Source organism: Hordeum vulgare, chromosome 1H (assembly GCF_904849725.1).
Source record: "Hordeum vulgare subsp. vulgare chromosome 1H, MorexV3_pseudomolecules_assembly, whole genome shotgun sequence".
Taxonomy (NCBI): Eukaryota; Viridiplantae; Streptophyta; class Magnoliopsida; order Poales; family Poaceae; genus Hordeum; species Hordeum vulgare.
This window is the reverse complement of record NC_058518.1, coordinates 296,534,270-296,678,448: the sequence shown is the minus strand read 5'-3', so window position 1 is coordinate 296,678,448 and position 144,179 is coordinate 296,534,270. Positions and strand designations below refer to the sequence as shown.

Genomic DNA, 144,179 nt, shown 5'->3' with positions numbered 1-144,179 from the left:
GCAACATTTATTAAGCAAACATGAGTACAAAAGTACTCATCGAGACTTTAGAACAGATCTATCTACTCATGCACAAGTATCAATAAAGGGGGTTGTGGTGTTTCATGCAGAAAGCTAGCTTTGATTCTTGGCTAGACTAAACTACTATTTTTAAATAGTTTTAACAACTTTGATAAGTCGTACACGAGTCCACTACCACCAGAACAATACATTATCATGAATTCCTTTCCGTCTCCCTATGGAAATGCCATACATCATACTCACACTTGTCTTGATACTGTTATGAGTAGCCATTAAAGTTGTCTATGAACAGCATATGTCTCCAAGTAGTCCATATCCGCGGACACAGCTATTCGAATAGATCATAACCCTGCAGGGGTGTACTTCTTCACACATGCTCTCGCCACTTATCGCCATGTGCACATCATGCATCTCGGCAACCTTCTAGCGGAAGCCCAGCGAGGGAGTCGGCCACGACCGTTAACCACGCTTATACCTAGTCCAGGTTTATCGCCTATTTGAGAGTGAACCCGCACGGAAGTCCGGCGGAGGTTTCCGCCATGGCCCCAAATGATGTGCATAGGGTTCCCAAGCCCACCATCCGGGTGCCACTTGGCACACCGTACCACTGCCTACAACATCATAGCCCGCCTCTAAGGTCAACACTATGAACGGCCTCCAGCATGACTATAAACACCAGAAACTACTTGCAACTCCTCGACCGAGTACTAGGCAATTAATAAGTCGAGCGGGGTCATATTTAAGGGCCCAGCATGTGGTAGTAACTAGTCTTGGATTACATACACAGAACTCAGTTCCTAAGGACGGTTCCAATGAAACAACCCACCATGTACTCCTACATAGCCTTTCATCGGTACCTTTAGCAAACCAGGTTCCACACTTATTCTTAGTCACTAGAACACATTCATCCATTCCTGTTCATCACCGAGATGAAACAGACCTAACACAACTCTAGGCATAGCAAGCATAGCAGGATAAGGCACATCATGGCTCAAGCAACTACCAGGTATGCTAGGTTGCAAGGTTTGGCTATTTACTGTGACAATGGTAGGTCATGCAAAGGAAAAAGTTCAGCTACCGAAGTAAAGCATTTGAAATATTTGTCCTAATGCAGTAAGTAGGAGGAGGACCAAGAACATGGGATTATATCGGGATGATCAAAATGGTGCTTGCCTTATTGCTCAGCGGAGAGATTAAATCCGTTAGTCGGATATGCGGACGTATCCGGAAGGGTAGAGCCTACCGAAACAATAACAACAATCAATAACATTCATATGCAACAATATGATGCATGATCATGGCATGAAATGAAATGTAGCATGAGCTAGTGTGGCTATCAAACCTTTGGTTTGATGCTGATTTGAATTCAAATTCAAATATTAGTTGAAATAGTATATTTATCATATTCATTAAATGATTTGGCGTGATGGTGTTTCACAACTTTGTTTGTCATGCATGAAAGTAGCACCATTGTGTTCATTGAATTTTTCTGATCAATTTGCATATATTAACTGTCAAATTTGGAGTTATAATCAATTTTCTATGAATTTCCAAAGTTTTGCACTTATTCTGGAATTAATATAAAACAGAATTAACATTACTGCATCAACATGACATCAGCATGTCAGCCTCGCCGTTGAAAGTCAAACCTAACTAGTGGGACCCACTACTCAGTTACTCTGGCCAGATTTTAATTAAACTTTAAGTTAATTAGTTAGTTAACATGGGCTAGCCCACATGTCAGTGTCTATTTAGTAATTAACATTTTCTTTAATTCTTTTTAAGTTAGTTTTATTTTAACCACGGGCTGGCCCCACCCGTCATAGACCGAGGGGAGTCAACCCACCGGCGTTGAGCCGCCGGTGGCTCCAGGGATGGTGGAGGGCATCAGAAATGCACCTCCGGCGACCAAATGAGCAACGGATGGCACCACAGGAACGGCCACTCATCCGCGCGTCCATTTTTGCAAGCCACACGGGGTGAAACGAGCGGAGATGACGTCGGCGAAGAGATCGGCGGCTGCCGGAGCTCGGACAACATTGAGGTCATCGATCCAGAGGGCAAAAGGGACAGGGCTTGGCTCCTACAACATCTACACGACGTGTTGAAGCTGATGGTGGTCTCAGATGGACGAACCCATCATCGGAACATCACCAGCGACGAGCTCCCGCGGCGGATCTCATCGGGCTTCGGTGGAATCGGGCGCTAGGGCATGGGATCAAAGGGAAAAAGAGGGGGGAAACCATCCTGAGCTCACACGGGTTGCCGAGATGACGAGAGCGGGCTCGGGGACGGCCTGGAGAGGGAGAACGACGTCGGCGAGCTTTGGTGATCCGAGGAGAAGACGACGCCGTCAGGGCGATGCAGGGCTCAAGGGCTTGCTTCCTTTGGCAGGGACGACGTGCTCAACGAGGCGGAGCGAACGACATGCTCAGGGAGGCTTGAGGTGGCCAGGAACGACGGCGAGCTCGAGCTCAGGCTCGGCTCTAATGGCGGCCGAGGGAAGAGTGGCATGAGAGCGAATGAGGAGAGGGAGAGAGCTGGAACGGGTCGCGGGAGGTTATCCCTTCGCGGCCAGCGAGACGGGGTGGCCAGGCAGGCACTCAGGTGCGTGGCCACGCCGGAGAGAGCGGCGGCCACCTCCTGCTGCCTACTGGTGCGAGGAAGACGACATCGAGGGAGATGGGCTGGGCCAAGGTAAGCGCTAGATAGGACTTTTCTCATTACCTTTCTTTTCTGATTTCTGTTTTAAACTTTCTGACATTTGTTGATTTTATTTTTGGCTCCAAACTATTTCTAAAATAGTGAAAATAATGTTGGGGTGTTATTTGGAATATTTCCAAACCCACATAAAGGATTCAACATTTTATGAAATTCTGAAATAATTGAAATAACATATATAATTGATTCCAGTGGCTTTTGTGTTTTAAATTAAATGCCAAAAGTATTTTTAAAAATAAATACTCCCCTGAATTTTTGTTTCCAATATTTATCAAAAATGATGGACTTTTATGAAGGCCATTTTGAGTTCATTGATTTATCACAATTTTGAATTGGATTGAATATGAAGTTGCTAGGGTTTTTGTCTTGGATTTCTATTTTCACTTCTAATGCAATAATAAACATGAGCACAATCTTGCTAGACTTCAAAGGGTAGCTAGTGATGTGACATGTCCCATACGTCTAACTAAGTTAATGCATCATCCACAAAGGCTTCGATGAAAAAGGGGGTTGCTCATGTCCCCCTAGGGGGTTTGTTAAACTTAATGTTGACGCTTCTTTTGACCATGACCTTCTTAAGGGCGTGATTGTGCGGTTCTAAGAGATGACAAAGGTAGGTTTATCGCTGGAGGAAACGAGAAAATTGACTATTGCATGGATGTTTTAATGGCGGAGGCTCTAGCTCTCAAATTTGGTCTCACATTAGCACAAAGGGCATGACGTAACCACCTCATTATTAACTCGGACAACCTCGAGGTGATTGAAACCATGCAGGATTGATGACACTCACCGGGAGCAGCGGCAGCGATCTTCGATGATTGTTTTCATTATGCGTGTGATTTCACGATTTCAAGATTCGAACATTGTAATGGAGAAGCAAATAAAGTAGCTCAAGGACTAGCTAGATTTTCTTTGACCTCACATTGGTTTGAGGAACCTTTATCTGAAATTGTAACGATCCTCATGGACAATGTATTGATTATCTCTAATGAATAAAGTTGTGGTTTGTTTTAAAAAACTAAATGATACATGACACATTGGCGAGGGGATGTTTTTGCAATGTATTTTAGTATAAAACATTAGTATTTGGTATGATAAAAAAAACTGGCCTCGGCCAGTGCCCCATCTGAATGCTCCTTAACACAAATAGTTGAGATATGCTCAAGGCGCGAACCCTTCTCACCGTGGAATACAATGTCACAATCGGATGCAACATCTCCAAGGTGTGCAAGCTAGACAAAACCAAGGATTGCAAACTGGGAACTAGAACAAGAAGTATAGGGTCGGGTGGGGCCATACCTAGAGATAAGTTTCGAGCCGCTGCACGGCTCGCCGCCTTCTTCGCGATGGTCAGAACCCTACCATCCGGCAGTGTCCTGGAGCCAGAGAGACGCGCGCTCTACCTAGCCGCAAGATGGGGAGGAGGGCGATCTTGACCTGAGGCTAGGCACGAGGGAAGCGGTGTCAGTCGAGGGCAACCCCATACCCTGCAGCGCAGGGGACCCCAAGTTGGCACACGTGGGGTCCTGGGCGAGCGGGTGTAGCACACCGCCCCGGGCAATCGGGTGAGAATGGAGGGTAGACGTCCATACCAGGGCTCATGTATCCCCCTGCATAATAGAATGCAGAAGGGAGGACACAGATCCCGCCGTAGCCGACGGTCCCACATCCCCCGACGGACTGGATTTGAGTTGTGTAGAACCCGAGGGTGAATCACTACCCTCGGGTTACAGGATTTGTCCGCACGCCGATCGCCCCCTCCTCCGGCCCCACCTCGTCGATGACGGTGGGGGAGGGGGACTAGCTATCATCCGTGCGTCTAGGTCGTCCAGGTTGAGCTCATAGGTGAGGTGGAACCCCTTGGTCCTCCTGAAGGATAAGACATGCGAAAGCACCTCAACCTTGGTCGAGGACTGGCACAAGATCTCGACACTAGCCGGCCCATCCCTTGCCAGGGAGTCGACATCAACCGTGAGGAGCTTGCACACCAGCTTTGAAACCGGATTGAGAATGTGGTCGTGATTGCCCCCTTCAGGGAGCCCGAAGATGTAGATCCAGACCTGCTCCAAGGGAGGCCCCAAGTCCGGAACCACCTCGGCTATCTTGATGAAGATCAGGAACTTATTGATGGGACACATGACGATGTCAAAAGTGCAAACATTGAGCATCTCCATGAAGGGGAAAGGCACGAAAAAGACGAGTTGGGCCATCTTCGAGACCACCCATGAGAAGGAGCTCCTAGTGTAGTCACCGATGTAGGCATAGAGCTCGGACTGAATGACCTCGGGGGTGACCAGAACGGACAGTGGAGGCTCCAACCCGGGGACGAGGGTGACCGCGGCGAGGTGGGGCCTCGGCGGCCGATCCTCCAATGTAGTGTCCATGTAGTAGAACCCACCCGCCCCTAGCATCCCGTACACGAGGAAGGTAATCGTGGAAGGGCGCTAGGGAGGGGCCTCACATTTCGATAAAAAGCGAACATCACACCCTTGGTTAATGCACATAGTCTCCTCGCGGTTCCATGCGCGAGCCTACCTCGCCGACATAGGGGGAGCCTCCTCATGCTCCAGACCCCCAGCAGCGGTCGGATTTCCTGTCATCGCCGAGGAGCCCATGATAAATCTATTGATCGAGTAGGCTAGGTATAATCGGTCGTTCATCTATGAGTTGCATCTATGTACAAATTGTGAGAGGGTGAGGGAGAACAGAGAGCGAGATGTGAGAAGGAGGTGTACCTTCTCCTTGGCTTGTAGAGCCAAACGAGGTAGCCATGGAGAAGTGCGACGGTGGCGAGGGCAGTGGCAGCGGCGGTTCTTCCCGTCAATGTTGCGCTAACCTAGATCGATAGGGTATGTTGGTGGGGGTTGTGACAATGCGACGAACCTTGTGTTGCGTGTCGCCGGCCCCCAACTCTTTGTATAGCACAGATGACATGGGCCCGCCAACCATAGTGGGTTGGGCGCCCTCGATCAGGGCGCAGATCCAAGGGCCCGGTGGGCCATTGGGCCCACTCGGGAGGAGATCATTCTAACATTCTCCCCTTGATCTCAACTTTACTTTTCGCCATATGCTTTGTACTTTACTTGTTTCATCATAGATCAATACATAGAACATGTTTCATCATCACAGCTCAATTGATGATAGAATCTGATAGCTACAACATACCTCTTTGTTTTGAAACAAATTCTGTTCCTTTTGGGCCTCTCATGATCCAGGAATCATAGGCTTTCCCTTAAATCCATGTTGGCTAAGTGTTCCTTGAAAACATTGGGTGGTAAGCCTTTCGTAAGAGGATCCGCAAGTATATCCTTTGTCCTTATATGCTCGAGATTTATAGTGTGATCCTGGATTTTATCTTTCGCATCCTAATACTGTATATCTATTGTTTTTGTAGCATTATTCGACCATTTGTTGTGAGCATAGAATACTGCGGGCTGGTTTTCACAGTACATCTTTAGTGGTTTGTCAATACAATCTACCACTTTCAAGTCGGGTATAAATTTCTTTAACCATATCACCTGCCCGGTGGCCTCAAAACATGTTATAAATTCTGCATGCATCGTGGACGATGCAACTAATGACTGTTTGGAGATTCTCCACGAAATAGCCCCTCCAGCGAGAGTGAACATGTATCCTGGCATGGATTTTATATCATCTCCATCTCCCGCAAAATCTGCATCTGAATACCTGTTATCTCTAGAGAACCAGATCTTTTGAATGTTAGCATGAGGTCCTTTGTGCCTTGTGCATAACACAATGCTTTCTTTACCATCTTCCAGTGCTCTATGCCTGGATTCTCTTGATATCTATCGAGTACCCTGGTGATAAAAGCTAAGTCAGGGTGAGTGCACACTTGGGCATAGTGTAAACTTCCAACAGCCGAAGTATATGGCACTACTTTCATTTGATCGAGTTCGTACTGTTTCTTGGAACATTGGAATTTCCAAAAATTGTCGCCCTTGATTATAGAAGTAGGTGTGGCTTTACTCGCATGCATATTATACTTTTTGAGAACCTTTTCTAAATATGCTTTCTGCGATAGTCCTAAAACTCCATTTTTCCTATCTTGGTGAATTTCAATGCCCAAAACATATGATTCTTCACAAAGATCTTTTATATCAAAATTTGAGGACAAAAACTTATTTGTTTCTTGTAGCAGACTAACATCACTGCTAGCAAGCAGGATACCATCCACATACAAGATTAGGAAAAATATATTTCCCATTTTTTAACTTTGCATAAACGTAGTTATCCTCAACATTCTCTTTAAATACAAATCTTTTAATTGTCTCATTAAACTTTAGATACCACTCCCTAGAGGCTTGCCTTAATCCATAAATGGATTTCTTTAGGCGGCATCCCACATGTTCATTGCCTTCCATGATAAAGCCCTTGGGTGTTCCATGTATACATTTTCTTCTAAATCCCCATTTAGAAATGTCGTATTTACATCTATTTGATGTAATTCTAAATCAAAATGTCCAACTAATGCCATTATGATTCTGAAGGAATCCTTACACGAGACTCGAGAAAATGTCTCATTGCAATCTATTTCTTCTCTTTGTGTAAATCCTTTTGCCACAAGTCGTGCTTTATACTTTTCTATATTCCCATTAGAGTCATACTTAGTTTTGTAGAACCATTTACAACCTACTATTTTGGCTCCTTTAGGAATATCTTCTAAGTCCCAAACATCGTCGGAACTCATCGATTTCATCTCGTCTTCCATGGCCTTGAGCCACTTCTTTGAGTGAGGGCTTCTCATGGCTTCTTCATATGAAGTGGGATCACCTTCCATATGAACTAATTATGTGTTATAAACTTTATAATCAGTAGAAATAGCTGATCTTCTAGTTCTGTTAGACCTTCTAAGGGTCTCATTCTCTGGCACATTATCTGCCTCAACTTCAGACACATCTTCTAAAAATGGCTATTGCACCTCCCTTTCATGCTCAATAACAGGTTCAGTTGGCTACTGACGGGCTGGTTCCGGGTCTTCTCCCATAGTTGTCATGAGTGGAGTTACAACAGGTAGTGAGCAAAATGGCTCATGAATCATCAGATTAGGTGCATGCACCCTCTTCTCCTCAAGATCAATTTTCTGAGCTTCCATGCTCCTCTCATCATTACATCTTCTAAGAAGACTTCATGTCTTGTTTATAGAAACTTTGTGTATCTGTCTGGACAGTAGAAACAAAAACCCTTTGATCTATTAGGATAGCCAATGAAGTGGCAACTTACTGTTTTGGGATCTAACTTTGCAATATTTGGACTAAACATTTTGGCCTCAGCTGGGCTCCCCCACACCCTGAAGTGTTGTAGAGAGGGCACCCTTCCTGTCCATAACTCGTACGGTGTTTTGGGCACCGACTTGCTTGATACTCTATTGAGAATGTGAATGGCGGTTTTAAGCGCCTCCATCCATAATCCCAATGGTAAAATGGACTAACTCATCATGTTGTGCACCATATACATAAGTGTACCGTTACGCCTTTCAGCTACTCCATTTTGTTGAGGCTAGCACGACATGGAATACTAGGCAACTATGCGAGTCTCCTGTAAGAACTTTGCAAAAGCTCCAGGGACCTGGCCATATGGAGTGTGTTGACCGTAGTACCCCCCCCCCCCCCCCACAGTCAGATCTCACTGTCTTTATTCTTTTGTCATGTTGATTTTCAACTTGAGCTTTAAATATCTTAAATTTATCCAACACTTCATTTCTTTCTTTGATTCAGTAAATATAACCATATCAGGAGTAATCATCTGTGAATGTTATGAATGAGTCATAGCGATCCACATGTTTCATAGAAAATGGTCCACAAATGTCAGTGTGAATGATTTCTAGTATTCCTGTGCTTCGGTTTGCACCATTTATGATTTGTTTTATATGCTTTCCTTTAATGCAATCAATGCATTGTTCTAAGTCTGAAAACTCTACTGGAGGAAGAATTTCACTTTTAACTAGTCTTCTGTTCTCCCCCTCAAAATATGGCCCAAGCGACAATGCCATAATTTCGATGAGTCATGAGTTCTCTTTCTTTTGTTTTGTTTTTTGTTCGACGCGGAAACATGCTCATTCACATTACACAGAGAGTACACTTTTTCACACAATGATAATAAATAAAGCTCATTGTGAAGTAAAGCATCACCCACATAAGCATTATTAAACCATATGACACACTTGCCATGTCCAAAATAACATTCATAATGGTCTTTGTCCAAACATGAAACACTAATCAAGTTTCTATGACATGAAGGAACATACAAAACATCTCTAAGCAAAAGCTTGAATCCATGAGCTAACTCCAGGGAGATGTCGCCAACAGCTTCAACTTGTGCTTGAACTCCATTTGCAACTTCAATGCTTCTTTCGCTTCTTTGCATAGTTCGCGTGGAATGGAATCCCTCTAATGAATTTGCAACATGAACAGTTGCACCTTAGTCAATCCACCAAGTAGATTTCTAAAATTGTGTATAGAAGGATTCATTTACAAAGGAAACAATGTTATTACCTCTCTTTGCCATTATTAACTTCAACCAATCAGGGCAATCTTTCTTATAATGCCCAGTCTTCTTATGGTGGAGACATGTGTCTTTGTCCACTAGAAAAGACTTCTAGTGATGCTCATATTGCATGGGAGCTTTGTCATGTGCCTTTGAAGGGAAAGCATTGCTATTTTGAATGTAGTTCGTTTTCTTGTTATCCTTCACGTAGTTTAGAGAACCGCCATGTGAGGATTTAAGTCTTTCCTTTTCTTGAACACACATGGCTATAGTCTTTTCTGTCACACCCTGTTTTCACTGCACTTCTTGTGTAATTCAAAAATCCGAGTTTATTAAAACTTTTCCAAAATCAATGATGTGAGTGCCATGGTTTTCACTGTATGCTTGTATACATGGTGGTACCAAGATGTATCAAGACCTTCGAGAAAAATTCTGGTGGCATGGCATGAAGAGGGAAATAGCGTCTTATGTTGCCAAGTGCGACGTGTGCCAACGAGACAAGGCTGAACATCAGCGACCTGCTGGATGCTACAACCTCTCCAAGTGCGTGAATGGAAGTGGGACAAAGTCGGCATGGACTTCATCACTGGATTGCCCAGATCAAGCAAAGGGCATAATTCCATATGGGTCATTGTCGACCACCTGACCAAGGAGGCCCATTTCATTCGAGTCAACGGTACTTATGATGGGAGCCACTTGGCTAGTCTGTATATCCTCATATAGTGAGTCTCCATGGGGTTCCCAAAGAGATTGTATCTGACCGAGGCACGCAGTTCACCTCAAGATTCTGGAAGAAGTTCCAAGAAGCCCTCGAAATCAAGCTCTCTTTCAGCACCGCTTTCTACCCGCAGACGAACGGACAGACAGAGAGAGTAAACCAGATACTCGAAGATATGCTCCGCGCTTGCGTCTTGGCACATGGTGCGAAATGGGAAGACTGTGTGTCGTTTTCTCAGTTCTCATACAACAACAATTACCAGTCCAGTCTCCAAATGGCCCCATTTGAAATGTTGTACGGATGAAAGTGCCACACCCCGCTCAACTGGTCCAAAACAGGCGAAGGGTTGATTTTCGGGACGGAAGTTCTACAAGAGGCAGTAGATAAGGAGCAGCTTGTCCGAGAAAACTTGAAGGAAGCCAAGTCGCGACAAAAGAGCTATGCGGATTCTCACCGCAGAGAAGTGGAGTTCGTCCCTGGAGACCAGGTGTATCTCCGTGTTACACCTCTCAAGGGAACCAAGCATTTCCACGTCAAGGGGAAACTTGCTCCAAGGTTCATTTGTCCTTTTAAGATTACAGCAAGGCGTGGAGAAGTTGCTTACCAGTTAGAGCTACCTCCGGAGCTTTTGGGTGTGCACAACGTTTTCCACGTGTCACAACTTCGGAAGTGTCTACAAGCGCCAAACCATCGAGATCTTTATAAGGACATTGACCATCAAGCCATTGACCTCCAACTAGATCTCACTTATCGTGAGAGGCCGATCCGCATCTTGGATGAAGCAGAGCGGTGCACCAAAAGCCGCACCATCAAGTATTTCAAGGTTCAGTGGAGCAACCACACCAAAGTAGAAGCGACATGGGAGCGTGAAGACTATCTCCGATTTGAGTTTCCGTACCTTTTTAGCACCTAGCTTAGGAATCTCGGGGACGAGATTCTTGTAAGGGGGATAGGTCTGCCACACCCTGTTTTCACTTCACTTCTTCTGTAATTCAAAAATCTGAGTTTATTAAAACTTTTCCAAAATCAATGATGTGAGTGCCATGGTTGTCATTGTATGCTTGTATGCTTGGTTGTGTGATATCGAAAATCATTTTTTTCATAACTTAATTATTCTCAATACCCTTTTTTTCTTATTCTGGTCATTTCAAAACCCTGCTCTGGGTTGCACTACAAGACCTTGATGGCAAGGAGTGCTCTTACCCAAAGTTGGTGATTTGGTTCTAAAACTATTTTAGTTCACCAAAACCATAAAATAATTATTTTATAAATTATTTTCCTATTTTATTTGCATGTCCATTTCTGAGGCCAGAAATGATGTTCCTATATGGAAAAATACTTTTCTACCTTAGAAAAATCTAAGAATATTTGGAGATACTTAGAGGACATATATTTTCCATACATATGATTTTCAACCCCTATTTATATTATAAATATTTTAGTAAAACCCTGAAAACCTATTTTGTCTATTTTGACCTTTTGAAATATTTCCAAAGGAAATATTCTCAATAAATTCCTAGAAAACTCCAGTGATCTCCATAAGCCATATTTGGTGCCCATATAAAGTTTCACCTTGATCCAAGGTGGTTAAGGTCACCAAATAATTCCAAAAAACCCTTTTGTGAAGTATGAAGTTAGAGCAACTCTACATAGCAAAGTTTATCCAATGGAGCTGAAACTTTGCAAGAGTGCCTAATACCTCAAATGAGGACACCGTGCCAAAAATGGAATTTGTGGGACTTTATTTGACCACACTCCCTTTGGAAAGAACATGTCTGGCCATTTAGGAGCGATTTCAAGTTTACATAGCTAAACTTGTCCAATAGAGCCCAAACTTGGTGTAGCCTCATGTTTTTGCACCAAACCTAGTCATGTTAAGTTGCATAGCCAGTGGTGGCGCGTAACCACCCCAAACCACCGTCGAGCACCTTCTAACAGTTGGGCAAGACCCCTCTTAACCCCAGGTACACCCTTTCCCTTTCTCTCAAACTCCTAGATTAGGTGGCTAGCATCAGTTCCTAACTCCAATCAAGTGGCTCTTCTCTCGTTCTAAGTAGATAATCCAAAAAAACCAATCTAAGATTCAGCCCAAGGCTAACAACAGCTAGTTTAAACCCCTCCTTTGACCAACCGATGCTCCCACGGGATTCAAACGGCTAGGCATCTCAAAGCAAGGGCCCAGGACACACCGGACACGTCCAAGCCACCCTAGAGCGCGCCAGCATGCCGTAGCATGCCAAAGCTGCGCTCTGGGCATGCTACAGAGAGCAACGGAGGTGAGGGCGACACCATCTTCCAGTTCCAGCCTCCTCACGGTGTCTCTCCTCTCCCACGATAGCCCCTCTGCATCAGGTAGCCCCCAGGGCCCCTTCTTTCCCACGTTGAGAGCCGGTGCGACGCGTGCCCTCGCGCACCAGTAGCGGCCAGAGGAACCGGCCACGCAGGCATGCCACTCCTCGCTCCCCCTCTCTCGCAGTGACCTCGGAGGTCCAAAACCACGTCTTGAGACCGTGGTTTCGACCCCAGCCTCTCTCTGTGCCCCCATGCACGCCACGGTGAAACGACAAGAGCTTCCCGCCCGGTGCAGCATAGCGGGCCTATATAAGGCCACCCCCTCGCTCAAACACCCCTCACTCCACTCCACCTAGACCCCAGTCATCTCCCTAGCCACCCCATTGAGCAAGCAGAGCCCAATAACTCGAGATCGACCGAGGCCCCTCCGCCTCGGAGCTCTAGTCGATCTCCGGCTACATGTTGGTTCTCGCATCCCTCTGCCCACATACGCACTCCCCGTGACGCCAGGATCATTTCCCCCTCTTCCCCGAGCAAATCTGTGCCCGTAGCCACCACCTCCACTGTTGACCGAAACCTCTCCACCGCAGCCACCTCGTCGTCGGTGAACCAGGAACCCCCCCCCCCCCCCCCCCCGTCGCCTACTCGACCACCAGAAGATAGGCGACGACGAGCCGGACCCATTCCCACTGTTGTTAGGGCCTGAGGACATCGGCAGACACACCGGTGTGATCCTCCTCCTCTGTGTCCAGAGGTAGGAGATGACCCCGACAGGTGTGCCCCACCTGTCGATGGCCCATTGATACGTCCATTCTGCATCATGCTTTCATGTTGATATTTATCGCTTTGTGGGCTGTTATTACACTTCACGGTACAATACTTATGCCTTTTCTCTCTTATTTTGCAAGGTTTACATGAAGAGGGAGAATGCCGGCAGCTGGAATTCTGGCCTGAAAAAAGGAGCAAGTTTGAGATACCTATTCTGCGCAAATCCAAAAGTCGTGAAAATCAACGAGGAATTATTTTGGAATTTATAAAAAATACTGGACGGAAGAAGTACCAGAGGGGAGCCACCAGGAGGCCACAAGCCTGCTAGGCGCGGCCTACCCCCTGGCCGCTCCTAGGGGGCTTGTGGGCTCCCTGTTGGCCCTCTGCCTCCCCTCTTTTGCAATAAGGAGGGTTTCGTTGAAGAAAAAAATCAAGAGGAGGCTTTCAGGAGGAATCGCCGCGGCCACGAGGCGGAACTTGAGCAGAACCAATCTAGAGCTCCGACACGGCCGTCCAACCGGGGAAACTTCCCTCCCGGAGGGGGAAATCGTCACCATCGTCATCACCAACACTCCTCTCATCGGAGGGGACTCATCACCATCAACATCTTCATCATCACCATCTCACCTCCAAACCCTAGTTCATCTCTTGTAACCAATCTCCATCTCGCGACTCCGATTGGTACTTGTAAGGTTGCTAGTAGTGTTAATTACTCTTTGTAGTTGATGCTAGTTGGATTACTCGGTGGAAGATTATATGTTCAGATCCTTGATGCTATTCAATACCTCTCTGGTCATGAATATAATTATGCTTTGTGAGTAGTTACTTTTGTTCCTGAGGATATGGGATAAGTCTTGCTATAAGTAGTCATGTGAATTTGGTATTCGTTCGATATTTTGATGCGTTGTATGTTGTTTTTCCTCTAGTGGTGTTATGTGAGCATCGACTACATAAAACTTCACCATTATTTGTGCCTAGAGGAAGGAATTGGGAAGTACTAAGTAGATGATGGGTTGCTAGAGTGACAGAAGCTTAAACCCCAGTTTATGCGTTGCTTCGTAAGGGGCTGATTTGGATCCACTAGTTTAATGCTATGGTTAGACTTAGTCTTAATTCTTCTTTCGTAGTTGTGGATGCTTGCGAGAGGGGTTAATCATAAGTGGGAGGTTTGGCCAAGTAAGGGCTGCACCCAAGCACCGGTCTACCCACATATCAAACTATCAAAGTAGTGAACGTGAATCATATGAACATGATGAAAACTAGCTTGACAGAAATTCCCATGTATCATCGGGAGCGCTTCACCTCCTATAAGAGTTTGTCCATGCTTGTCCCTTGCTACAAAAGGGATTGGGCCACTTTGCTGCACCTTTGTTACTATTGTTACTTGCTACTTGCTACGAATCATCTTACCACATGCTTGCAGAGAATACTTAGCTGAAAACCACTTGTCAGATCCTTCTGCTCCTCGTTGGGTTCGACACTCTTACTTATCGAATGGACTACGATAGATCCTCTACACTTGTGGGTCATCAAGAATCTTTTCTGGCGCCATTGCCGGGGAGTGAAGCACCTTTGGTAAGTGGAATTTGGTAAGGAAACATTTATATAGTGTGCTGAAATTTATTGTCACTTGTCACTATGGAAACTAATCCTTTAAGGAGCTTGTTCGGGGTATCTTCACCTCGAACGGAAGCACAAAGAGTTGCTCCTCAACTTGCTGCACCTACTGATTATATTTTCTATGAATTTCCTTCGGGTATGCTAGAGAAACTGTTGGCTAATCCTTTTACAGGAGATGGAACATCACATCCCGACTTGCATCTAATCTATGTAGATGAAGTTTGTCGTTTATTTAAGCTTGCAGGTTTGCCCGAGGATGACGTCAAGAAGAAGGTCTTTCCCTTATCTTTGAGGGATAAAGCATTGACATGGTATAGGCTATGTGATGATACTGGATCATGGAACTACAACCGATTGAAATTGGAATTTCATCAAAAGTTTTATCCTATGCATTTGGTGCATCGTGATGAACTATATTTATAATTTTGGGCCTCGTGACAGAGAAAGTATAGCTCAAGCTTGGGGGAGGCTTAAATCAATGTTATATTCATGCCCCAACCATGAGCTCTCGAGAGAAATTATCACTCAGAACTTTTATGCTCGGCTTTCTCATGATAATCGCACCATGCTTGACACTTCTTGTACCGGTTCTTTTATGAAGAGAGATATTGACTTCAAATGGAATTTACTGGAAAGAATTAAATGCAACTTTGAAGATTGGGAGTTTGAAGAAGGTAAGGAGTCAGGTATGAATCTCAAGTTTGATTGCGTTAAATCCTTTGTCAAAACAAATACTTTTTGTGATTTTAGCGCTAAGTATGGACTTGACTCTGAGATAGTAGCTTCATTGTGTGAATCATTTGCTGCTCATACTGATCTCCATAAAGAGAAGTGGTTTAAATATCATCCTGCATTAGAAGTCAATGTAGTTAAACCCAATCTGGTTGAAGAGAAAGTCATTGCCTATAATGATCCTATTGTTCCTAGTGCTTACATTGAGAGACCACCTTTCCCTGTTAGAATAAAGGATCATTCTAAAGCTTCAACTGTGATATGTAGAGGCTACATTAGAACATCTACACCCCCTGAGCAAATTAGAGTTGAACCTAGCATTGCTATTATCAAAGAACTCCTGTCTAACAATGTTGATGGCCATGATATTCACTTCTGTGAAGATGCTGCTAGAATTGCAAAACCACATCCTAGAGACAAACATAGGCATGTTGTTGGCACGCTTGTTGTTTCTGTTAAGATAGGAGATCATTGTTATCATGGTTTATGTGACGTGGGTGCTAGTTAGTGCAATACCTCAATCTTTATATGATGAAATTAAAGACGAGAGTGCACCTGTCGAGATGGAACCTATTGATGTCACTATTCAGCTTGCCAATAGAGATACTATCTGCCCTTTGGGAATTGTTAGAGATGTTGAAGTCTTGTGTGGTAAAACTAAGTATCCTGCTGATTTTCTCGTTCTTGCTACCTCACAAGATAACTTTTCTCCCATCATATTTGGCAGACCTTTTCTCAATACTGTCAATGCTCATATTGACTGTGAGAAGCAAACAGTCACTGTTGGCTTTGAAGGTGTGTCACATGAGTTCAATTTCTCCAAGTTTGGTAGACAACCTCATGAAAAAGAGTTGTCTAGTAAGGATGAAATTATTGCTCTAGCTTTTATTGCTGTGCCTCCTACTGATCCTTTAGAGCAATATTTGCTTGAGCATGAAAATGATATGCATATGGATGAAAGGAATGAGATGGATAGAGTTATCTTTGAACAACATCCTATCCTTAAGAATAATTTACTTGTTGAACTGCTTGGAGATCCACCCCCACCAAAGGGTGATCCTATGATTGAGCTTAAGCAGTTACCTGATACTCTTAAGTATGCTTATCTTGATGAAAAACAGATATATCTTGTTATTATTAGTGCTAGCCTCTCGGACATGAAGAAAAGAAGTTACTAAAAACTCGGAGGAAGCACCGTGCTGCTATTGGATATACTCTTGATGATCTCAAGGTCATTAGTCCCACTCTATGCGAGCACAAAATTAAAACCGATCCTGATTCCAAACCAGTTGCTGATCATCAACGGAGATTAAATCCTAAGATGAAAGAGCTAGTAAGAAGAGAAATACTAAAGGTCCTGGAAGCAGGTATTATCTATCCTGTTGGTCATAGTGATTGGGTAAGTCTGATACATTGCATACCTAAGAAGGGAGGTATTACCGTTGTCCCTAATGATAAGGATGAATTGATCCCACACAGAATTATTACTGGCTATAGGATGGTGATTGATTTTAGGAAATTGAATAAAGCCACTAGGAAAGATCATTACCCTTTGCCTTTTATCGACCAAATGCTAGAAAGACTGTCTAAACACACACACTTCTGTTGTCTAGATGGTTATTCTGGTTTCTCCCAAATACCAGTTGCACAATCTGATCAGGAGAAAACCACTTTCACCTGCCCTTTCGGTACCTTTGCTTACAGACGTATGCCTTTTGGCTTATGTAATGCACCTGCTACCTTTCGACGATGTATGATGGCTATATTCCCTGACTTTTGTGAAACGATTGTTGAGGTTTTCATGGATGACTTCTCCGTTTACGGGTCTTCTTTTGATGATTGCCTCAGCAACCTTGATCGAGTTTTGCAGAGATGTAAAGATACCAATCTTGTCTTGAATTGGGAGAAGTGCCACTTTATGGTTAATGAAGGCATCGTCTTAGGAGATAAAATTTCTGAAAGAGGTATTGAAGTCGATAAGGCTAAAGTTGATGCGATCGAGAAAATGCCATGCCCCACAGATATCAAAGGTATAAGAAGTTTCCTTGGTCATGCTGGTTTCTATAGAAGATTCATTAAAGACTTCTCTAAGATTTCTAGGCCTCTTACCAATCTATTGCAAAATTATATTCCTTTTGTTTTTGACGATGATTGTGAGGAAGCCTTCGAAATACTTAAGAAGGCTTTGATAACTGCGCCTATTGTTCAACCACCTCATTGGAACTTACCTTTTGAAATCATGTGTGATGCTAGTGATTATCCTGTTGGTGCTGTTCTATGACCAAGAGTTGATAATAAGTTGAATGTTATTCACTATGCTAGTAAAACTCTAGACAGTGCCCAAAGAAACTATGCTACTACCGAAAAGGAATTTTTAGCAGTCGTGTTTGCATGTGAAAAGTTCAGATCTTACATAGTTGATTCCAAAGTCACTATTCACACTCATCACGCTGCTATTAAGTACCTCATGGAAAAGAAAGATGCTAAACCTAGAATTATCAGATGGGTTCTCTTGCTACAAGAATTTGATTTGCATGTTGTTGATAGGAAGGGTGCTGAGAACCCCGTAGCAGATAACTTGTCTAGGTTGGAGAATGTTCTTGATGACCCACAACCTATTGATGATAGCTTTCCCGATGAGCAATTGAATGTCATCAATGCTTCACGTAGCACACCGTGGTATGCTGATTATGCAAATTATATCGTTGCCAAATATATACCACCTAGTTTCATATACCAGCAAAAGAAGAAATTCTTCTTTGATTTGAGACATTACTTTTGGGATGATCCTCACCTTTATAAAGAAGGAGTAGATGGTGTTATTAGACGTTGTGTACCTGAGCATGAACAGGGACAGATCCTCCAAAAGTGTCACCCCGAGGGTTATGGAGGACACCATGCGGGAGTTAGAACTGCACACAAGGTATTGCAATCAGGTTTCTATTGGCCCACTCTCTTCAAGGATGCCCGTAAGTTTGTCTTGTCTTGTGACGAATATCAAAGAATAGGTAATATCAGTAAACGTCAGGAAATGCCTATGAGTTATTCACTTGTCATTGAACCATTTGATGTTTGGGGTTTTGACTATATGGGACCTTTTCCAAAATCCAACGGGTATACTCATATCCTAATTGTTGTTGATTACGTTACTAAGTGGGTAGAAGCTATCCCAACTAGTAGTGTTGATCACAACACCTCTATTAGTATGCTTAAAGAAGTTATTTTCCCTAGATTTGGAGTCCCTAGATATTTGATGGCTGAGGGTGGTTCACATTTCATTCATGGTGCTTTCTGTAAAACGCTTGCTAGGTATGATGTCAACCATAGAGTTACATCCCCCTATCATCCTGCGTCGAGTGTTCAAGTAGAGCTAAGTAATAGAGAGATTAAACTAATTCTGCAAAAGACTGTTAATAGGTCTAGAAAGAATTGGTCTAAGAAGCTTGATGATGCACTGTGGGATTATAGAACTTCCTATAAGAATCCCATGGGCATGTATCCGTACAAAATGGTTTATGGTAAAGCATGTCATTTACCTCTTGAGCTAGAGCATAAGTCTTACTCGGCAATCAAAGAGCTCAACTTTGATTTCGAACTTGCTGGTGAGCAGAGGTTATTTGATATTAGCTCACTTGATGAATGGAGAGCTCAGGCATATGAAAATGCCAAGTTGTTCAAAGAAAAGGTTAAGAGGTGGCATGATAAAAGGATACAAAAACGCGAGTTCAATGTAGGTGATTATATCTTGTTATATAATTCTCGTTTAAGATTTTTTGCAAGCAAGCTTCTCTCTAAATGGGAAAGTCCCCACATTGTTGAGGAAGTATATCGTTCTAGTGCCATCAAGATCAACAACACGGAAGGTAATTTTTCGAGAGTGGTAAATGGGAAAAGAATCAAGCACTATATCTCAGGTACTCCCATAAATGTTGAAAGCAATATTATCAATACCATAACTCCGGAGGAGTACATAAGGGATATTTATCAGCCTGTTTCAGACTCCGAAAACGAAGAGGTGTGTGATTCAGTAAGTAAACCGACTCCAAAACTTTTCCAGTAGGAATTTTTCTCCGTTTTGGAATTTTTAGAAAAATAGAAAAATTTAAAGTAGTCCGGAAAGCGCACGAGGAGGCGACAAGCCTGTCAGGTGCGGGCCACTGCCCTGGCCGCGCCTGGGGGGCTTGTGACCACCTCGTGTGCCTCCCGGACTCTGTTTTCTTGCGGAGTACTCCTTCTGGTTGGGAAAAATTAATTATATATTCTCACGAAAGGTCTGACCCTCGTATCACGCAATTATCCTCTGTTTTCGTTTCGAGCCTGTTTCTGCTGCAGATTTGAAGCAAGATGTCATCTCAGGAATCTGTAGGGGAGAACGATCTCCCTCAAGTCTATGAAGAAGTAAATGCTGATCTAAAAAGAATGGAGGTCATGGAGGCCAAGGAAAGGCTACCTGAAGAAACTAAGGGCAAAAGTAAGGAGAAGAATCCGGCGTTGAACGAAGGGCAATCTGTACTCAACAAGGAAGAAGCTGAGGAAGAGGATTTTCTTCAACCCTACCTCCACCTTTTACCTCCATCCTTGATAGAGCTCTTGAGGTTATGTGAAATAACTCGTGTTCATAATACTTATCTCACTCGTGAAGTTGTTTTGATGGAGAAACACATCACAGAGCTCCAAGGTATATATCAAAGATTGATGGCCCTCTTGGAATCAAAAGACAAGACAGCTCCACCACCATCACCATCAAAGGAAGACAACTAAGCACGGGTATGGGCAATCCCCTTGGCTTGTGCCAAGCTTGGGGGGGTTGCCCCGGTATTGTATCACCATCACATCTTTTGCCTTTACCTTTTCTTAGTTCGATCCTTTTTGGTTTTATCTTTCTCTAGTAGAATAAAGTTCTTAGTGTTTTATGCTTGAGTTTTGCTTTGTGTCACCCCCAATGTATTCGAGCTCGTGAGTCATATAATAAAGAGTGTGTTAGTTAAGGGACTTGCCTCATGCCATGATCAAGAGAATGATAAAAGAACAAAAGCATGAAAGGTCATGTAATGATCTTATGGGAAGTGATGGCTTCACATATAAAAAGAATGTTGATTGAAACTTGTTGAGGGTGGACAAACGTAGACCTTGGTCATTGTTGCAATTAATAGGAAGTGATAAAGAAGGAGAGGTTCACATATAAATATGTCATCTTGGGCACCATCTATGATTGTGAACACTCACTAAACTATTACATGCTTAAAAGTAGATGTTGGACAAGCAAGACAACATAATGAATTATGTTTGCTTGGTTCCGAACAATGTTATATGATTAGAGATCCCTTAGCATGTGACACTTGCTTCCACCTCATATCAGCCAAAACTTCCGCACTAAGTAAATATACTACTTGCGCATCCATAAACCTTCAACCAGTTTTGCCATGAGAGTCCACCATACCTACCTATGAATTGAAGAAGATTCTTCGAGTAAGTTGTTATCGGTGCAAGCAATAAAAATTGCTCCCTAAACATTTCTGATCTATTAGTGTATGGAAAATAAGATTTGTACGAACCTGTGATGAGGAAGACATAAAAGCGACAGACTGCATAATAAAGTTGTTTATCACAGGAGGCAATATAAAGTGACGTTCCTTCACACCAAGAGGTCGCACATCCAAACCTCAAAAGCGCATGACAACCTCTGCTTCTCTCTGCGAAGGGCCTATCTTGTACCTTTACTTTTTGTCCTTAAAAGTGTCATGGTGATCGACAACAATTCCTTATCTCGCCTTTATCTTGGCTAACGTCATATGCTAGGGAAAGATCTATATTCATATGTCAACTTGGAAGTAAGTATTCATGAACTATTATTGTTGACATTACCATTGAGGTAAGTAGTTGGGAGGCGAAACTATAAGCCCCTATCTTTCTCCGTGTCCAACTGAAACTTTGATCTCATGAGTACCACGTGAGTTTTAGCAATTGTAGGAGAAGAAAGGATGATTGAGTATGTGGATTTGCTTTACAAGCTCTTATTTGACTCTTTCCGGTGTTATGATAAATTGCAATTGCTTCAATGACTAAAGGCTATTGGTTGTTAATTCTCAGTAAGGTTCTTGATCCATACATTAACTTGTGAAGGAATTATTAGCATAAGAGATTATATGATGGTATTCATGTTCTGATTATGATCATGATGCCTGCATGTCCGTATTTTGTTTTGTCGACACCTCTCTCTCTAAACATGTGGCCATATTTATTGATCTCGGCTTTCACTTGAGGACAAGCGAGGTCTAAGCTTGGCGGAGTTGATACCTCCATTCTGCATCATGCTTTCATGTTGATATTTATCGCTTTATGGGCTGTTATTACACTTCACGGTACAATACTTATGCCTTTTCTCTCTTATTTTGCAAGGTTTACATGAAGAGGGAGAATGCCGGCAGCTGGAATTCTGGCATGAAAAAGGAGCAAGTTTTAGATACCTATTCTGCCCCACTGCAAAAGCCGTGAAAATCAACGAGGAATTATTTTGGAATTTATAAAAATACTAGGCGAAAGAAGTACCAGAGGGGAGCCACGAGGAGGCCACAAGCCTACTAGGCGCGGCCTACCCCCTGGCCGCGCCTAGAGGGCTTGTGGGCTCCCTGTTGCCCTCTGGCTCCCCTCTTTTTCTATAAGGAGGGTTTCTTTCCAGAAAAAATCAAGAGGAGGCTTTCGGGAGGAATCGCCGCCGCCACGAGGCGGAACTTGAGCAGAACCAATCTAGAGCTCCGGTAGGGCCGTCCTGCTGGGGAAACTTCCCTCCCGGAGGGGGAAATCGTCGCCATCGTCATCACCAACACTCCTCTCATCGGAGGGGACTCATCACCATCAACATCTTCATTCGCACCATCTCATCTCCAAACCCTAGTTCATCTCTTGTAACGAATCTCCGTCTCGCGACTCCGATTGGTACTTGTAAGGTTGCTAGTAGTGTTAATTACTCTTTGTAGTTGATGCTAGTTGGATTACTCGGTGGAAGATTATATGTTCAGATCCTTGATGCTATTCAATACCTCTCTAGTCATGAATATAATTATGCTTTGTGAGTAGTTACTTTTGTTCCTGAGGATATGGGATAAGTCTTGCTATAAGTAGTCATGTGAATTTGGTATTCGTTCGATATTTTGATGCGTTGTATGTTGTTTTTCCTCTACTGGTGTTATGTGAGCATCGACTACATAACACTTCACCATTATTTGGGCCTAGAGGAAGGCATTGGGAAGTACTAAGTAGATGATGGGTTGCTAGAGTGACAGAAGCTTAAACCCCAGTTTATGCGTTGCTTCGTAAGGGGCTGATTTGGATCCACTAGTTTAATGCCATGGTTAGACTTAGTATTAATTCTTCTTTCGTAGTTGCGGATGCTTGCGAGAGGGGTTAATCATAAGTGGGAGGTTTGGCCAAGTAAGGGCAGCACCCAAGCACCAGTCTACCCACATATCAAACTATCAAAGTAGCGAACGTGAATCATATGAACATGATGAAAACTAGCTTGACAGAAATTCCCATGTATCCTCGGGAGCGCTTCACCTCCTATAAGAGTTTGTCCAGGCTTGTCCCTTGCTACAAAAGGGATTGGGCCACTTTGCTGCACCTTTGTTACTATTGTTACTTGCTACTTGCTACGAATCATCTTACCACACAACTATTTGTTACCGATAGTTTCAGTGCTTGCAGAGAATACCTTGCTGAAAACCACTTGTCAGATCCTTCTGCTCCTCGTTGGGTTCAACACTCCTACTTATCGAAAGGACTACGATAGATCCCCTACACTTGTGGGTCATCACCCATCTCCCTCTCCCTCGCTCCCCGCAGCCGCTGACGCAGGGGCCCGCGTGTCAGGTTCAAACCTGACGGCGCGTGCGCCTGGGCAGGCTGGTTGGCTGGCCACTGGGCCAGCCCAGCCCCAGGACGAGCCATGCCAGGGCTTTTGCCCTTTTTCTTTTTATTTTAAACTTCGTTTTACAAGATTTTTATAAAAAGATTTAACTAGTGAAAATTTATGATTCTTGCACTGTTATTTTTCCAAAAATGAGGAGTATTTAATGGAACTGTTAGGTAAATTTTTAGAACAACTTATGTGTTTATAATAATTAAAAAGGGCTCATTTGGAATAGTTTTGCTTCTGTTAAATTGATTTTAAAAATATTCTTTCACTAAAACCAGATACAAATATTTTTAAAATAACAATATGGATTTATCAGAATTAAACAACATTTTTAAAGTGACTTTATGATCTGTTTTGGAGTGAGCTACTTATTGCTTTTTATTTATTAGGACAATAGAAACCCCGTGTGACGAAGGAGTTGGACTTAAAGACCTCGGATATCTAGCTGACCAAGGCAAGCAGCCCTTTGACCATGTTTTGAACATATGCTATATTGCATGCTAGTAGATAAAATATTTCCTTTGCATTTGATCATAAGCATTGGTAAATCATTGAAGTGATGTTACCAATGGCTCCTCCGGAGCACTTGCATTTTGAGTATGATCCTACCACCTATGAGGGTCACGGTAATATCATGTTGACAAGTAGAGCTAAGCACAGTAGCATGAGCATGATGATGGTATAAAATCAAAGGTTTATGAAAACCCCGTCGGGTGCCACTAATGCCCGAGGGTGATGATGAGTTAGGTGGCCACTTTTGGAGAAGTGGTGCACCGGGTATTTTGTGTGTGTATGGTTTTAGAAATGGGATTAGATTTATGATGTGTCGACCGTCCCAACCTTACATGTACGACCACGTTACTCCTTTCTGGGACAGGGCTTTGTTGATTACTCTGGTCGATGCTAGCAAAGAGCCACATTACTAGTGGCGGGAGTGATGTGTGGTCACTCTCGTGATGGGGTCGTGCGAGGTAGGGCGACTATGCCGTTTTTGCGTGTTCCAGGCACACCGGTTATCCCCGCATGAATGATATTGTCCAGAGTCGGTGCTCGTAAGACGTACATCATGTGGACTGGGTACCAATCGAGTGAACCTATTTGTCTAGTATCGTCACGGGAAAGTCATTGATCGGGTACTTACCTCGGGTATGTTATATACCGCGAGTCGTGGATGACACGGAAGTTTCCTGGATCTCGTGGGTCCATCGTACTACCTCTGCAGAGTGTAAAACTATTCGAATAGTCGTGTCCACGGTCAAGGACAGCTGGGTGGTGCTGCTTAAACTACGTCCAGTCGTTTCCGCATAAACCAAGTGTGTGTGTGTGTGTGTGTGTGTGTGTGTGTGTGTGTGTATAATGGTGTTACCATGAAAGAGTTGATATGACCAAGTTTGGTGACTTGGCATATCGGGTGAACCCAGAGTGTTCAGCCCATGACAGATATATTGATATCTGTAACCTGTTCTTCTAAACAACATCTAGTTTATGATGCATATCCATGAGCATGTTTAATTACAGTTAAGTTGTTACCTACCAAAGATGCATATTACTTGTTATCCTATCAATTGCATTGTTCATATCATGGGTTGTTTGCGAGTACATTCGAAGTACTCGCTGGCTTGCCACTGGTTATATCTATCAATTGCATTGTTCATATCATGGGCTGTTTGCGAGTACATTCAAAGTACTCATTGGCTTGCCACTGGTTATATTATTGACCAGACATGGAAGGACCAGAGTTTGGAGAAGAGTACGTCTTCGGAGACGGCCCTGTGAACTAGGATGCTTCCCAGTCAGAATGCCTGTTGGTGTAGGATGATGGCATGGACACCCGCTTAGCCCTAAGATTTACACTACTAGTTGTATCAGTGTGATTGGCCTTATAGGCCCTACCTTGTGAACTTGGCCATTCGGTCATGTGATTTAATAATTCGGTACTTGTTTGTAAGACTCTTAATATTCAGCATTTGTGTGTTCGGTGAGCATTGATCCCTGGGATCACTGAGCACGTTCATTCGGCGATCTCGACTCGTAAGTCAGGGTCCCCACAGAGCTAGTATCAGAGCCATCCTGACTGTAGGAAGCCTCAGGTAGCATGAATGATATCTGAGACGAGTAGTGCACTTAGCCTTTCCACTTGAGATTTTCTGCACCCACCAAAACTTTCTAACCCTCTCTCCTACATCTTTGTAGATGGCCGTCGTACCTGAGATGCTTCTAGAGACAGGGGTTTCCCCTACATTTGGGAGATAGCCTCGAGAAGTGGCAAGTACGCCGCACGCCCATCTTCCTCTACCATGAGCACTAGGTCAACGCTGACACTAAGGAATATCATGTGGACGTGATAGTGAAGGCTAATGACTCCCCAACTAGTTGGTTCTTTGAAGGACCACAAATGGAGGATCTGATGTTGGCATTAGAGATAGCCGCACGAGAGGCGCTCGTGCGTCTCTGCGACATCCTTCCCGAGATAGCTAACGAGCCAGCTACTTATCACCTACCTTTTATGAAGGACAGGATTGACGGGAGTTGGACACTCAACCCATCTTTAGAGGACGGGACGCCACTAAGGTTTCAGACCTACTTCAGCCTCTCCTCCAACACCTTGACTCACCTTTTGATCAAGGAGTCGACGAAGACTCGCCAAGAACTGCACCAAGTCAAGGACCTACTTCGCCTAGAAACGATGAAGACCCGCAAGGTCAAGAAGGAAGGAGCACCCGGAGGGCGATCAGCCATTGCCTTCCGAGGAGGAGGCCACTCCTACTCAGAGTCGCCACCTGACCGCGAAAGAGTACACTGAGCTCCTCACTGCTTCGCAAACTAAGAGACACCATGATGGACCACTTCCATCTCCTACACCTCTGAAGGAGGAAAGCACCGATGAAGATGAAGACGAAGACCCTGCAGAACCCGTCTACGAGACCGAGCAGTCCGCCGCTTAGGATTACGGCTTAGGCAATTAGGAGTCTCCCCAAGCGTAGTGAGTCAATGTATCGGTTCATGTGAACCATGAGTGTTGTGTGAGCATTTATGATGCAAGCCGCATTTCTGCCATAGGCAGCTTGTAAGCGACTACATCACTTGTTTTAAAATTTAATGCATTAGCTTTTCCCAAAAATCTTTGGTTTAAAAATCTCACACTAGCACGACACCAAACCCCCTTAATAGAGCATCATCCCTTATGATTCCGGCCAATTCGGCATACTGAACTGTCTACTCCCCTGACAGGATGGTGATTTCAACTCGCACCAACACCTTCGGCAACCCCGGATCTGCCTCTCCAGGCCAGCAGCAGGGAACCGGAGGGGACGCTCAAGCTGGAGATCACCACGAGCAACAGCAAGGCGATATTCCACCGTCACCGCCTCCTCCAGAAAGCTTGACCATGGCTCAGTTCCTTCAATCTCTCCGAGAGGAGCGCCAAGCCAATAATGCCGCTATCCAACAACTGGCTCAAGTCTTGGTGAACAATCCGCCACAGAACAGAAATGGCAACGGTCGCACTACTCTATCTGAGTTTATGCGGACCACGCCTCCTATATTCACGGAGACAACTGAACCATTGGACGCCAATGACTGGATCTGCACTATCAAATACCTCCTCGCATTGGTCAAGGGCACCGGTGATCGCGAGAAAGTCCTTTATGCTTCTCACTGTCTCGAAGGCACAGCCAGAGCTTGGTGCGATGGGTTCCAGATCATGCGAGTAGGACAAGTTATCACTTGGGCAATGTTCAAGGAAGGATTCCGCGCCGCTCACATTCCTCTCGGAATGATGACCATTAGGAAGCGGGAATTTTGAGATTTAAGGCAAGGCAATGGAACCGTCAAGGAGTATTTGCATAAGTTTAACCTCCTGTCAAGATATGCACCAGAGGACGTCAATATTGAGGCCGCAAAAGTGGAACGCTTTATGGTAGGACTGTGCTCCGGCAACAAACAACAGTGCCAGAGATTGACACGTTGACGGAGGCTGGGCTTGCATTGGTTTTTCCCTTCGATAGGAAAGGGTGGTGTAGCACAGGAGCAGTAAGTATTTCCCTCAGTTTGAGAACCAAGGTATCAATCCAGTAGGAGAATCTCGTCAAGTCGAGAGTACCTGCGCAAACACAAACGAGCTTGCACCCAACACTATAAAGGGGTTGTCAATCTCTTCAAGATTGATTGCAAAGTGAGATATGAAGGCGGAAAGTGCAACGAAGTAAAAGAGTAAGGCTGAAAATATGTTGTGGAGTAAACCCGGGGGCCATAGTGTTCACTAGAGGCTTCTCTCAAAATAGCAAATATTACGGTGGGTGAACAAATTACTGTCGAGCAATTGATAGAACCGCACAAAGTCATGACGATATCTAAGGCAATGATCATACATATAGGGACAAGTAGACCGATACTTTCTGCATCTACTACTATTTCTCCACACGTCGACCACTATCCAGCATGCATCTAGTGTATTGAGTTCATGAAGAACAGAGTAATGCCTTAAGCAAGATGACATGATGTAGAGGGATAATCTCAAACCAATGATGAAAACACCATCTTTTTACCCTTGATGGCAACAACACAATGGGTGCCTCGCTACCCCTTCTGTCACTGGATGAGGTCACTGCACGGTATGAACCCAAAACCAAGCACTTCTCCCATTGCAAGAATCATAGATCTAGTTGGCCAAACAAAACCCACAACTCGAAGAGAATTACAAGGATATGAAATCATGCATAAGAGAGATCAGAAGAAACTCAAATAAGATTCATAGATAACCTGATCATAAATTCACAATTCATCGGATCTCGACAAACACACCGCAAAAGAAGATTACATCGGATAGATCTCCATGAATATCATGGAGAACTTTGTATTGAAGATCCAAGAGAGAGAAGAAGCCATCTAGCTACTAGCTATGGACCCGTAGGTCTATGGTGAACTACTCACGCATCATCAGAGAGGTCATAGTGTTGATGAAGAAGCCCTCCGTATCCGAATCCCCCTCCGGCAGGGCACCAGAACATGCCCCAGATGGGATCATGTGGAGACAGAAGCTTGCGGCGGCGGAAAAGTACTTTCGATGATCTCTTGATTTTTTTTGGAATTTATGGGAATATATAGGCGAAAGACCTAGGGTAGGGGAGGCCCAGGGAGCCCACAAGCCTCGGAGGCGCGCCCCCTGGCCGCGACTAGGGGGCTTGTGGGGTCCCTGGAGACCCCCTGCCTTGGTTCTCAAGCTTCCCAATCTTCTTCTGTTTCGGAAAAAATCTTTTTGGAAGTTTTGTTCCGTTTGGACTCCGTTAAAAATCCTCCTTTGAAAAGGGTCAAAAACATGGGAAAAACAGGAACTCGCACTTGGCACTGAGTTAATAAGTTAGTCCCAAAAAAGATATAAAAGGCATACAAAACATCCAAAGTTTGACAAGATAATAGCATGAAACCAACAAAAATTATAGATACGTTGGGGACGTATCAGACTGCAACAGTCACTCCAGTATCAACTGGTTGTCTGTGAATGTCGGACCTTCTGCAATATGGTTAACAAGGCCCTTATGTTGGAGGATAAGCGTCATGCAATGGACGACAACCGTAGGCGCAAGCTGATGGGTAGTGGAGGAACCAGTAGTCCAAAGCCACGCCCTTGGCAGTCAGCTCCAGCAAGACCCAGTTATCAGGAACAGAAGTATAAGGCTCCAACATTTTGCCAGAACTACCAGCCTCAACAGCAAGTCAACACCAAGCCAGCATTCAACCCACCGAACAACAGTGGAGTCAAGAACATTCCGAGATAGGTTACCTATTTTGGATGTGGACAAGCTAGGCACTATTCGAGGCAGTGCCCCAATAAGAAGCCCGACGCACCGCGCCCCAATGCGCCAAATCAAGGTCAAGGAGTACCAGGCAGGAACCAAGCTCCCCACAATCAGTAGTGTCACAGCAGGGGACGTATTAATCACATCTCCGCAGAAGAGGCACAGGAAGACCCGGACTGCATTCTCGGTACGTTCCTCGTCAACTCCACCCCAGCAACAATATTGTTTGATTGTGGTGCTTCACATTCTTTTGTTACTCAGAAGGTTGTGGAGAAAAGTGGTTTGAAGCCTACCCTACTTAACGGGAAAATGCCAGTACATACCCCGGGAGCAGTGCTAAGGACCAACCTAGGATGTAGAGGAGTCGGGATCAATATTAATGGGATAAGCTTCTTGGCAGATCTCATAGTCATTAAGTCGCAAGGCTTAGAAGTAATACTTGGAATGGATTGGTTGGCGAAGAACGAGAGCATCTTGGACTGTGCCAATAGGTCTATTACCATGACAAGCGACCAAGGGGTCAAAGTCAAGTATGTCTCTGAGCCTGTATCCACTCGAGTCCCGCGGGTTAATAACCTATCTGGAGAAGAGCTGGACCGAGTGCTTTTGTGAATACCCGGACGTCTTTCCTGATGAGCTACCAAGGATGCCTCCTGACCGAGACATCGAGTTCATCATTGATCTCATGCCCGGGTCGAGGCCTATCTATAAGAGGCCTTATAGGATGGGATCCGAAGAGCTAGCAGAGCTGAAGAAGCAGATGGATGAGCAACTCGGGAAGAGATTCATTCTTCCCAGTGCATCACCATGGGGATCACCTGTTTTGTTCATGTCTAAGAAGGATGGGACTATTAGACTCTGCATCGATTATCGTTCTCTCAATGAAGTCACGATCAAGAACAAGTACCCGCTCCCCAAGATTGGACATTTGATTGACCGCTTAAATGGAGCCAAGGTATTTTCCAAGATCGATCTCCGATCTGGATATTACCAACTGAAGATCCGACCTGAAGACATACCCAAGACTGCGTTCGTGACCCGATATGGTCTATACGAGTGCACTGTCATGTCTTTCGGGTTGAAAAATGCCCCAGCCTACTTCATGTAGCTCATGAACAAGGTCTTCATGGAATACCTGGACACGTTTGTCATCGTATTCATCGACGACATATTAATCTTCTCCAAGTCCGAAGAAGAGCATGACCAACGGTTAGTGTTGGAAAAGCTTCGAGAGCACCAACTTTATGCCAAGTTCAGCAAATGTCAATTCTAGCTGAACGACATTGGATTCTTGGGTCATACCATGACGGCAAGCGGATTGGTAGTTGATCCTTCCAAGATTACTATGGTAACCAACTCGGAGTTGCCAATCGATGTGAAGGTAGTCAGGAGCTTCCTCGGGCTCGCGGGATATTACCGCTAGTTCGTAGAAGGATTCTCCCACATCGCTCGACCCATGACTCGGCTCTTGAAGAAAGGCAAGAAGTTCGAATGGATGCCGGAGTGTGAAGCAAGTTTCAAGGTGTTGAATAAGAGATTGACTATTGATACGTCTCAAACGTATATATAATTTTTGATGGTTTCACGTTGTTATCTTGTCATCTTTGGATGTTTTGTTTACCTTTTATATCTTTTTTGGGACTAACTTATTAATTCAGTGCCAAGCGCCAGTTCCTGTTTTTCTGTGTTTTTGACTCTTTTCAGATCTGATTTTGGAACGGAGTCCAAATGGAATAAAATCCCCGAAATAATATTTTCCAGAACGGAAGAAGATCGGGAGGCTTGAGGGCCAAGGCAGTGCGCTCTCATGGAGCGCACAAGCCCTGTTACCGCGGCCGGGGGGGAGGCCGCGGCAACCAGGCTTGTGGCCCCCCTGGCGCTCCCCTGCCCTAGGTCTTTGGCCTATAAATTCCCTAAAAATCCAGAAAAAATGAGGGCATCCACCAAAACACTTTTCCGCCGCCGCAAGCTTCCGTTTCCGCGAGATCTCATCTCGAGACCCTTCCAGGTGCCCTGCCGGAGGGGACTTTGGAGTTGGAGGGCTTCTACATCAACATCATCGCCTCTCCAATGACTCGTGAGTAGTCCACCTCAGACCTACGGGTCCGTAGTTAGTAGCTAGATGGCTTCTTCTCTCTCTTGGATCTTTAATACAAAGTTCTCCATGATCTTCATGGAGATCTATCCGATGTAATCCTCTTTGGAAGTGTGTTTGTCGAGATCCGATGAATTGTGGATTTGTCATCAGATTATCTATGAATTATATTTGAGTCTTTGCTGATTTCTTATATGCATGATTTGATATCCTTGTAAGTCTCTTTGAGTCTTGGTTTTGTTTGGCCAAATAGATCTATGATTCTTGCAATGGGAGAAGTGCTTGGTTTTGGGTTCATACCGTGTGGTGACCTTTCCCAGTGACAGAAGGGGCAGCAAGGCATGCATCATGTTGTTGCCATCAAGGGTAACAACATGGGCTTTTATCGTAGACATGAGATTGTCCATCTACATCATGTCATCTTGCTTAAGGCGTTACTCTGTTCTTTTGGACTTAATACACTAGATGCATGCTGGATAGCGGTCGACGAGTGGAGTAATAGTAGTAGATGCAGAAAGTATCGGTCTACTTGTTTTGGACGTGATGCCTATAGATATAATCATTGCCTTAGATAACGTCATGACTTTGCGCGGTTCTATCAATTGCTCGACAATAATTCGTTCACCCACCGTCTATTTGCTTTCATGAGAGAAACCACTAGTGAACACTACGGCCCCCGGGTCTATTCACAACTATCGTTTCCAGTTTCACTTTTACTTTGCTTGTTTACTTTGTTGCTTTCAGTTCTCACTTTGCAAACAATCTATAAGGGATTTACAACCCCTTCATAGCGTTGGGTGCAATCTCTTTGTGTTTGTGCAGGTACTTGAGACTTGACGAGATCTTCCATTGGTTCGATACCTTGGTTCTCAAAACTGAGGGAAATACTTACCGCCGATGTGCTACATCACCCTTTCCTCTTTGAGGGAACACCAACACAAGGCTCCAAGGCCGCGGGGAGATCCTTTGCATATTTGCAAAGGAAGTCCCTAAAGGCATAGCCGTAGCAGCAGGATTCCTGGCGCCGTACCAGGGAAGGTTTGTTGTCGCAGTAGCAACTACCGCCCCGGTATTGGCTACTCCAGATATCAGCAAGGAGTTTGTGATATATTGTGATGCCTCCAGAACCGGGCTCAGTGGAGTCCTAGTGCAAGACGGCAGGGTCGTGGCATATTTGTCACGGCAACTGCACCCGCATGGGGAGAACTATGCCACCCATGATCTTGAGTTGGCAGCAGTAGTGCATGCCCTGAAGACGTGGCGACATTACCTTCTTGGGAAGCGATGTGAAATATACACTGATCACAAGAGTCCGAAGTATATCTTTACTCAGCGAGAATTGAATATGAGGCAGCAAAGATGGTTGGAGTTAATCAAAGACTACAACCTCAACATTAAATACCACCTTGGTAAGGCCAATGTGGTGGCTGATGCCTTAAGCCGGAAGGCGAGCACCTTGAATGTTATGCTCAAGGAAAGGCTACCCGCCTTGTATGAAGAAATGGAAAGCTTTGGGTTGGAGCTAGTTGAACCAGGATTCCTGGCTAACCTCAAAGTCAAACCAACGCTGGCAGACGACATCAAGGAGGCCCAGAAGGGGCACAAGAGCATTGAAGGCATCAAGAAGAAGATCCAGGAGGGCAAGGCCCCAAAATTCTTTGTGGATGAGCAAGAAGTAGTGTGGTTTGGGAAACGTTTATGCGTACCCAACAAGGTAGAACTCAAGGACCTGATCCTACAGGAAGCACATGACACACCCTACTCTATTCACCCCGGTGGTACCAAGATGTATCAAGACCTCCGAGAAAAATTATGGTGGCATGGCATGAAAAGGGAAATAGCGTCTTATGTTGCCAAGTGTGACGTGTGCCAACGAGTCAAGGCTGAACATCAGCGACCTGCTGGAATGCTACAACCTCTCCAAGTGCCTGAATGGAAGTGGGACAAAGTCAGCATGGACTTCATCACTGGATTGCCCAGATCAAGCAAAGGGCATAATTCCATATGGGTCATTGTCGACCACCTCACCAAGGTGGCCCATTTCATTCTAGTCAACACCACTTATGATGGGAGCCAGTTGGCTAGTCTGTATATCCATCATATAGTGAGTCTTCATGGAGTCCCCAAAGAGATTGTATGTGACCGAGGAACGCAGTTCACCTCAAGATTCTAGAATAAGTTCCAAGAAGCCCTCGGAATCAAGCTCTCTTTCAGCACAGCTTTCCACCCACAAACGGGCGGAAAGACGGAGAGAGTAAACCAGATACTCGAAGATATGCTCCACGCTTGCGTCTTGGCACATGGTGCCAAATGGGAAGACTTTATGCCATTCGCTCAGTTCTCATACAACAACAACTACCAGTCCAGTCTCCAAATGGCCCCATTTGAAGTGTTGTACTGAAGAAAAAGTGCCACACCCCGCTCAACTGGTCCGAAACCGACGAAGGGTTGATTTTTGGGACGGAAGTTCTGCAAGAGGCAGAAGATAAGGAGCAGCTTGTCTGAGAAAATTTGAAGGAAGCCAAGTCGCGACAAAAGAGCTATGCGGATTCTCACCGCAGAGAAGTGGAGTTCGTCCCCAGAGACCAGGTGTATCTTCGTGTTACACCTCTCAAGGGAACCAGGCGTTTCCATGTCAAGGGGAAACTTGCTCCAAGGTTCATTAGTCCTAATAAGATCACAGCAAGGCATGGAGAAGTTCTTACCAGTTAGAGCTACCTCCGGAGCTTTTGGGTGTGCACAATGTTTTCCACGTGTCACAACTTCGGAAGTGTCTACAAGCGCCAAACCATCGAGATCTTTATAAGGACATTGACCATTAGGCCATTGACCTCCAGCCAGATCTCACTTATCGTGAGAGGTCGATCCGCATCTTGGATGAAGCATAGTGTTGCACCAGAAGCCGCACCATCAAGTATTTCAAGGTTCAGTGGAGCAACCACACCAAAGCAGAAGCGACATGGGAGCGTGAAGACTATCTCCGATCTGAGTTTCTGTACCTTTTTAGCACCTAGCTTAGGAATCTCGGGGACGATATTCTTGTAAGGGGGATAGGTCTGCCACACCCTGTTTTCACTACACTTCTTCTGTAATTCAAAAATCTGAGTTTATTAAAACTTCTCCAAAATCAATGATGTGAGTTCCATGGTTGTCATTGTATGCTTGTATGCTTGGTTGTGTGATATCAAAAACCATATTTTTCATAACTTAATTATTCTCAAAACCCTTTTTTCTTATTCTGGTCATTTCAAAACCCTGCTTTGGGTTGCACTACAAGACCTTGATGGCAAGGAGTGTTCTTACCCAAAGTTGGTGATTTGGTTCTAAAACTATTTTAGTTCACCAAAACCATAAAATAATTATTTTAGAAATTATTTTCCTATTTTATTAGCATGTCCATTTCTGAGGCCAGAAATGATGTTCCTATATGGAAAAATACTTTTGTGCCTTAGAAAAATCTGAGAAAATTTGGTCATACTCACAGGACATATATTTTCCATACATATGATTTTAAACCCCTATTTATATTATAAATATTTTAGTAAAACCCTGAAAACCTATTCTGTCTGTTTTGACCTTTTAATTCTCAATAAATTCCTAGAAAATTCCACTGATCTCCGTAAGCCATATTTGGTGCCAATATAAAGTGTCACCTTGATCCAAGGTGGTTAAAATCACCAAATAATTCCAAAACCCCTTCTGTCAAGTATGAAGTTAGAGCAACTCTACATAGCAAAGTTTATCCAATGGAGCTGAAACTTTGCAGGAGTGCCTAATACCTCAAATGAGGACTCCATGCCAAAAATGGGATTTGTAGGACTTGATTTGACCACACTCCCTTTGGAAGGAACAGATCTAGCCATTTAGGAGTGATTTCAAGTTTACATAGCTAAACTTGTCCAATAGAGCCCAAACTTGGTGTAGCCTCATGTTTTCGCACCAAACCTAGTCCTGTTAAGTTACATAGCCAGTGGTGGGGCGCAACCACCCCAAACCACTGTCGAGCACCTTCTGACAGTTGGGTAAAACCCCTCCTAACCCCAGCTACACCCTCTGCCTTTCTCTCAAACTCCTAGATTAGGTGGCTAGCATCAGTGCCTAACTCTAGTCAAGTGGATCTTCTGTGGTTCTAAGTGGATAATCAAAAAACCCCAATCGAAGCTTCAGCTCAAGGCTGACAACAGCTAGTTTCCACCCCTCCTTTGACCAGCCGATGCTCCCACAGGATTCAAATGGCTAGGCATATCCAAGCAAGGGGCCAGGACATGCCAGACGCCTCCAAGGCACCCCAGAGAGCGCCAGCATGCCGTGGCATGCCAAAGTTGCACTCTGGGAGCGCTACACAGAGCAACCGAGATGGGGGCGACTCCCTCGGCCAGTTCCAGCCTCCCCGCGGTGTCTCTCCTCTCCCCCGACAACCCCTTTGCATCAGGCAGCCCCAGGGCCCCTTTTTCGTGTGCTGAGCGCCGGTGCGACGCGTGCCCGCGCACACGAGTAGCAGCCAGAGGAATGCGGCCACGCAGGCACGCCACTCCTCGCTCCCCCTCTCTCGAAGTGAGCTCGGAGGTCCAAAACCACGTCCTGAGACCGTGGTTTGGACCCCAGCCTCTCTTTGTGCCCCCATGCACACCGCGGTGAAACCACCGGAGATTCCCGCACGTTGCGCCGCCACGGGCCTATATAAGCCCACCCCCTTGCTCTAGCACCCCTCACTCCACTCCACCTAGACCCCAATCATCTCCCTAGCCACCCCATTGAGCAAGAAGAGCCCCGGTACTCGAGATCGACCAAGGCCCCTTCGCCTCGGAGCTCCGGTCGATCTCTGGCTACACGTCGGTTCTTGTGTCCCTCTGCCCACCTACGCACTCCCCGTGACCCCAGGATCATTTCCCCCCTCTTCCCCGAGGAAATTTGTGCCCGTAGCCACCACCTCCACCGTTAATCGAAACCTCTCTGATACGTCTCCATCGTATCTACTTTTCCAAACTCTTTTGCCCTTGTCTTGGACTCTAATTTGCATGATATGAATGGAACTAACCCGGACTAACGATGTTTTCAGCAGAATTGCCATGGTGTTGTTTTTGCGCAGAAATAAAAGTTCTCGGAATGACCTGGAAATTTATAGGGATTTTTTGTGGAATATATAAAAAATACTGGCGCAAGAATCAACCGAAGGGGTGGAGCTGAGAGCCCACAAGCCCACCAGGCGCGGGCCCCCCTGGCCACGCCTGACAGGCTTGTGGGGCCCACGTTTCTCCACCGCCTCCAATCTCAGCTCTATTTAGTCCCTTTAGTCCGAAAAAAAATCAAGGAGAAGAGTTCATCTCGTTTTATGATATGGAGGCGCCGCCACCGACTGTTCTTCCTCTGGAGGGCAGATCTCGAGTCCGTTCTGGGCTCCGGAGAGGGGAGATCGTCGCCATCGTCATCACCAACCTTCCTTCATCGCCAATTCCATGATGCTCTTCACTGTTCGTGAGTAATCTCATCGTAGGCTTGCTGGACGGTGATGGGTTGGATGAGATCTATCATGTAATCGAGTTAGTTTTGACGGGGATTGATCCCTAGTATCCACTATGTTATGAGATTGATGTTGCTACTACTTTGCCATGCTTAATGATTTTCACTAGGGCCCGAGTGCCATGATTTCATATCTGAACCTGTTATGTTGTCGCCAATATATGTGTGTTCTTGATCCTATCTTGCAAGTTGTAGTCACCTACTATGTGTTATGACCCCGCAACCCCGGAGTGACAATAGCCGGAACCACTCCCGGAGATGACCATAGTATGAGGAGTTCATGTATTCACTAAGTGTTCATGCGTTGGTCCGGTTCTTTATTAAAAGGAGAACCTTAATATCCTGTATTTCCATTAGGACCCCGCTGCCACGGGAGGGATGGAAAATAGATGTCATGCAAGTTCTTTTCTGTAAGCACGTATGACTATATACAGAATACATGCCTACATTAGATTGACGAATTGGAGCTAGTTACATATCTCTCCGTGTTATAACTGTTGCATGATGAATAACATCCGGCATAAAAATCCATCACCGATCCAATGCCTATGCTTTTTTCCTACTGGTCCTTGCTACGTTATTTTGCCGCTACTACTATCATTGTTGCTATTGTTACTCTGCTGCTACTGCTGTCACTTTGCTGCTACTGGTTACCGTTGCTACTATTGCTATCATACTACTCTGCTACTGATACTTTGCTGTAGATACTAAATATTTCAGGTGTGGTTGAATTGACAACTCAACTGCTAATACTTGAGAATATTCTTTGGCTTCCCCTTGTGTCGAATCAATAAACTTGGGTTGAATACTCTACCCTCGAAAACTGTTGCGATCCCCTATACTTGTGGGTTATCAATACCTTTTTCTGGCCGTTGCCGGGGAAGCATAGCTATATTCTCTGAGTCACTTGGGATTTACGTCTGCTGGTCACTATGAGGAATCCGAAAGATCCAAGAACTAAAGTCTTGCCCTCAACTACGAGGGGATGTAAGGAACTGCCATCTAGCTCTGCACTTGATTCACCTTCAGTTATGAGTAAGTTTGCGGCACCACCTCCAGCTAGAAATTTTGATGTGTCGCCTGTGCTTGATGATGCTACTTCTGCTGTTCATGATGCTTGTGATGATGCTATGCTTGATACTGTTTTGCCACTAGGTGCATTCCTTGATGCACAAATTGCTAGAGTTGCTGCTAGATGTGATGATACTTCTGAAACTGCTCATACTATTGAAGTAGAACCTGCTATTTTGCCTGTTAGAACTAGCTCTCCTAGATATGAATTGCCCGATATGCCTGAGGGTTATGTTATGGAGGGAGAGATAGCTGAGGACTTTCTTGCCTGTAAGGATAGCTATGATGTTGAGAAATTACTGCGCAAGTGGAAAGAAAAATCTTTGAATGCTAGGATGAAATACGACCCGAAGCTTGCTACTACGCCTATCTTTGTGACCGATAAGGATTATGAATTCTCTGTCGGCCCTGAGTTAATCACTCTGGTCGAATCTGATCCTTTTCACGGTTATGAGTCTCAAACGGTTGTAGCTTATCTTACCAAACTGCACAATATAGCCACCCTATTCATGAGTGAGGAAAAGATCTGCCACTACTATATCCTTAAGTTGTTTCCTTTCTCACTAAAGGATGATGCTAAGACTTGGTTCACTTCTCTTGCTCCTGGTTGTGTGCGTAGCCCCCAAGATATGATCTACTACTTCTCTGAGAAATATTTCCCTGCCCATAAGAAGCAAGTTGCCTTGCAGGAAATATACAACTTTGCGCAAGTTGAAGAAGAGAGTCTCCCACAAGCTTGGGGGAGGCTCGTCCAGCTACTGAATGCTTTGCCTGACCACCCTCTTGAGAAGAATGAAATACTTGATATCTTCTATAATGGACTAACCGATGCTTCTAAGGACCACCTGGATAGTTGTGCCGGTTGTGTTTTTAGGGAACGAACTATAGAACAAGCTGACATCCTATTGAATAATATCTTGTGCAATGAGAATGCTTGGACTATTGCCGAACCACCTCCAAAGCCAACTCCTAAGAAAAGAGGTATTCTATTCCTCAGTCCTCAAGATATGCAAGAAGCTAAGAAATCTATGCGAGAGAAAGGCATTAAATCTGAAGATGTCAAAAATCTACCACCTATCGAAGAGATCCATGGACTCGATAACCCGATACAGGTGGTAGAAGTAAATTCTCTTCGTACATTCAATGAGAGTGACATTCCTTTTGATAAACCTGCTAGCTTATGCCTGGATGAATTTGATAATTTTGTTGCCAAACAACAGAGTTTCAATGATTATGTTAGCAGACAATTGGAACAGAATGCTCGTATGCTTAGTCATTTAAGTGCTTGTGTGGACAGTAACATCAATGATCTTAAGCTCTTGAGTAAACATGCCTCTATGGTTACTACTCAAGTAGAACAAGTACTTAAGGCTCAAAATGACTTGCTCAATGAGTTGAATGACAATTCTGTCAGAGTCGTCACTAGAGGCGGTAGAATGACTCAGGAACCATTGTATCCTGAGGGTCATCCTAAGAGAATTGAACAAGATTCTCAAGGAGTTAGCATCGATGCACCTAGTCATCCTAGAAAGAAGAAGAAAGATGATAGGAATTTGCATGCTAGCAACCCTGATGCTGTCACGCCCGAGAATCCAAACGATGTCTGTGTTTCTGATGCCGAAACACAATCTGGTGATGAACATGAGCCTAATGATAATATCGATAGTGATGTTCATGTTGATGCTCAACCTAGCAATGATAAGGATGTGGAGATTGATCCTGTTGATCTTGATAACCCACAACCTAAGAATAAGAGATACGATAAGAACGACTTCGCTGCTAGGAAGCATGGTAAAGAAAGGGAACCATGGGTTCAGAAACCCATGCCCTTTCCTCCCAAACCATCCAAGAAAAAGGATGATGAGGATTTTGAGCAATTTGTTTAAATGATTAGACCTGTCTTTCTGCAAATGCGTTTGACAGATATGCTCAAAATGTCTCTGTATGCCAAGTACATGAAGAATATTGTGACTAATAAGAGGAGGATACCTGAGGTTGAGATTTCCACCATGCTTGCCAATTATACCTTCAAGGGTGGAATTCCTAAGAAACTAGGTGATCCCGGAGTGCCCACTATACCTTGCTCCATTAAAGGAAACTATGTTAGAACTGCCTTATCCGACCTTGGAGCCGGTGTTAGTGTTATGCCTCTCTCTCTTTATCGTAGGCTTGAACTGGATAAGTTGACACCCACTGAAATCTCTGTGCAAATGGCCGAAAAATCAACAGCTTTCCCTATAGGCATTTGCGAGGATGTGCCTGTTGTGGTTGCTAACGTTCCTATCTTAACGGACTTTGTTATTCTGGATATTCCCGAGGATGATGCCATGGCGGTCATCCTTGGAAGACCCTTTCTAAACACCGCAGAGGCTGTTATAGATTGCAACAAAGGCAATGTCACTTTCCATGTCAACGGTAATGAGCATACAGTGCACTTTCCGAAGAAACAATATCGAGTACATTGCATCAATGCCATCAAAAAAACTTCATCGATTCTTATTGGGAGCTTTGAATGCCCTATACCTACTGTCAAGATGAAGTATGATTTGATTGTCCGGGATATGCACATCCCCATTGAGGTGACCTAGTGACTATTTGAAAATTCTCCGTTCCTTTTTATCCTATTCGAAAAAGTTTGTCAAGGAGACTTGATCAACCTTGTTGATGGTTTTATTTCGATGACCATGGAATGGATGAATCAAGGAGTCACAACTGTCTGTTCCAAGCTTTCACCTTCGGTTGCTTAGAAGAAAAATGATAGATTTAGCTTTAGTTTTCCCTGTTTGCTGTTTTAGCATCCCGTAGAAAAGTACCCCAAAAATAAAAGTTCTCCGAACACCGTGAAAATCAAGTATGATTTTTTCTGAAATTTTTGAAAAATACTAAGACAGAGAGCTAGTCAGGGGGCTGCACCAGTGGGCCACAAGGCCTGAGGCACGAGCACCCCCCTGGCCGCGCCTACCAGGCTTGTTAGGCCCACGTGCACCCCCTACACTCATTCTAGCTCCCATCTACTTCTCCTACCTCCAGAAAAAATCGTTTCGCAACTCAAACCCGTGTTCTTGCTCTTCTTGCTGGGATTTTCGATCTCCTTGTGCAAAGCACCATTCACCAAACTGTTTTGAGGAAATTGCTCCTTGGTAAGTGACTCCTCCATTGGTCCAATTAGTTTTTGCTCTAGTGCCTTATTCGTCACATATTTTTGTTGCCTTGGTGACCCTGTTCTTGAGCTTTGCATGCTAATTTTAGCTGGTCCCAAGTAGTTTTGATGCGTGATATGGCTTCTAGGCACTTGTCGGAGTAGTTGCTATGAGTTTTGTTGAGCCTTGTTCACTTTTCCTTAGAGTCACTAAAAATATCAGAAATTTTTAGAGATAGAAAAAGGAAAAGATGAGGAGGTTCTTAAGAGGCTCTTCAAGCCACGACCCCAAGGATAATGGGAATGAGAATAAGAATCCCAAGTATCCGGTCCCCCGAGTTGCAGAAGTTCGAGCATGCGAGTGGCCAAGCGATGTGTTCTTACGCACCGCCGGACTTTATGAGGACTTTTATTACTTGGTGGAGAACGCAGGCCTTACCGCCTTCGTTGAAGATAAGTGTCCGCAATACCTCCTCCTCACTAATATTTTCGTGCAAAGCTTTAACTTCTATCAAAGGAAGAATCCTCCTATTGTTGAGTTCAAGTTATATGATATCCCCCAGCGCATGTCACTTCACGATTTTTGCAATGTTTGCAAATTACCTTATGTTGGGGATATTCATGAACCTCGTCCACGGGACTTGGAGGCTTTCATTGATACTATTGCTGTAGGAGAGGAGAGAGTAGTGTCTTGCGCTAGCGCTGCTAGCATACATTTTCCCGTGCTTCGGTACTTCTCATTATTCGTGGGAAAATGTTTGATTGGCCGTGGGAAAGCTAGGGCCCTTAGCTCTCCAGGTCTTGCGTGAAGCCCTTTATAATGATAAAACTTATAGCTTGCGCGCTATAGTAGCTCAACGGTTGAACACGAACCATTCTGAAGGCGTTTTCTATGGAGGTATCTATGTTACTCGTCTTGCTAGACATTTTGAGATACCTATTAGACTGGACGAGGAAGAAGAGATTCTTCTTCCTGAGAGATATCTAGATTATGATAGCATGGTCCGCCATGACTTTCTTGATAGAGATATAAATAGAAGGATGATTTATAACCTGGTATTTAGTCAGGGTACTCGTGAGACTATTACTTTGCCTGCTCCTTCTTTGTTCAATCTTCATACAGGCAGGTACATTATTATGCCCTCGGACATCTACGCATATTGGGGCATAGCCCAACCACAGGTGTCCGTGCCCGAGCTAGCAGTCGAGTACCAGACGCCAGTTTATCAGTGGGAGCCAGAGGAGCTCACACAGTAGTGGCACCCTCAGTACACTCCGGAGTACCCCGGAGCTGGTTATTTTCCTCCTTGGGAGTAGACCAACTTAGGCCAAAAGCCTAAGCTTGGGGGAGTACGTGTTTCTCACCGACTTTATATTCTTGCTTACGCTTTCACTTTGTTAGTCGGTGTTCACACTTTGCCACTGTATCATCCATGCTAGTTTATTTTCTTTCTTTTTCTTGTTTCCTTCTTGTGTGTTTGTCTAGTTTGAGAAAACCCAAAAATATTTCTCATTCTTCTTTTGCTTGTTGGGAGTTTTCCCGTGTAAATAGTTTTCTTTTTCTTTGGGTCAAGGTAGAAGACCATGGTTACAATGTTTAGTGGCTCTCGCATGCATATCTGTTTATCTGTCAAAGAGCCATATTACTTTGTCTTCTCCTTTGTGTTTGCTTGCAGATTCCATCTTATTCCAATGCACGAGCACTCTTATTATTGTTCACATCATTCGGTCGTGCAAGTGAAAGGCAATAATGACGATATATGAAAAAGTGACTGAGCCTGGAAAAGCTGGTATGAACTCGATCTATTTTGTTTTTGTAAATATGACTAGCTCATCGTTCCTAGTTCAGCTTTGTTGTGAGAGAAACATGTTTGCAATGACAACTTAGAGATCATAGTTTCTGATGCCATGCTTAATTAGCTAGGGGCTTAGAATGGTTTGTCTTGGATGCCAACATGAATTTTGAGATGACTATGATGTGGTATGATAAGATGGTATCCTCCTTTGAATGATTCAAGTGGCTTGACTTGGCGCATGTTCACGCATGTAGTTGAAACAAAATCAACATAGCCTCTATGATATTCATGTTCATGGTGATTTATGTCCTACTCATGCTTGCACTCAATGTTGGTTAATCTTAATGCATTTTGATGACTGTTGTCGCTCTCTAGTTGGTCGCTTCCCAGTCTTTTGCTAGCCTTCACTTGTACTAAGCGGGAATACTGCTTGTGCATCCACTTCCATAAACCCAAAGTTGTTCCATATGAGTCCACCATACCTACCTATATGCGGTATCTACCTGCCGTTCCAAGTAAATTTGCATGTGCCACTCTCTAAACCTTCAAGAAATAATATGTTTTGCATGCCCGAACCGCTCATGTGGTGACAAGGGGCGATCAATATCTTCCATGCTAGGAATGTTATCCTTGATATGTGTTTATTCACTATCATTCACGAGAAAGGGGCCGGCAATTGGAATGCCCAGTTCCATGCTCAAATCAAAAAGATAATTGCAAACAAAACTCCCCCTGGATTGATATTGGTATGGACGGCACCCGAGTATTTGGCTAGTCGTGGAGTGTGATTGATCGGTGGTGGGGGAGTCAAAACTTTACTTTTCTATTTGGGAACCGTCTATAGCATGTGTAGCGTGGAAGATGGTGAAAACTCTTGGTCATTGCTTTAACAATGAAATCCTGACACCCAAAATTATCATCTCTGTTTTCAAAGCTTGAGTTGTGGCACCTCTGCAAATCAATGCTTCCCTGTGTGAAGGGCCTATCTATTTATGTTCCTGTTGAGTCATCCTCTTCTTATAATAGCACCAATTAGAGAGCACCTCTGTCATTTTTATGCTTTCCTTTTAACTGATATTGAGTCTGACTGTGACTGGATCTTCTTTGCCATGAATTACAATGTTTAGTCAGCCCTTGGTCTCTGAAGGTGCTTTGCATTTATGTTTTGCGGTCTCAGAAAGAGCTAGCGAGATACCATCTGTTCGTACTTCTTCATGATTGTTTTGATTGAAGTGTTGACGTTTGAAACTTATCATTATTGCTCACTAGCTGATTATGCCATTGATATGAGTTTACCGTGAGACCTAGATGTCATATGCTTATGTGGTTAGCTTGTGATCTTGCTGAAATTCTGGATACGAGTTAGGCATAATTGCAACAACAAGATCAAATAGAGTTCGTAAAAGTTTTTCTTTTGTCTCTTTCAGTTTGTCAACTGAATTGCTTGAGGACAAGCAAGGTTTTAAGCTTGGGGGAGTTGATACGTCTCCATCGTATCTACTTTTCCAAACTCTTTTGCCCTTGTTTTGGACTCTAATTTGCATGATTTGAATGGAACTAACCCGAACTAACGCTGTTTTCAGCAGAATTGCCATGGTGTTGTTTTTCCGTAGAAATAGAAGTTCTCGGAATGACCTAGAAATTTACGGGGAATTTTTGTGGAATATATAAAAAATATTGGTGCAAGAATCAACCGGAGGGGTGGAGCTGAGAGCCCACAAGCCCACCAGGCGCGGGACCCCCTGGTCGTGCCTGGCAGGCTTGTGGGGCCCACGTTGCTCCACCGCCTCCAATCTCAGCTCTATTTAGTCCCTTTCATCCGGAAAAAAATCAAGGAGAAGAGTTCATCGCGTTTTACGATACGGAGGCGCCGCCACCTCCTGTTCTTCCTTTGGAGGGCAGATTTGGAGTCTGTTCTGGGTTCCGGAGAGGGGAGATCGTCGCCATCGTCATCACCAACCTTCCTTCATCACCAATTCCATGATGCTCTTCACCGTTCGTGAGTAATCTCATCATAGGCTTGCTGGACGGTGATGGGTTGGATGAGATCTATCATGTAATCGAGTTAGTTTTGACGGGGATTGATCCCTAGTATCCACTATGTTCTGAGATTGATGTTGCTACTAATTTGCCATGCTTAATGCTTGTCACTAGGGCCCGAGTGCCATGATTTCAGATCTGAACCTATTATGTTGTCGCCAATATATGTGTGTTCTTGATCCTATCTTACAAGTTGTAGTCACCTACTATGTGTTATGACCCGGCATCCCCGGAGTGACAATAACCGGAACCACTCCTGGAGATGACCATAGTATGAGGAGTTCATGTATTCACTAAGTGTTAATGCGTTGGTCCGGTTCTTTATTAAAAGGAGAACCTTAATATGCCGTAGTTTCCATTAGGACCCCGCTGCCACGGGACGGATGGACAATAGATGTCATGCAAGTTCTTTTCCCTAAGCACATATGACTATATACGAAATACATGCCTACATTAGATTGATGAACTCGAGCTAGTTACATATCTCTCTGTGTTATAACTGTTGCATGATGAATAACATCCGGCATAATCATCCATCACCGATCCAATGCCTACGAGTTTTTCCTACTGGTCCTTGCTACGTTACTTTGCCGCTACTGTTATCACTGCTGCTACTGTTACTGTGTTACTACTGCTGTCACTTTGCTGCTACTGGTTACTGTTTCTACTATTGCTATCATACTACTCTGCTACTGATACTTTGCTGCAGATACTAAATCTTTCAGGTGTGGTTGAATTGACAACTCAACTGCTAATACTTGAGAATATTCTTTGGCTTCCCCTTGTGTCGAATCAATAAATTTGGGTTGAATACTCTACCCTCGAAAACTATTGCGATCCCCTATACTTGTGGGTTATCACTCTCCACCACGGCCACCTCGTCACCGGTGAACAAGCCCCCCCCCCCCCAGTCGTCGACTCGGCCACTAGCAGGTAGGCGACGACGAGTCGTACACATTCCCGCCAATGTTAGGGCATGAGGACGTCTGTAGCCATGTCGGCATGCTCCTCCTCCTCCCTGTCTAGAGGTAGGAGACAACCCCGACACGTGTGCCCCCACGTGTCGGTAGCCCATCTACCTCTCCCTCGCTCCCCGCAGCCCTGACCGCAGGGGCCCGCGCATTAGGTTCAAACCTAACGGCGAGCGCGCCTGGGCAGGCTGGTTGGCTGGCCACTAGGCCGGCCCAGCCCCAGGCCGAGCCAGGCGAGGGCTTTTGCCCTTTTTCATTTTATTTTAAACTCTATTAGACAAGATTTTTATAAAAAGATTTAACAAGTGAAAATCTATGATTGTTCCAGTGTTATTTTTCTAAAAATGAGGAGTATTTAATGGAACTGTTAGGTAAATATTTAGAACAACTTATCTGTTTTATAATAATTAAAAAGGGATAATTTGGAATAGTTTTGCTTCTGTTAAATTGATTTTAAAAATATTCTTTCCATCAAACCAGAGACAAATATTTTTAAAATAACAATATGGATTTATCAGAATTAAACAACATTTTTAAAGTGACTTCGTGATCTGTTTTGGAGTGAGCTACTTATTGCTTTTTATTTATTACGACGATAGAAACCCCGTGTGACGAAGGAGTTGGACTTGAAGACCCCGAAGACCCCGGATACCTAGCTGACCAAGGCAAGCAACCCTTTGACAATGTTTTGAACATATGTTATATTGCATGCTAGTAGAGAAAATATTTTCGTTGCATGTGATCATAAGCATTGGCAAATCATTGAAATGATGTTACCGATGTCTCCTCCGGAGCACTTGCATTTTGAGCATGATCCTACCAACTATGAGGGTCACGGTAATATCATGTTGACAAGAAGAGCTAAGCACAATAGCATGAGCATGATGATGGTATAAAATCAAAGGTTTATGAAAACCCCGTCGGGTGCCACTAATGCCCGAGGGTGATGATGAGTTAGGTGGCCACTTTTGGAGAAGTGGTGCGCCAGGTATTTTGTGTGTGCATGGTTTTGGAAATGGGATTAGATTCATGATGTGTCGACCGTCCCAACCTTACATGTACGACCACGTTACCCCTTTATGGGACGGGGCTTTGTTTATTACTCTGGTCGGTGCTAGCAAAGAGCCACATTACTAGTGGTGGGAGTGATGTGTGGTCACTCTCGTGATGGGTCGTGCCAAGTAGGGTGACTATGCCGTTTTATGTGTTCCAGGCACACCGTTTGTCCCCGCATGGATGATAGCGTCTAGAGCCGATGCTCGTAAGACGTACATTATGTGGGTTGGGTACCGATCGAGTGGACCTCTTTGTCTGGTATCGTTAGGGGAAAGGCATTGATCGGGTACTTACCTCGGGTATGTTATATACCGCGAGTCGTGGATGACATGAAAGTTTCCCGGATCTCGTGGGTCCAGCGTACTACCTCAGTAGAGTGTAAAACTATTTGAATAGCCGTGTCCATGGTCAAGGACAGTTGGGTGGTGTTGCTTAAACTACGTCCAGTCATTTCCGCATAAACCAAGTGTGTGTGTGTGTAAAATGGTGTTACCATGAAAGAGTTGATATGACCAAGTTTGGTGACTTGGCATATCGGGTGAACCCAGAATGTTCAGCCCATGACAAATATATTGATATATGTAACCTGTTTTTTAAAAAACATCTAGTTTATGTTGCATATCCATGAACATGTTTAATTACAGTTAAGTTGTTACCTACCAAAGATGCATATTACTTGTTATCCTATCAATTGCATTGTCCATATCATGGGCTGTTTGCGAGTACATTCAAAGTACTCACTGGCTTGCCACTGGTTATATCTATCAATTGCATTGTTCATATCATGGGCTGTTTGCGAGTACATTCAAAATACTCACTGGCTTGCCACTGGTTATATTATTGACCAGACATGGAAGGACCAGAGTTTGGAGAAGAGTACGTCTTCGGAGACGGCCCTGTGAACTAGGACCCTTCCCGGTCAGAATGCCTGTTGGTGTAGGCTGATGGCATGGACACCCGCTTAGCCCTAAGATTTCCGCTACTAGTTGTATCAGTGTGATTGGCCTTATAGGCCCTACCTTGTGAACTTGGCCATTCGTTCATGTGATGTAATAATTCGGTACTTGGATGTAAGACTCTTAATATTCAACATCTGTGTGTTTGGTGAGCATTGATCCCTGGAATCACTGAGCACGTTCATTCGACGATCTCGACTCGTAAGTCGGGGTCCCCTCATTTTCAATGTCCCATTTTTCAGGTGACAAGTTGTAGTTGACACCAAAAGTGTCAAACTATTTTGGCAGTGTATCCATAACTAGGCGAACAAGGAGCGCACGTTTGAGCTCCAAGTTTGAATCCATGGGTTTAAGCTTAGCTGCCATGTTGCTCATCCTAAGGATGTGCTCTCTTATGCCATGTTCACCACCTGTGTACTTTTTTGTCACGAGTTGTTTTAGCAACTGAGTGGCATATATCTTTGAAGAACCAGTGAACCGGCTCTTTATCTTTTCAAGAAACTCCCTACAGAAGTACACTCTGCAATTGAGCCCACAATAGCGTTCTCAATTGTGTTCTTGATGAAAGCCATGCACTTTTTGTTGGCCTGAGCCACTTTTGGTTGTTGAGGGTATATGTCATCTCGAGTGGTGTATAATTCCTTCTCTTTCTGTCCCAAGCAGCATCATCATCAGTTGCATCTCTGAGTAGTTCTGTAGGTCTGATCAACTGTGGATTGTCCACCACCCAGTCCACCTTAGCACAAACAAAGGTCAAGTCGACCTTTCTTCTCCATTCAGAGTAGTTGTTACCTCTTAGGGTTGGAGTCTCCTTGATACATCTCATCAAGTAAAACCCTCGTGAAAACCATAATGAAATGAGATCATAACAACACTTGCATGCATTAATCCAATGTTGGTCAAAATTGAAAATTACAATTGTTTGTGCAATTAAAACTATATCATCGTTGGGCAAAAAATAGAAATAAAAGCACATATAAGGACAATAAATCATGATCATGTTATCTAACAATGTTGGTAAAAAATAACAGAATGATAATTGTTTCAATAATCACTTTATCATGCTCTTCAAAATTCAATTTACACTTTATTTTTATTTACCTTTAAAGGAGCACTTTTATTTTATTTGTAGCGGAAAACATGAATAAAAAATCCATGCACTTTATTCTTTAGAGAAACATTTGTTTTACTTTTCCATTTTCTAAACAGAATTCTCGTTGGATAATATTGTTTAAGAAAACTATATAAAATTTGCCCAAAAAGGAACTCGACAAAAAATGAATAAAAGGGTAGTTGACCTGCGTGAGCCAACCCACGGCGTGTTCTCCGCGTTGAGCCAGGAGAGCCGGTCTCGCCTCAGCCTGGGCCATCGACCTCAGCCTAGCGCGGTGATCCTCCTCTTTGGCCCAAGGCCCGCAGTGGGTTAGGGTTTTGATCGAGGCCGTCCATCTGATCGGGCGGTCACCCGAGGTCCTCTATGGATCAAAACCAGCGGCCGAGGGGAAAACCCTCGCTCATTCTTCCCCCCCCCCCACGCTGCTCTCCTCTCGCTCCCTCATGTTTGTCCATGATAAAGGGGCAAGGGCGACGCCAGTCGACGGCGACAGCGGCGAACCACCGTGTCGTGCGAGCTCCCCTTCCCCTTCCCCTTTTTGCCCTCCATCTCTGCTCTGGTTTCGTGCGCGCGAGTCCATCCATGGCAGAGAGAAGAAAAAACGCAGGTGTGCCCGCTCCTCGGCTGCTTCCTTTTAGATAATGGCATCGGAGTAAGCGGTGGTGGTGAGCCGTAGCCATTCCCTTCGTCGGTTGCGTGTTCCCCTCTATGGTGAGCGCGTTGCCGTTGAACGGATCGGCCGCGGTACCCTTTGCCTCTTCAGGGGTTGGTTCTTCTTCCAGAGGCCTCACTCGGTGATGCGCATGTGGATCGAGAGGAATGGCGCGGCACAGCGGCTACGCACTTTGCCGGTGAGCACAAGGACCCTTCCCTGGTGATAGAAAAAAACATTTGCCCCTGAGGGGTTAGGGTTGTTCAGGAGGGGATTTCTTTTGTATCGAAAATACTAAAACCACAACCTATATGATACTATTGATAGATCTATTGATCGAGTAGGCTAGGTATAATCGGTCGTTCATCTATGAATTGCCTCTATTTTTGCATTATGAGAGGGTGGGGGAGAACAGAGAGAGATATGAGAAGGAGGTGTACCTTCCCCCTAGCTTGTAGAGACACACGAGGTAGGCATGGAGAAGTGCGACGGTGGTGTGGGCAGTGGCGGCGGCGGTGCTTCCCGTCACTCTGGCGCTACTCTAGATAGGTAGGGTATGTTGGTGGGGTTGTGGCAACGCGGCGAACTTTGTGTTGCGTGCCACCGGCACCTACCTCTTTATATAGCGCAGGTGACAAGGGCCTGATATGTCTCCAACATATCTATAATTTTTTATTGTTCCATGCTATTATATTATCCATTTTGGATGTTTTATATGCGTTAATATGTTATTTTATATATATTTTGGGACTAACTTATTAATCTAGAGCCTAGTGACAGTTTCTGTTTTTTCCATGTTTTTGAGTATTGTAGATAAGGAATATTAAACGGAGTCCAAACGGAATGAAATCTCCGGAATGATTTTTCTTGGACTTGAAGAAACCTGGCAGACTTGGAGAAGGGGGCACGACACCTGCCGAGAGACGACAAGCGTGTAGGGCGCGCCCTAGGGGGGCCGCGCCCCTCGCTTGTGGGCCCCCTGCAGGTCTCCTAACCCTAATCCTCATCCTATAAATTCGCAAATAGTCCCCCATCGCCAAAAAGGAGACAACAAAATACTTTTCCGCCACCGAGAGCCTCTGTTCCCGTGAGAACCATTCTGGGAGCCTTTTCGAGTAATCTGTCGGAGAGGGAATTGATCACGGAGGGCATCTACATGAACTCCATCGCCCCTCCGATGATGCATGAGTAGTTCACCATAGACCTACGGGTCCATAGCTAGTAGCTAGATGGCTTCTTCTCTCTCTTGTTCTTCATGATCCTCATGGAGATCTATCCGATGTAATACTCTTTTGCGGTGTGTTTGTCGAGATCCGATGAATTGTGGGTTTATGTTTAGATTATCCATGAATATTATTTGAATCTTCTATGAATTATTATATGCATGATTTCATATCTTAGCAAGTCTCTTCTAGCTATTGGTTTGGTTTGGCCAACTAGATTGGTAATTCTTGCAATGGGCGAAGTGCTTAGTTTTGGGTTCAATCTTGCGGTGTCCTCACCCAGTGACAAAGTAGGGGTAGCGAGGCATGTATTGCATTGTTGCCATTGAGGATAAAAATATGGGGTTTTCATCATATTGCTTGAGTTTATCCTTCTACATCATGTCATCTTACTTAATGTGTTACTCTGATCTTCATGAACTTAATACTCTAGATGCAAGCAGGAGTTGTTCGATGTGTGGAGTAATAGTAGTAGATGCAGAATCGTTTCGTTCTACTTGACATGGACGTGATGCCTATATGCATAATCATTGTCTTGGATATCTTCATAATTATTCGTTTTTCTATCAATTGCTGGACACCAATTTGTTCACCCATCGTATTATTTTCCTTTATGAGAGAAGACACTAGTGAAACCTATGGCCCCCGGGTCTATTTTCCTTATTATACTTTCAGATCTATAAACCAAAAATACCAAAAATATATTGCTCCTACTTATTTATTTTTGCTTTACTTTTAGATCTAGCAATCTTTTATATCTATCTCTATCAGATTTCATCCTTGCAAATAACTGTGAAGGGATTGACAACCCCTTTTGAGCATTGGGTGCAAGTGTTTTATTGCTTGTGTAGGTACTACGATTGGGGCCTTGCTTGTTCCTCCTACTGGATTGATACCTTGGTTCTCACAAACTAAGGGAAATACTTATCTACTTTGCTGCATCACCCTTTCCTCTTCAAGGGAAAACCAACGCAAGCTCAAGAAGTAGCAAGAAGGATTTCCGACGCATTTGTCGGGGAGGATACATAGCAAGATCAAGCCTACCAAGTACCCATCACAAACTTATCTCTTGCATTTACATTATTTGCATCTCGTTTTCCTCTTCCCCACTTCACCAATTTGTCGTCGTATTTGCCTTTTTCTCGTCGGGTCTCTTTTTGTCTACTTGTGTTACCATATGCCTTCTATTTGCTTGCATCTTTGCTTGCTAAAAATCTATTGATATGGATCCTCATCCACTTGCCAATATGTTCAAGAGATCCAATTATGATGAACCAATTGCTAGTGAGTTGAGTGTACTTGATTATCTACATGAAGTTTTACTTCAGATCCGTGAATCAGAAAATTGTGATGAAGTAATTCACGATGTTTCCTTGAATGAAAAGCATGATTGCAATGATATTGTTATAAATTCTATTAATATCAGTTGTGCTAATGATATGCAAACCCACAAGCTTGGGGATGCTATATTTGATGAGTTTGCCATGACCACTACTTATTGCAATGATCATGATTGGGCTGATAATGCTTCTTATGATCTTGATAATTTATTTAAAACTTTTGAGGAATATGATATTGAAAGTGGGGTTGGAAGAGTGTCAACTTTAGGTAAAAAGAATCCACATATTCGGAGAGTGTTCAGTCTTATGAATTTTTTGATAAAAGTATGTTTGGAGAGGTCATGACTTTAGTTAATGTTAATCCCACTACCTTGGAGGATTGTAAGAATTTTATGCATGTGGACCATGAAAATAATGCTTTATGTGATAGCTGTATTGTTGAATTTATTCATGATGCTACTGAAAATTACTATGAGAGAGGAACATATGCTTTTACATACTGCAATAATATCAAGTTTCTTCTCTATGTGTTGAAAATTTTGAAGTTATACTTGTTTTCCCTTCCTATCCTAATTGATTCTTGTTCACATAATTTGTTCGCTTAAAAAAATACCTATGCATAGGTAGTGGATTAGACTTAAATATGCTTGCCATGTGATTCATGATGCCCTATTTATGTTTCAGTTATTTACCTTTATGCGAGCATCATTGAAATCGTTATGCCTAGCTAGGGGCGTTAAACAATAGCGCTTGTTGGGAGGAAACCCAATTTTATTTTTATGCTTTTGTTTTTTATTCTATTTTTGAGTGACCCACACATTATTACCTCAGTAATAATTGTGTTTTCTTTTTTAGTTAGTGTTTTAGCCAAGTAAGACCTCTGGGATGGTCTACGTTGTTTACAAGTTGATTTTGCTGAAAAACATAAACTTTCGCTCTTAGTCCAGGAATTTTTTAAATTCACTCGAACATAATTTTGATCTGAATTTTCTACACAATATTTATATACATATTTCCCTGATTGTACTAATTTTTTAGAATTTTTAGAGTTACAGAAGTATTCTAAGTATACAGATTTCTACACACTGTTCTGTTTTTGACAGATTCTGTTTTCTTTTTGTTGTTTGCTTATTTTGATGAATCTTGTATCGGGGGGTAAGAACCATGGAGAAGTTGGAAAACAATTCTGTTTTCTTTTTGTTGTTTGCTTATTTTGATGAATCTTGTATCGGGGGGTAAGAACCATGGAGAAGTTGGAAAACATTAAATATTACACCAATAAAAATAAAGAATGATTTCACAACAGTACCTAAAGTGGTGATTTATTTTTCTTATACTAACAGATCTCATGAGTTTTATGTTGAGTTTTGTGTTGTGAAGTTTTCAAGTTTTGGGTAAAGATTTGATGGACTATGGAATAATGAGTGGCAAGATCCTAAGCTTGGGGATGCCCAAGGCACCCCAATCCATATTCAAGGATACCAAAGAGCCTAATCTTGGGGATGCCCCGGAAGGCATCCCCTCTTTCGTCTTCAATCCATCGGTAAATTTACTTGAGGCTATATTTTTATTCACCACATGATATGTGTTTTGCTTGGAGTGTCTTGTATGATATGAGTCTTTACTTTTTAGTTTGCCACAATCATCCTTGCTGCAAACATCTTTTGAGAGAGACATGGTGAATCGTGAATTTATTGGAATACTCTATGTGCTTCACTTATATTTTTTGAGCTAGGCAATGTTGCTCTAGTGCTTCATTTATATCTTGTAGAGCATGACAATGTTTTATTTTATAGAAATTATTAAACTCTCGTACCTCGCTTATATTATTTTAAGAGTTCTTTAAACAACATGGTCATTGGTTTAGGTTATGAATTTAGTCCAAATATAATGGGCATCCAAGAGGGATATAATAAAAACTTTCATATTAAGTGCATTGAATATGATGAGAAGTTTGATTCCTTGCTTATAGTTTTGAGATATGAAGATGGTAATATGAGAGTTAACTACTACCAGCCCTTATCCTAGGAGCATGCGTCTAATACTTTGCTTTGCTAACTAATAGGCTTTTTCAATAAGTATGTGATTCTTTTATGATTAATGTTGAGTTCATGGATTATACGCACTCTCACCCTTCCACCTTTGCTAGCCTCTCTAGTACCGCACAACTTTCGCCGGTACATTAAACCCACCTTCCTCAAAACGGCTACCATATACTTTCCTCAAAACATCCACCAAGTCTACCTATTATGGCATTTTCATAGCCATTCCGAGATATATTGCCATGCAACACCATCGTCTCGTTGTTTTTATGACACGCACCATAACTTCCATATTGTCTATAGAGTCATATTTTGTTCTAGATATCGAGTTGTAATCTTTGAGTTGTAAGTAAATAAAAGTGTGATGGTTTGCATTATTAGAGCATTGTCCCGTGTGAGAAAAGGATGATGGAAACTATGATTCCCTCACAAGTTGGGATGAGTCTCCGGACTTTAGAAAAAAAAGAGGTCAGCGAAGCCCATAAAAAAAATAAAAAAAGGTCAGCGAGGCCCAACAAAAAAAAATGAGAGAAGAGAGAAGGGACAATGCTACTATCTTTTTACACACTTGCGCTTCAAAGTAGCACCATGTTCTTCATAGAGAGCCTCCTATTTTGTCACTTTCATATAACTAGTGGAATTTCATCTTTTACCCAACCACTTATTTTTTTTTTCTTTTTGAGATTTCATACACTTACAGCTCGAGTGCATTTGTTGTATGGCTATCTCTACTCACTCACATTGATATCTATTGATGGGCATCTCCATAGCCTGTTGATACGCCTAGTTGATGTGAGACTATCTTCTCTTCTTTCTTTTTGCAACCTCCACCATTTTCTATTTCACCTTTAGTGCTACATCCATGGCTCACGCTCATGTATTGCGTGAGAGTTGAAAAGGATTGAGAACATAAAAAGAGTGAAACAATTGCTTGACTTTCATCGGGGTTGTGCATGATTTAGATACTTTGTACGGGGAAGATGGAGCATAGCTAGACCATATGATTTTGTAGGGATAACTTTCTAAGACCATGTTATTTCAAAAGGAAGCAATTGTCTTGTTAGTATGCTTGAAGTATTATTGTTTTTATGTCAATATTAGACTTTTGTTTTGAATCTTATGGATCTGAATATTCATGCCACAATAAAGAATATTACATGGATAAATATGTTAGGTAGCATTCCACATCAAAAATTCTGTTTTTATCATTACTTACTCGAGGACGAGCAGGAATTAAGCTTGGGGATGCTTGATACGTCTCCAACGTATCTATAATTTTTAATTGTTTCATGCTATTATGTTATCTATTTTGGATGTTTTATATGCATTAATATGCTATTTTATATTATTTTTGGGACTAACCTATTAATCTAGAGCCTATTGCCAGCTTCTGTTTTTCCATGTTTTTGAGTATTGCAGATAAGGAATATTAAACGGAGTCCAAATGGAATAAAATCTCCGAAATGATTTTTCTTGGATGAGAAGAAACCTGCCAGATTTGGAGAAGGGGGCAGGACACCTGCAGGAAGATGACAAGCCTGCACGGCGCGTCCTAGGGGGGTGCCCCCTCGCTTGTGGGCCCCCTACAAGTCTCCTAACGCTAATCCTCGTCCTATAAATTCCCAAATATTCCCCCATTGCCAAAAAGGAGACAACAAAATATTTTTCCGCAATTGAGAGCCTCTGTTCCCGTGAGATCCAATCTGGGAGCCTTTTCCGGTAATCTGCCGGAGACGGAATTGATCACGGAGGGCATCTACATCAACTCCATTGCCCCTCCGATGATGTGTGAGTAGTTCACCACAGACCTACGGGTCCATAGCTAGTAGTTAGATGGCTTCTTCTCTCTCTTTGTTCTTCAATACCATGTTCTTCATGATCTTCACAGAGATCTATCTGATGTAATACTCTTGCGGTGTGTTTGTCGAGATCCGATGAATTGTGGGTTTATGTTCAGATTATCTATGAATATTATTTTAATCTTCTCTGAATTCTTATATGCATGATTTCATATCTTAGCAAGTCTCTTCGAGCTATTGGTTTGGTTTGGCCAACTAGATTTGGTAATTCTTGTAATGGGGGAAGTGCTTAGTTTTGGGTTCAATCTTGCGGTATCCTCACCCAGTGACAAAGTAGGGGTAGCGAGGCACGTATTGCATTGTTGCCATCGAGGATAAAAAGATGGGGTTTCCATCATATTGCTTGAGTTTATCCCTCTACAACATGTCATCTTACTTAATGCATTACTCTGTTCTTCATGAACTTAATACATTAGATGCAGGCAGGAGTCGGTCACCGTATTATTTTCCTTTATGAGAGAAGCCTCTAGTGAAACCTATGCCCCCCGGGTCTATTTTCCATATTATACTTTCAGATCTATAAACCAAAAATACCAAAAATATATTGCTGCTATTTGTTTACTTTTGTTTTACTTTTAGATCTAGCAATCTTTTATATCTATCTCTATCAGATCTCATCCTTGCAAATAACTGTGAAGGGATTGACAACCCCTTTTTAGCGTTGGGTGCAAGTGTTTGATTGTTTGTGTAGGTACTACTATTGGGGCCTTGCTTGTTCCTCCTACCGGATTGATACCTTGGTTCTCAACAAACTGAGGGAAATACTTATCTACTTTGCTGCATCACCCTTTCCTCTTCAAGGAAAACCAACGCAAGCTCAAGAAGTAGCAGGGACCGCCAATCATAATGGGTTGGGCGCCCCCGATCAGGGCGCACATCCAAGGGCCCGGTGGGCCATTGGGCCCACTTGGGAGAAGATCATTCTAACAGCCCTCACCAAGAGCGCATAGCGGACGATGTTGATTGCTCGTTGGTCATTCACGCGACTTGGTTGCCAGGATTTCCGTGGTAGGATGCTTCATGGCTCCCGCCCTCGCAGTGGATCACAAGTGTATATCTTCCCTCTTCTGGTAATGGTCGGGTTGTGCACAATACTTGTGTTGGTGCTAGCATGTTCGTCCATGCCTGTGATAGTAGATTAGGCATCTCACTCAATGCCCGATTTGTGGAGTTCAATCTGCAATTCCAATGTTGATCGGGGCACTGCAACAAGACTGCTTATCTATCAGGTTAGCGGCGGGAGCACATGGATCTTCTTCTTTGGTGGCGCTATTTGAGTACCAGGTCTCGAGTTTCAAGGAGAGCCCTAGGTCAGACATTCACTGGTTGTTCATGATAGTTGCGATTTTGCACTCCCTTGTCGACGACACTATCTAGAGCTTGCTCCGAATTTCTCTGATGAGTGAAAATACATAATCTCACCTTCGTGGTTTATCCAGCGATGGCATTCACTGGTCATACATTCGCTTGTTGTTAATGATAGTGACAGTTCATGCAAAGTTCCATTTGTTGACGGTGTTGTTGGTGGGTTACATTCTCGTAGTCTTAGTGTTGTAAAAAGTCGTGAGGGTTGATGCTTTGTCGCAATGGGTCGCTCGCCTCGCCTAGACCTTTAAGGGTATTTTTTGCATTGAAACAGAAGTTTTATTGACCAGGAATCATATAGATACAATGAGCCCATAGGCAGTTCTCTAGTAACTCATGACTCTCGATCCAGCTCTCAAACAAGTCAAGCGAGCTTAGCACGTAGATCCGCAAAGTTATTTACCTCCTCGCAACGTGATGAATCAAAAGGGAGTCAACAACTAACCCCAAAAGCGCCCTTCTTAGCTCGAGCTCATATGAGCTCGGGTGAAAAATAAAATTCATAGAAAAATGAAGTAATTTAAAATTTTTGAAAAAATGCAACAAACTTTAACAAATGTTTCTAGTCCTTTGCCACGACTTCCGAGAATGTGGTTTCATGATGAAAGTTTGCCAGGATTGAAAACATTTGTCAAATGTTGGAAAAAGGAAACATAATGCCTCAAGGCCCTTGGGTCGCTCTTCCTGGGAGGCACGGGTGACACCTTCATCCTCCATCACCAAACAACCTCCTCCACGCTACTCTTCCTGACCGTCGTCTGTCGGAGTTGCCGGGCAAAGCCACATGAAACTGCTAGCAGTGATGGGGTCATCTTCTTCCTCCACCCCTCGCCCCCACATGCTCTTCAACCCTGGCCAGATGTGGCACTGTCGAGCACTTATCCTCCGCGTTTGTTGGTGTAATCGTCGGCCTAGGCAGGCTTGACGAGGCCGGGAGGGCGAATGGCCATCTCCTATCGTCCATGGAAAGGGTGAGTAGCCCAAAGCCGCCCCTGCCCAAATCCAATGTAAGATTGGGGTCCCCATGCCGTGTGCGGGTGGCGGCGGGTGGTGGCCATCGAGGGGATTCATGAGGGCTTCCTCCAGATTCGGTGGTTAACTTCGTGGTGAGGCGCAAACTATGAATGATGACTTTGTTGGGGAACGTCGCATGGGAAACAAAAATTTTCCTACGCGCATGAAGACCTATCATGGTGATGTCCATCTACGAGGGGGATTTCAGATCTACGTACCCTTGTAGATCGCACAGCAGAAGCGTTAATAAACGCGGTTGATGTAGTGGAACGTCCTCACGTCCCTCGATCCGCCCCGCGAACCGTCCCGCGATCCGTCCCACGATCCGCTCTGATCTAGGGCCGAACGGACGGCACCTCCGCGTTCAGCACACGTACAGCTCGACGATGATATCGACCTTCTTGATCCAGCAAGAGAAACGGAGAGGTAGATGAGTTCTCCGGCAGCGTGACGGCGCTCCGGAGGTTGGTGGTGATCTAATCTCAGCACGGCTCCGCCCGAGCTCCGTAGAAACGCGAACTAGAGGAAAAACCATGGAGGTATGTGGTCGGGCTGCCGTGGAAAAGTTGTCTCTAATCAGCCCTAAAACCTTCGTATATATAGGTGGGAGGGGAGGGGCCTTGCCTTGGGGCTCAAGGAGCCCCAAGGGGTTCGGCCGAAGGGGGGAGGAGGAGTCCTCCTCCAATCCTAGTCCAACTAGGATTGGAAGGTGGAGTCCTTCCCTTCCTTCCCACTTCCCCTTTTTTCTCTTTGATTTTCTTATCTCCCTGCGCAGGGGCCTCTTTGGGCTTGCCCACTAGCCCACTAAGGGTTGGTGCGGCACCCCTAAGGCCTATGGTCTTCCCCGGGGTGGGCTGCCCCCCCCCCCCCCCCCCCCCGGTGAACATCCGGAACCCATTCGTCATTCCCGGTACATTCCCGGTAATTCCGAAAACCTTTCGGTAATCAAATGAGGTCATCCTATATATCAATCTTCGTCTACCAACCACTCCAGAAACCCTAGTGACGTCCGCGATCTCATCCAGGACTCCGAACAACATTCGGTAACCAACCATATAACTCAAATACGCATAAAACAACGTCGAACCTTAAGTGTGCAGACCCTGCGGGTTCGAGAACTATGTAGACATGACCCGAGGGACTCATCGGTCAATATCCTATAGCGGGACCTGGATGCCCATATTGGATCCTACATATTCTACGAAGATCTTATCGTTTGAACCTCTGTGCCAAGAATTCATATAATCCCGTATGTCATTCCCTTTGTCCTTCGGTATGTTACTTGCCCGAGATTCGATCGTGAGTATCCGCATACCTATTTCAATCTCGTTTACCGGCAAGTCTCTTTACTCCTTCCGTAATACAAGATCCCGCAACTTACACTAAGTCACATTGCTTGCAAGGCTTGTGTGTGATGTTGTATTACCGATTGGGCCCCGAGATACATCTCCGTCATATGGAGTGACAAATCCCAGTCTTGATCCATACTAACTCAAAGGACACCTTCCGAGATACCTGTAGAGCATCTTTATAGCCACCCAGTTACGTTGTGACGTTTCATACACACAAAGTATTCCTCCGGTGTCAGTGAGTTATATGATCTCATGGTCATAGGAATAAATACTTGACACGAAGAAAACAGTAGCAACAAAATGACACGATCAACATGCTACGTCTATTAGTTTGGGTCTAGTCCATCACATGATTTCCCAATGATGTGATCCAGTTATCAAGCAACAACACCTTGTACATAGTCAGAAGACCCTGACTATCCTTGATCAACTGGCCAGCCAACTAGAGGCTTTCTAGGGACAGTGTTTTGTCTATGTATCCACACATGTATCTAAGTATTCATTCAATACAATTATAGCATGGATAATAAACGATTATCTTGATACATGAATTATAATAATAACTTATTTATCATTGCCTCTAGGGCATAATTCCAACAGTCTCCCACTTGCACTAGATTCAATAATCTAGCCCTCACATCACCATGCGAATTACACTGTAATAAATCTAACACCCATACAGTTCTGGTGTTGATCATGCTTTGCCCGTGGAAGAGGTTTAGTCAGTGGGTCTGCTACATTCAGATCCGTGTGCACTTTGCATATATTTACGTCCTCCCCTTCAACGTAGTCGCGGATGAGGTTGAAGCGTCGTTTGATGTGTCTGGTCTTCTTGTGAAACCGTGGTTCCTTTGCTAAGGCAATGGCACCCGTGTTGTCACAGAACAAGGTTATTGGATTCAGTGCGCTTGGCACCACTCCGAGATCCGTCATGAACTGCTTCATCCAGACACCCTCCTTAGCCGCCTCCGAGGCAGCCATGTACTCCGCTTCACATGTAGAATCAGCTACGACGCTTTGCTTGGAACTGCACCAGCTTACCGCACCCCCATTAAGAATAAATACGTATCCGGTGTACGACTTAGAGTCGTCCGGATCTGTGTCAAAGCTTGCATCGACGTAACCTTTTACGGCGAGCTCTTCGTCACCTCCATACACGATATTCTTCTCATCTCCTTAGTCCTTTTCAGGTACTTCAGGATATTCTTGACCGCCGTCCAGTGATCCACTCCTGGATTACTCTGGAACCTGCCTGCCATACTTATGGCCAGGCTAACGTCCGGTCTAGTGCACAACATTGCATACATGATAGAACCTATGGCTCAAGCATAGGGGGCGGTGCTCATATGCTCTCTATCTTTATCAGTTGTTGGGCACTGAGTCTTACTCAATCTCGTACCTCGTAAAACTCGCAAGAACCCCTTCTTGGACTGTTCCATTTTGAACCTCTTCAAAACTTTATCAAGGTATGTACTTTGTGAAAGTCCTATCACGCGTTTTGATCTATCCCTATAGATCTTAATGCCTAGAATGTAAGCAGCTTCTCCTAGGTCCTTCATAGAGAAACTTTTATTCAAGTAATCCTTTATTCTCTCCAAAAACTCCACGTTGTTTCCAATCAGCAATATGTCATCCACACATAATATTAGAAACGCCACAGAGCGCCCACTCACTTTCTCGTAAATACAAGATTCTCCAACCACTTGTATAAACCCAAATGCTTTGATCACCTCATCAAAGCGTTTATTCCAACTCCGAGATGCTTGCACCAGCCCATAAATGGATCGCTGGAGCTTGCATACTTTGTTAGCATTTTTAGGATCGACAAAACCTTCGGGTTGCATCATATACAACTCTTCCTTAAGGAAACCGTCAAGGAACGCCGTTTTGACATCCATCTGCCAGATTTCATAATCGAAAAATGCAGCTATTGCTAACATGATTCGGACGGACTTAAGCATCGCTACGGGTGAGAACATCTCATCGTAGTCAACTCCTTGAACTTGTGAAAAACCCTTTGGCACAAGTCGAGCTTTATAAACGGTCACATTATCGTCAGCATCCGTCTTCTTCTTAAAGATCCATTTGTTCTGAATAGCCTTGCGGCCCTCAGGTAGTACTTCCAAAGTCCACACTTTGTTTTCATACATTGATCCTATCTCGGACTTCATGGCCTCCAGCCATTTGTTGGAATCCGGGTCCACCATTGCTTCTTCATAATCCGCAGGCTCATTGTTGTCCAACAACATAATTGATAAGACGGATGACCGTACCACTCTGGAGTAGTACGCGGTCTCATCGACCTGCGAGGTCCGATAGTAACTTGATCTGGAGTTTCATTATCATCATCATTAACTTCCTCCTCAACCGGCGTTGCAATGACAGGGGTTTCCCCTTGCCCTGCGCCACCATCCAGAGGGATGAGAGGTTCGACAACCTCATCAAGTTCTATCTTCCTCCCACTCAATTCTCTCGAGAGAAACTCCTTCTCGAGAAAAGCTCCGTTTTTAGCAACAAACACTTTGCCCTCGGATTTGAGATAGAAGGTATACCCAACTGTCTCTTTCGGGTAACCTATGAAGATGCACTTTTTCGCTTTGGGTTCCAGCTTTTCAGGCTGAAGCTTTTTGACATAAGCATCACATCCCCAAACGTTAAGAAACGACAACTTTGGCCTTTTGCCATACCACAGTTCATATGGTGTCGTCTCAACGGATTTTGATGGTGCCCTATTTAAAGTGAATGCAGGTGTTTCTAATGCATACCCCAAAATGATAACGGCAAATCGGTAAGAGACATCATAGATCGCACCATCTCTAATAAAGTACGATTACGACGTTCGGACACACCATTACGCTGTGGTGTTCCACGCGGTGTCAACTGTGAAACAATTCCACATTGTCTTAAGTGAGCACCAAACTCGAAACTCAGATATTCACCCCCACGATCAGACTGTAGGAATTTGATCTTCTTGTTACGATGATTTTCAACTTCACTCTGAAATTGCTTGAACTTTTCAAATGTTTCAGACTTGTGCTTCATCAAGTAGACATAACCATATCTACTCAAATCGTCAGTGAAGGTGAGAAAATAATGATATCCGCCGCGTGCCTCCACGCTCATCGGACCACACACATCGGTATGTATGATTTCCAACAAGTCACTTGCACGCTCCATTGTTCCAGAGAACGGAGTTTTAGTCATCTTGCCCATGAGGCATGGTTCGCACGTGTCAAGTGAATCAAAGTCAAGTGACTCCAAAAGTCCATCTGTATGGAGTTTCTTCATGCGCTTTAGACCAATATGACCTAAGCGGCAGTGCCACAAAAACATGGCGCTATCATTGTTAACTCTAACTCTTTTGGTCTCACTGTTATGTATATGTGTATTATTATGACTATCAAGATTCAATATGAACAATCCTCTCACATTGGGTGCATGACCATAAAATATATTACTCATAGAAATGGAACAACCATTATTCTCTGACTTAAACGAGTAACCGTCTCGCAATAAACAAGATCCAGATATAATGTTCATGCTTAACGCAGGCACTAAATAACAATTATTTAAGTTCATAACTAATCCTGATGGTAACTGAAGAGAAACTGTGCTGACGGCGATTGCATCAACCTTGGAACCATTTCCCACGCGCATCGTCACTTCATCCTTGGCCAGCCTTCGCTTATTCGGCAGTTCCTGTTTCGAGTTGCAAATATGAGCAACATAACCGGTATCGAATACCCAGGCACTACTACGAGAGATGGTTAAGTACACATCAATAACATGTATATCAAATATACCTGATTTGTCTTTGGCCGCCTTCTTATCAGACAGATACTTGGGGCAGTTGCGCTTCCAGTGACCCATACCCTTGCAATAATAGCACTCCGTTTCAGGCTTAGGTCCAGCTTTGGGTTTCTTCGTCGGATTGGCAACACGCTTGTCGCTCTTCTTTGAATACCCTTCTTTCCTTTGCCATTTCTCTTGAAACTAGTGGTCTTATTCACCATCAACACTTGATGCTCTTTACGAAGTTCTGACTCTGCGACTTTCAGCATCGCGAACAACTCGCCGGATGACTTGTTCATCCCTTGCATGTTGTAGTTCAACACAAAGCCCTTATAGCTTGGCGGCAGTGATTGAAGAATTCTGTCAGTGATAGCTTATTGCGGGAGTTCAATCCCCAGCTCAGCTAGACGGCTTGAGTACCCCAGACATTTTGAGCACATGTTCACTGATAGACGAATTCTCCTCCATCTTGCAAGCATAGAATTTATCGGAGGTCTCATACCTCTCGATCTGGTCGTTCTTATGAAAGATAAACTTCAAATCCTAGAACATCTCATATGCTCCATGACGCTCAAAGCGACGTTGAAGTCCCGGCTCTAAGCCATACAAGACTGCACATTAAACTACTGAGTAGTCCTCCTTACGTGTCAACCAAGCGTTCTTAACATCTTGCTCAGCCGTAGCGGGTGGTTCATCTCCTAGAGCTGCATTAAGGACATAATCCTTCCTCCCAGCTTGCAGGAGCAACTTAAGATTACGAGCCCAGTCTACAAAGTTGCTTCCATCATCTTTCAACTTAGCTTTCTCTAGGAACGTATTAAAATTCAGGGTGACTGTCGTGTGAGCCCTGATCTACAACACAAATATATTCAAAGTGGACTTAGACTATGTTCAAGATAATTAGAGTTTAACTTAATCAAATTACTTGCTAAACTCCCACTCAAAAAGTACATCTCTCTAGTCATTTGAGTGGTTCATGATCCAATTCCACTAGCTCAAGTCCGATCTCACGTGAGTTGAGGATAGTTTGAGTGGTAAGCATCCCTATGCTAATCATATCAACTATATGATTCATGATCGACCTTTCGATCTCATGTGTTCCGAGGCCATGTCTTCACATGCTAGGCTTGTCAAGCTTAACCCGAGTGTTCCGCGCGTGCAACTGTTTTGCACCCGTTGTATGTGAACGTTGAGTCTATCACACCCGATCATCAAGTGGTGTCTCAAAACGACGAACTATAGCCACGGTGCACAGTCGGGGAGAACACAATTTCGTCTTGAAATTTTAGCGATAGATCACCTCATAATGCTACCATCGTTCTAAGCAAAATAAGGTGCAAGAAAGGATTAACATCATATGCAATTCATAAGTGACATGATATGGCCATCATCACGTACTTCTTGATCTCCATCACCAAAGCACCGACATGATATTCTTTGTCACCGGCGCCACACCATGATCTCCATCAACGTGTCTCCATCGGGTTGTTGTGCTACTCATGCTATTACTACTAAAGCTACATCCTAGCAATATAGTAAACGCATCTGCAAGCACAAACGTTAGTTCAAAGACAACCCTATGGCTCCTGTCGGTTGCCGTAGCATCGACGTGCAAGTCGATATTTAACTATTACAACATGATCATCTCATACATCCAATATATCACATCACATCGTTGGCCATATCACATCACAAGCATACCCTGCAAAAACAAGTTAGACGTCCTCTAATTGTTGTTGCATGTTTTACGTGGTGACCATGGGTATCTAGTAGGATCGCATTTTACTTACGCAAACACCACAACGGAGATATATGAATTGCTATTTAACCTCATCCAAGGACCTCCTCGGTCAAATCCGATTCAACTAAAGTTGGAGAAACCGACACTCGCCAGTCATATTTGAGCAACGGAGTTGCTCGTAGCGATGAAATCAGTCTCTCGTAAGCGTACGAGTAAGGTCGGTCCGAGCCGCTTCGATCCAACAATACAGCGGAATCAAGAAAAGATTAAGGAGGGCAGAAAATCGCACATCACCGCCCACAAAAACTTTTGTGTTCTACTCGAGAAGACATCTACGCATGAACCTAGCTCTGATACCAATGTTGGGGAGCGTCGCATGGGAAAAAAAATTTCCTACACGCACGAAGACCTATCATGGTGATGTCCATCTACGAGGGGGATTTCGGATCTATGTAGCCTTGTAGATCACATAGCAGAAGTGTTAATAAACGTGGTTGATGTAGTGGAACGTCCTCACGTCCCTCAATTCGCCCCGTGAACCATCCCACGAACCGTCCCGCGATCTGTCCCATGATCCGCTCCGATATAGTGCCGAACGGACGGCACCTCCGCGTTCAGCACACGTACAGCTCGACGATGATCTCGGCCTTCTTGATCCAGCAAGAGAGACGGAGAGGTAGATGAGTTCTCCGGCAGCGTGATGGAGCTCCGGAGGTTGGTGGTGATCTAATCTCGGCAGGGCTCTGGCCGAGCTCCGCAGAAACGTGATCTAGAGGAAAAACCGTGAGGTATGTGGTCGGGCTGCCGTGGAAAAGTTATCTCTAATCAGCCCTAAAACCTCCATATATATAGGTGGGAGGGGAGGGGCCTTGCCTTGGGGCTCAAGGAGCCCCAATGGTTTCGGCCGAAGGGGGGGAGGAGGAGTCCTCCTCCAATCCTAGTCCAACTAGGATTGGAAGGTGGAGTCCTTCCCTTCCTTTCCACTTCCCCTTTTTTTCTCTTTGATTTTCTTATATCCGTGCACATGGGCCTCTCTGGGCTTGCCCACCAGCCCACTAAGGGCTGGTGCTGCACCCCTAAGGCCTATGGGCTTCCCCGGGGTGGGCTGCCACCCCCCCCCCCCCCCCGATGAACATCCGGAACCCATTCGTCATTCCCAGTACATTCCCCGTAATTCCGAAAACCTTCCGGTAATCAAATGAGGTCATCCTATATATCAATCTTCGTCTCTGGACCATTCTGGAAACCCTCATGACGTCCGTGATCTCATCCGGGACTCCAAACAACATTTGGTAACCAACCATATAACTCAAATACGCATAAAAGAACGTCGAACCTTAAGTGTGCAGACCTTGCGGGTTCGAGAACTATGTAGACCTGACCCGGGGGACTCCTCGGTCAATATCCAATAGCAGGACCTGGATGCCCATATTGGATCCTACATATTCTATGAAGATCTTATCGTTTGAACCTCAGTGCCAAGAATTCATATAATCCCATATGTCATTCCCTTTGTCCTTCGGTATGTTACTTGCCTGAGATTCGATCGTCAGTATCCGCATACCTATTTCAATCTTGTTTACCGGCAAGTCTCTTTACTCGTTCCGTAATACAAGATCCCGCAACTTACACTAAGTCACATTGCTTGTAAGGCTTGTGTGTTATGTTGTATTACCGAGTGGGCCCCGAGATACCTCTCCGTCATACGGAGTGACAAATCCCAGTCTTGATCCATACTAACTCAACGGACACCTTCGGAGATACCTCTAGAGCATCTTTATAGCCACCCAGTTACGTTGTGACGTTTGATACACACAAAGTATTCCTCCGGTGTCAGTGAGTTATATGATCTCATGGTCATAGGAATAAATAGTTGACACGCAGAAAACAGTAGCAACAAAATGACACGATCAACATGCTACGTCTATTAGTTTGGGTCTAGTCCATCACATGATTCTCCCAATGATGTGATCCAGTTATCAAGCAACAACACCTTGTACATAGTCAGAAGACCCTGACTATCCTTGATTAACTGGCCAGCCAACTAGAGGCTTGCTAGGGACAGTGTTTTGTCTATGTATCCACACATGTATCTAAGTCTTCATTCAATACAATTATAGCATGGATAATAAACGATTATCTTGATACATGAATTATAATAATAACTTATTTATCATTGCCTCTAGGGCATAATTCCAACAGACTTGACGTGTAGGGATGGTTGTGCGACGACAACGGTCATACATCGCATATAGTTGTGGAGATTGCAGAGAAGTGGTGGTGACAACACATGAGTGATATCTATGGTGGTGCTACTCGAGCACGGGGTCTCGAGATTCGGGGTGAAAGCCTACTTTTGACCCGAGTTGATTATGCCTGACAATGGTGATATTTTTTACATGGTTACCTTGTTAAAGACATTGCTGGGTTTTGTTTGGACTCGTTCTTCACGATGAAAACTTAGATTCTGATCTTAGTGGTGCGATCTGGTGACAGAGGCGCTTGAGAGCGTCGCTCCCTTCCTAAATGCATTGTTGCGAAGAAACACGTCGTCCGTATGGTGTCATGAGGTGGTTGGTGTGGATATTATCATTGTTGTAGATTGTCAATCGTGGATCTGATTGCTTTGTGTTTTTCTCCCGCCTATACATAGTTTGGTCTTATATCCTTTGTTGTTTGCTAGCGTTTTTCTTTTGTGTGCATTGGTGTTGACTTAGTGCATTCTAGCTATGAAAAGGTCGATGTATGCTCATTGTGTTTGTATCCTCTTAATGCTTCAATTTGAGTCAATAAAATTCACCATTTATTGAAAAATGCGAAGAAGAGGAAGAAACTATTAACACTTGTATTGGTATTTTAATTTCCATTAGTAAAATGAACATGGACATGAAGTTTCATGCCATAGTAGTTGCGTCTATAGAAGTAGTGCATGTTTATTTTCCAATATCTCGGTTACTTTATATACTTTATTTCCCAACATTGCAGTTATTTTCTAAGTTTACAACCAACATCCGACGTAATTTCAACCATTGCACCGAAGAGAAGATGCACGCACCTAAGAAGTGGCGGAGCTACTGCAAGGCTACATGGGCCATGGGCCATCCAGCTTTATAGCATTTGCTTCTAATACAACTAGTCCATGGGCCCAAAAAATCAGCTAATAACATTCTTTTGCACCATGGCCTGCCCAATTGTTTGCTGCAAGCTCCGCCGTTGCACCTAAGCTAGAACAAACTACACCTAGGATGATGTTCGAGAATTTTGGGGTGAACAGTTCAGTTCCCGACTTCCCGTGAGAGAAATTCAATCCAGAGTTCTAAACATAGCGTTAGATGATTCCTGCAATAAGGGCAACTCCAACGCACGATCCCAAATCATCCGTCCGCGTCTGTTTGGGGTAAATGGACACAAACCGCGGTCCAATGCACGGGGGCAAACAGACAACTGTCTGTTTTCGGTCCGCTTTTGACCCATTACCGACCCAAGTTTGGTTTGCGTTTGCGGCCAAACAAACAAGTGCAGACGGGCGTGACGTGTGTCCTTGTCCTCCTGAGGCCCGCCCATCGGGGACACACCTGTCCCTTTTTGTATGCCCCCTCCCCCCAACTCTGACCGCACACCCCACTGCACTCCCATCTCATCCATCCCTGCATTCGCCACCATTTATTTCGGTCGTCGCTGCCGAGCACGATTGGGTGCTCGACCACGTTTTATCCACGCCACGAGTTGTCCAACCCCCGCCCTCCTCGGCGCAACTAGCGGCCGGATTTGAAGTAGATCTCGCTGGATTTGAGCGCGGCAGGCCACTGGAGGCTGCGGCGTGCCATGGACTCACCAGGTATTGGTCCGCACAACTCCGACAACACCCCCAAGCCGCTTGCATGTACTAAGTCCGCCTCTAACCGCTCGGATCTACCACGCCACAAGTTGAGCGGCATATACACAAACGTCCGCCGTTCGAGCTCGATGCTGGCCCAAATGCTCATCGGTGCACTGATGTCACTCATAAGGTGCGATGACTGTCCACTGAAAATCTTGCGCCGCGTGTCTAACAAGTCGAAACATCCCGGATGGATGTTTATCAAGTGACAAAATGATGGGGTATGTGCTAGTTGCTTCAGTTGCACTTTCGGATTAGGCTGGTTGTTCTTATAATCAAATATTCATTGTGTAGGCTGGATGCAACTTTTGATTTTAGAAAGAAAAATACATCGATCTACTGATAACACACAATTTAATAGATGTTTGTGCACTTCTTACTAGAGTAGATGCTAGACATGAGATTAGATGTGCTGAAACAACGTCTAATTCTATAGACTTGAAGAAAAATAAAACATTCAAAATCAAGAATCCGCACACCAACAACAAATATATCGATAAGACACTAATTCAACTTACAAGAACAGTTATGAAAGTTGGATACCTTTTAATATGTTTTCTTGTGGTTCTTATTTTCTGTGATGTTGTCATTCTAGCCAAGATTTGGTAAATGTATTTCAATGTATCAAAAAAATCGTTAATGAAAATAATAAAAATGAGACAAAAAACTTATGCATACAAGATACTGCCAAAGATGGGGGCGTGTGTTGATGGGGGCGTGTGTTGAACGTTAGACCGACGCAAACGCATATCCGGACAAACACATCTTCATTTTCAATTCCAAACGAATGAAAAATCTTTACCTAATAATAAAGAGGCTATCGCTTATGTCGGAAAACCCACCGCCGCCGTTTTTGCAAAAAAGCCCTTTTAATTTATGATAATTAACCCACTATCCTGTTTTTACTCAGATAACGTTTCGTTTTTAACAGGAACACCCCTTATCCAATCCATATCCAAACCCGCCGCCGCACGCCGCCCCCTCCCCCGGATCCCATCTCTCCACCGCCCTACATATCCCGGCATCCTCCACCTCCGGCCATCCCTAGCGTAATTCACCTTCTCGTGTTGTTCCTCGCCCGTCTGCGGCAGTCTGATGGCGGCGCTCCGTGAAGTGGAGGCTGGACGGGCAGAAGACTGGCGGGGGCGGGTAGGGGGAGAAGAGGGGCGGGGACAGAGAGGAAGAGGGGGCGACATGGATGGAGGCGGAGGAGGAGACCGCGACACTGTGGGAGGCCCTAGCGGCGGTAGAGGCCACCACGACGATGTTGCAGGGCGAGATGGAGGAGGAGCACCTCACCGCGGCCAACAGAGGGAGAAGGTTGAGGTCCAGATGGAGCTCCGCCGGTTTCGCCTCTTTGGCGCTCAATGCCGCCGAGATCGACCACCTTCGCGGCCTCATCGATGACTGTGCGCCACTTCGTGCGCGTCCGCTACAGGCTCGATGCCTACCAGCAGGCGTGCCTCCACCTCGGCATCCCTCTCCCCGACAGTGATGAGGCTGAGTGGCATGGCCATGGGGACGACGAAGGTTTCCTCGAGGGCGAGGGCGAGGACAAGGAGTACTACGACGACGATGGTTAGGATGGCAGCAAAGCACAACCAGGATGGGGATGTAGTAGGTGAACCATCCCTGGAGGAAGATGATGGCGTCCACCGGTATGTAGATGTCGAGTGGGCAGGAAACACGCGGATTTTGTGATGACGAGATGTTACATGAGGAGATTGTGGAAGAAAGGAGCCACCTCTGTAATGATGATGAGTTGTAATGATGATGAGTTGCCAGAGTCGCCCATTGTTGGATATGGCCTTGAAGAAGGGGGAAGTGACACCGATGGTACTAGCAATAGCAACGACATGGTCTACATGATCAACAAGGTGATGGTGCTAGCAGTGGCAATCATGGTCTACATGATTGCTCCATCCTCTATCTCTGAAACTCAGAAATCAAAGAAAGGCCGTTGGCATATCATTGTCACTGAATAAGATCTGCTAGAGATGAAGAGGACCAGAATGTTTTTTTTATTGTTGAGGACATACATAATACATATAGATAAATTTGGATCATTTATAATAAAAAGATTTCTTGCCAAAAATATTAACTCTGTCCAGCAATGGGCAATGTCAAAGTAATAACATGAATTTGTTAAACATAACCTTCGCTAACTGAATAGACTTACGAACAATTAACAATGTCTAATAGTTTCAAATCAACAAATATGGTCATCGTTATTGAAGATGATGATTTTTTTCTTCCGTTGCAACGCACGGGCTCTTTTGCTAGTCCAAATAAAACAGACGTATTTTTAAAATCAATGCGTGGGAGTTGCCCTAAACGTTCCCGTGAGATAGAGTATCATTTTCTTTATCCGTGGGAAAGCTAAACTATCGCATCGACGAAATGATGCCACTTTCCGAATTGCAGAAAGGCAAACAATAAGCAAGCCAAAAGGCAATCGATAAAGTCCAATTCCATTTCCTAATTTTCCACCCATCATCTCCGGTACTTCCATCCCTTTCTCCTTCCTTGTAGCCGCTAGCGCGATTTCCCCTCCTCGGTTTCTTCAATCCGTGACACGGGCAAGCAGGCTCCGCTTGATGGCGCGTATCTTCTTCAGGCACTTCTTGGCACGGTCGATGGCCATGTCTGCCCTGTCCTTCACCCCCGAAGCCTCATTCTTCCTCCGGCGCTTCCCCTGCTCGCGGCCGACCGCACCGCCGCCGCCACCGCCGCACCACTTCCTCTTGTTGGTCGAGGACTCTGCAGGTTGCGCATGCAATGCAAGACGACGGCCATTAATGGTGACCACAGATGCTCTCGCAGGACTATTATCAGGGGAGGATGGCACGCAGACGCACTGTATACGTACCTTGAGTGAACATAAGGTCCGCGGGCGCAGCAGGGTGGGAGGAGGGGGACGGGGACGAGCAGCCGGCGGGGGCGCCGCCGTCCAGGCAGGCGAGCGCGAACGCGTCGTCGTCGTCCCAGCCGGGCTCGACGACGAGGCGCCTGAGCTCGTCCTTGAGCGGGCCGAGGCGGCCCGGGTGCGCGGCCTCCAGCTTCGCCAGCTCCTCCGCCGCTACCGCCGCCATCCACGCCCACTGCCCCGGCGCCGACGCCGACGCCATCGCCGGCCGCGTCCAAAGCTCCCAAAGCGCGCAGCGGACGAGTGGCAGAGACTAGATGCGACGCGACGCGCGGCTCGGCGAGTCTGACCGAGGTTTGATTGACGTGGACGCGCTGCAGGGGCGCGCCGCTGCAAGTTCACGCGTCACGGCAATCCCTGCCCTGGCCCGCCCTGCCCCGTCTCCTCGGTTCCAGCGGCTTTTCGAGTCCTGGTCCTGCCCGTTGGTTCTTTCCTTGCTTCGTGTTTTGTACCTACGCGAGTTTTGGGAAACGAGACCGCCCGCTGCAGACTTTAATGGGGCCCATGAGGCAGGGGGAGGACGTCTCGCTGACCGCCAGGATGGACAGCAAAAAAACGCTCAAAATCACCAATGCTATGAATGAAGAAATGAAGAGAGTTATTAAAAAAAAGAATTGAAGAGAGTTATAATTGATCTTTCACTGTAAAGGTCTGTTTGGTCCAAAGGAATTTAACAGAACTTCTAAGAGCAACTTTAGCAGACCCCGCATCTCGCATGCCCGCAAAATCCTTTTTGCGGTTCGACACGGGCTGTCATGGATGCAAACCCCCAAATAGATCCGTAAAAAATAATATTCGTGGAATATGTTTTTTTACAGGTCGGCTTCTACGGGTTCTGCTCAGGCTCCACCACGACGACCCGCAAACAGAAAAACTGCAAATCTCGTATTTGATATAGGTTTGACAAACAAGTTCAAATTCAAACGACATAAACAGTTTGCGCGCAAATAAAAACAAAGTTCATTACGCAAAAGAGGGCATGCAAAGGTTTGCGCCCATGTCCGGCATCATCTTGGGGGTCGATCTTCACTCCGCGCTATGAAGTCCATATTGAAGTTCATCGGCGCCACCAAATCCACCTCCGTCGCTTGTTCCAACTCTCGCACCGAAATCATCCACATTGGCACCATATGGAGCAGAGAAAACATCACCGGAACTGGAACACGGACCGGTCGAGGCGACCATTCTCCTCTTCAAGATCTCTCTCCTTGCCATATCATGCCATGTTTTGGTGAGGTCGTCCATGTCATTGCGGTTCATTGACATGATCTTGTTCTCCTCGGCGAGCAACAATGACATCGATTTGTTTTCAGAGGCGCGTGCTTTTCTCTCCTCAATGACAGCTTTGCGGAGCCCCTCTTCCTTGAACATTTGTCATTTTTCTTGCTTCTCTTTTGCCTTCTTCTCGGCCAACTATTTCTTGATCTCCAACGACTTCAACAACATCAACTCGTTTGATTGCACCATGGCATCAATCTTCTCCCTCAAGCTTGTTGCTTCTTGCTCTCTCTTCATCTTCTCTTTAGTCTTCTTGTCACCATAGGGCTTGTGCAAAATTCTTGGGCCATCATCATCCTCATCTTCATCCATGTTTATAATTGAGCCTCTCTTTGGTGGGGATTCTTTGTCGATCAACTTCCACTTCTCGCACTTTTGGAGCAACTCCCAACAATGCTCTAATTTGAAGAATTTGCCTTCCAAAGCTTCAATGTCCTTGTATCTATGTTGAGCAATCTCGTCCTACAAAATGTGAACAAAGTGATGCAATCATTTCCCATGATACATTATGATGATGCACAACTTGAACAAAGGAAAAACAAACTCACATAGCCGGACTCCACGGTGCCACTTGGAGGTGCATTGCATATTTGCTCCAAGCAAGCTGCTGATACGTCTCCAACGTATCTATAATTTTTTATGGTTTCATGCTATTATCTTGTCAAATTTGGATGTTTTGTATGCCTTTTATATCTTTTTTGGGACTAACTTATTAACTCAGTGCCAAGTGCCAGTTCCTGTTTTTTTCCATGTTTTTGACCCTTTTCATAGGAGGATTTTAAACGGAGTCCAAATGGAACGAAACTTCCAAAAAGATTTTTTCCGGAACAGAAGAAGATCGGGAAGTTTGAGAACCAAGGAAGGGGGGCTCCAGGGACCCCACAAGCCCCCTAGCCGCGGCCAGGGGGGCCCGCGCGCTCCCAGGCTTGTGGGCTCCCTGGGCCACCTCTGCCCTAGGTCTTCCGCCTATATATTCCCTAAAATTCTAGAAAAAATCAGGAGATCATCGAAAGTACTTTTCCGCCGCCGCAAGCTTCTGTCTCCGCCAGATCCCATCTGGGGCACGTTTTGGTGCCCTGCGAGAGGGGGGATTCGGATACGGAGGACTTCTTCATCAACAGCATGACCTCTCCGATGATGCGTGAGTAGTTCACCATAGACCTACGGGTCCATAGCTAGTAGCTATATGGCTTCTTCTCTCTCTTGGATCTTCAATACAAAGTTCTGATGAATTGTGGATTTATGGTCAGATTATCTATGAATCTTATTTGAGTTTGTTCTGATCTCTATTATGCATGATTTCATATACTTGTAACTCTCTTCGAGTTGTGGGTTTTGTTTGGCCAGCTTGATCTATCATTCTTGTAATGGGAGAAGTGCTTGGTTTTGGGTTCATACCGTGCGGTGACCTCACCGAGTGACAGAAGGGGTAGCGAGGCACGCATCGTGTTGTTGCCATCAAGGGTAAAAGATGGGGTTTTCATCATTGGTTTGAGATTATCCTTCTACATCATGACATCTTGCTTAAAGCGTTACTCTGTTCGTCATGAACTCAATACACTAGATGCATGCTGGATAGCGGTCGATGTGTGGAGTAATAGTAGTAGATGCAGACAGTATCGGTCTACTTGTCTCGGACGTGATGCCTATATGTATGATCATTGCCTTAGATATCGTCATGACTTTGCGTGGTTCTATCAATTGCTCGACGGTAATTTGTTCACCCACCGTAATATTTGCTATATTGAGAGAAGCCTCTAGTGAACACTATGGCCCCCGGGTCTACTTCACATCATATTTTCAGCCTTACACTTTTTCCTTCGTTGCACTTTCCGCCTTCAGATCTCACTTTGCAATCAAACTTGAAGAGATTGACAACCCTTTATAGCGCTGGGTGCAAGCTCTTTTGTGTTTACGTAGGTACTCTGGACTTGACGAGATTCTCCTACTAGATTTATACCTTGGTTCTCAAACTAAGGGAAATACTTACTGCTCCTGTGCTGCATCAACCTTTCCTCTTCAAGGGGAAAACCAACGCAAGCTCAAGAGACGACAGAAGATTTCTGTCGCCGTAGCAGAACAATTTCTAGCGCTGTTGCCGGGGAGGATCAAGTCAAGAACTCATCCAAGTAAATGTCGCAAACTCATCTCTTGCATTTACTTTTTTTGCCTCTCGTTTTCCTCTCCCCCACTTCTGAAAAACAAAAATTTACCAAAAAATATTTTCCTTTTTCGTTTGCCCTTTTCTCTCGCTTGCTTTCTGTTTGCTTGCCTGCCTGCTAAGACCTGTATGGCCCAACCAAGGGATTTTAACGCTCACTATGCGAGGTTGGAATAGATTGAAACTAGTGTTAAAGACTTCATGTCTACACAGTTTGATTATAACAGTTACTTCCGTAGGGAACTGAAGGAGCAAAATTCTTTTTTGGCCTTTATGAATAAAGAAGTTGATGATATGGCCAAAGAATTCCTTGCGCTAAATTCTCAGTTTGCTTGTCTTGAAAAGTTGGTAGGCCAGATTTCTGATAAACAGGCTACCTTAGTCAATAAAATGGCTGCTAAACCTGAAACTCGTGATGAGAATCACGAAGATCTTAAAGTGCTTAGTGTGACTCCCATTGAATCTTTGTTTTCTTGTGTCAAACCTAATGATGATGGGGCTGGATATGAATCCACTTTGGTAGAAAAACGCCCCAATGATTCGGAGTCCATCTATCTTGATGCTAAAAGCATTGAAAGTGGAGTAGAAGATATTAAAACTTTGAATAGTAATGAAATTACTACCTTGGATTTCAAGGAATTCAATTATGATAGTTGCTCCTTGATTGAATGCATTTCCTTGATGCAATCCATGCTAAACTCTCCACACGCTTATAGCCAAAACAAGGCCTTTACCGATCATATCGTCGAAGCAATGATGAAATCTCTTGAAGAGAAACTTGAATTGGAAGTCTCTGTCCCTAGAAAGCTTCATGATGAGTGGGAACCTACTATCAAAATCAAAATAAAAAACTATGAATGCAATGCTTTGTGTAATTTGGGTGCTAGTGTTTCCGCGATTCCAAAGTCTTTATGTGATGTTCTGGGTTTTAATGAGTTTGAAGAGTGTTCTCTTAATTTGCATCTTGCGGATTCTACTGTCAAGAAACCCATGGGAAGGATCAATGATGTTCTTATTATTGCAAATAGGAACTATGTACTCGTGGATTTCATTGTGCTTGACATTGATTGCAATCCTACATGCCCTATTATTCTTGGTAGACCTTTCCTAAGGACTATCGGTGCTATCATCGATATGAAGGAAGGGAATATTAGATTTCAATTTACTTTAAAAATGGCATGGAGCACTTTCCTAGAAAGAAAATAAGATTGCCTTATGAATCCATGATGAGGGCTACTTATGGTTTGAGCACCAAAGACGACGATACGTGATTCTATCGCCTTATGCCTAGCTAAGGACGTTAAACAACAGCGCTTGTTGGGAGGGAACCCAATGAATTTATTTCTTTTTCTTTCTGTTTTGTTGCATCCACACTATCATAATTCTGTTATGATTGTGTCTTTTGTGTTTCTTTTTGTTTTTGAGCCAAGCAAAACCTTTATGACTAGTCTTGGTAATAGTTGTTTGATCCTGCTGGAAAAAGACAGGAACTTTTCACTCACGAGATGATTTTTCATTTTTATTCAGAAAGAGGTTTTGAGTTGATTCTTTTTGCTTTTGGTTTATATGCCTTTTTCCCAGGCAGTCTTAATTGTACAGAATTTTTGAGGTACCAGAAGTATACGAAGTATACAGATTTCTACAGACTGGTCTGTTTTTGATAGATTCTGTTTTTGTTGAGTTGCTTGCTTGTTTTGATGAAACTATGGATAGTATCGGGGGTACTAGCCATGGAAAAGTGAGAATACAGTAGCACAACACCAATATAAATAGAAATCAAGATTGCTACAGTACCTAAAGAGGTGGTAGTTTGTTTTCTTGTGTTAATGATATCACGAGTTTCTGTTTAAGTTTTGTGTTGTGATTTTTTCAAGTTTTGGGTGATGTTCTCATGGACAAAGAGATAAGGAGTGGAAAGAGCTCAAGCTTGGGGATGCCCAAGGCATCCAAATCCAAATTCAAGGACACCAAAAAGCCTAAGCTTAGGGATGCCCCGGGAAAGCATCCCCTCTTTCGTCTTCAATCCATCGGTAACATTACTTGGAGCTATATTTTTATTCACCACATGATATGTGTTTTGTTTGGAGCGTCTTGTATCGTAGGAGTCTTTTATTTTTGTTGTGTCACAATCATCCTTGCTGCACACCCTTTTGAGAGAGACATGCACTCATCGTGATTTTGCTAGAATGCTCATCGTGCTTCACTTACATCTTTTGAGCTAGATAATTTTGCTCTATGTGCTTCACTTGGATCTTTTAGAGCACGACGGTGCGTGACTTGGTAGTTGGCTTATGCTATGAAAGTAGTCCCAAAGATGATAGGTACCCAAAGAGGATACAAAAACCTCCATCTTCATGTGCATTGAGTAGAAAGAGAAGTTTTGATTCCTCTCAATTAGTTTTGAGACGTGGATTTGGTAATATTAAGAGTTATGTTAGTAGGGTGTTGTGAATCTAGAAATACTTGTGTTGAAGTTAGTGATTCCCGTAGCATGCACGTATGGTGAACCGCTATGATAGGAAGTCAAAGAATAATTGATCTATTGATTGTCATCCTTTGTGTTGAGGTCGGGATCACGCGATGGTTAACACCTACCAACCCTTCCCCTAGGAGTATGCGTTTAGCACTTTGTTTTGATTACTAATAAAAACTTCCGCAACAAGTATATGAGTTCTTCATGACTAATGTGAGTCCATGGTATAGATGCATTTTCACCTTCCACCATTGCTAGCCTCTCTAGTGTCGCGCAACTTTTGCCGGTACACAAACCCAACATATGCCTTCCTCAAAACAGCCACCATACCTACCTACTATGGCATTTTCATAGCCATTCCGAGATATATTGCCATGCAACTCCCACCGTTCCATCACATGACTTGTGACGTCACTCTCATATTGCCATTGCATGATCGTAAGATAGCTAACGAGATGTTTCAACGTCATACGCCAAGCTAGATCGTTGCACATCCCGGTACACTGCCGGAGGCATTTCCTATAGAGTCATCATCGTTCTAAGCTTTGAGCTGTGAGTAAATAAAAGTGTGATGATCATCATTATTAGAGCATTGTCCCATGTGAGGAAAAAAAGAAGAGGCCAAAGAGCCCAAATAAGAAAAAGAGAAAAAAAGAGGCTGTCGGTGAATACTCACGACATATGCCATGGGTAGGCTAAAGTCGGTGAGAACCGAAGGGACAAAGGTGGGCGTTGGGAACGAGGTTGGCACACGCATGGGACGCACGATGTACCCAGGTTCAGGGCTCTCCGTAGAGATAATACCCCTAATCCTGCTGGTGTGTTTGATGTATGGGAACATAGTACAATGTCGCTCCTGGAGCTGTGTTGGGAGGAGGAAGAGGGGAGCAGCCGGCTCGTCTCTACCTCTCTCTCTCTCTGTGGGTTGGTGAGTGTGTGGTGTTGAATGACTAGTAAGTGATCGGCCCCCTCTGCATGGGGGTCGTCCGGGGGGTTTTATAGACGAACCCGCCGGCCTACAATATGGATAAAGGGTACAGGCGTGGGACCTGGCTGGCTGCTTCGCCGGCTGGCCAGGGGCCGACAAGGGTCTTGTCTTGTCGATGAGAGGCCCGCCGGCTGGATGGTCTCGATTACCTGTGGGACCCGCCGGCTGGCCAATGGGGCTCCCGCGTAAGGTTGACGCTGAGCAGGCGCTATACGTCAAGCGTCGCCCCGCGAGATTCTTCATGGGCAGGCAGTACTACCGCCTCCACTGTGCCCCACGCCGAGTGCAGTAATGGAGTGGGACTGTGACGGTCCGACACTATGCTAGGTGATGGATCAGAGCCGGGGTAGGTCAGCGGCGTGGCCGCCGACGCTCGTACCTGTCGGGCGCCCTGATCCTCTACCTTTGCTGACGCGTAGCTACCTTTAATCGTGAGGTCTCTTCCCGACCTACGATCTGATGTGACTTGTGATCCCCAGCGGGCTAGCCTGCTTGGTCAGCTGGCTTGAGGGTGGCCGCCTCCTCCCCTGTCCGGCTGGCAGGACCAGGCCGACTCTGATGGGGAGGTCGCCTGCATTCTAGCTGCCAGGGGCTGCCTGGCCGGCTAGAAAGGTGGCCACCTCGTCTTCCAGCCGGCAGGCGATGCCTAGCCGGTCAGAAGACTTAGGCCTTGGGAATCTCCATACCTTCATGTCCATTGGGCCGGAAATGAAGGGACAGGCTTGATGAGCCTACCTCGGGGTTATCCCCCGAACAGTAGTCCCCGAAGCTGGCAAGGTCTGCCGCCTGCGGGCGGGCGGCCTCACCGGCTTGTTGTCTTGATACTTTGGCTGTTGTTTGCGGCGAAGGGCACCAGCTTCGGAGCCGGGTAGCTTCGAAGCAACGCCTCGGTCCAGCCGTAACTGGCCCGGAGAACGCCACGTGCGAGGCCTCGCCTAGCGTAATGATGGTGATTACTGCTTGACGGGACTGGGCCTGGGCCCTGGGTCCCGCCACGACGCCCCCTCGGCCTCCGCACGGGAGATCTTCTGCGGATTTACTCCGTGACGGTTGGGCTTAGGGGGGCGTTGCCGCCCGTAATACACTAAATAAATGGGGCCCGGCGCGCACCGGATCCCCTCCCCATGACGCTTCGTGGCGGTTTAAATGGGATGCGAGGGTTTCGAGGAGGCCATTCGCCCCCTCTTCTCGCCCTGCTCCGTGCTCTCTTCCTCCTTGCGTCCTGAGAAAGAAGAGTTTGTGCCCTTCGTCTCCTTCTTCTTCACCGTCGAGACCTCCGCCGACCGCTTCGAGCTCTCGCTACCCGCAACCATGGCCGGTGGATCTTCTTCGAAGAAGTCCTCGGTCCAGCAGGCATCCTTGCAGGGGCCTGGCTGGGCAGCGATGTCGATGAGGAGCTCATCTATGCGCTCCGTCATCATCGAGTGCTGCCCCCGGCCTCCCAAGTCTCGGTGCGCCTTCCTAGCTGTGAGGCCTCTCCCGCACCTGTCGCGGGAGAGGTTGTGGTCTTCGCCGAGCACTTCTACCGGGGTTTCGGGCTCCCGCTAGCTCTTTCTTCGCCGAGTGGCTCCAGTTCTTCGGCCTGCAGCCGCATCATCTGGCGTCAAACGCCATACTACAGTTGGCCGCCTTCCTGGTCCTATGCGAGGGCTTCGTGGGGATCGACCCTCACGTCGATCTGTGGCGCAGCCTGTTCTTCTTTAAGCAGCAATCCATCACTATGGAGAAATCCAAGGTGGAGAAGCTCAAGGGGCCGTGCGCCATGACGCCGTGCGGGGCCGCGTTGGTGCATCACCGCCCGAAGTCCGGCTTCCCCCAGATGCCTTTGCAAGACTCCATCAAGCATTGGCAGAAGGGGTTCTTCTACGTGAGGAGCATCGACCCGGCCCAGGACGCCCTCAACATGCCCCCATTCGCCATCGCTCCTCCGACGCGGCAGAACTGGGACGTGAAGACTCCTAAGCCACATCCTGAGGTGGCGCTTATTCGCGCCCACCTCGATATCTTGAGGGAGAGCGGCCCGCTTATTCGCGCCCACCTCGATATCTTGAGGGAGAGCGGCCTCCTCGGCCGCGACCTTCTCGCCACCATGTTGGTCCGCCGGATTCTGCCTCTGCAGAGGCGGCCGCATCTGGTCTACCAGATGAGCGGCCGGCTTGATCCATGCCGGCTGTCCACCAAGAGGTTCACCCCGGCGCTGTAGCGCGAAGGGTGAACCTGATCTCCACCGCCCGCATGGATGAGGGCGGGGAATGGATATGGGGGATGTCCCCGTTCAACCGGGCTCATCCGCCTCCGATGGTAGCCTTACTCCCTTCTTTTTTGTCGTTTTGCTTTGAAGTCGGTGGTGTTTGCTGAGCCTGGTTGAACTCCTTTCTTGTAGAGGTTCAAGACCCTGCAGGGGTCCCTCCGTCAGCCTGCTCCTGACGTGGAGGCGTCCGGCGCCTCCGAGATGGAGAACGAGGATGCGATGGAGCCCTGCTCAGACTCCTCCGCCGGCTCGGAAGATCCCCCGGAGTCGGAAGGGACCAAGCCGTCCGGTGAGTACCCGCGGCACGCTCTAGCAGACTGGACGGACGATGATGAGGAATCCTCATTCTATTCTGATGCAGCCTTCGAGGGAGACTCCGACTAGGTGGAGGAGGTCACCGGCCCAGTACCGTCACGCGGCTGGTGTCAAGGTGGCGGAGCGACCGCTGCTGGTGAGGCAGCCGGGAAGATTGGCAAGGGTGCCACAGCTTCCCGGCCGGCCTCTAAGCGACCGACGCTGGGTCCCCCAGCCGGGCAGCGGGCAGACGGCGCCGTGGCGGTGGCCGGAGGCAGGTCCCGGTAGTTGCAGGGTATGGTTTCCTCCTCTTCTCCCTTCCATATCTTGAGATGAGTTTTGTTCCTAAGAAGCTTGGCTTGACAGGGAGGCGGAGGATGCGGATGAAGACACCGCCTCCGCAACTGAGCGGGCCGGCTCGGCAGCAGCTGATGCTGCCGAGAGGGAGCTCGAGATAGAATCCCAGCGCCGGTGGGACATGGGTGCGGGGAAGACCGCCGTGAGTCAGCCTCGCCCTAGCCGGGTCGAGAGGCCGGTGGAGAAGCGTGCGAAGGCTAGACAGGATCCCTCCGCACATGCCCGTGTGGAGGAGCCAGCTAGCAAGGCCGCCTCCAGGCCGGCCCCGAGGACCGAAGGGCCCCAGCCGCCTGAGTCAGCAGCCCCGGAGCAGGTGGACCTAGAGACGATCCCGGTTTCACCCCGGGCCGAAGCAGCTCCTGACGCGCCGGTGCTGGATCTGACCGCATCGGACGCGCCCCCTGATGCCCCAGGGGCGACCATGGATGTGCCGGACGCAGCTCATCCGCCTCCTGTGGAGGAGGTAGCGCCGGCTGGGACGGCGCCCGAGCCGGCCGTCGAGCCGGCACCAGGAGCCGGCGCCATCGTCGTCCCCCAGCAGGGCCCTGTTGCGCCAAGGGCAGGGGGCCGCCCTAGGAGCCGGCCCATGAAGTCATGGCGGGCGGCGAACTTGATCCTCCTGCGAATGCCCGTCGACACCGTTCTTTCCGGCGTGCCGGAGCTGGTGACGCTGTTTACCAGCGGCCGGTCGAAGGTGGAGCAGGCGGCGTGCGTGGTATGCGGCGACATGGAGCGCCTGGAAGCCCGCACCCAGGTAGGCCTTGCCTTTTTCGGTTTTTCTTTGCGTTTTTTTCTCTTGACGTCAGTGGGGGCGCGACATCGCACCCACTGGGTGTAGCCCCCGAGAATCGGGTGGGTTGATTGCCAACCGGTCCGAATCTCTTGGAGGCCTTTTTCTCTGCATATTTTTATTCAGTGGGGGCGCGCAAGCGCACCCACTGGGTGTAGCCCCCGAGAATCGGGCTGGTTATGCTTTTAACCAGGTCGAATCTTAATCATGTTCCCTTTCTCTCCCCTTTGGCATGCGCTTTACGATGCTTAGGTACAGGCGTACAACGAGTTTCAGGACCAGCACCTGGGGGATGATAGCCGGATCGCCGAGCTTGAAGCCAGGCTGGGCGAGGCTGCCGCGGAGCATGATGCCTTGCGCGAAGCCGGCGGCCGGCTCCAAGAGCAGCTGGACCTTCTTCAGGCGCAGAAGAAGGAGCTTGAGGCGGTCGGCCGGGTCGAGTTGGAGCGGCTGCCGGCCACGCTACAGGAGCAGGAGGCCTCCTACTCTGCCGACGTGTACCGCCTCGCGTCGCTTCATCTTGAGGAGGTGAACCTCAAGGACGCCGCCTTGAGGGCGAAGGACGAAGCCCTTACCCAGAATCAAGCGCAGCTGGCTAAGGCGTCGGAGTCCGCCGCGACCCTCCAAGAGGAAATCGCCCGCCTCACCCATGCGAGTGAGGTGCGGGAGCGCGAGGTTCTTGAGGTCTCTCATGAGACCGACGGCGCCTTCCAGCATGGGTCTTTCTTCCTTGTTTTGGGTTTGGTCTTTTTGCCGTCTCCTCCTCTTGCTGTGTTCTTACGTCCTAGTTGCCTTTTCCCCAGATCTCTTCCCCGAGACCCAGGTCGCAGCCGACGCCGCCGTTGAGGTGTGCCGTGAGGAGCGCCGCGCGGCCGGGCAGGAGGTGGATACTACCTCTGGCTGGAGCGTGGAGGAGATCGGGGTGGGCCTTCGGGCCCGCCTGCACGTCTTGGGCGAGTCTGTGACTCGGCTCCAGGTTGCAGGTTCGGCGATGGTGGCGGCCCTGTGGCGGGAGGGTCTGGAGCCGACAACCATGCGTCGGCTTGCCCGCTGGCTCGTAGCGGGTGGAGAGCGCCTGGACACCTGGCGTGCCTCCGCAACGCGGTCTGGGGCTTACATGGCCCTGCGCTTGGCCAAGTCATGGTATCACAACCTGAACTTGGGCAAGCTGGCTGCCCAGCGCGACGGCTCAGAGGCGGAGGTGCAAGGCATGGAGGAGGAGCTCCGGGTGAGAGCCAGCGCCGTCGCTGAGTACGCAGCCTGGGATGACTTCGTCTTGGAGCGGGGTGAAGACGGCGGCGTGATCGCTGAAGATCTGCACGGCCTTCAACCCTATGACGCCGACGGTAGCTTCGACGAGGCGGTCCGGGCTGCGGAATCTGCAGCCGCCTCTAGCGGTGGGGCGTATGCCGACTCCGGGATCAGCGGAGCCGGGGGCCGCAACGGGGGAGACGGCGCATCCACCTCGGGAGGAGCCGGAGGCGGCGATGCTACCACATCAGGAGCAGCAGCCGAGACGACCCCTGAGGCCGCTATCCCATAACTGGCGTCCTTTTGTGTTTTTGGTTCTACCCCCGGAGGGATGTAACGAACGTGGGTCGTGGGCCAATGCTTTTTATGAATGTATATATTCAGCATTATATTCGTCACCAAGCGTGTTGTCTTATGATCCCGTCTTTTGATTCCTGGTTGACTTCTCTTATCCGAAGCCATCAAGACGTAAAGAACAAGACATAAGCCAATCAGAGGCCGGCTTGAATGAACCAACTCGAGCCGGTCGTCACTAGTATAGCTGGACTGTGCATGTATTCGACCTGACCCGACGTCACATCGCGAACCGAGCGACCGGAGCCAGCCCGCAGGTTCAAGCGAAGGACCGGGAGTCAGCCGGTACACTATGTGCCCGACTACAAGGATTGACCGTTCGAGCGGCTGGCGAGCCCCCGAGCTTGTTTAAAGCTAGCAAGGGGCCGCGCTGCATAGCCTCCGAGCTTGATTAAGCCAGCAAGAGGTGGTACGCGGTGTAGCCCGTACACTGAGTGAAAACTCTTTTAGCAAGAGGAAGCATGGAGCCTGCTTTTTTCATCATATTTGTTGTTCCCGGCAGTTAGAGGCCGTCTTGAGTCTCGGCAATCAGAGGCTGTCTTGAGTCTTGAAGGAGATCGTATATACGACCGAGCCAGCCCGAGCCGGTCGTCCCAAGTATAGCCGGACTTTGCATGTATTCGACCTTACCTGGCGTCATATCGCGAACCGAGCGACGAGAGTCAGCCTGCAGGCTCAAGCGACGGACCAGGGGTTAGCCGGTACACTATGTGTCCGTTATAAGGGTGGACCGTTCAGGCGGCTGGCGAGCCCCGAGCTTGTTTTAAGCTAGCAAGGGGCCGCGCTATGTAGCCTCCGAGCTTGGTTAAGCCGGCAAGAGGTGGTACGCTGTGTAGCCCATACACTTGAGTGATAACTCTTGACAAAAAGAAACATGGAGCATGTCCTTTTTATTGCCTTCTTTGTTCCCTGAAGAGGGAGGAAGATACATGTGCATTTTCTTTCCTTTGCTTGTCTTCTGCCTTTTAGCAATAGAACGGGCGAAGCAATGCCGCGTTCCATGGGCGCTCCGTTTCTTGGCCGGAGTCGTCCCTCTTGCACTTCCTTGGCTTCTGGGCGTCAATCAGGTAGTAAGCGTTGTTGTGTAGCGCCCTACTGATGATGAAGGGTCCCTCCGAGGGGGGGTGAGAGCTTGTGCTGGCCGGCAGTGCGCTGGATTCTTCTGAGGACCAAGTCTCCCTCCCTGAAAGAGAGAGGCTTGATCCTCTTGCTGTGGTAGTATCTCAGCTTCTGCTGGTAGATGGCCGTACGGCTCAAAGCCCAAGTCCCTTGCTTCTTCGAGGAGATCCACACCGTCTTCTCTGGCCTCCTTCGCCTCCGTTTCTGTGTATAGGGTGACCCGAGGCGAGTCGAATTCGACATCCGAGGGGATAATAGCCTCAGACCCGTATACCAGAAAGAATGGAGTGAAGCCGGCCGACCAGTTGGGCATGGTGCGGAGGCTCCATAGCACAGCCGGCAGTTCTTCGATCCAGCAGCCGGCTGACCTGACCAGTGGTGCCACCAGCCTTGGCTTGATGCCGGCTAGGATCAGGCCGTTGGCCCTCTCCGCTTGGCCGTTTGACTAGGGGTGTGCCACTGAGGCCAGGTCGAGCCGGATGCCTACCTTGGAACAGTAGAGCGCCAGGGGGCCCTTGGCGAAGTTGGTGCCGTTGTCGGTGATGATGCTGTGGGGAACGCCATATCGGACAGAGATGTTTGTGATAAACCTGACAGCAGTGGGGCCGTCAAGCTTCTTGATAGGCCTAGCTTCGATCCACTTGGTGAACTTGTTGACGGCTACCAGAAGATGTGTCATCCCTCCGCGAGCCGTCTTGAAGGGCCCAACCATGTCCAATCCCCAGACGGCGAATGGCCATGATAAGGGAATGGTTTTCAACGTTGAAGGCGGCATATGGCTTTGTGCACTGAAGCGTTGGCAGCCTTCACATTTGTCCACCAGATCCACAGTCTCCTCGAGGGCTGTGGGCCAGTAGAATCCGTGGCGAAATGCTTTGGCCACCAGGGTTCTGGAGGCGGCATGATGCCCGCACTCCCCGTGGTGGATGTCTCTGAGGATCTCCTGCCCTTTTTCCGATTCGACGTAGCGTTGGAACACGCCGGTCGTGCTGCGTCGTACCAGTTCGCGATTGATGATGGCGTAGGCGGCGGACCTGCGCTGGATCTGTCTCGCCTCCGCCTCGTTCTGAGGAAGTTCGCCGGGAAGAAGGAAGGCCAGAATGGCCTGAGCCCATGATGGAGCCGACACAAGGGTCACCTCTGCTTCGTCTTGACTGTCGGAGGCTTCTGCAGCCCCCCGAGTTTGATGGCGTCTCCGGTGCCATTACTGCGGCCGGCTCACCATCTATCTCCATGACGTCCACCCACTGGGAGGATTCGAGCCCGGACAGAGCCGGGGTTGTCGTTGTAGCTGGTGCCTCTGTTGGAGTCAGTTGGACCAATGGAGCTGGATTAGGATCCGAAGCCGTCGTAGTTGGTGGAGCCGACATCACTTGTATCGTAGACTCAGTCGGTGCCGTATTTGGAGCCGGTGCCGCCAGCGCAGCCGGCGTGGGGTCCCCAGCCGGCGTAACTGGTGGAGTCGGCGGTGCTTGGATCGCAGAGTCGGACGGTATGAAGATTGATGCCGACTCAGGAGACAGCTTGATAGACGGCTTGTGGAGTTGCTCGAGGGAGACGCCGGCTGGGATGGCCTGCCTCGTGGAGCCGATCTTTGCCAACATATCGTCCGCCTCATTTTTCGCCCTGGGAACATGGTGGAACTCGCAACCCTCGAAGGGGCCGCTGAGCTGCTGGATGAGGAAGCGATAGTTCGCCATGTTGGCGTCCCTGGCGTCCCATTCGCCAGAGACCTGCTGCACCACCAAGTCTGAATCGCTGAAACATATGAGCCGCCGGATGCCGATCTCCTTGGCAAGCCGGAGGCCATGAGCCAGTGCTTCGTACTCAACGACGTTGTTGGAGGCGGCGAAATGGATCTGGAGAGCGTACTTGAGCTGGTCTCCTTTCGAAGACGTCAAGATGATGCCGGCTCCCAGTCATGTTTGCATCTTCGAGCCGTCGAAGTGCATCCGCCAATGCGTGGAGTCTGGAGGCGGTGGCTCGAACTGGGTCTCGGCCCAGTCGACTAAGAAGTCGGCCACCACCTGTGATTTGATGGCGGTGCGAGGTTCGTACCGAATATCATGGTCCGCCATGGCGATGGACCATTTGGCAATTCTGCCCGTGGCATCACGGTTGCCCATGATCTCTGAGAGCGGAGCAGTTCTCACCATAGTGATGGCATGCTCTTGGAAGTATTGTTTTAATTTCTTTGCAGCAAGGTAAACACCATAACACATTTTCTGATAATGAGGGTAGTTCTGCTTAGAAAAGGACAAGAGCTCACTAAGGTAGTAGACAGGGTGCTGCACTAGCAGGGCCTTGCCTTCCTCTTTGCGCCGAACTACCAACACTACGCTGACCACGCGAGTGGTCGCCGCGATGTATATGAGTATGGGTTCCCTTTCACATGGGGCTGCCAAGATTGGCAGGCTCGAGATTACCCGCTCGAGGTCGCGAAAGGCTTCGTCCGCCTGGTCGTTCCACTCGAACTTCGTCGTCTTCTTTATGAGTTGGTAGAGTGGTAGGGCCTTCTCGCCAAGCCGGTTGACGAACAGGCTGAGGGATGCCAAGCAGCCGGCGAACTTCTGGACGTCGAGGATCCGAGCCGGCCGCATGATTCGCTCGATGGTGCTGATCTTCTCAGGGTTCGCTTCAATGCCGCCGGCGGATACGAAGAATCCCAACAGCTTGCCTCTTGGGACCCCGAAGACGCACTTCTCAGGGTTGAGCCGGATCTTGTATTCGCGTAGATTGGCGAATGTCTCTCGCAGGTTGTCGAGGTGGCTGAAGTGCTGCTTCGTCTTGACGATGATGTCATCCACATAGACGTGGATGTTTCTGCCAATCTGTGGCAGTAGGCACTGCTACATGCAATGTTGGAATGTGCACCTGCGTTCTTCAGACCGAACGACATGGTGGTGTAGCAGTAGGCCTCGAAGGGCGTGATGAAGGAGGTCTTTAGGCGATCAGCTGGATCCAGCTTGATTTGGTGGTAGCCCGAATAAGCGTCCAGAAATGACAGTAGTTCGCAGCCTGTTGTGAAGTCGATCACTTGATCTATCCTAGGCAACACGAAAGGGTCTTTCAGACAGGCCTTATTAAGGCTAGTGTAGTCGATGCACATTCGCCATGTGTTGTTCTTCTTCAGCACCAGGACTGGGTTCGCCAGCCAGTCCGGGTGGAAAACCTCCATGATGAAGCCGGCTGCAAGGAGCCGGGTGATCTCTTCTCTGATTGTGTGCCGCTTTCCCTCGGTGAATCAGCGCAAAGGTTGTTTCACCGGCTTTGCATCCGGTCGCACGTGAAGTTTGTGCTTGGCGTACTTCCTCGGGACACCCGGCATGTATTTGGGGGACCATGCAAAGATGTCCCGATTCTCACGGAGGAAGTCGACGAGCTTGGCTTCCTATTTGGGGCCGAGGCTAGCCCCGATGGTGATGCACTGCTTTGGGTTGGCAGGGTCGAGTGGGACCTTCTTGGTCTCTTTAGCCGGCTTGAAATTGCCCTCGCCGGCCAATTGGGACGGAGGAGAAGGAATCGCTGGCTGCTCGGTAGCCTGGGCCACGAGTCGGTCGATCTTCCACTTCTCCTCGGCAATCACCAAGGCGTCGGCGTGGCGACTGCTATCTTGGGCACACTCGAGCGACTTCTTGTAGTCGCCAACAAAGTGATGATGCCCTTGGGACCCGACATCTTCATCTTTAGGTAGGCGTAGTGCGGAATAGCCATGAATTTGGCCAGAGCCGGTCTTCCCAGCAGCGCGTGATACGGGATACTGAGGTCCACTACCTCGAACTATATGGACTCCCGCCGGAAGTGAGCCTTGTCGCCGAAGAGGACGTCCAGCTGGATCTTGCCGATGGGCGAGCATGACTGCCCGGCCACGATGCCATGGAAAACAGTGCTGCTTGGCAGGACGTCCGTCTCCTTGAGCCCAAGCTTGCGGAGAGTGTCGAGGTAGAGGATGTTGACGCTGCTGCCGCCATCGACCAGCACCCAGGAGAATCGGCAGGTGAGCCTCTTGGAGGCGAAGGTGGGGTCGAGGACGAGTGTGTATGACCCCGGGTTGGGCATCACCGCAGGGTAGTCCACCCGGCTCCATGTAATTGGTTTGTCAGACCAATGTATGTACTGGGGAACCGGGGGGACAGTGGCGTTTACCTCGCGTCGCCTTTGGCGCAGGCTGTGCTTGTCGCCACCTTTGCTGGTGAAGACGACGAATGCTCCGTCTTGATGCGGATAGTCGTCAGGGTGTGGGCCGTCGTCGCGAGGCGGTGGTGGAGGAAGCGGAGCGCGATTGGGAGCCGGTGCATGGGGTGCCGCCTGCGCACCGGAGGAGCCGGCAGGCCCTCCCCTTGCGACAGCCGGCGGGCGATGCTGCACTGTCGAAGGGTATGGGTAGACAGCATCGCCCCAGAATGTATCTTGCAGGGGGCGTCGAGCAGCTGCTCGAGAGACTGCTTGGGCAGCCAGTTAGGGTTGCCCAGATTGCGACGCTTTCGCGGAGGACCGGCTGGAGAAGCCGACGCCTCGCCCTCCACATTGGCCACCAGCTTGTTGTTGCCCATCTGATCCGCCTTGCGCTTGTAGTTGTTCTGGCCGCCTCGGTTGTCCCCAGCCGGCTTGGGAGTAGCCGGCGCCGGCACAACCTTGTCCAAGGCGGTCACCTTGATGCGCATTGCGGAGTTGGCCGTGGCGTACTTGTCCGCCTTGGCCATGAGCACCGCTAAAGAGGTGGGCTCGGCGCACATGAGCTTGTGCTTGAGGAGGGTGCCATCTTGGCATCCGTCGATTAAGTACTGGATGGCTTGCACCTCATGCACCCCCTCACAGGAGTTGCGGAGCTCGGTCCACCGGGTGACGTAGTCGCGGAGGGGTTCGTCGGCCTTCTGGACGCACATGGCGAGCTCGCGAGGCCGACCAGGGCGCTTGTAGGTGCCAGTGAAGTTGCGGACGAACGCCTCCTCGAAGTCCACCCAGGAGTTGACGCTGCCGGTCGGGAGGCTGTTAAGCCACGTCCGGGCCGAGCCGGCCAGCATGAGTGGCACGTAGCGAACTGCTACGCGCTTGTTGCCCCTGGCGATGCCCACGACCGTGGTGTAGTCGATCAGCCAGTCTTCTGGCTTGGCCGTGCCGTTATATTTTGGTGTATCCCGAGGCAAGGTGAAGCCTCGGGGGAACGGCTCCCCTCGGATTCGGGGGCCGAAGCACGCCGGACCGACGGGTCCTTCTTCCTCTAGGAGGGCCGAATGGGCCAGGGTGATGATGCGCCGGCGAGCGTCCCGCTCATCCTGGGTGGCTGGGGCGCCAGCCCCGGTGGCGAGAGGGGAGGCGTGAGTCCTTCGCGGGGGAAGATCCCCGTACTCCGAATCGCCCTCGTCGCCTCCGCGATGTAAGCCCGAAGTGTGCTCGCTCTGGCGCTGCGAGCGCCGGTCTTGGCTTCCCTCGCCCCTCCAGCCGGAAGGGCGATGCGAGGAAGATCCTTCGGCGTGGTGCTGGCCGCTAGGGTTGCGGCGAGCCCCCGAGTTTGGTCCCGGGGACTCCGATTGAGCCCGACCAGGGTCAATCCGAGCGTGTTGCTGGTTAGCGGCGTCAAGGAGATCCTTGACGCGCTTCTCCTGGAAGGCGCGCTCCTCGCCCTCCAGGCTTGCCATCTCCTCCAGGGCCACCTGCGCCGCTCGCATGTTGGCGGCAGGAGTCTCGTAGGTGGACAGATCACCGCCTCGAACTTTGGTGACGAACCGGCCGCAGCTGCCGACCGATCCAAGCCGACTAGGGGCCTTGGAAATCGGAGTAAGGCCGTACGCGGAGTTATACTCGTGATGCGTAGCCTCCAACCGACGTTTCGCCGAGGCCACGGCGATGCGCTCCTCCAAGATACGCTTGCGAGCCTCCTCCAGCGAGGCCCGAGCGTCGGCAGGTTTGGCGGAAGCGGTGACCGGTGTCTTCAGGCCGGCGATGGCGTCCCGAAGAGTGTCAGCGGCGGCCACAGCAGGCTCGCCGACGCCTGCAGAGGCCTTGCCGGGAGCCATGCTGGTGCCGGCGCCGATAACCATCACCTCCACGGTGTTGGAGACGGCAGCAACGTGGTAGGGGGTGAAGAACCCTACCGACAGTGGAGGGCCGTCGAAGACGAGGACGTTACTGGGGTAAACGTCGTGGGCAGGCATCTCAGCGATAGAGAGCCTGCTGAAGCTGGCGTAGATCGCCTCAACGCCGTAGTCCTCGCCAATGTAGCGCGGACCATCGTTGAGGCAAAGGTCGCTGAAGAAAACGCTGAGGTTCTCCATGGCAGCGACGACGACGCTAGGGAGCGCCTCGTCATCAGAAGCTTTGTCCGAATCCTTATGGCGGACGGGGACGTCGATCATCATGGGCGTCGCCTCGTCGAAAGCGAGCTCCACGCGCATGCAGACTGATCCGGACGCGATGCATCCAGTGGTGTAGGTGTGGGGCCCCGCCCAACGCGTAATGTGAGCCGATGCCGCGATCGGCCCCACGGTGGGCGCCAAATGTCGGTGAATACTCACAACATATGCCATGGGTAGGCTAAAGTCGGTGAGAACCGAAGGGACAAAGGTGGGCGCTGGGAACGAGGTCGGTACACACATGGGATGCACGATGTACCCAGGTTCAGGGCTCTCCGTAGAGATAATACCCCTAATCCTGCTGGTGTGTTTGATGTATGGGAACAGAGTACAATGTCGCTCCTGGAGCTGTGTTGGGAGGAGGAAGAGGGGAGCAGCCGACTCGTCTCTACCTCTCTCTCTCTATGGGTTGGTGAGTGTGTGGTGTTGAATGACTGGTAAGTGATCGACCCCCTCTGCATGGGGGGCGGCCGGGGGGTTTTATAGACGAATCCGTCGGCCTAGAATATGGATAAAGGGTACAGGCATGGGACCCGGCAGGCTGCTTCGCCGACTGGCCAGGGGCCCACAAGGGTCTTGTCTTGTCAATGAGGGGCCCGCCGGCTGGATGGTCTCGATTACCTGTGGGACCCGCCGGCTGGCCAATGGGGCTCCCACGTAAGGTTGACGCTGAGCAGGCGCTGTACGTCAACGTCGCCCCGCGAGATTCTTCATGGGCAGGCAGTACGACCGCCTCCACTGTTCCCCACGCCGAGTGCAGTAATGGAGTGGGACTGTGACGGTCTGACACTATGCTAGGTGATGGATCAGAGCCGGGGTAGGTCAGCAGCGTGTCCGCCGACGCTCGTACCTGCCGGGCGCCCTGATCCTGTACCTTTGCCGACGCATAGCTACCTTTAATTGTGAGGTCTCTTCCCGACCTACGATCTGATGTGACTTGTGATCCCCAACCGGCTAGCCTGCTTGGTCAGCCGGCTTGAGGGTGGCCGCCTCCTCCCATGTCCGGCTGGCGGGACCAAGCCGGCTCTGAAGGGGAAGCCGCCTGCATTCTAGCCGGCAGGGGCTGCCTGGCCGGCCAGAAAGGTGGCCGCCTCGTCTTCCAGCCGGCAGGCGATGCCTAGCCGGTCAGAAGACTTGGGCCTTGGGAATCTCCATCCTTCATGTCCATTGGGCCGAAAATGAAGGGACAGGCTTGATGAGCCTACCCCGGGGTTATCCCCCCGACAGAAGCCCAAGATCCCAAATAAAAAAAAGACAGAAAAAGAGAGAAGGGACAATGCTACTATCTTTTTCCACACTTGTGCTTCATAATAGCACCATGTTTTTAATGATTGAGAGCCTCTCGTTTCATCACCACCATATACTAGTGGGAATCTTCATTATATATCTTGGCTTGTATATTCCAATGATGGGCTTCCTCAAAATTGCCCCAGGTCTTCGTGAGCAAGCAAGTTGGATGCACACCCACTAGTTCTCCTTTTGAGCTTCACATACTTATAGCTCTAGTGCATCCTTTGTATGGCAATCCCTACTCATTCACATTGATATCTATTAATGGGCATTTCCATAGCCCTTTGATACGCCGAGTCAATGTGACCATCTCCTCCCTTTTTGTCTCACAACCACCACCACACTCTATTCCACCTATAGTGGTATATCCATGGCTCGCGCTCATGTATTGCGTGATAGTTATAAAAAGTTTGAGAAAATAAGAGTGCGAAAACTATTACTTGTCCAATACCGGGGTTGTGCATGATTTCAATTAGTTGTGTGGGGATGATGGAGCATAGCCAGACTATATGATTTTGTAGGGATAACTTTCTTTGGCCCTGTTATTTCTAAAGTTCATGATTATCTTGCTAGTTTGCTTGAAGTATTATTGTTTTCATGTCAATAACAAACATTTTTTTGAATCTTACGGATCTGAACATTCATGTCACATGAAAGAAGTTACAAATGACAACTATGCTAGGTAGCATTCCACATCACAAATTCAGTCTTTATTGCTTCCCTACTCGAGGACGAGCAGGAGTTAAGCTTGGGGATGCTGGATACGTCTCCGACGTATCTATAATTTTTGATGGTTTCATGCTATTATCTTGTCAAACTTTGAATGTTTTGTATGCCTTTTATATATTTTTTGGGACTAACTTATTAACTCAGTGCCAAGTGCGAGTTCTTGTTTTTTCCATGGTTTTGACGCTTTTCAGAGGAGGATTTTAAACTGAGTCCAAACGGAATGAAACTTCCAAAAATATTTTTTTTCTGAAACAGAAGAAGATTGGGAAGTTTGAGAACCAAGGCAGGGGGCCTCCAGGGACCCCACAAGCCCCCTAGCCGCGACCAGGGGGGCCCGCGCCTCCCAGGTTTGTGGGCTCCCTGGGCCACCTCTGCCCTAGGTCTTCCGCCTATATATTCCCTAAAATCCGAGAAAAAACCAGGAGATCATCGAAAGTAGTTTTCCGCCTCCGCAAGCTTCTGTCTCCGCAAGATCCCTTCTAGGGCACGTTTTGGTGCCCTGCCGGAGGGGGGATTTGGATACAGAGGGCTTCTTCATCAACACCATGACCTCTCCGATGATGCGTGAGTAGTTCACCATAGACCTACGGGTCCATAGCTAGTAGCTAGATGGCTTCTTCTCTCTCTTGGATCTTCAATACAAAGTTCTCCATGATCTTCATGGAGATCTATCCGATGTAATCTTCTTTTGCGGTGTGTTTGTCGAGATCCGATGAATTGTGGATTTATGATCAGATTATCTATGAATCTTATTTGAGTTTCTTCTGATCTCTCTTATGCATGATTTCATATCCTTGTAATTCTCTTCGAGTTGTGGGTTTTGTTTGGCCAGCTTGATCTATGATTCTTGCAATGGGAGAAGTGATTGGTTTTGGGTTCATACCGTGCGGTGACCTCACCCAGTGACAGAAGGGGTAGCGAGGCACGCATCATGTTGTTGCCATCAAGGGTAAAAGATGGGCTTTTCATCATTGGTTTGAGATTATCCCTCTACATCATGACATCTTGCTTAAAGCGTTACTCTGTTCGTCATGAACTCAATACACTAGATGCATGCTGGATAGCGGTCAATGTGTGGAGTAATAGTAGTAGATGCAGAAAGTATCGGTCTACTTGTCTCGGACATGATGCATATATGTATGATCATTACCTTAGATATCGTCATGACTTTGCGCGGTTCTATCAATTGCTCAACAGTAATTTGTTCACCCACCATAATATTTGCTATATTGAGAGAAGCCTCTAGTGAACACTATGGCCCCGGATTCTACTTCACATCATATTTTCAGCCTTACAGTTTTTCCTTCGTTGCACTTTCCGCCTTCAGATCTCACTTTGCAATCAAACTTGAAGAGATTGACAACCCTTTATAGCGTTGGGTGCAAGCTCTTTTGTGTTTACGTAGGTACTCTGGACTTGACGAGATTCTCCTACTAGATTTATACCTTGGTTCTCAAACTAAGGGAAATACTTACTGCTCCTGTGCTGCATCGCCCTTTCCTCTTCAAGGGAAAAACCAACACAAGCTCAAGAGACGACAGAAGATTTCTGTCGCCGTAGCAGCTGCCCAACGGCTGCACATAGGCTTGATATTCTCCCAACGCCCTTGAAGCCACCGAAATGTGTGTGGAGTCCTATTGGGATACTTTTTCATATTCCGGAAGTATTGATCTTCGATCCTTTGCCAATATCTCTTGGCGTATTGAGAAACACCTGTGCATGCATCAAGAGACACCGCACTCCATGCTTGGATCAAAGCTTGATCTTCCAAGATCTTGTAGTTCTTCGATCTTTGGCTTTTCCCACTCTTTGCTTGCGATTCCTCAAACGCTTCCGCTTCGATCTCCTCCAATTCGTCCGCAACACCATGATCATCCATGCCGCCGTCCGTTTCATTGTAGTCGAATGGTTTGAAAGAGGCTTGATCAATGTCAACCGCGTTCGTGCCCAACATGTTCATGAACTCGTTTGCTTCATTGTTCGAACCACCGCTATAGAGAACGATAACAATTTACGAGCTATCGAGACTAATGGCGAAAAATGAAAGGGAATCGACAAGACCGAAGAGGCATACCTTCCGACCATTTCGTCGAACACCTCGCAAGCGGGGGGAGCGACGTCGTTTGATGGCAACGTCGGAGCACCTCCTTGCGGGGGGATGAAGTCAGAGGTTGAATAAGGTGGCTTCCTTGAAGCCGGAACCTTCCCCCGCTTTGCGCCCGCGCCTTGCGGGCCTTCTCTGCCGCCGGCCGGGATCGCACTGCGGCGTTGGCGCCCGAAGCGCGGGTCGTCGCAGCGGGGGCAACCGGATTCCCGCCCTGCACGACCACGTTGCCCTGCAGCTTGCGGGAAGGCGTGACGTGTGCTTGGGCGACGGCGGCGTGGGCAACATGGCCGGCGACGAAATACGCCCGAGGGGAAGGAGCATGTGCGACCTCGACGGTGACGGGGGACAGCATGGGGTCCTCCATGGCGGCGAGGAACTGCCGGGGAGGAGGTACCAGAGCTTGCGGAGGGTGCAATGGTGGCGGAGGGTGCGGGGAGCGAGGAAACGGCGCGCGGAAATGTCCCTGCCGCCAAATCTCGCGCCGGATAGGAGTTCAGCTCGGGTCGGCCTCCCAGCCCGTGAAGATAGAGGTTGGGGGAGAAGATTTGCCGCGCCCCGTAAAAAATTTTGCGGACCGGGACCGGATGCGTGGTCTGATCGTGCGGATTTTCCGACCCCAGCACGCAAATTGACAGTTATTTTACGGACCGGGACGGGATGCGGTGTCGCTAGAATAGCTCTAAGGATTCAATTTCTAGAAAAGAAAACTGCAGAGGGATTACCGTAATTCGTTTTTAGGAATGGAAATCATATGTTCTTTTTTCTAGTATTGCTGAAGAACATATGTTGTCTCGAGAATATCACAGAAAATTATACACTAACATGCTATTACAACCAACTACTTAATTTTGCCATTCATGTGATGTTGAAGCCCCATGAATTAAAATAAACGAAAATTGATTTCTATTTGCTTGGATTGCATGCCTTGCTTGGGGGAAGAGATACATTTTTTTTTGCTTTTGAATCTAATGCATTGGCTAGGAAAAAGAGTCGTGTCCGTTCGTTTTTATTTATTTTGCACATTAGCTTTTAGAGTCAAACTTTAATTTTTGACCAACTTTATACAAAAATATTAACATTTTCAATATCAAATCAATACCATTAGAATCATCATTCAATGTATTTTCATACTACCTCCGTCACAGTTTATAAGACATGGTTAAATTTACGTGCATTTACACAATAGACAAGGTTCACGGTGTAGTGCATTTACTCCTGACAGCTAATTAGTATTCCGGTGTACTATTTCTATATGCATGCGTAATATGAATACTATTTTTCTATCCATCTCACAACCAATTAATAACCACAAATTTTCAAACACGCCTTCTAAACCGTGACGAAGGAAGTACCATATGTATTTATTATTGTAAAATTTAAATTGTTTTTGATCAAACTTTATAAAGTTTGACTTAGGTCAAAGCTAGTATGCTAAAGAAATACTAAAGCCCCAATTCAATGATTAAGAGTAAGTTGGTGAAACTCTTTGACTATTCTGGGTGGATCACTAGATTGTCGAGAAATCCATCTCGGAGTTGGCTCACTTAGTTGTTAACCAGTTTTCGTGTCATCGTTGGAAGGCCCGCAAGGTTTGAGAGGGTCTCCACCCAAGATTCGAGGAAGCCCAAGATGGTAGCCATACTTCAAGGTGAGCATTGACAATATACACTTTTCATGGCTTGATAAGCTTGTATTGTTCAAGTTGAGCACTAACACAGGCTTGTGATGCCATTTTCATGATTGAATTGGGGCAATAGATGGTACTCATGTCACTGCCAAAGTTCCTAGGTCACAGTGTGCACCATACAGGGGGAGGAAGCACTACAGAAGCCAGAATTTGCTTGCTGCTGTTGACTTTGATCTGAAGTTCACATATGTGCTGGCTGGCTGGGAGGGGTCAGCGCATGATGCTAACATTCTCAGGACAACATGACTCGACCTGATGGGATCAACATCCCCGACGACAAGTTCTACCTTGGAGATGCTGGCTATGCATGTCGGCCGGGTGTTCTTCCACCCTTCAGGAAAGCTAGGTAACATCTCAACGAGTTTCGTGGTAGGAATTATCCTAGGACTGCACAGGAGCTGTTTAATCTCAGACACTAGAGTAACTGTTGAGAGGTAATTTGGAGCTCTGAAGAATAGGCTTAAGATCCTGGATCAGAAGACATTCCACCCATACCCACTCAGGTTAAGCTTGTTCTTGCTTGTTGCATTCTGCATAACTGGATCCTCGAGTGGGGCTTTGATGAACATGTGTTGGAGGAGGAAGAGGTCGAGCCCGACCATGTTGTTAGCTCCGGCCATGGTGTGGAGGCATTTGACAATGAAGCTTGGAAGAACAAAAGGTTGGAGTGGGCAGAGGCAATGTGGCTTAACAGAGGCCAGTGCATGATTTGAAGAGGAAGATCTGGTAGCAGCAACACCGATGAACTATCCCCTATTTAGCCAATGGCTCTTAATAATTTGTTCTGTCATTTGATAGTAGTTAGGATGAACTGTCATTTGTTTAACTAGCTCGCACTACATGTTCAGATTGTGTGCGGTAAGCTGAACACTAGTTAGAAGTGGTGACAACAACTTATGCAGGTTGCAACCAAACACCAAGTCATATCTGCGCCTAATGCAATGCGGGCAATCAAACGCCGGGTCAAAAATGGTTGTCTCATGCAACTAAGGTACATGCAGGCAACCAAACTATGTGCATCTGGGGTCTTTTTGCCTACATCCCCTCAAACCGGCTCACTAGAGCGAGGCTAGCCGGGCCAGGCTCGATTGCCAATGTAACCAAACATGCCCCTAGCTCCCCTTTTTAGAGTAGGTCCTCCAGGGAGGATCGCCTTTCCCGTAGAGGTCTTCCTCACCCCGGTCGTTGCGTTCTTTGTGACTAGGATACTAGGGACATGCAACACATCCTCGTCCAGTGGTAGAGCTATGTTGGAGCAAAACCATGCCATGGCCCGCCCAATGTAGTAACACACAATGCTATACAAAAGAAATGATCATACTGCTATTATGGAGAGGAAGGGAATTCTCAGGGAGATGGATGAGTTATTGATGAAGGAAGAAAACACTTGGAAACAGAGATCGTGTTTGGATAAAATGAAATGGGGTGATAGGAACACAAAATTATTTTAGAGAAAGGCCACTTGGAGAGCAAAGAGGAATAATATTTGTGCCCTCAGAAGGAGCGATGGGTCCCTTTCTAATTATGTGGATGAGATCAAAGGTATTACGAACTCCTTTTTAAACATATATACTCTTGTGACAATATGACACACCCTTCTCGTATTATACACCTTGTAAAACCTCTAGTGAATGATGAGACAAATGAGCATCTTTGCAAACCTTTTTCTGAGAAAGAGATAAGTGATGCTCTTTTCCAATTTGGTCCATTGAAGACTCCGGTCCAGATGGGTTCCGAGCTGGTTTTTTCCACAAGGATTGGGGCTTTCTGAAGGATGATATTATACGTGTTGTACAACAGTTCTTTATTTCTGGATGCATGCCAGAGGGGATTAATAATACAACTATTGTGCTTATTCCTAAAGTGAAAACCCTTAGTCTATAAAAGATTTTCGGCCAATTAGTCTATGCAATGTCATTTATAAAATTATCTCCAAGTGTATTGTTGATAGACTTAGACCATTGTTGGATGGTATGATCTCTCTTACCCAAAGTGCTTTCATTCCTGCAGATTAATTTCCGATAATGCACTGATAGCTTTGAGTGTATGCATTCGTTGAATACGCTAAAAGATGGCAAGTGAATTTTGTGCGTACAAGCTGGATTTAGCTAAGGCTTATGATTGTGTGGAGTGGACTTTTTTTGTGGAAATAGTGCTTCGAGCATATGGTTTTGCTCCAGCTTTGGTTAAGTGGATTATGACGTGTGTTACGTTAGTGATTTTTTCAGTGTGTTTCAGTGACCAGCTATTAGACTCTTTTCATCCTACTCATGGTCTCACGCAGTGGGATCCATTATCGCCCTATTTGTTCTAGTTTGTGGTCGAGGCCCTCTCGTTGTTACTCAATGATGCTTCTACAAGTGGGGCTATCCAACATTTCTGGCTAAACAGACATGCTCGAGGTATATCACGTTTATTATTTAATGATGATAGCCTCCTATTTTAAGGGTTCTCTTGAGCAAGCTCTGGCCATTAAAAGAATCTTAATGACTTATGAGGAGGGAACGAATCAATTATTAAGCCCAAATAAGTGTTCCATTTTATTTGGTAAAAGGTGTAGTCAGGAAGATCAGATGTGTTTTTTTGTGGTTCTCAAGATCGCGTCACATGGTTTTGAGGATAAATATCTTGGTTTACCTGTGCGATAAGGACGAATGAAGGCGGACAAATTTCAGTCTACAAAAGATAAAGCGCTTAAGAGGGTTTCTGACTAGATTGAAAAATACGCTTCTAGCGGGATGAAGGAAATCTAGATTAAGTCACTCATACAGGCTTTCTCGGTCTATGCTATTGGTATCTTTGAATTTCCTACATCTCTTTGTGAAGAGTTATCCCAGATCATTAGGAATCCTTGGTGGAGGGACGAGGAGAATATAAAGAAAACTCATTGGCTAGAATGGGATAAGATGACGAGACCCAAAGGTGAAGGAGGTATTGGCTTCCAAGATCTAAGATTATTCAATCAAGTGCTTCTCGCGAAAGAAGCTTGGCGACTATTGATTTTTTCAAACTCATTATGTGCAAAGGTGATGAAATTAAAGTACTATGCTCATGATCTTGAGCTAGTGAATAAGGGTATCATTTGGAGAATTGTCGATGTTGCGATTATAAATATCTGGAGGGGTAATTGGTTGCCTAGAGATTCTGGTCTACAAATTTTTGCAACGAAGAACATGACCAGACTCAGATGTATGTCTGTTTTTTTTGACTGGCTCTAAGAGATGGGATGATAATCTTATTAGGCATCTAGTTTATTCGCATGATGCCGAGAAATTTTAAAGTTGCGTATTCCGATTTTGGGTGACAGAGATTTTATTGCCAAGCACTACGTGAAAAATGGGATATTCTCGATTAGAAGTGCGTACAGGCTGGCGCTTAATTTAAAGAACACTTTGGATGAGATAGGGAGCTCTAGTGATGTTGTGAATGGAGAAAGGAGACTATGGAATATTGTTTAGAAGGCTCACGTCCCTTAGAAAATCAATTTTTTTTGCTTGGTGTGCTGCTACGTATAGTTTGGTAGTTCAAGTAAACCAAGTTAAACGCCACCAAACTACAATTGGATTGTGCTCGATTTGCAGTGTCGAAGATGAACCTATATTTCATGCTCTGGTGAAATGTCCCAAGGCTTGAGCGCTACGTATGGCGATAAGGGGGTTTTGGAACTTACTAGATGATGAGATATTCAAATTTTCTCAACGAGATTGGCTACTTATTTTATTGGATCAATTTTCATCTCCGATGCGCGAGCAGATTACATTCATGTTTGGAGGGCATAGCACATGAGGAATGATTTGATATTTGGTAAGAGAAAGGAAACTATGTTAGTGTCTGTGAGTTTTATCAAAAACTACTACGGGTCCTTCTCGTCATGTCATACAAATATGAATATGGAGGTGAGCAACTAATGTAAGGAGAGGGTGGATGTGTTAATTTATGCCAATAATGTGAAAGAAAAACTTGTGAATTGGCAGCCACCCAATATGGAGTTCATTGAAATGTTGATGCAAGTTTTCTGGAGGCCATTAATGTTGCGAATGTGGGTGTGGTTGCGAGGAACAATATTGGATAAGTGATCATTTCTTCATGAGATTATATTGGTGCTTGTAATAGCATGGATGAAGCGGAACTTAGAGCGGCCCTTGCAGGGTTTTACATATATTTGACTCTCCACAAGCCCATCATGTTAGAAACTGATTGTTCTTTTGTGGCCTCCTCTCTTGGAAATGATTTCATCGACATGTCTTCTCTAGTGGATATTAAGTTGTAAGCACTGATGTCAAGGCATATTTCTCCTAAGTGGTTTTAGTGGTTGATAACAATTGTTGTGCGGACTAATCGTGTGCATTACGCATTTAAGATTATTCATATCTAGGCACAAGACGATTCGATGCCCCTTGGAGTCTCTCAAAGACGGTCGCTTTTCTACGTTTCTCTTTGGTGGTTTTGAGACGTAGGGAAGCCGTTCTATTAAGACGGGGTCCGCGTCGAAAAGGTTTGGGTGGAATCATCACGTACACACATAGTGCACCCACTTTCTTTTTGCTACAGTGGAGCTCCATACCAGTTTTCATTCTCTATGCAAAAAGGCCAGCGGTAGTACCGGTGGTGTGAGCGGTGGTACCGCTCTCAGAGCAGTACTACCGCCCTCGGTGCGGTAGTAATTTTTTACTACCGCTCGAAGGGTGGTACTACTGCCCTCAGTGCAGTAGTAATTTTTTACTACCGCCCCGACGGACTTTTTCGCATACTTTTCCACCCGCAGTAGTAGGAACGGTAGTATTTCAGTACTACCGTAGTTGGTGAGATGCTGAGCGGTAGTACCGCTTGTCTTTTGTTGTGGTAGGTGGGTAACAGTTGGATCTGAGCTCCCCACTATATAAAGGCATCTTCTTCTTCAAGGAGCTTATCTTCAACCTCTTTAAGCTCCATTGTTGCTCCACAAGCTTACTTTCGCCCGATCTCTCTCCCTAGCCAATCAAACTTGTTGATTTTCTAGGGATTGCTTGAGAAGGCTTTGATCTACACTTTCACCAAAGGATATTTGATTCCCCCACTAATCCCTTGCGGATCTTGTTACTCTTGGGTGTGTGAGCACCCTAGACGGTTGAGGTCACCTCGAAGCCACATGCCATTGTGGTGAAGCTTCGTGGTCTAGTTGGGAGCCTCCAAGCTTTGTGTGGAGATAGCCCCAACCTTGTATTAAAGGTTCGGTCTCCGCCTTCAAGGGCACCAATAGTGGATTCACGACATCTCGCATTGTGTGAGAGCGTGAGGAGAATACGGTGGCCCTAGTGGCTTCTTGGGGAGCATTGTGCCTCCACACCGGTTCAACGGAGACGTACTTCCTGTTAAAGGGAAGGAACTTCGGTAACACATCCTCGTCTACATCAGTTTTACTTGCGGTTATCTCTTACCTATACCTTGTACTTGTACTTGTTGTGGTGAATTCGTTGGTTGATCTTGTTATCCTTGTGATTAGCATCATATAGGTTGCTCTCCTAGTTGTTCACATAGAGAACCTTTTTGTTGCCAGTGCTAATTTGTTAAGACAAGCTAAAAATTGGTAGTTGCCTATTCACCCCCTCTAGTCAACCATATCGATCCTTTCAGCTGAGCATTTCTAGAATGATGCAAGTTTCAAGATATCCAAGATTAACAGAAGGGCCAATAGGGTGGCACACGAGATCACGAAGTTCACTTTTGTTAATAGGTGTGATGGTGTGCTTCCTAAGTGTTCTGCCCTGCATGGCTCAAGTTGTCACAAACGATTGTATGCATGTTTTTAATTAATTAATATATGAGAGGAGTTCTTTTAAAGAATGAGGAGCCTGTGAGATAAAAAAATCCCGAGGTTAGCTTTAAACTAGCCTGTATGGTCCGCCCAAGAAATTTCACATAGCTCCACCACTGTCCTCCCTGATTGCTCATTTTTCTGTCACGTTTGCATGACGTCCTCTCTTGGGGCTAATACCATAGTCCCCCCTCGTCTGGAGCTACCTTTGTTTGACATGTGGTGTCACGCCCTGTGTGTTTTGTATAACCAAACTTAAGTTCATAAAAACATTATTTGAGCCATCAAATTTTTTCTTAAAGATATCAGTGTCTTGCTTTATTAAGTGTTTATTAATAAAATCTTAAATGTTTCTTATTAATTTAATTCGTAGAAATTCCCACCACATAAACTAACATAAGTAACCAATGTCTTTCATGAATCCCTACTTTTGGACTATCTACACACACTTCGTCAAGGCTCAATCTCTACAGGAAAGCAACACCCGACTATCAACCTCTACCCTGACCTAACTTATTGCAAAATCTGAGTCCGTCTTTTCTATGAAGTTGCACGTTATATCAGAAGTCGTAAAATCAACCCCGAAGAGCAATCACAACAAAGGCGTAGCAAGTTGAGAAGGGAAGACTACCTCCGGGCAATCTATTTAAACCTCATGAGCACTGTGCTAGAAATCTCGGGGACATTATTCTTTGAAGGGGGCAGGTATGACACACTAGTGTTTTGCATAGCCTAACTTAAACTAATAATGGCCATTATTCGAGCCATCATTTTTCTTCTTCTTAAAGATACGAGTGCCTTACTTTATTTTAGTTGTTTTCTAGGGTATTTGTGTGTGAATTAATCCATATGAATTCCCATAGCTAGATTCTTCCAGTCATCTCGCCTAGACTCATCCAAATGATCTTGTCACGTGGATAATTCATACAGAATATTGTAATTAATATTGACCAAAAAGTATTCAAACCATTTTCTCTCCAAAACTCCAAAATAGAGCTCGCAACCAAAGTTATTTGTTTACCCCCCACGCGCGCGCACACACACACACACACACACACACACACACACACACACACACACACATATATATATATACTAAAAGGTTTAGAGCTCGCAATGTTCATCATAGACCATGCCTATGGTGCACCGGTAAATTCCTATAAAGGAGGACCTCAGCGTACTTCCACCTCGCATCACTCCCTCCCACCTTTAATCGATTGACAACACCACATGTTCGACCTCTCCCCCTCTACAAGCTCGATTAGGTCGGAAATCGCCGCCTCCTAGGATCAGAGTTGAGTGAGGAACATTTAGATCAAGTTGTATATTTCTTATATATATCGTTTACTTTGTAGGATTGAAATCCTTAGTTTATTTGTTAGAAAATAGTTCGTATCACTCAATCATGACCATTATGACTGTTGTGATAGATGCTCTCTAGTTCATTTATGTTTGAACCTTCCACACATTAGTCTGGGCTTTCATTCGATCATAAGTAGCCATGAAATCCCTAACAAAGTTTTGACTTTGACATATATGGAAAATACTAACTAAATTGCTTCCATGCAACATTATATTAACTTCTTGTACTAAGAAGGTGAAATGTGATGTGTCGATGCTACTACATTTGTCCAGAGACACCGCCTCCATGTAGTTCAGGGTAGTCTAGAGGTTCTAGTCAAGAGCCAGCGCAAGGCCCCCTCCATCATGGCCGAGAGCTTAGCCTCTAGTGTGCTGCTACTTCTACAGAAGTTGTTGGGATGATGTAGTACAACAAGCAAGTATTTCGATCAATTGTGAATGAATTTTTTCAAACTATTATGAACTATTGTCAATAAAGTAAACAATTAGTACATGCACACAGTTAGAAACTTCACTGGTTCCCAAGTTGGCCATGAAGATTTTGAGTCTTTAGGTCTTGCTTGTTACAAGAACTAATTGTATAGTGTGGATGGAATTGTTAGTTGCAAGTAATTAGCCAAATGGATATGATTTGAACAATATTGAAAGAAATTTATGAGGATTGAGAGCAATGGAAAGAATGGTCTAGGTACCATAGTTTCTCTAGAGGCGTATCTCTGAAAACCATATCGCATGTGTAGTCAGCGGTGAAGACATCTCTGAAAGTGCGTTATATCGACTAGAGGGGGGTGAATAGGAGTTTTTTTTTACAAATTCATCACCAGGGAATAATCATTGAGGAATTTGCTAAGCGACAAAATACTTACAGCAGAATAAGTACTCAAGTGCATGTAAAACATAGCAGTGGCATATTCATCATGATGAAATGAAACATACACAGAGCACATGTAGTGTGTAAACATGATAGGTAGGAGAAGAATGAGGTGATTGAGGAATTTGAGATGAGGATATTGAGAAAGTATTCAGTCGAAGTCTTCAAATAGTAATGATCAATTTCATTGACAATTAGTTGAGGAAATAAATGAGTCAAGGAAATTGAACCCGGAGCTCGATGAAGACATTAATTTTATGACCTGCTTCCAACTGCTATGAGAGTCACACGTCTGGTTTGGAGCGGCTTGGTTTTTAAACCAAAGGACACACAGTCCTAGGACACATAGACCTTACTGTATTCTCCTTGAGCTAAGGTCACATAGACCTCGCCCAACACTAGTGGTAAGTCTTCAAGGCAGACATCCGAACCCTCACAAACCCGATCACCTGGCAATCCACAATTTACCGTTGGATCCTCGAGACCTTTACGTCTAACCGTCTGGAAGATACACAATCTTCAAAGATAAAAAGCGTCGGTTCCACAGAGGAACAATCTTTTCAGTGATGCTCAATAACTTTGGGTTTTTGTTTTTGTTTTGGTTTTTGGGTTTTTCCTCACTGATGATTTTCTCTCAAAGTTCTCATAGGATGGGATGCTCTCAAATGAAAAGTTTCAAGTTCTTTCTCGGAGCACCAACCAAGTAGTTGTTGTAGGGGACGACTATTTATAGCCATGGAGAAATCCTGACATGATATGACATAAATGCCCCCTAATGATATGACCGTTATGTGGATAAGGTTTTGGGGACAGCTCGCGCAAAGCACAACAGTGGTCAGAATTTTCGAACCGTGAAAATACCGAGATCTATCATGTTCCTCACTTGTAGGCAATTCACACTGGCAAAATCCTAACTCCTAAGCGAAAACAATTTCCTCATAGTCCAGAAGAACTTTATCTATGTTACTGAAGAAATTGACTGAACTGCAAGAGATTTACAAAGGCTTCACTCGAAGGATTGGTTATGTGTAGGCTTTGAGATGAGAATCACCTGTAAATTTGTCCTTAGTATTAGCTCGACTCCGTTTAACAGTATGGTCTTCCTATGACTCAAAAGAAAGGAAATGAAACTACAAAAACAAAAGTCTTCACGCTTCAAAGTCCTCGCATTAGTATCTTCAAGGACACACCAATTTGCTCACTTTCAAAATCTTCACGAAAGTATCAAAGTCTTCAGTTGAAGACATTCATTTTTAGGGGTCAATATTCTTCGAATTTATCAAACTCCTCAGGGACTTATAGAGCCCGTGTACACTCACAAACATATTAGTCTCTTAACCTATAAGTCTTCAATACACCAAAATCACTAAGGGGCACAAGATGCACTTATAAGCTCGGGTGAAGAGCACGCGCAATGCGTGCTACTATTGATCAAATAAGAATCCTGGGAAAATCCTGGGCAGCTTCCTGGGTATTGGGTTTGGTTAACAAACTACAATTTGCGTATATATTGAATTGTAGTTTTTATGAGTATGCTTATTCAACTCATGATTGCTTATAAGCGTTACATTCTTATATCTATAGTATGTTATCCAAGTTCATATATATCTAATAACCCACCCCAAAACCACTATTCAACATGCATATCATAGTATTAAGTAAAATAAAGTGTTGTTTTAAGTAAGGTGACATAATGTTGATGGTATATTGTATTTACCTCTAGATATTCATTGAGACAACTACACAACTATCTTTTTATACATCGCAACAATAATACAATTCAAGCCTTTTATACTTTTTTTCACTGTGGATAGTTTACTTGCAATATTAAACCCAACTAACGTTGACAACTCCATCTTAGAGATCGTTCATCTAAACATAGTCGTGCAAAAATAGTAATCTCGAGCGAAGAAACCAAAAGAATCTCAAAAGAAGTCATGAGTAGATCTCATCATAAAGTGACAATTCTTCGCATCACAACAAACATGCCAAGAATTACATCAGATTGCTCTCAGTCATGTTATGGCAACACACGAGATCTTCTATTGAAGAATAATGGTGAGAAGATGTTATCTAGCTACCGGTATGGACACATAGTCCAAGGAGGAGTACTCACACACAATCATGGAGGCAACAATGTTGACCTAGACAACTCCAGTGATGGATTTTCCCTTTGATAGAGTACTAGAAGATGGCTCCAGATTGGATCACAGCCAAACAATTAGGTGTGGCACTAAAATAATGCCCCATTTAGTGTGACGATGGTTTTCGAGGTATTTTAAATGCAATTGATGAAATATGCGGTGGAGGTGACATGGCTCCAGACCGGATCAGAACGAAACAATAGGTGTGGCTGCCGAATAATTCCCCAATCAATGCAATGGTGGTTTGCGGGGGCATATATAAAGGCAATGAACAAAAGATGCGGTGGAGGCGACCTCCATAGGGCCCATACGGCCCCACCCATGATTCCGGCCTTGGTAGCGAGTCGTGGGCACATGGGGCCCGTGGGGGGGGGGCTTGTAGCTCTGGTGCCCTTTGGAAGCATCGTGTTGTGAAACTCGCTTTGTACTTGTCCCATTTTTTTGTCCCAAAAATTTGATATTCTGAAAAATTCCAAAAATAGACGGGAACAACTTACTTTGGGAAATTTATTAATAGGGTAGTTCAGAAAAATGATAGAAATTGATGCAAATACTATGTAATTATGATGTAATAGTAGCATGAATCAAGTAAAAAATTATAAATACGTTTGAGACGTATCTTACATCATGGAGGGCGTGACAATGTTTCTAAGGAGAGAAGATCATGTGAACGAGGTGGTCGCAAAGCACCATTCGAGCACATGCATTGTTATTCAACATGAAGGAGGCACAAAATAAAAGCTACCCACATCCCCAATTGCTACCGGAGCTTGAAGACGAGGCCTTGGAGCCCGCACCACCCATGTTCACACAAGATGACCAACCGGAATGCCCCCTCGAGGACGGGACATGGCATCTAGAGAGCCCGAAGACCGCCCCGAACACTCGCGCAAAAGAAGAGAACCGACTCAGCCCAGAGACCCATTTGACCCACGACACAATATTAATGCTAGAGCAGGATAGTCAAGATCTATTTACGGATCGAGAGGTTACACTCCCGCTAGACGGTACGGGCACCAAGATCGGCTTGATCAGAACGATGGAGTTGGGGAATAGCAGCGGGGCAGGATTTCATTCGAACTCCAACATGATACAACTCGGATAAGGGGCGCCGCTCACCCAATGTGCTTCAGAGATGAGGTAATGCATCATCAATTCCCCAAAGGGTTTACACCCGTATATATAGAGCAATATGATGGAACAACGGACCCGACTGTACGGAGTGAGGATTTCCTCCTCCACATTCACATGGCTCGCAGGGACAACCTCCACATCATCAACTACCTACCATTAAAGCTCAAAGGGCCAGCAAGGCATTGGTTGAACAGCCTCCCCAAAACCTCCATTGGGGGCTGGGAAGAGCTCGAAGATGCTTTTTGAGATAACTTTCAAGGCAGTTACGCCTGGGTCCGATGATTTGAGCCACATCATTCAACAAGCCGATGAATCATCCCGGCAATTCTAGAATCAATTCCTCACTAAGAAGAATCAAATTGTTGCCGGAGAAACGATCTCGTGCTGTAGAGGTAGTTGGCGGTCGAACCGGCATCGTCCTAAAGTTATATACCTTGACAACACACTACAAATGAGCATGAAATTTCACATATTCAATTCTTGAACCAGATATGAACACAACATATTAACATCAAAGAATTCAATACCTATCCATGAAATCGTAAAGATCATTCAGATCCTAATGCTCATTTGACTCTCTGAGAGAATCCAGGTAGTAAACTGTGTTGCGTTTTGGAATAATGACCACCAACATCTAGTGATGGCTACAGTTTAAGAAAACCTTGAACTAAGGAACTATGTCGAAAACTGAAAGACGATAAATGTATACATGGTTGTATATTTAACTTACCCTTCATGATACATCCACATGAAGAATCCCCCGGTCTGCAACTCCAACAAGATCTTGGCAACATGATCAATGGTATTCTTGCATGTATAATTCATATGTAACAAAATGCCATTAGCTAAATCGGGATCTACGAAATGCGCATGCACCCTTAATGATCTTTGCACCATCAATCACCTTAGAGGAATACAATACACTAAGTTTTTTTTTCAATTATAGCCTTGTATGGAGAAATTGATCAGAGTTTGTGAATTACTTACAGCATCAGGCATTTGATTGGAGTGGCAGCAAGAACATCGAGGTTGAATAAGAGATGAAATTCCTCGAATTCCACTTGATGTTACCCTCACGGAGAATGAAATGACAACTGACATAGTGCACTTGCAGAATGTTAGTATCTTCTCCTTGTGACATTCCGTCCATGCAATATTTATGTAACTTGCAACAAGTGGAACTCCACTCCTCATAGTATTCAATAACAAGAAATGGCTAGCCATGCTTGTACTTGCGTGTTTCACATGGGTCTTCATCGCCCATGCCGTGGTTCTACTTGAAGAGTCTTTGTAGGAGGATGCTCTGGTTCTCATCCCTCCTCTGTTTCTGTCATGTGTAATAACAAATTAATTGCCAATTTTACGAGGAAGCTAAATATAAATGCAATAGCCTTTATAGTATAGGATGCACATCGTCAGCGTTTGAATGAGATCAAATTAATAGTGACACATATGTACATTTTGCTATCAAACATGCCAATCTGTTATTAACTAGTGCTCACGCACCATGTTATTTTCACAAAGTCTAAGAATCAGTTTGTTACTAATTGCCATGTGGTGTTGATGCTAGCCATGTTTTCGTGCATAATTGGACCTTTCTCATGTTGAATGAAATGAAGTCCATCATGTCTACTACCCTGCTGTTAATTTTCATGCCAAGATAACTCTTGTAGCATATATTTTTCTTGTTGTCAATATGCCTTCAGGTCAAAACAGTTTGTGAAAAACTTTTTTTCACTAAGTCCCTAAGTGCTACTCTCTTAGAAAACTAATATAAGAGCATTTAGATCACCAAAATGGTGATCTAAACGCTCTTATATTTGTTTACAGAGGGAGTATATTTTATAGTCATGTTGTGAGATTCCTACTATGTGATTTGAACAAACTTATAACATATTACTAATGATGTCAATTAAAATGGCACTCACAATTGTAGAACTGTGATAGTGTCTTACTCACATCCAGAATCAGAAAGCACACACGAAGTGGCTGAATCACACCTAATATAACGAATGATTTCTAACATTGAGAATTAGGCTAACCTTCTTTGCACGTGCTAGAATCTTCCTCCCACTTTACTCTGATTGAAAAGCTCATAACTTCACGCATCTAAATTGATGTTGACCATGAACAGACAGGTCTTCAGCTACCCTGCTCCATTCATTAGAAGTGATTGTACTAGGGAGATACAAGAGAAACAAATGACTCAAAGCGGCATGCCGCTTTAAAATCCCAAATTCCAAACAAAAACTCTAAGCCTAGTTGAGCCAAATAGAAGAGAGACGAATACCTGGCTCGTGAGACATTCGTCATCAGAGATACCGCTTGAGGGGTCATTCGAGGAGACCATGGCCTGTCCGCTATGGTCGGATGCTAGAGGGATAGACGTGGCGGCAGCGGCCGGGGGGGGGGGGGGGTTACACGGGAAATGTGGCCCTTCAAGGGTGGAGGCAGATAGTTTGGTGGTCAACCAATTTTTTCGCTCGTCGGAGGGAAACTTGGTGCGCAAAGATTCATCACACACGGTGTTTCTTTTTTTATCGTGTGAGATGATACAGAACATCCAAAAAATTTCCCCTCCCCACGTATTCCCTCGTTATAGTGCACATACACGTCATGGCATAATTTAACATCAAATGCTAACTTGGGTATAGAAATTAGCAGACACATAGCTCATAGTTACAAAACCAAGAAAGTTTACTAAATAATGAAGATGCTTGAACTAGACAAGCTTTAACAAAAGGATGGTTCTCTAAAAAAAGGCTATTAGTACTACACACAGTTCTAACAAAGACGTCGATGAGCGGCCACCTTATCCGAGCGACATTCCGCCGGTGCTGGACTCCACGTCCCCCAGGCTGAATTCGACCGTAGCGACGTCCTCATAATCGGCGTTGCCCTTGTCATATGATTCGCCCTCATTGTTGTAGTACTCGTAGTACTGGCACCTCCAGAGCTCGCATTGGTACTCCACCGCCAATTCCTCGATGGATAGGCGCTTCTCGACCTCCTCTTGAGCCACACGTTACTCCTCTCAGTTCTCGATGCACTCGGACGACTCCCGCATCTCCAGCTCTTGCTCGGAGCTCCCGCATCTCCCGCATCTTCATGGCTTCCGCCACCGCATCATCGGCATGCATCTCGACATCCACCTCAGGCGCCTCTGTAGACGTGTGGTGCATGCTGGATCTCGACGAAGCTTGGAATATCTTGGTGTGGGCATTTTTGATATTGTCCTGGATGGCCTCGACCCGGGATATGGCGGCCTACGTAGCATGGTACATTGCTCAAGCGCTCATGGAGTTTGTAGCCGCCTTTGTAGGAGCTGCAACTGTCATCTACGCGGCTATAGACGCCCTTTCGGCCACTGTAGAGGCCCTCTTGGCCACCTCAAAGGTCCTTTTGGCGGATGAGGCCATGCTTAAGGCAGAAGAGGCTGCACTCTGGACTGAGGCGGCCGCATTCTTGGTATAGGCGGGAGCGCTCATGGCCGAGGGGGCTGTCGTAACCCTTACGAAGCGTTCCACCGTGTCATTCTTTGCACAAAGGGTTTGTCGGGGAATAGGGATCGAGAGTGAAAGTACTCCAAGCTATACGAAGCCAACAAAGCTTCCCTCGTAATCCATGAATTTTCATCGCAAACAGTTCCTATCTGGAATTGTGTCTATGAAGTTCACTTTTTGTACTGAATTGTAAAACTATTTTGGACTACAGCAGTAATGGATATTGTTTTAATTTTAAGAAAAATATCCCTACATTGAGAATGCACGAATGACATTCTAAAATTTGGAAATATTCATTGTCCCATTGGCATTTTTATACATTAAGTTAGTTTCTAGAAATGTAAAGGTCATAATTCAAAACTGAAAGACATGAACATGCAAGATGAAGGAAAAGCTGCTGGAAAAATCATATTTATGTACTACTTGCGTCCCTATATATGCCACGTGCAATAAATTTTATGGAGTTCCAAACATCATGAGTAAAGGTTTAGACACGCGCGTTGGGAATCTAGGTTTCTTAAGTCAAAAAATGGAAAAAAATGTTGTTAAGTACATGAAAATGTGCCTAATTTCCTTGCATGGTGCCATGATGTCTAATTAAAGTAATGTCTAGTTCAAGATAGGCTTTGACACATGCCTCTAAAAAATCGGAGCATCACACGAAGGGTCATGGTTTCGAGAGGGAACATAGAGCCTTGTGTGATGACGAACCGCTAATCGGTGTCTCATTCGGCCTAGTTTGATTCATCGTTACAATGTACGAATACGTTCGGCATCCTATTTTTTTTTAGAAGTTGGCATTCTATTAGCGTTTTTAGACAATAAGTTAGTTTTCAGAAATTTAATGGCCATAATTCGAAGCTGAAACACATTACAAGAAAATTGAAGAGAAAACAGGTGGAAAATCATATTTATGTACTACTTGCTTCCATATATATGCCACGTGCAATAAATTTGAAGGAGTTTCAAACATACTAACTAACGCTTTGGACAATAGCACTGGGAATCTAGGCTTTCAATTTCAAACGATGAATTTTTTTTCTCCGAAGTACATGAAAATATGCATGATTTCCTGACATGGGGCCAAATGTCGTGGTCAATGTAATGTCTTGTTTGAGATAATCTATGATTGATGTGTCATCTTTGGACCATCCTGCAGTAGTGTAAAATTTGAAAAACATCAAGGTGGCAATGGTTAACCTTTACCCACATCCCCATGGATAATTACTCTATTAGGGCATGTAGAAGTGCATACTTGAATGCCCATGGGGAAGCTGGTGGATCAAATACCTTACCCAACGTACAGGGCGTGGAAGGGATTGGGATAGCAATACCTGCCTTACCCATCAAGTACTGACATGTGCTCTCTAAAATTAGTAGACCCCTTGCAATTTGCGGCCTGAGTCACCCAAATTTCCACACATTCCACCCCTTTGGCCAAACAATACCTAAGAAATCCCAAACCTAACCACAACATATTGTTTACTCCATTGAAATACTATATATTTGTACTCAAACACTATCAAAGGTTGTTCTTAAATGCATGGGTGGGTTTCCCCACGGGGATAAAGAACCGGGTGGGGATGGTAAATTTTTTATCCCCACGCACGGATATGGAGACTGGGGCGGGGAGTGGAGGGCGGTGATGGGGACATGGATGGACCTCCAATACCCGCCTGAGTAATCCTCATTGCCAACTTGAGACAGATGCCTCTCACAAACCGAAGCATCACATGTAGGCGTGTGGTTCCGAGCGGGAACGTGGGGCCTTGTGTGACGAGGAACCACCAATTGTTGTCTCATTTGGCCTAGTTTTTTTCATCGTTACAATGCACAAATACGACCAACATCCTAAAATTTGAAACTTTTTGATGTTCTATTGGCATTTTTATACATTAAGTTAGTTTCTAGAAATTTAATGGCCATAGTTCAAAATTGAAACACACAAACTTGTAAGATGAAGCAAAAACTGTTGGAAAATCATATTTAGATACTACTTGCTTCTGTATATATGCCCCATGCAATAAATTTGGAAGATTGCCAAACATCTTGAGTAACGGTTTGGACACAAGCATTGAGAATCTAGGTTACTAAATTCAGAAAAATAAAACATGCTTTGAATTACATGATAATCTACATGATTTCCCGACATGGGGCCAAGATGTCGTGGTTAAAGTACTAGACTTCCTTATGTAACACAAATGGTACGCATGAATTACATTTGGATAGAAAATGTAAATATTTGGCAAGACAAAAGGGTCCCACATGATTGACACTCTCTTTCGTGTTTCGAGTTCTGAAAGCCAATTTTTGCAGGCTATTAATCACAAGTGGTCATGCATTTGGAATCGTCGGTGATCTTAAGTCACGCATGGATGTTGACCCAGCAATCATGTGCAATCGAGGACAATGAATAACGGCGAGAGGCGTGTCGATTGCAGTCTCCACCCTCTTTCTTTTCTCCTGCCTTAGATCAAGATTCGAGTTGCCTACAAATGCTTCCCATCGAGACGTCGTCCCACGTGCATTCTCTCATCTTTCTCCCCCACTCCTCGCACAAAACTGTGTCATGGCGCGACCGGCCTGTGCACAACCAGAGGAGGAGGATTCACCCCGCCAGGACACATCACAGCACAACAACAAGGCGGAACCCTTCGCGCCCCGAGATGAGGTTGCGCCAGACCCCCCAAGTGAAGATTGGTTTTGTGGCCACTACAATCTGGCTTTGTGGAAGGCGATGTCGCCGACAGAGACACCCACGTAGGTGGCATTCAAGAATGAGTGGGCTCAAGAGCGCGTGAGGAACCTCACTGCCTGGAATGCCCTTAGTGCCACATCGAAAAAGGAGGAGCTGGAGCTTTGTTGGTGGGCGCGTCGGAGAGCGGAGGAGGTGTACAAAGACCGCCATTACCACACAATGAAAGCCAGAGGTTCTAGGTGTCTCACCGCTACATGGGCGTGTGCCGATAAGCTCGATCATGCCACCGCCAAAGAGCTCCAGTGGGGGCCTAGTGAAGTTGCCTGCATGGTGATAACCCACAAGTATAGGGGATCGCAACAATTTGTGAGGGTAGAGTATTCAACCCAAATTTACTGATTTGACTCAAGGGGAAGCCAAATAATATTCTCAAGTATTAGTAGTTGAGTTGTCAATTCAACCACACCTGAAAGATGTAGTATCTGCAGCAAAGTATCAGTAGCAAGGTAGTGTGATAGCAACAGTAGCAACGGTAACCAATAGCAGCAAAGTGACAGCAGTAGCAGCAAAGTAACAGCAGTAACAACAGAGTAACAGTAGCAGCAGTGACAGGAGTAGCGACAAAGTAACGTAGCAAGGACCAATAGGAAAGACTCGTAGGCATTGGATCGGTGTGATACGTCCATTTTGCATCATGATTTCATGTTGATATTTATTGCTTTTTGGGTTCTTATTTCACTTCACGGTACAATACTTATGCCTTTTCTCTCTTATTTTGCAAGGTTTACTTGAAGAGGGAGAATGCCGGCAGCTGGAATTCTGGCCTGAAATTGGAGCAAGTTTGAGATACCTATTCTGCGCAACTCCAAACACCGTAAAAATCAAAGAGGATTTTCTTCCAGATTTATAAAAAATACTGGGCCGAAGAAGTGCCAGAGGGGCGCCAGCACGTGGCCACAAGCCTGCTAGGCGCGGCCACCCCCCTGACCGCGCCTAGGGGGCTTGTGGGCACCCAGCTGGCCCTCTGCCCCCCTCTCATGCTATATGAAGGGTTTTGTCCAGGAAAAAATAAAGAGGAGGCTTTTTCATGGATTCGCCGCCGCCACGAGGCGGAACTTGAGCATAACCAATCTAGAGCTCTGGCAGGACGATCCTGCCGAGGAAACTTCTCTCCCGGAGGGGGAAATCGTCGCCATCGTCATCACCAACACTCCTCTCATCGGAGGGGACTCATTACCATCAACATCTTCATCAACACCGTCTCATCTCCAAACCCGAGTTCATCACTGGTGACCAATCTCCGTCTCGCGACTCCAATTGGTACTTGTAAGGTTGCTAGTAGTGTTAATTACTCTTTGTAGTTGATGCAAGTTGGATTATTTGGTGGAAGAGTTTATGTTCAGATCCTTGATGCTACTCATTACCTCTCTGGTTATGAATATGATTATGCTTTGTGAGTAGTTACTTTTGTTCCTGAGGACATGGGATAAGTCATGCTAATAGTAGTCATGTGAATTTGGTATTCGTTCGATATTTTGATGTGTTGTATGTTGTTTTTCCTCTAGTGATGTTATGTGAACGTCGACTACATAAAACTTTACCATTATTTGGGCCTGGAGGAAGGCATTGGGAAGTAGTAAGTAGATGATGGGTTGCTAGAGTGACAGAAGCTTAAACCCTAGTTTATGCGTTGCTTCGTAAGGGGCTGATTTGGATCCACTAGTTTAATGCTATGGTTAGACTTTGTCTTAATTCTTCTTCCGTAGTTGTGGATGCTTGCGAGAGGAGTTAATCATAAGTGGGATGCTTGTCCAAGTAAGGGTAGTACCCAAGCGCCGGTCCACCCACATATCAAACTATCAAAGTAACAAACGCGAATCATATGAACATGATGTAAACTAGCATGACAGAAATTCCCGTGTGTCCTCGGGAGCGTTTTTCCTCCTAAAACACTTTGTCCAGGCTTGTCCCTTTCTACAAAAGGGATTGGGCCACTTTGCTGCACCGTTGTTACTTTTGTTACTTGTTGCTTCCTATGGATCGTCTTACCACACAACCACTTGTTACCGATAATTTTAGTGCTTGGAGATTTTACCTTGCTGAAAACCACTTGTCAGATCCTTCTGCTCCTCATTGGGTTCGACACTCTTACTTATAGAAAGGACTACGATTGATCCCCTATACTTGTGGGTCATCAAGACTCTTTTCTGGCGCCGTTGCCGGGGAGTGAAGCGCCTTTGGTAAGTGAAATTTGGTAAGGAAACATTCATATATTGTGCTGAAATTTATTGTCACTTGTCACTATGGATACTAATCCTTTGAGGGGCTTGTTCGGGGTATCTTCCCCTCGAACGGAAGCACACAGAGTTGCTCCTCAACCTGCTGCACCTACTAAAAATATTTGCTTTGAATTTCCTTCGGGTATGCTTGAGAAACTACTAGCTAATCCTTTTACAGGAGATGGAACATCACATCCAGACTTGCATCTAATGTATGTAGATGAAGTTTGTGGTTTATTTAAGCTTGCAGGTTTGCCCGAGGATGAGGTCAATAAGAAGGTCTTTCCTTTATCTTTGAAGGCGTTGACATGGTATAGGCTATGTGATGATACTGGATCATGGAACTACAATCGGTTGAAATTAGAATTTCATCAAAAGTTTTATCCTATGCATTTAGTACATCGTGATCGGAATTATATTTATAATTTTTGGCCTCGTGACAAAGAAAGCATCGCTCAAGCTTGGTGGAGGCTTAAATCAATGTTATATTCATGCCCCAACCATGAGCTCTCGAGAGAAATTATCATTCAGAACTTCAATGCTCGGCTTTCTCATGATGATCGCACCATGCTTGACACTTCTTGTGCCGGTTCTTTTCTGAAAAGAGATATTGACTTCAGATGGAATTTATTGGAGAGAATTAAACGCAACTCTGAAGATTGGGAGCTTGAAGAAGGTAAGGAGCCAGGTATGAATTTCATGTTTGATTGTGTTAAATCCTTTGTTGAAACATATACCTTTAGTGATTTTAGCGCTAAGTATGGACTTGACTCTGAGATAGTAGCTTCATTGTGTGTATCATTTGCTGCTCATATTGATCTCCCCAAAGAGAAATGGTTTAAATATCATCCTCCCTTATAAGTCAATGTAATTAAACCCAGTCCAGTTGAAGAGAAAGTCATTGCCTATAATGATCCTATTGTTCAGAGTGCTTACATTGAGAAACCACCTTTCCCTGTTAGGATAAAGGATCATTCTAAATCTTCAACTGTGATATGTAGAGGCTACATTAGAACACCTACACCCCCTGAGCAAATTAGAGTTGAACCTAGAATTGCTATTATCAAAGATCTCCTATCCGATGATGTTGAGGGACATACTATTCACTTGTGTGAAGATGCTGCTAGAATTGCTAAACCTCACCCTAGAGATAAACATAGGTCTGTTGTTGGCACGCCTGTTGTTTCTGTTAAGATAGGAGATCATTTCTATCATGGTTTCTGTGACGTGGGTGCTAGTGTTAGTGCAATACCTCAATCCTTATATGATGAAATTAAACACGAGATTGCACCTGTTGAGATAGAGCCTATTGATGTCACTATTCAGCTTGCCAATAGAGATACTATCTGCCCTGTGGGAATTGTTAGGGATGTTGAAGTCTTGTGTGGTAAAACAAAGTGTCCTGCTGATTTCCTCGTTCTTGCTACCGCACAAGATAGCTTTTGTCCATCATATTTGGTAGACCTTTTCTCAATACCGTCAATGCTTATATTGACTGTGAGAAGCAAACTGTCACCATTGGCTTTGAAGGTGTGTCACATGAGTTCAATTTCTCCAAGTTTGGTAGACAACCTCATGAAAAAGAGTTGCTCAATAAGGATGAAACTATTGCCTTGGCTTCTATTGCCTTGCCTCCTACTGATCCCTTAGAGAAATACTTGCTTGAGCATGAAAATGATATGCATATGGATGAAAGGGATGAGATAGATAGAGTTGTCTTAGAACAATATCCTATCCTTAAGAATAACTTGCGTGTTGAACTGCTTGGGGATCCACCCCCACCAAAGGGTGATCCTGTCTTAAACAGTTGCCTGATACTCTTAAGTATGCTTATCTTGATGAAAAAGAGATATATCCTATTATAATTAGTGCTAGCCTCTCAGAGCATGAAGAAAAGAAGTTACTAAAAACTCTCAGGAAGCACCGTGCTGCTATTGGATATACTCTTGATGATCTTAAGGGCATTAGTCCCACTCTAAGCCAGCACAAGATAAAAACTGATCCTAATTCCAAACCAGTTGCTGATCATCAAAGGAGATTAAATCCTAAGATGAAAGAAGTAGTGAGAAAAGAAATACTAAAGCTCCTGGAAGCAGGTATTATCTATCCTGTTGCTCATAGTGATTGGGTGAGTCCGGTGCATTGCGTCCCTAAGAAGGGAGGCATTACCGTTGTCCCTAATGATAAGGATGAATTGATCCCACAGAGGATTATTACTGGCTATAGGATGGTGATCGATTTTAGGAAATTGAATAAAGCCACTAGGAAAGGTCATTACCCTTTTCCTTTTATCGACCAAATGCTAGAAAGACTGTCTAAACACACACACTTCTGCTTTCTAGACGGTTATTCTGGTTTCTCCCAAATACCAGTTGCACAATCTGATCAGGAGAAAACCACTTTCACCTGCCCTTTCGGTACCTTTGCTTTTAGACGTATGCCTTTTGGCTTATGTAATGCACCTGCCACCTTTCAAAGATGTATGATGGCTATATTCTCTGACTTTTGTGAAAAGATTGTTGAGGTTTTCATGGATGTCTTCTCCGTTTCTGGGTCTTCCTTTGATGATTGCCTCAGCAACCTTGATCGAGTCCTGCAAAGATGTAAATACACCAATCTTGTCTTGAATTGGGAAAAGTGCCACTTTATGGTTAATGAAGGCATCGTCTTGGGACATAAAATTTCTGAAAGAGGTATTGAAGTCGATAAGGCTAAGGTTGATGCAATCGAGAAGATGCCATACCCCACAGATATCAAAGGTATATGAAGTTTCCTTGGTCATGCTGGTTTCTATAGAAGGTTCATTAAAGGTTTCTCTAAGATTTTTAGGCCTCTTACGAATCTCTTGCAAAAGGATATTCCTTTTGTCTTTGACGATGATTGTGAGGAAGCCTTCGAAATACTTAAGAGGGCTTTGATAACCGCACCTATTGTTCAACCACCTGATTGGAACTTGCCGTTTGAAATCATGTGTGATGCTAGTGATTTTGCTGTTGGAGCTGTCCTAGGGCAAAGAGTTGATAAGAAGTTGAATGTTATTCACTATGCTAGTAAAACTCTAGACAGTGCCCAAAGAAACTATGCTACTACGGAAAAGGAGTTTTTAGTAGTCGTGTTTGCATGTGAAAAGTTCAGGTCTTACATAGTTAATTCCAAAGTCACTATCCACACTGATCACGCTGCTATTAAGTACCTCATGGAGAAGAAGGATGCTAAACCTAGACTTATCAGATGGGTTCTCTTGCTACAAGAATTTGATTTGCACATTGTCGACAGGAAGGGTGCTGATAACCCCGTAGTAGATAACCTGTCTAGGTTAGAGAACGTTCTTGATGACCCACAACCTATTGATGATAGCTTTCCCGATGAGAAATTGAATGTCATCAGTACTTCACGTAGTGCACCGTGGTATGCTGATTATGCAAACTATATCGTTGCCAAATATATACCACATAGTTTCACATACCAGCAAAAGAAGAAATTCTTCTTTGACTTGAGACATTACTTCTGGGATGATCCTCACCTTTATAAGGAAGGAGTAGATGGTGTCATTAGACGTTGTGTACCTGAACATGAACAGGGACAAATCCTACAGAAGTGTCACTCCGAGGCCTACGGAGGACACCATGCTGGAGATAGAACTACACACAAGGTATTGCAATCAGGTTTCTATTGTCCCACTGTCTTCAAGGATGCCCGTAAGTTTGTCTTGTCTTGTGACAAATGTCAAAGAGTAGGTAATATCGGTAACGTCAGGAAATGCCTATGAACTATTCACTTGTCATTGAACCATTTGATGTCTTGGGCTTTGATTATATGGGACCTTTTCCAAAATCCAACGGGTATACTCATATCCTAGTTGTTGTTGATTACGTCACTAATTGGGTAGAAGCTATTCCCACTAGTAGTGCTGATCACAACACTTCTATCAGGATGCTTAAAGAGGTTATTTTCCCTAGATTTGGAGTCCCTAGATATCTAATGACCGACGGTGGTTCACATTTCATTCATGGTGCTTTCTGTAAAACTCTTGCTAAGTACGATGTCAACCATAGAATTGCGTCCCCCTATCAACCTCAGTCTAGTGGTCAAGTAGAGCTAAGGAATAGAGAAATTAAACTAATTCTGCAAAAGACTGTCAACAGGTCTAGAAAGAATTGGTCTAAGAAGCTCGATGATGCACTATGGGCTTATATAACTGCCTATAAGAATCCCATGGGCATGTCTCCCTACAAAATGGTGTACGGTAAAGCATGTCATTTACCTGTTGAGATAGAGCATAAATCTTATTGGGCAATCGAAGAGCTCAACTTTGATTTCAAACTTGCTGGTGAGAAGAGATTATTTGATATTAGCTCGCTTGATGAATGGAGAACTCAGGCATATGAGAATGCCAAGTTGTTCAAAGAAAAGGTTAAGAGGTGGCATGATAAGAGGATACAAAAGCGTGAGTTCAATGTAGGTGATTATGTCTTGCTATATAACTCTCGTTTAAGATTCTTTGCAGGCAAGCTTCTCTCTAAATAGGAAGGTCCCTATATTGTTGAGGAAGTATATCGTTCCGGTGCTATCAAGATCAACAACACGGAAGGTAATTGTCCGAGAGTTGTAAATGGGCAGAGAATCAAGCATTACATCTCAGGTACTCCCATAAATGTTGAAAGCAATATCATCAATACCATAACTCCGGAGGAATACCTAAGGGATATTTGTCAGCCTGTTTCAGACTCCGAAAACGAAGAGGTATGTGATTCGGTAAGAAAACAGACCCCAAAACTTTTCCAGTAGGAATTTTTCTCCGTTTTGGAATATTTGAAAAAATAGAAAAATTGGAAGTAGTCCGGAAATTGCGCGAGGAGGCGACAAGCCTGCCAAGCGTGAGCCCACCCCCTGGCCGCGCCTGGGGGGCTTGTGGCCACCTTGTGTGCTTCCCGGACTCCGTTTTCGTCCGGATTACTCCTTCTTGTCTGGAAAAAATCAATATATATTCTCCAGTAAGGTCTGACCCTCGTATCACGTAGATTTCCTCTGTTTTCGTTTCGAGCCCGTTTTCTGCCGCAGATCTAGGTCAAGATGTCTTCTCAGGATTCAGAGGGGGAGAGCTATGTGGCTGATTACCTCGCTAACCCCAAGGTATATGGGGACTTGGATCCTTATGGTTGGACCACTGATGAGGAAGAAGATTATGATCCCAAGGGGAAGGAAAAAACAAGTTCCGATGAAGAGGAGGCTCCTCTACCTCAACCTGGACACACGCATGTGGAGTTCAAGAAGTCGAGCCTCCCTGACTCAAGGAAGAAGCCTAAGACTTTGTTTATCCCTTCTCGTTTCTTGCAGGAGAGTAAGCAGGAATTATGCCAAAGGGTGTTGAAGCTTGAAGAGGAAAATGATGATCTCAGGGAGCAGAATTTTATGCTTAGGTGGAAATTAAACAAGCTCAAGACCTCTACAGCAACTCCACCACCATCACCTCCAAAGGAAGACAACTGGGAATGGGTATGGGAAATCCCCTTGGCTTATGCCAAGCTTGGGGGAGTTGCCCCGGTATCGTATCACCATCACATCTTTTGCCTTTACCTTTGTTTTAGTTTGTTCCTTTTCAGTTTTCTTTTTCTCTAGTAGTTTAAAAGTCTTAGTGTTTTAGTCTTGAGTTTTGCTTTGTTTCACCCCCGATGTATTCGAGCTCGTGAGCCATATAATAAAGAGTGTCTTAGTTGAGGACTTTGCCTCTTGCCATATTCAAAAGAGTGAGAAAAGAACAAAAGCATGAAAGATCATGTAATGATCTTATGGGAAGTGATGGCTTCACATATAAAAATAATGTTGATTAAAACTTGTTGAGGGTAGACAAACGTAGACCTTGGTCATTGTTGCAATTAATAGGAAGTGATAAGGAAGGAGAGGTTCAGATATAAATATATCATCTTTGACACCATCTATGATTGTGAATACTCACTAAACTATTGCATGCCTAGAAGTAGATGTTGGACAAGGAAGACAACATAATGACTTGTGTTTGCTTGGTTCCGAACAATGTTATATGATTAGAGATCCCTTAGCATGTGACGATTGCTTCCACCACATATTAGCCAAAACTCTTGCACCAAGTAGATATACTACTTGTGCATCCACAAACCTTCAACCCAGTTTTGCCATGAGAGTCCACCATACCTACCTATGGATTGAATAAGATCCTTCAAGTAAGTTGTCATCGGTGCAAGCAATAAAAATTGCTCCCTAATATGTATGATCTATTAGTGTGTGGAAAATAAGCTTTGTACGAACCTGTGAGGAAGACATAAAAGCGACAGACTGCATAATAAAGTTCTTTGTCACAGGAGGCAATATAAAGTGATGTTCCTCCGCACTAATAGGACACGCATCCAAACCTCAAAAGCGCATGACAACCTCTGCTTCCCTCTGCGAAGGGCCTATCTTGTACCTTTACCTTTTGACCTTGAAAGAGTCATGGTGATCTTCACCAATTCCTTGTTTCGCCTTTTTCTTGGCAAACGTCATATGCTAGGGAAAGATCTATATTCATATGTCAACTTGGAGGTAAGCATTCATGAATTATTATTGTTGACATTACCCTTGAGGTAAGCAGTTGGGAGGCAAAACTATAAGCCCCTATCTTTCTCTCTATCCAGCTGAAACTTTGATGTCATGAGTACCACGTGAGTTGTAGCAATTGTAGAGAATGAAAAGATGATTGAGTATGTAGATTTGCTTTACAAGCTCTTATTTGACTCTTTCGGATGTTGTGATAAATTGCAATTGTTTCAGTGACTAAAGGCTATCGGTTGTTACTTCTCGGTAAGGTTCTTGAACCATACTTTACTTTGTGAAGGAATTTTCACTTTAGCATTAGAGATTATATGTTGGTATTGCTGTTCTGATCATGGTCATGATGCATGCATGTTCGTATCTTGTTTTGTCGACACCTCTCTCCCTAAACATGTGGACATATTTATTGATCTAGGCTTTCGCTTGAGGACAAGCGAGGTCTAAGCTTGGGGGAGTTGATACGTTCATTTTGCATCATGCTTTCATGTTGATATTTATTGCTTTTTGGGCTGTTATTGCACTTCACGGTACAATAATTGTGCCTTTTCTCTCTTATTTTGCAAGGTTTACTTGAAGAGGGAGAATGCCGGCAGCTGGAATTCTGGCCTGAAATTGGAGCAAGTTTGAGATACCTATTATGTGCAACTCCAAACTCCGTAAAAATCAACGAGGATTTTTCTGGATTTATAAAAACTTTTGGGCCGAAGAAGTGCCAGAGGGGCGCCCGCAGGTGGACACAAGCCTGCTAGGCGCGGCCACCCCCCTGGCTGCGCCTAGGGGGCTTGTGGGCACCCAGCTGGCCCTCTAGCCCCCCTCTTCTGCTATATGAAGGGTTTCGTCCGGGGAAAAAATAAAGAGGAGGCTTTTTCGTGGATTCGCCGCCGCCACGAGGCAGAACTTGAGCAGAACCAATCTAGAGCTCCGGCAAGACGATCCTGCCGGGGAAACTTCCCTCCCGGAGGGGGAAATCGTCGCCATCGTCATGACCAACACTCCTCTCATCGGAGGGGACTCATCACCATCAACATCTTCATCAGCACCATCTCATCTCCAAACCCTAGTTCATCACTTGTAACGAAACTCCGTCTCGCGACTCCGATTGGTACTTGTAAGGTTGCTAGTAGTGTTAATTACTCTTTGTAGTTGATGCTAGTTGGATTATTTGGTGGAAGAGTTTATGTTTAGATCCTTGATGCTACTCATTACCTCTCTGGTCATGAATATGATTATTCATTGTGAGTAGTTACTTTTGTTCCTGAGGACATGGGATAAGTCATGCTAATAGTAGTCATGTGAATTTGGTATTCGTTCGATATTTTGATGTGTTGTATGTTGTTTTTCCTCTAGTGGTGTTATGTGAACGTCGACTACATAACAATTCAGCATTATTTGGGCCTAGAAGAAGGCATTGGGAAGTAGTAAGTAGATGATGGGTTGCTTCGTAAGGGGTTGATTTGGATCCACTAGTTTAATGCTATGGTTAGACTTTGTCTTAATTCTTCTTTCGTAGTTGCGGATGCTTGCGAGAGGGGTTAATCATAAGTGGGATGCTTGTCCAAGTAAGGGCAGTACCCAAGCGCCGGTCCACCCACATATAAAACTATCAAAGTAACAAACGCGAATCATATGAACATGATGAAAACTAGCATGACAGAAATTCCCGTGTGTCCTCGGGAGCGTTTTTCCTCCTATAAGACTTTGTCCAGACTTGTCCCTTGCTACTAAAGGGATTGGGCCACTTTGCTGCATCGTTGTTACTTTTGTTACTTGTTGCTTGCTACGAATCTTCTCACTACACAACCACTTGTTACCGATAATTTCAGTGCTTGCAGATTTTACCTTGCTGAAAAGCACTTGTCAGATCCTTCTGCTGCTCGTTGGGTTCGACACTCTTACTTATCGAAAGGACTACGATTGATCCCCTATAGTTGTGGGTCATCAAGGTGATGGATGATTATGCCGGATGTTATTCATCATGCAACAATTATAACACGGAGAGATATGTAACTAGCTCCAGTTCGTCAATGTAACGTAGGTATGTATTCCGTATGTAGTCATACATGCTTAGGGAAAAGAACTTGCATGACATATATTGCCCATCCCTCCCGTGGCAGCGGGGTCCTAATGGAAACTACGGGATATTAAGGTTCTCCTTTTAATAAAGAACCGGACCAACGCATTAACACTTGGTGAATACATGAACTCCTAATACTATGGTCATCTCCGGGAGTGGTTCCGGCTATTGTCACTCCGGGGTTGCCGGGTCATAACACATAGTAGGTGACTACAACTTGCAAGATAGGATCAAGAACACACATATATTGCCGACAACATAATAGGTTCAGATCTGAAATCATGGCACTCGGGCCCTAGTGACAAGCATTAAGCACGACAAAGTAGTAGCAACATCAATCTCAGAACATAGTGGATACTAGGGATCAATCCCCGTCAAAACTAACTCGATTACATGATAGATCTCATCCAACCCATCACCGTCCAGCAAGCCTACGATGAGATTACTCACGATTGGTGAATATCATCATGAAATTGGCGATGAAGGAAGGTTGGTGATGACGATCTCCCCTCTCCGGAGCCCAAAATAGACTCCAGATCTGCCCCCACAGGAAGAACCGGAGGTGGCGGCGCCTCCGTATCGTAAAACGCGATGAACTTTTCTCCTTGATTTTTTCCCGGACGAAAGGGACTAAATAGACCTCAGATTGGAGGTGGTGGAGCGTTGTGGGCCCCAGAAGCCTGTGAGGCGCGGCCAGGGGGGCCCGCGCCTGGTGGGCTTGTGGGCTCCACGCTCTACTTCCTCCGTTGATTCTTGCGCCAGTATATTACATATATTCCACAAAAATTCTCCGTAAATTTTCAGGTAATTCCGAGAACTTTTATTTCTGTGCAAAAACAACACCATGGCAATTCTGCTGAAAACAACATTAGTCCGGGTTAGTTCCATTCAAATCATGCAAATTAGAGTACAAAACAAGGGCAAAAGAGTTTGGAAAAGTAGATACGACGGAGACGTATCAACCCCCCCAAGCTTAAAACCTTGCTTGTCCTCAAGCAATTCAGTTGACAAACTGAAAGAGACAAAAGAAAAACTTTTACGAACTGTGTTTGATCTTGTTGTTGCAACTATGGCTAACTCATATCCAGAATTTCAGCAAGATCACAAGCTAACCACATAAGCAAATGACATCTAGGTCTCACGGTAAACTCATATCAATGGCACAATCAACTAGCGAGCAAATAATAATAGGTTTCAAACATCAACACTTCAATCAAGACAAGCATGAAGCAGTGTAAACAGATGGTATCTCGCTAGCTCTTTCTGAGGCCGCAAACATAAATGCAGAGCACCTTCAAAGACCAAGGACTGACTAAACATTATAATTCATGGCAAAGAAGATCCAGTCATAGTCATACTCAATCACAGTCAAAAGCAAAGCATAAAAATGACACAAGTCCTCTCTAATTGGTGCTTTTATAAGAAGAGGATGACTCAACAGGAACATAAATAGACATGCCCTTTGCAGAGGGAAGCATTTATTTGCAGAGATGCCAGAGCTAAAGCTTTGAAAACAGAGATAATAATTTTGGGTGGCATGCTTTCATTGTCAATGCAATGACCAAGAGTTCTCACCATCTTCCATGCTACACATGCTATAGGCGGTTCGCAAACAGAAAAGTAAAGTTTTGACTCCCCCACCACCGATCAATCACACTCCACGACTAGCCGAATACTCGGGTGCCGTCCATACCAACATCAATCCAGGGGGAGTTTTGTTTGCAATTATGTTTTCGATTTGAGCATGGAACTGGGCATTCCAATTACCGGCCCCTTTCTCGTGAATGATAGTGAATAAACACATATCGAGGATAACACGCCTAGCATGGAAGATACTGATCGCCCCTGTCACCACATGAGCGGTTCGGGCATGCAAAACAGATTATTTCTTGAAGATTTAGAGAGTGGCACATGCAAATTTACTTGGAACGGCAGGTATATACCGCATATGGAACAACTTTGGGTTTATGGAAGTGGATGCACAAGCAGTATTCCCGCTTAGTACAAGTGAAGGCTAGCAAAAGACTGGGAAGCGACCAACTAGAGAGCGACAACAGTCACCAAAATGCATTGAGATTAACCAACATTGAGTGCAAGCATGAGTAGGACATAAATCACCATGAACATGAATATCATAGAGGCTATGTTGATTTTGTTTCAACTACATGCGTAAACATGCGCCAAGTCAAGCCACCTGAATCATTCAAAGGAGGATACCATCCTATCATACTACATCATAGTCATCTCAAAATTCATGTTGGCATCCAAGACAGACCATTATAAGCTCCTAGCTAATTAAGCATGGCATCAGAAACTATGATCTCTAAGTTGTCATTGCAAACATGTTTCTCTCACAACAAAGCTGAATCAGGAATGATGAGCTAGTCATATTTACAAAAACAAAATAGATCGAGTTCATACCAGCTTTTCCAGGCACAGTCACTTCATCATATATCGTCATTATTGCCTTTCACTTGCACGACCGAATGATGTGAACAATAATAAGGGTGCTCGTGCATTGGATTACGCTGGAATCTGCAAGCAAACACAAAGGAGAAGACAAACTAATATGGCTCTATGATGGATAAACAGATATGCATGCGAGAGACACTAAACATTGTAACGATGGTCTTCTTCCTTGACCCAAAGAAAAAGAAAACTATTTACATGGGAAAGCTACCAACAAGCAAAAGAAGAACAAGAAAATCTTTTTGGGTTTTCTCAAACTAGACAAACACACGAAAAGAAAACGAGAGAAAGAAAATAAACTAGCATGGATGATACAGTGGCAAAGTGTGAACACAGACTAACAAACTGAAAATGTGAGCAAGAATATAAAGTCGGTGAGAAACACGTACTCCCCCAAGCTTAGGCTTTTGGCCTAAGTTGGTCTACTCCCTTGGATGGTCCGGGCGATACCCAAAATCATAATGGGGGTTGTAGGGGAGCGCTGCAGCCACTGCCTGAATAGCTGCCTCACGGAGACGAGCAACCTTTGCCTCCCTCTCATACTCCTCTGCCTCTCCTCTGGTTATGTAATATCTCCGTTTTACCTGAAAGTCAATGAAGGCAGGAGCAGGATGGGCAATAAGGAAAACACGCTGCCGGTTAAATATTAACCGGTATAGGAGGGATTCATCATCCCTCTCAAGGAACTGATAGGGTGTCAAAGCGATACGATCAAGGAAAGTTGTATGGAGCGGGGGATCTCCTTCGCGGATGGGTACTCCAAGAAAATTTGCTATGCGAGTGGCATAGATCCCACCAAAGAAATCCCCTTCATTAGCATTATTATTCAGCCTCCTTGCTATTATAGCTCCCATGTTGAAACTTCTATCACCCGTAACTGCGCTCTTAAGAATACTAAGGTTGGGTGCACAGAGATGACAATGCTCAATATTGCCATTAATGCATCAGCCTATGAAGAGGGAAAAATAATGCAAAGCCGGAAAATGAATGCTCCCCATGGTAGTCTACATAATATCTCTAGTTTCTCCAACAGTTATACCTGAGAAAAAAATCTCTAATAGAAGATTTAGGAGGATCATTGAGGCTACCCCAAATAGGTATCATGCAAATTCTATTGAAATCCTCTAAATCCATGGTATACAATTTGTCAGAGAGATCAAACAGTACATATGTATCACGGCCAACTGAAAATTTGAATCTACGAACAAAAGAGGCACTAAGAGTAACATACTGTTCACATTTATCGGAGATGAATTCTTCGAGTCCGACGTTGTGAAAAAGTGTATCAAATTCGTCTTTGAAACCTGCGTCAATCATGAATTCATCAGAAGGCCATTCGCATGGTTGTACTTGTGCGTTCCTCGGTTGGTAAGGATCGGGTTCCCGATCGCAAGACGGGGACCTCTCTTGCTTGAGGAACTGCTACTACGACAACATACCTTCCCTGGCAACGGCGCCAGGAATCCTGCTGCTACGGGCTACACCTATAGGGACTTCCTTGGAAAATATGCCAAGGATTTCCCCGTGGCCTTGGAGCCTTGCGTTGGTATTCCCTTGAAGAGGAAAGGGTGATGTAGCACAAGGGCGGTAAGTATTTCCCTCAGTTTGAGAACCAAGGTATCGATCCAGTGGGAGGATCGCGTCAAGTCACAAGTACCTGCACAAACACAAAGAGCTTGCACCCAACGCTATGAAGGGGTTGTCAATCCCTTATAGATTGTTTGCAAAGTGAGAACTGAAAGCAAAAAGTAAACAAAGCAAAGTAAAAGTGAAAGTGGAGACGATAGTTGTGAATAGACCCGGGGGCCGTAGTGTTCACTAGTGGCTTCTCTCATGAAAGCAAGTAGACGGTGGGTGAACGAATTACTGTCGAGCAATTGATAGAACTCGCGCAAAGTCGTAACTTTATCTATGGCAATGATTATATCTATAGGCATCACGTCCAAAACAAGTAGACCGATACTTTCTGCATCTACTACTATTACTCCACACGTCGACCACTATCCAGTATGCATCTAGTGTATTATGTTCAAAGGAACAGAGTAACGCCTTAAGCAAGATGACATGATGTAAATGGACAATCTCAAATCTATGATGAAAGCCCATCTTGTTACCTTTGATGGCAACAACATGATGCATGCCTTGCTGCCCCTTCTGTCACTAGGAAAGGTCACCGCACGGTATGAACCCAAAACCAAGCACTTCTCCCATTGCAAGAATCGTAGATCTAGTTGGCCAAACAAAACCCAAGACTCGGAGAGACTTACAAGGAGATGAAATCATGGATATAAGAAATCAGCAAAGACTCAAATATAATTCATAGATAATCTGATCACAAATCCAGAATTCATCGGATCTCGACAAACACATCACCAAAGAGGATTACATCGGATAGATCTCCATGAAGATCATGGAGAACTTTGTATTGAAGATCCAAGAGAGAGAAGAAGCCATCTAGCTACTAACTACAGACCTGTAGGTCTGAAGTGGAATACTCACGAGTCATTGGAGAGGCGATGGTGTTGATGTAGAAGCTATGCAACTCCAAAGTCCCCTCCGGCAGGGCACCGGGAAGGGTCTCCAGATGAGATCTCGCGGAAACGGAAGCTTGCGGCGGCGGAAAAGTGTTTTCGTGGATGCCCTAATTTTTTTGCGATTTTGGGGAATTTATAGGCCAAAGAGCTAGGGTAGGGGAGCGCCAGGGAGGCCACAAGCCTGGTTAGCACGACCCCCTGGCCGCGGCAACAGGGCTTGTGGGCTCCCTGTGGGCCCCCTGCCTTGGCCCTCAAGTCCTCCAATCTTCTTCCGTTCTGGAAAAAAATATTTCGGGGATTTTATTCCGTTTGGACTCCGTTCCGAAATCAGATCTGAAAAGAGTCAAAAACACAGAAAAAACAGGAACTGGCACCTGGCACTGAATTAATAAGTTAGTCCCAGAAAAGATATAAAAGGTATACAAAACATCCAAAGTTGACAAGATAAGAACATGAAACCATAAAAAATTATAGATATGTTTGAGACGTATCAAGAACCACCATGATAGTTTTTCCTGAACATCTTCCTTTTCTGAAATTTTCAGTGACCCAAAGTAAAAGTGAACAAGGCTCAACTAAACTCGTAGCAACTACTCCCTCAAGTGCCTAGAGGCCATATTACGCATCAAAACTACTTGGGACCAGTTAAAATTAGCATGCAAAGCTCAAGAACAGGGTCACCAAGGCAGCAAAAATACGCGAAGTATAAGGCACTAGAGCAAAAACTAATTGGACCAATGGAGGAGTCACTTACCAAGGAGCAGTTTCCCCAAAACAGTTTGGTGAATATTGCTTTGCACAAGGAGATCGAAAATCCCAGCAAGAAGAGCAAGAACACGAATTTGATGTGCGAAACGATTTTTTCTGGAGGTAGGAGAAGCAGATGGGAGCTAGAATGAGTGGAGGGGGTGCACGTGGGCCCCACAATCCTGGTAGGCGCGGCCAGGGGGTGCCCGCACCTCCAGGGCTTGTGGCCCACTGGTGCAGCCCCCTGACTAGCTCTTCGTCTCAGTATTTTTGAAAAAATCCAGAAAAAATCATACTTGATTTTCAGGAGGTTCGGAGAACTTTATTTTCAGGGTACTTTTCTACGGGATGCAAAAATAGAAAACAGGGAAAACTAAACTAAATCTATCATTTTTCTTCTAAGCAACCAAAGGTGGAAGCTTGGAACAGAGGTTTGTGACTCCTGATTCATCCATCTCATGGTCATCTAAAGAAAATCGTCAATGAGGTTGATCAAGTCTCCTTGACAAACTTTTTCGAATCACAAAAGAAGACGGAGAATTTTCAAATAGACACTAGGTTACCTCAATGGGGATATGAATATCCCCAACAAGCAAACCATACTTCATCTTAACAGGAGGAATAGGGCATTCAAAGCTCCCAATAAGAATCGATGAAGTTTTTTCGATAGCATTGATGCAATGTACTCGATATTGTTTCTTCAAAAAGTGCACCGTATGCTCATTACCGTTGACCTGGAAAGTGACATTGCCTTTGTTGCAATCAATAACAGCCCCTGCAGTGTTTAAAAAGGGTCTTCCGAGGATGACCGCCATGGCATCGTCCCCGGGAATATCTAGAATAACAAAGTCTGTTAAGATAGTGACGTTGGCAACCACAACAGGCACATCCTTGCAAATGCCGGTAGGGAAAGTAGTTGATTTGTTGGCCATTTGCAGAGAGATTTCAGTGGGTGTCGACTTATCCAGTTCAAGCCTACGATAAAGAGAGAGAGGTATAACACTAAAACCGGCTCCAAGGTCGCATAAAGCAGTTCTAACGTAGTTGCCTTTAATGGAGCAAGGTATAGTGGGCACACTGGGATCACCTAATTTCTTAGGAGTTCCACCCTTGAAGGTATAGTTAGCAAGCATGGTGGAAATATCAACCTCAGGTATCCTCCTCTTATTAGTCACAATATCCTTCATGTACTTAGCATACAAACACATTTTGAGCATATTTGTCAAATGCATTTGCAGAAAGACAAGTCTAATCATTTCAACAAATCGCTCAAAATCCTCATCATCCTTTTTCTTGGATGATTTGGGAGGAAAGGGCATGGGTTTCTGAACCCATGGTTCCCTTTCTTTACCATGCTTCCTAGCAGCGAAGTTATTCTTATCGTATCTTCTATTCTTAGGCTGTGGGTTATCAAGATCAACAGGTTCAATCTCCACATCCTTATCGTTGCTAGGTTGAGCATCTTCATGAACATCACTAATGATATTATCATTAGGCTCATGTTTATCACCAGATTGTGTTTCGACATCAGAGTCAGAGACATCGTTTGGATTCTCAGGTGTAACAGCATCAGGGTTGCTAGCGTGCAAGTTCCTATCATCTTTCTTCTTCTTCCTAGGATGACTAGGTGCATCAGTGCTAACTCCTTGAGAATCTTGTTCAATTCTCTTAGGATGACCCTCAGGATACAAAGGTTCCTGGGTCATTCTACCGCCTCTAGTGACGACTCTGACATAATTGTCATTCAACTCATTGAGCAAGTCATTTTGAGCCTTAAGTACTTGTTCTACTTGAGTAGTAACCATAGAGGCATGTTTACTCAGGAGCTTAAGATTATTGACGTTTCTGTCCACACAAGCACTTAAATGACTAAGCATACGAGCATTCTGTTCCAATTTTCTGCTGACATAATCATTGAAACTTTTTTGTTTGGCAACAAAGTTATCAATTTCATCCAAGCATAAGCTAGCAGGTTTATCAAAAGGAATATCACTCTCATTGAATCTACGAAGAGAATTTACCTCTACTACCTGTATCGGGTTATCAAGACCATGAATCTCTTTGATAGGTGGTAGATTTTTGACATTTTCATATTTAATGCCTTTCTCTTTCATATATTTCTTAGCTTCTTGCATATCTTCAGGACTGAGGAATAGAATACCTCTTTTCTTCGGAGTTGGCTTATGAGATGGTTCGGGAATAGTCCAAGCATTCTCATTGCACAAGATGTTATTCAATAGGATCTCAGCTTGTTCTACAATTCGTTCACTAAAAACATAACCGACACAACTATCTAGGTCGTCTCTAGAAGCATCGGTTAGTCCATTATAGAAGATATCAAGTATTTCATTCTTCTCAAGAGGGTGATCAGGAAAAGCATTCAGTAGCTGGACGAGCCTCCCCCAAGCTTGTGGGAGACTCTCTTCTTCAACTTGCTCAAAGTTGTATATTTCCTGCAAGGCAGCTTGCTTCTTATGGGCAGGGAAATATTTTTCAGAGACGTAGTAAATCATATCCTGGGGGCTACGCACACAACCATGAGCAAGAGAAGTGAACCAGGTCTTAGCATCATCCTTTAGCGAGAAAGGAAACAACTTGAGGATATAGTAATAGCGAATCTTTTCCTCACTAGTGAATAGGGTGGCTATATCGTGCAGTTTGGAAAGATGGGCTACAACCGTTTCAGACTCATAACCGTGAAAAGGATCAGATTCAACCAGAGTGATTAACTCAGGGTCGACAGAGAATTCATAATCCTTATCGGTCACAAAGATAGGCGAAGTAGCAAAATTCGCCTCATATTTCATCCTAGCGTTCAAAGATTTTTGTTTCCACTTACGCAGTAAATTCTCAACATCATAGCTATCCTTACACGCAAGAAAATCCTCAGCTATCTCTCCCTCCATAACATAACGCTCAGGCATATCAGGCAATTCATATCTAGGAGAGCTAGTTCTAGCAGGCAAAATAGCATGTTCTACTTCAATAGTATCAATAGTTTCAGAAGTATCATCACATCTAGCAGTAATTCTAGCAATTTGTGCATCAAGGAATGCACCTAGTGGCAAAGCAGTATCAAGAATAGCATCATCATAAGCATCATGTGCAGCAGAAGTAGCATCATCAAGCACAGGCGACATATCAAGATTTCTAGCAGGAGGTGGTGTCGCAAACTTACTCATAACTGAAGGTGAATCAAGTGCAGAGCTAGATGTCAGTTCCTTACCTGTCCTCGTAGTTGAGGGCAAGACTTTAGTTCTTGGATCTTTCGGATTCCTCATAGTGACCAGCAGACGTAAATCCCAAGTGACTCAGAGAATATAGTTGTGCTTCCCCGGCAACAACGCAAGAAAATAGTCTTGATAACCCACAAGTATAGGAGATCGCAACAGTTTTCGAGGGTAGAGTATTCAACACAAATTTATTGATTCGACTCGAGGGGAAGCCAAAGAATATTCTCAAGTATTAGTAGTTGAGTTGTCAATTCAACCACACCTGAAAGATTTAGTATCTGCAGCAAAGTATCAGTAGCAAGGTAGTGTGATAGCAACAGTAGCAACGGTAACCAATAACAGCAAAGTGATAGCAGTAGCAGCAAAGTAACAGCAGTAGCAACAGAGTAACAGTAGCAACAGTGACAGCAGTAGCGACAAAGAAATGTAGCAAGGACCAGTAGGAAAGACTCGTAGGCATTGGATCGGTGATGGATGATTATGCCGGATGTTATTCATCATGCAACAATTGTAACACGGAGAGATATGCAACTAGCTCCAGTTCGTTAATGTAATGTAGGCATGTATTCCGTATGTAGTCATACGTGCTTAGGTAAAAGAACTTGCATGCCATCTATTGTCCATCCCTCCCATGGCAGCGGGGTCCTAATGGAAACTACGGGATATTAAGGTTTTCCTTTTAATAAAGAACCGGACCAACGCATTAACACTTGGTGAATACATGAACTCATCATACTATGGTCATCTCCGAGAGTGGTTCCGGCTATTGTCACTCCGGGGTTGCCGGGTCATAACACATAGTAGGTGACAACAACTTGTAAGATAGTATCAAGAACACACATATATTGGCGACAACATAATACGTTCAGATCTTAAATCATGGCACTCGGGCCCTAGTGACAAGCATTAAGCATGGCAAAGTAGTAGCAACATCAATCTCAGAACATAGTGGATACTAGGGACCAATCCCCGTCAAAACTAAGTCGATTACATGATAGATCTCATCCAACCCATCACTGTCCAGCAAGCCTACGATGAGATTACTCACGAACGGTGAAGAGCATCATGAAATTGGCGATGAAGGAAGGTTGGTGATGATGATCTCCCCTCTCCGGAGCCCAGAACGAACTCCAGATCTTCCCTCCACACGAAGAACATGAGGTGGGAGTGCCTCCGTATCATAAAACGCGATGAACTCTTCTCCTTGATTGTTTTTTCAAATGGAAGGGACTAAGTAGACCTCAGATTGGAGGCGGTGGAGCGTTGTGGGCCCCACAAGCCTGCCAGGCGCAGCCAGGGGGCCCGCGCCTGGTGGGCTTGTGGGCTCCACGCTCTACTTCCTCCGTTGATTCTTGCCCCAGTATTTTTTGTATATTCCAAAAAAATTCTCCGTAAATTTTCAGGTCATTCCGAGAACTTTTATTTCTGCGCAAAAACAACACCATGGCAATTCTGCAGAAAACAACGTTAGTCCGGGTTAGTTCCATTCAAATCATGCAAATTAGAGTCCAAAACAAGGGCAAAATAGTTTGGAGAAGTAGATACGATGGAGACGTATCACATGGTCATGCGCCTCCGCTAGCAAGAGGTTGATTGGCACATCGACCGCTGCGAGTTGGAGGAGGTGGTGAACTCCCTCCATGTTGGGAAGCCGCATCGCACGAGGGAGAGGCTACCTAGAGGCTATCGCTTTGCTGCTCCCCACCCAAGGAGGGGTTATTATTAGTTTAGTTTCTATTAATTGTAGTATTAGGTTAAGTACTATCATCACGTATATCTGATGTAACATCCCAAATTTCCTAATTTGGAATGTTTTACATTGTAGCTAAGCATCTATGCATATTGATTGAAATAAAGTTTGCATTTGAATTCTTTCGACTTTTGCTTTTGCATTTCTATTTTTTTTCTTCTTCACACGAGAAATGCCGGAAAATAATTTCTTGCACGCAAGAGAGAGCGGAGGAAAATGACCCTCCAAAATGTGAGGCATTTCTGAAATATTTTGAGCCAAGAAAGCCAAAGTTTTATTGTGAAAATAATCGCAAAAATGATTTTCAATGTGAGGCATTTCTGAAATATTTTGAGCCAAGAGAGCAGAAGAAAGCCAAGAAAGCCAAGAAAGCATAAGGGGTTTTTCTAAAAAAACATTTTTTTAAAGTTTTTATTTTTGCCTTGGAAAAATGTTAGTCGAGTAGAGAATATTTTTCTGATCATTTTGGTATATAATACCCTATATTAATTATTTTATTTGGTTTCCTTTTAATTCCTTTTAGTTTCTGTTTTTAGGAAACAACTAAAAGAGGATTTTTTTTAAAGACAAGCGCCAGCCGGCGCTTTATAGCGCAAAGCCCACCCCGCCATCCCGGGATTCGGCCTCCCTTTCCTATTGGGGGTGCTGCACCCAGCCATCTACCCCCCACCCCACTGACGCTAGGGCCCAACCCTGCCCGACCCCACCCCCGCAGCGCCCCACCCCCCTCCCTTCCTTTCTTCTCCAGACCCCCGCGAATCCTCCCTTTCCTTTCTCTCTCACGGCCGAGCTGCCATGGCCGAACCTTCCATGGCCGGCCCCGATTCCCTACCCATCTATGCCCCCCTCCCCGTATAAAAACCAGACCCCCGAGCCGCCCTCGCCCCGTTCCGCACCCCGCCGCCCCTGCCCAGCCACCTCGCCGCGCCGAACGAGCTCGCCGGAGCTCGGCCCTGCTCGAGCTAGCAGGAACCCCTGCTGCCTCCCCCGTCGCCCTGGACGCCTCCCCTGCTGCCTCCCCCGACGCCCCGGAGCCGACCGCCCCCTCCTCTGCCACCCCCACCTCCGCCGGTGACCACCCCCCACCGGAGCTGCTTCCCCACCTCGCCGGAGTAGCACCTCGCCGGCCAACCTCTCTGTAAGTCTCCAACCCCCTTTGACCGTTGGATTGGAATCAGATGCATAGGATTAGATGTGCATACCCCTTCGGGTCTTACAAAAAAACCGGATTGGTTTTTCTGTCACTTAAACTGAGCCAGGTCGTTTTCATTAGATTGCGGCCGTGTGCTAGTATCCCTCGCAGCAAACTGCCCCGCAGCCAACCAGAGACTGCCACATGTACCCCTGCTCGATTAGTAGCAAATCTTCTTTTTCTGTTTTAATTCAAAAATAGAGAGAGTTTCAATTTTGTTTTGATCATAACTTTTGATCTAGAGATCCAATGAGGTTGATTCTTTTTCCAGTAGATCACAAATTTTCTGTAGTTTGTAAAAACATATAAATTGTCTATGTTTGAAATTTGCAAATTTGAATTAGATCAGATTTAGTCTAAACCTTGTTTTGCTTATTCCATGAGTTTAAAAAATGAATTTTAGTTGATTATTTTTGCTACGGCTTCCTAGTGATTAGATATTACTGTGGTACAAGTTTCAAAATTTTTTAAATATCTTTACTTGGCGTTTTAACAGAAACAATTTCTGCCTTAGTGCGGTGTAGTGAATCCTTTCACTTAGGCCATAGCTACTTATTACTTGTGATGTTATTTTACTTGTTGATTGATTGTAGTGCTTATGGTGTGTATTTGTTTGTATCGGTAGATCACCCAGAGTGTGAAGCTTGTTACTTAGAAGCGCTCGATCAAGACAACTATCATCAAGGCAAGTCATTTTGATCATACTATCTCCTATGTTTTTCTATGCATGGTAGTTTCACCTTTCTTTGCCCAATTGCATGCTGAATAGGTACTTGGAAATTTTAGTATAGGTTGTAGTATCATGTGGTAGGCACACAACAACCCCGATACTTGGCCCGGGACGACAATTTCATATTGCTATGCTTGAGTAGACGGGACTTTGGTTGAGTGCATAACACGAGTGATGTGAGGATGATTAAATAACCAAGATCGGTTAAGTCAAATTTTTCAAGACCTCGTGATGCAATGCAACTCTGGGTGAAGGACGGTTGATCGGCTCCCTGGAGAAACCAGTGGATGACCCGGGATGCTGGAGACGGCCATGACATCTTGCGGAAAGCTTCACCCAGGCTCGAAGAGACGGATGGAGGCTTCAAGACCCAAGGCTTACCTGCACAGCCACAAGTCATTATGGGCTCTGTCTTGGTTGGACAATGCGGCGACTCTGAACAGGCGGTGCTAGCAGATGTAGAAGAACGGTAGGAATGGATGGGCACCGACAGGGATTCAGAGGGACCCGTTGAAAGACCATGTTTTGATCATCCGGTCTTCAAACACCCTGAAGTGCGAGGACATACTCGGAGGCGATCAAATCTTGTGGGGAACGTGTGCAAAACTCTGCAGAGTGCCCAAACCTAATCGATTAGCCGTGTCCACGGTCATGGACAACTTGAGCCGAAGGCATTGAAATTCCCCTGAACTCTCGACACAACTTAATAATGATGTGGGTGTTAACAACAACTCGGGTACGAGAATTGGTTGGCGGAAGCATCTCGTTAACAACAAACAATGTAGTAATATTTTGCTTCCAGCCCCTCTTGTTGTAGGAGAAAATTGGCTTTATGCAAAACCTATAGCCCCAACTGCCAAATACGCATGTAGAGATAGTTGTTTATTATTTTACCCCTCTCTTTGATGACTTGCCGGCATATTCCATATGCTGACCTACACGGCTGCAACGTATCATGTTGCAGAGTACTTTTCCGACCAGGAGTGAGGCTACGATCTACGCTCAACGACATGCCCTGGAGTCGGATGGACTCGTCTACCTGATGCTTCCGCTAGTCTTCGTTAGATATCTCATGAGATGGCCTTCAGCCACTTTATTGTAATTCATTATTGTAATAAAGTACTCGTTATGAGATTTCGATTAATAAACTGTGTGATTGAACTCTTGATATATATATTGATGTACTTAGTGTGTACCAGCATGATCTTGGGATGGTACGGAAACACGAGAGGCTTGACTCGTATTGAGTCAGGTCGCTACATGTGATGATATATATATATATATATATTTGTGTGTGTGTGTGTGTGTGTGTACTCCAATGAGCTATTGAACAACTAATATATATTGTTAGTTTCACATTTCTATCTGTTTTCGTATTGATTTCTAGCTCTAGGTGTTAGCCTGTTACACATATTGAAACATAACGATAGAACATAAATCATTCACACATCATGACATGTCAATATTATGGTTCGTGTCGAGACATTGGGATCAATATCAAAACGATTAATCAAAATAAAACACGTCCATGATTACCACCCTAACTTACGGAAGCTTTTGGCTCTGCCTGAACTCGGTCACGCGTTCGTCCATGCGGTTTGCACGCTCGCGGTACAACTGGAGCACAATCTCGAGTGCCAAGCTGTCTATTTCATCGGAGATTACCATCTCGAGGATGCGATGAGCATTTTATTCTACCGCTCCCCGCTGAACACCTAGGCCAAGGAGGCGCTCGAGCCTACCGACCAACTCGTTGGCATCGAGGGGGCCGCGGACAAGGTGAACGGCGCGACCCATGCGAACGGTACTGCCAGCGTCTGGTGCAAGTACGGTGTTGCCAGGATCTGATTCAAGTACGACGCAGATGGACATTGCCCATTCATGGCAAGAAATCGAGCTACTAACGTGTGTTAGACACGGCTACAACGTCATGTTGGGTGGGATAGCAGGCAAGCAGGGATGGAACCGCTCTTGCTGTGCTTCATGTTGCGCCTCTCGCACTGATGCCTGTTGGAAATATGCCCTAGAGGCAATAATAAATTAGTTATTATTATATTTCTTAGTTCATGATAATCGTTTATTATCCATGCTATAATTGTATTGATTGGAAACACAATACTTGTGTGGATACATAGACAAAACACTGTCCCTAGTAAGCCTCTAGTTGACTAGCTCGTTGATCAAAGATGGTCAAGGTTTCCTGACCATAGGCAAGTGTTGTCACTTGATAACGGGATCACATCATTAGGAGAATCATGTGATGGACTAGACCCAAACTGATAGACGTAGCATGTTGATCGTGTCATTTTGTTGCTACTGTTTTCTGCGTGTCAAGTATTTATTCCTATGACCATGAGATCATATAACTCACTGACACCGGGGGAATGCTTTGTGTGTATCAAACATCGCAACGTAACTGGGTGACTATAAAGATGCTCTACAGGTATCTCCGAAGGTGTTAGTTGAGTTAGTATGGATCAAGACTGGGATTTGTCACTCCGTGTGACGGAGAGGTATCTCGGGGCCCACTCGGTAATACAACATCACACACAAGCCTTGCAAGCAATGTAACTTAGTGTAAGTTGCGGGATCTTGTATTACAGAACGAGTAAAGAGACTTGCCGGTAAACGAGATTGAAATAGGTATGCGGATACTGACGATCGAATCTCGGGCAAGTAACATACCGAAGGACAAAGGGAATGACATACGGGATTATACGAATCCTTGGCACTGAGGTTCAAACGATAAGATCTTCGTAGAATATGTAGGATCCAATATGGGCATCCAGGTCCCGCTGTTGGATATTGACCGAGGAGTCTCTCGGGTCATGTCTACATAGTTCTCGAACCCGCAGGGTCTGCACACTTAAGGTTCGACGTTGTTTTATGCGTATTTGAGTTATATGGTTGGTTACCGAATGTTGTTCGGAGTCCCGGATGAGATCACGGACGTCACGAGGGTTTCCGGAATGGTCCGGAAACGAAGATTGATATATAGGATGACCTCATTTGATTACCGGAAGGTTTTCGGAGTTACCGGGAATGTACCGGGAATGACGAATGGGTTCCGGGAGTTCACCGGAGGGGGGCAACCCACTCCGGGGAAGCCCATAGGTATTTGGGGGGGTCACACCAGCCCTTTGTGGGCTGGTGGGACAGCCCACCAATCCCCTATGCGCCAAGATAGAAAAATCAAAGGGAAGAAGAAAAAAAAAGGAGGAAGTGGGAAAGGGGAAGGACTCCCTCCCACCAAACCAAGTAGGACTCGGTTTGGGGGGGGGAGAGTCCTCCCCCCTGGCTCGGCCGACCCCTTGGGGATCCCTTGGACCCCAAGGCAAGGTCCCCCTCCCTCCTCCTATATATATGGGGCTTTTAGGGCAGATTTGAGACGATTTTCTCACGGCTGCCCGACCACATACCTCCATAGTTTTTCCTCTAGATCGTGTTTCTGCGGAGCTCGGGCGGAGCCCTGCTGAGACAAGATCATCACCAACCTCCGGAGCGCCGTCACGCTGCCGGAGAACTCTTCTACCTCTCCGTCTCTCTTGCTGGATCAAGAAGGCCGAGATCATCGTCGAGCTGTACGTGTGCTGAACGCGGAGGTGCCGTCCGTTCGGTACTAGATCGTGGGACTGATCGCGGGATTGTTCGCGGGGCGGATCGAGGGACGTGAGGACGTTCCACTACATCAACCGCGTTCTCTAAACGCTTCTGCTGTGCGATCTACAAGGGTACGTAGATCAATCATCCCCTCTCGTAGATGGACATCACCATGATAGGTCTTCGTGCGCGTAGGAAAATTTTTGTTTCCCATGCGACGTTCCCCAACAGTGGCATCATGAGCTAGGTTCATGCGTAGATGTCTTCTCGAGTAGAACACAAAAGGTTTTGTGGGCGGTGATGTGCGTTTTTCTGCCCTCCTTAGTCTTTTCTTGATTCCGCGGTATTGTTGGATTGAAGCGGCTTGGACCGACATTACTCGTACGCTTACGAGAGACTGGTTTCATCGTTACGAGTAACCCCCTTTGCTCAAAGATGACTGGCAAGTGACGGTTTCTCCAACTTTAGTTGAATCGGATTTGACCGAGGAGGTCCTTGGATGAGGTTAAATAGCAACTCATATATCTCCGTTGTGGTGTTTGTGTAAGTAAGATGCGATCCTACTAGATACCCTTGGTCACCACGTAAAACATGCAACAACAAAATTAGAGGACGTCTAACTTGTTTTTGCAGGGTATGATTGTGATGTGATATGGCCAATGATGTGATGTGATATATTGGATGTATGAGATGATCATGTTGTAATAGAAATATCGACTTGCACGTCGATGGTACGGCAACCGGCAGGAGCCATAGGGTTGTCTTTATACTAACATATGTGCTTGCAGATGCGTTTACTATTTTGCTAGGATGTAGTTTTAGTAGTGATAGCATAAGTAGCACGAAAACCCCGATGGCGACACGTTGATGGAGATCATGATGATGGAGATCATGGTGTGGCGCCGGTGACAAGAAGATCGTGTCGGTGTTTTGGTGATGGAGATCAAGAAGCACGTGATGATGGCCATATCATGTCACTTATGAATTGCATGTGATGTTAATCCTTTTATGCACCTTATTTTGCTTAGAACGCCGGTAGCATTATGAGGTGATCTCTCACTAAAATTTCAAGACGAAATTGTGTTCTCCCCGACTGTGCACCGTTGCTACAGTTCTTCGTTTCGAGACACCACGTGATGATCGGGTGTGATAGACTCAACGTTCACATACAACGGGTGCAAAACAGTTGCGCACGCGGAACACTCGGGTTAAGCTTGACGAGCCTAGCATGTGCAGACATGGCCTCGGAACACATGAGACCGAAAGGTCGAGCATGAATTGTATAGTTGATATGATTAGCATAGAGATGCTTACCACTGAAACTATTCTCGACTCACGTGATGATCGGACTTGAGATAGTGGATTTGGATCATGTACCACTCAAATGACTAGAGAGATGTACTTTTTGAGTGGGAGTTCTTAAGTAATATGATTAATTGAACTAATTGTCATGAACATAGTCTAATGGTATTTGCGAATTACGATGTAGCTTGCGCTATAGCTCTACTGTTTTTATATGTTCCTAGAGAAAATTTAGTTGAAAAGTTGATAGTAGCAAACTTTGCAGACTGAGTCTGTAAAACCGAGGATTGTCCTCGTTGCTGCACAGAAGGCTTATGTCCTTAATGCACCACTCGTGTGCTGCACCTCGAGCGTCGTCTGTGGATGCTGTGAACATCCGACATACACGTTTCTGATGACTACACAATAGTTCAGTGCAAGATACTTAATGGCTTAGAAGCAAGGCGCCGAAAACGTTGTAAAACGTCACGGAACATAAGTGATGTTCTAAAGAGATGAAATTGTGATTTCATGCTTGTGCCCTTGTTAAGAGGTACGAGACCTCCAACAAGATTCTTTGTCCACAAAGTAAAGGAGAAAAGCTCAATCGTTGAGCGTGTGCTCAGATTGTCTGAGTACGACAATCACTTGAATCAAGTGGGAGTTAATCTTCCAGATGAGATGGTGATGGTTCTCCAAAGA

The 144,179-nt window shown here is 45.4% G+C and overlaps 1 protein-coding gene across 1 annotated transcript; it reads right to left on the bottom strand.

The window, feature by feature from the left end:
* Nucleotides 1-71,432: 71,432 nt before the first annotated feature.
* Nucleotides 71,433-72,468, bottom strand: LOC123409850. The gene is made up of 2 exons (XM_045102723.1): nucleotides 71,977-72,468; nucleotides 71,433-71,867 (listed from the first exon to the last, which is right to left on the bottom strand). Exons 1-2 carry the CDS (start codon nucleotides 72,233-72,235, stop codon nucleotides 71,671-71,673), a joined length of 456 nt encoding a protein of 151 aa, XP_044958658.1. The 5' UTR covers nucleotides 72,236-72,468; the 3' UTR covers nucleotides 71,433-71,670.
* Between the last annotated feature and the right edge of the window lie 71,711 nt (nucleotides 72,469-144,179).

Excerpts from the sequence above, each read along its gene's own strand:
- LOC123409850 (XM_045102723.1), bottom strand. The coding sequence starts at position 72,235 with ATGGCGTCGGCGTCGGCGCCGGGGCAGTGGGCGTGGATGGCGGCGGTA. Across the intron at positions 71,868-71,976 it reads GGACCTTATGTTCACTCAAG|AGTCCTCGACCAACAAGAGG; the intron begins GTACGTATACAG and ends CGCAACCTGCAG.